At 47.5% G+C, this 143357-nt stretch overlaps 1 protein-coding gene across 3 annotated transcripts; it reads left to right on the top strand.

The window, feature by feature from the left end:
- Nucleotides 1-36469: 36469 nt before the first annotated feature.
- On the top strand, nucleotides 36470-136074 carry Gfra2 (GDNF family receptor alpha 2). 3 transcript variants are annotated; one of them, XM_052732791.1, is made up of 9 exons: nucleotides 36470-37244; nucleotides 42263-42577; nucleotides 48343-48426; nucleotides 72991-73345; nucleotides 122286-122395; nucleotides 123109-123249; nucleotides 125226-125398; nucleotides 133590-133643; nucleotides 134657-136074. In XM_052732791.1, the coding sequence occupies exons 1-9, from the start codon at nucleotides 37205-37207 to the stop codon at nucleotides 134777-134779; spliced, it is 1395 nt and encodes a 464-aa protein (XP_052588751.1). In that variant the 5' UTR covers nucleotides 36470-37204; the 3' UTR covers nucleotides 134780-136074. The 3 variants fall into 3 exon arrangements, with proteins under 3 accessions (XP_052588751.1, XP_052588752.1, XP_052588753.1); XM_052732792.1 differs by lacking the exon at nucleotides 42263-42577 and having other exon boundaries at nucleotides 36472-37244; XM_052732793.1 differs by lacking the exons at nucleotides 42263-42577; nucleotides 48343-48426 and having other exon boundaries at nucleotides 36472-37244.
- The last annotated feature ends 7283 nt before the right edge of the window (nucleotides 136075-143357 follow it).

Raw genomic sequence — 143357 nt, 5'->3', positions numbered from 1 at the left:
CCCTGTACTTGAGGAACTTGGGGGGGGGGGTTAGTTGGTGACCTATGAGGTATTTGATTTCCCCTCTCCTTATCCTCAGTTTTGAAATGGTGATTGGAAGAGTTTTATAAAAAGTTGTAATTTACATGTATGTTATATATAGAGAAGGAGCCAGATTGGGATCTAGGTAATTTGGGACTTACAAAAGTGTGTATATTTATCTGCAGTTTTTCTTCCCATATCAGGCAGGGCTATTGACCCATATTCTCTACAGCACCTGCACTCAGGCTCTGGGATTAAGCTGACCAATTCTCTAACTTTCTGCTGGGAATTTTGTGGTGCTGAGTAGGGTACCAGGACAACCTCTGAGATGACAGAGGTAACCACAGGGTGTGTTCTTACGGTGCACATGAGGACACTGAAGCTGGAGAGCAAAGTGACCTAGCTGAGGACAACTGGGTTGGTGGTGGAATTAAAAATGTCCTGCCATTTTTTCTGAGTGGTGGTTGATTGAAGAATTAATTGCAGCCCCCATGAAAATAATAATGACTTCCTTTCAATTTAAGTCTGTAAGTCTTAAATAATGACTTTATTAGATGATGTAGATACTACGAAATGTGTGAGGCCCTACTCACGGGACACCATTTATGTCATTAATGGGGTCTTCCTGTCTTTCTCTGAATGACACAATTATTTTTCTAAATGGGAACAGGATCATATTACTCCCTTGCTGAAAGCCTGGAAACTCCTCCTTTGAACCGCCTTTCGACTCTGATCCTCAGTTCCTGTGAAACTCTTTTTTTGTACTCTAAAGCATATATTGTATCCATCACTTGTGTGGAACCTGGCATGGGCCACAGGTACGATGCACCATGCAAACCTCCTTCTGCCTAGAATCTCACCTGTGGGCTGGTTAGGACTGCACTAAGCTTCAAGGACAAGCCATTGTATTAAACAGAGTTTAAACCTTATGACTTTACATGCCCTATGTTATAAGAAGGCAGAAGGCATGTTGGGCTGCTTGGGAATCTGCCAGAATTCAAAGTCCCCTCTGCCTTTGCAGGTCACTGTTAGTGTACTGGCCTTTCTTCCTTGCGTTCAATACATGATGGTTGTGAGACGGCTATCCTGACTTGAGGTCTTTACATCTAATGCAGGAGCAAAGGAAAGTGGGGTGGAGTGGGGAGTGGAGTAGGGTGATGGGGGAGCAGGATAGGGTGAATCTATTAATGCTGCTCCAGAAATCCCCAGGAGCAGGTCCCCTCTTAGTCCTCATAGGTCAGGGTAATACACTCACTGCTAGGTACAAGAGCAGAGAGAAAACTAACACTCTGGCAAATGGACATAAGGATTCCATGATGGGCACAGACAGGCCCCGGAGGACCACTTGCACCCTAAGCAATTGTATGAGTTACTTCTCTCACAGCTGTGATAACACACCCAAAAGCAATAACTTAAGGAGGGATTTTTATGTTGTTAGTTTTTGAGGCTATGTCTTAAACTCCCCATGTAGTTGAGACTGGCCTTGAACTCTTGATCCTCCTGCCTCTACCTCCTAAGTACTGGAGTTCTAGATTTTTTTTTTTTACACCACACTGGCCAAGGAAGGAAGAATATACTCTGACTTGTGATACCAGAGCTGTGGTTCTCAACCTTCCTAATACTGCGACCCTTTAATACAGTTCCTCATGTTGTGGTGACCCCCAACCATGAAATTATTTTCGTTGCTACTTCATAACTGTAATTTTGCTACTGTTATGGATTGTAATGTAAATATTTGATATGCAGAATATCTGATATTCGACCCTTGTGAAAGAGTCATTTGACCCTCAAAGGGATCATGCATGACCCACAGGTTGAGAACCACTGTCCTAGAGGCTATGGTCCATCATGGTGGTGAGAATAGCTGGCAGTGTGGCAACAGGAGTGTGAGCAGCTGGTTACAGCTGTCAGCATTCAGGAAGCAATGACTGACCTTCAGGATGCAGCCCCGGTTTGACCACAGGCACCCAGAGAACCCCTTTGAGTCTTCCAGGGAACAAGGCTCCACCTGCTCTGTGGAAAGAAAGATGAATGCTTTCTTTCAAGCTCAGCTACAGTGTTCTTTCCTTGATTGACATTTCCCTGTGTGTTGGTCTCTTCCTTCTCCTGCCTGGCACCCGAGACTGATTGTCTGAGGGCAATCCATCAGTTTCCGTTGTTGCCCTCAGACCTTTCCGTTCCTGAAAACTTTCCTCTGGGAGTTACACCAGTCATGATTTGCATCTCTGTGTCTGAGTGAGTTTTCTGGAAGCTTCCTCTGCCAGCATTAGCCAGTGCTGCAAGAACTCAAGCCATGCTAATGGGAGTGGCTTGATGGAGGGTTCAGCTGTAACTGTGGTGGAGATCATTTTGAGTCATGCTTTGTCCTGATCCCTAGAGATGCTCCACGGACGTGAGTGTCCTTCAGACATCCACTGTAGTAGGTAGCTTGATAAAACACATCTCTGGGATCCTTGTCCTGGTTTCTGATTGGTGTTCCCCGTGCCTTCATGTGACCCATGTATACTCTGGCCTTTGGCTTGGCTCTGCTTCTACTATGACCCCAAGTGGGACAGAATTTCCATCCCTTCTGTACCTCCAGAGACCAGCATGGTACTCTCTGTAGAGCAGACCCCCCAAAGCCATATTATAGAATGCCCCTTCAAGCGGCTGGAAATATGAGATGTCTGCAGAGTTCAAGAGATCTTAGAATCTAGGTGGTGTTGCAGAAGTTGGTACCTGCTGACCAGATTCCACCTTGAGCCCTTGAATGTTCTACTCTCCTTGCAGGCAGGGTTTAGAGGAGCAGGTCTGACTAGGGGCCAGGAGTAGGAGTGACGTATGTTACCATGGGCAGTTGCTGCGATTCTCTTCCCTGCCACAGCGCATGTGAGAGGGTGCAAGCCGGCTGGATCTCTCGGCCCTTGCATGAAGGACAAGCACTTCTTAATGTTATCAGATCACCACGGGTGTCATATGAGAGGAAAATAAATTGTGGAAGATTTCGATTTCTCTGCTATCACAGGGTGATCTATTGCAACCTGCATTAGCCATCCACTAGTGCTTACTTTTTAACTCTTGCTGTTTGGTTCCGGGTGCTAGGGAGAGAGGAGTCCCTGCCCTTATCCACTTAACCATCCCCGCACTTCTGCAGAGTGGTGGGCAGTTCCAACAATGTGTAACCATTTTCAGTTTCTTCTCCCAGGCCATCAGTGGCAGTTCCACTTGGCCTCTCTCCTTTGGAGGATCAGCTGGGCAGACAACAGGTTCATGGTACTGTTTGCGGTGGAGGGCCTCAAGACCCATTGTTTTCCAACTAATAGTTATGAATATATTTTCCACTTTGTATTAGTATGCAACACACATATATGAATATGGGCATGCTGCGATTAATATTTATCACTGGCAATATATTCTGATATCTTGTACTCTGTTTTGTTAAAGGATGCTCATTATGAACCATTGAATTGATTTACATGACCCTCCAGTGGTAAACATCCTCCAGTGATACACATCTTTCAGTGATATACATCTTTCAGTGATACACATCCCCTAGTGATACACATCCTCCAGTGATACACACCCTCCAGTGAAACACATCTTCCAGTGATACACATCTTCCAGTGATGATACATATCCTCCAGTGATACACATCCTCCAGTGATATAAACTCTCTAGCAATACACATCCTCCAGTGATACACACCCTTCAGTGATACACATCCTCCAGCTTGAAAAGAGCCAATGCAGACATTAAAGACTTTAAGGAGTTAGAACATGTAGGCAAACACTGTGGGCTATGGTAAAAGGCTTCCAGGGTGAAAGAACCCTTGACCAGCATCCTGGAGGATGGAGAAGGGGCCAGTTCCACAAAGAAAACCATTGTAGAAGACTGTAAGCAAGGCTTTGGAGGACATTTACAGATGTTTGAGTCTCTCTCATGTGTAGGAATAACCAGATGAGAGGTCAGGGGATATATAAAAACAGGCAAGGGTGATATCTGAACTAGATAACACCTAGAATAGCTTGCGTGCCTGGTGAGTGTAGGCTCTGACTAATCAGAACACATACCCATATGACCCCCTAGAACAGTTGCATTATTATCAGCCTGACTACCACTTTGGAGAGGGGACAAGGAAGGAGAGAGGTTAGTGTGTGAATAGAGATGGATGTAGGGAGGGGTGGAGGTAAGAATGGCAGTGTTGGGTCTGAAGTCCCTCTAGAATGGGAACATTGCTCTGCTGCATGCTTCTTTCAAAGTATAGTTGTGGGCCAGTGAGATGGCTCAGCGGGTTAAGGCACTTGCCGCCAAGCCTGATGACCTGAGTTTGATCCTCAGACCCACATCATGGAAGGAAATAACCAACTCCACAAGCTGTTCTCTGACTTCCACATATGCACTGTTGCTGCATCACATCATTGCATGGTGTAGCTGGAGTTTTCTCCAGTCCTTCCTGGGCCCATAGCCGCTCAGACTCAAGTAAACACATGGAGGCTTATATTAATTAAAACTGAATGGCCTAATTCTCAGGCTTCTTGCTAACTAGATCTTACATTTTAAATGAACCCATTTCTATAAGTCTATACCTTGCCACGTGGCTCATGGCTTACTGGTATCTTTACATCTTGCTTCTCATGGCAGCGTCTGGCAGCGATCCTCTCTCAGCCTTCCTCTTCCCAGAATTGTCTTCTCTCTTATCCTGCCTATCTTTACTTCCTGCCTGGCTACTGGCCAATCAGTGTTTTATTTATCAACCAAATCAGAGCAACACATTCCCAGCATACAGAAAGACATCCCCAGCAGCATGGTTTGGGTCCCGGAAAACTGACTAGGAGCAGCGAAGGAATGAAGAAAGAGGACTGTCATGTGTGCACAGAAAAGCTGGGATTGGGTGGACTGGACTCTCTGATGGAGAAGTCTCAACACCCTGGAAACCCAGTGTGTTTATTCTATATCAGTGGTTCTTAACCTTCCTAATGCTCTGACACTTTAATACAGTTCCTCATGTTGTGGTGACCCCCAATCATAAAATTATTTTCATTGCTACTTCATAACTTCATTTTTCTACTGTTACGAATAATAATGTAAATATCTGATATACAGGATATCTGGCGTCCAACCCCTGCAAAAGGGTCTTTTGACCCCCCAAGGGGGTCACCACCCATAGTTGAGAACCACTGTTCTATACAGCTGAACAAGGAGGTGGGGTTATTACATACAGCTGGACAATGAGGCAGGGTTATTACATACAGATAACCAAGAAGCTAGGGTTGAACAAGGATGCAGGTTCAGCTCGTATTAGCAAGGAGTCTCGGCAGAGGAGCAGTCTTCAATCTATAACTATTCTAACAGTTAGAAAGCTATGTCTGACATTTTCTTCACACACTGTCAACATTCACACTCAGACTCGAGAAAGGCTTTGCTAACCCCCTATGCCTCACCCGAGGAAAGCTTTGCCACTCTCTTGGTGCTGATTCATTGGTCCTTGACATGGCTGTGCCCACGTCAAACTATACACATTAACTTAGGACTTTACTTGCTACCTGCACGTTGCCAATGAAATGTAATAAAAGGGGTAAACTTGTGGTCTTTGCACACACAGGCACGTGTGGCATGACTTTTGGCCAACGATGAGGCACACATGGGTCTTATGGGATTGTAGTAAGGCTGGGGGGCATTCCCTTTACCTGGTAACATCAGCACTGCATGTGGTAGTGCAATGCATCACTTTCACGTTGGGGGTCATCCTGGCGTCAACAAACGCACTGCCACCCACTGAGAACATCTTACAATTATGAACAACTCAGGGTACTTGATCACGACAACAAGTGGCTATGCTGCTGCCTTGTGCATTTACCACACTCTACTTTTTCTGTGGCTTGTACCCATAAGGGTTGTGCTCCTTCTTTAAGAGGTTTACTGTAAAAAATAGTGTGTGGCTTTAGGCCAGCAGCAGCCCCACATAGCTCGTGCTTTCTGTGTCTTGATTGCATCAAGAGACCACGTGGAGTGATTGACCTGGGCATGCAGGTTTGTGTGTGCATACTTGGTGATGTTCCCACAGTGATGAAATTGCTGAATGACACACTTCTCCGAAGGCATCCTTGTTGGCAAGTGACACTTCACTGTAATTTCCAACTCCTTAAGATTCTGAACATCTCAGCCTCAGGTGAGGGTGCTGCCAAGATAAGCCATGGGAGAGTACCCAGCAATGGGAGGGACGAAGAGGATCCACTGTGTGTTCCAGGAAGCACACAGGCAGACAGCCTGTTTAACAGTCTACGCTCAGGGTTGTAACAAGGGCTTCAAGGACAATCAGGACCCGGGTGTTTGTATGGTCCCACAGACTTTTTTTACTTTGTGTTTTAAAACCTAAAGTAATAGTGTGCTAGAGAAGATTGCTCAGCTGACAAAAGTGCCAAGCATGAGGACCTGAGTTCGATCCCCAGAACCACGTAAAAAACAAACAAAACAAACAAACGAATCAGGTGTGATGGTGCACATTTGCAATCCCAGCGGTGGGAAGATGAAGCTCATTGGTTAGGCTGCCTGGCTTCCTTGGTGAGTTCTAGGACAGTGAGAGACAAGGATGGATGGCACTTGAGGAATGACAGCCAGGGTTGTCTTACAGCCTCTACATGCATGTGCACACACGTGGACAAGCAGAAACTGACCAAAGAGCGCTAAGGGTGTCCCCTTCCCCCAGATGGAATCACACGGTGATCACATGCTGCGCAAGCAGGGATGTCCTTGTTAGGTCTCGATTGCTGTGATAAACACCATGACCAAAGTACACTCTGGGAGGAAAGCTGGACTCGGTTTACAGGTCACAGTCCATCATCAGGGTAAGTCAGGGCAGGAACCCAAGGCAGGAACATGGAGGCAGGGACTGAAGCAGAAGCCACAGAAGAACACTGCTTACTGGCTTGCTCTCCATGGCAGGTTCAGCTTGCTTTTTTTTTTTTTTTTTTTTTTTTTTACACAACCCAGGACCACCTGCCAGAGCTGGCACCACCCACCGTTGAGTGGGGTCCCTCCTACATCAGTCATCCACCAAGAAAATGCCCCCACAGACTTGTCTAGAGGCCAATTTTATGGAAGCATTTTCTCAACTGAAGTTCCCTCTGTGCAAGGAACCTAGCTTGGGTCAAGCTGACAAAGACACTAACTAGCAAACAGGGAGAGCCACGTTGGCCTAACAACCTGTGCATGGATGTGAGCTCCGTTTGGGGTGCACTAGGGAACGTGTTTCTCCTATTTTTCCTAAGAAGGTGCATTTTTATTTAAATAACAGCAATATAATGGAACTGTCCAAAGGACATGAGCTCAGCACTGAAATTTGTGGAATCTAACTTGTAGCTCTTTCAGCTTTGTAATAGTGTAAAAATAAAAATTTTCATTAAGTAGAAATACAAACAATAATACAGTTGTGACATTTGCTGTGTGCTGATTACCTGCCGGAAACTCTGCGAGGTATTTCGCATCTCACTGAATTCTCACAAGCATCCTGTGTGCTGCATCCTATTATCATTCTCATTTTGCAAAGAAAAGCAATGAGAGAGTTGGTGTAACTCAGCTTGCGACGACATTGCAATTGCTCCACCACACAGGAAGAGTAACCATTATGGCGGCTCCCCTCCTCCCTGGAAACACGATAGTGTTATTCCCAAGTTCACAACGGCAAGGCATTATGGGATTGGACAATCCTGCTACCCGTGTGCTGGTCAGCTTTTTATTACTTTAATGAAATACTCGAGGCAAGATGCTTATGAAGTAAAGAGAGGTCTACCTAGCTGTTTTAGAGGTTCCAAATGCAAGGTCTGGCCGCCCACCTGGGTTGGCCTGGTTTCACATCATGGAGGGAACGGGTGCAGGAGCAAATGGCCCAATTTCAAACGAGGAAGAAGAAAGAAGAAAGGCAGGCTTACTTTTTTTTTTTTAATAGCTACCCTTTCTTGAATACCAAGGGGTCACCTAAGAACCTCCTTCATCCCCTTTAAGGGCCTAACTTTTTTTAAAGGGCCCAGTGACCTAAGTTCCTTCCAGCAAGCCCCTCCTTTTAAAGGTCCCACCACCTCCCAATACTGTTACTCTGGGGATAAAGACTTTAACACATAGGCCTTAGGGGAACACTCAAATCATATCCAAACCCTAGAAACTCTATTCTCAGTTTGTGTAGGGCTGTCTTCCCTACATATTTTCTTCTCTCACTCCATACTCCCTTCCCCTGATTGACCTCTGCCAAAGCCTCCTGCCATTTCAGGAGCCTTGGTAGGGGGGCATAGAATGGAGCTAGTGTTTAGGAGTAAAATAATCCCATCACTTTCTGTCTTCCCCCATTTCCTGTTGGTATAACCCAATACTCAACACTAGATAATTTATAAAGAAAAAAGGTTTATTTTGGCTTGTGGTCCTGGAAGCTGAGAAATGCAAGAGCATTTCTGACATCTGACATACTGACATCTGCTCAGGTTCATGAGGATCTCATGCTGTTGCAAATCTTGACAGAAAAATGGAAGGGCAAATGGGTTTGTGAAAAAGAGAAAGGTGCTCAGAGTGCTGAGAGAGCTAATGCATTCCTGCAAGAAAAACATTGAGGAGGCTGGGAGATGCCTTAGTCAGTAAGGTCCTTGCTGTGCAAGCATGAGGACCTGAATTCCATCCCCCAATACCAACATAAAAAAGACAAGTATGTCATGTGCTTGTGTTCCCAGTACTGGAGAGATTAAGACAGGGTGTGCTAGCCAGCCAGCCTAGGCTAATCAGTGAGCCCTAGGTTCCAGTGAGAGAGCCTATCTCAATAAACAAGGTTGATGGCTCCTATGAATGACACCTGAGGGTGACCTCTGGCCTCCACATGAACACACATACTGTGCACATGTTCCTTGTATGCACCTGTATGTGCAAGAGCACACACCTCACCCCCCCAACAATACACACATATACAAAAGCAAAAGCAAATCATTGATCTACTTATGAGGACTTTGCCCTATGACCCAAATGCTGCCCCAAAGTCCAACTTACTAACACTACAGAGCAAATCAATTTCAACCTAAGTTTGCAGAAGACAATAAACTTCAAACAAGAGTGCTCTCTCAAGTTTGATCAGTTTCATCTTTGGTCCAGAACAGTGATGGATGATTGGGAAAGGAGGTGGGCAGACATTAGGAGGCTAGAGTGGGCATCTGGGATCCTTTGCTCTCCCATGCAGAGCCACCAGTACTCAGGGAAGTTGTGATTTGAATGAGAAATGTCCCCAAGAGTCCCATGCATTTGCACTTTTAGTTCCCAGTTGGTGGCTGTGTTTGGGGAGGTCCAGGAGGTACCGCTTGATGGAGCAAGCACTTGGTTGGGCTTTCAGAGTGTCCAAGCTTGCTTTCTCTTGCTGCAAAAAAGATTATGACCGAAAGTATCTTGGGGAGGAAGCAGTTTGCTTTTGCTTACAGTTGCAGTCAATCATGAAGGGAAGTAAGGGCAGGAACTGAAGCAGAGGCCATGGAAGAACACTGTTTATTGGCTTGCTTCTTGTGGCTTGCTCAGTTTGATTTCTTTTATGACCCAGGACCACCCGCCCACAGGTGGATCTGCTCACAGTGGCCTGGGCCCACCTACATCAATTATTATATATATATATATATATATATATATATATATATATATATATATATATGCCAATTTGATGGAGGTATGCTCTCAGTTGAAGTTCTCTCTTCCCATATGACTCTGGCTTGTGTCAAATTGACAAAAAACCAATCAACCAATCAACTAACCAACCAACCAACGAGCAAACAACCAATCAACCAGCACAGAGCCTACACAGCCTTACCTATTTCCAGTCTGCTCTTGCTTGCAGGTGGTGTGTGACCTCTCAGCTTCTTCCTCTGGCTGCCGTGTCTGCCTGCTGCTGTACCTTCCTGCCACAATGGGTCCTTATCCCTCTGGAACAGTAAGTTTTTGGTCATGATGTTTTATTGCAGCAACATAATAATGACTGGTATAGAAGCGTATGTATCTTACTATCTTCACCTTGAGATTCTGTCAAACACAAGGTTCTCCATGCTTCCAACTGCCTTTCCACTTTCTCCTGAAAGCCAGGCCCCAGGCACTGTACTTGATGTTCCTTTCCTTCCCGGTCCCAGTGCACACATGGTCTTCAGTGTCTGGGTTATACTCTTTGAGGAGGATGTAATGACAGAGAGCTCACTGGGGACCTTCCTGTAGGCAGCTTGAAGGGCTTCTCTAAAGGGACATGTGCTCACGAACCCGCCTGTCTTGCTTACTGATCTGTTGCTATGAAGAGACACCACTGCTAAGTCAACTGACAAAAGAAACCATTTAACTGGGGGCTCACTTATAGTTTCAGAGGGTGAGTTCATGACCATCATGGCAGGGAGCATGGTGCAGGCGGGCAGGGATGGCGCTAGAGCAGATGCTGAGAGCTTACGTCTTATCTGGAAGTTGGAGGTAGAGGGGAAGGGGGCTGGCTGGGCCTGGTATAGGCTTCTGAAGCCTCCAAGTCCACTCATGGTGATATACCTCTTCCAACAAGTTCAAACTTTCTAAACAGTTTCACCCATTAGGGACGAAGCATTCAAACATATAAGCCTATGGGGCCATTCTCATTCAAACCACCCCAGCCACCAGATTTGTTTCTGCCTGGCTTGGCAGACACTAGTCAGAAAAAAAGAATAGGCCACCCCTCACCATAGGCGTGCACCTCATCTGGGAAGCACACTAGAGCTGACCCTGTGGTCACGGATGCAGGTGAGCCAACCCTGAGGGCATGAGAGCAGGAGAGTTGACCCCTGACACCCCCTTGTATTTTCCCTACAGCAATCTGGAGAGAGGACCCTGCACCTTGTCTGGGCAAAACAGAGTTGGCCCCAGTGATGTGAGTGAGGGGGATTGTATATGAGGACCTGAGAGCAGAACTGGTCTGCTTCTTGCTGTAGGCTGCAGTGGGTGAGCTAGCTGAGGCAGTGCTGGAGAGCTTGCCCAGGTAGTAATGATAAGGAAAGCTAGCAAGCTGACCAACCCAGCTACCACCCAGCCCCAGAACCAGGGCTGTGAGTTGGCCTGCCCCAGCATCCACCAAATTTATGTACTTTTGGAGCATGTGAAGGGGACGAACCTACAGATCCCCATCAGCAGGAACTCCATGACACAGGGCAACAGGATATCCAAGAGGAGCTCCAGTGAGAGCCCATTATCAATGGTATAGCAGAAACCAGAGGCCTGGAGCCAGATCAGTGACTCCAGGCAAGTAAAGATGAGTGGACTAAAGGGTAAAGTGAGTGACTCAAAGGACCACACTGTAGCTTCCAGGACAAGATTCTTTCTTTTTCTTCTTCCTCTTCTTCTCCCCTTCCTCCTATTCTTCTCCTCTTCTTTCTTCCTCCTCTTCTTCCTTCTTTTCTCCTTCTTCCTCTCCCTCCTTTTTAATTTTTGTTTTGTCTTTTCTTTTAAATTTGGTTTTGATTGAGGGGAAGGTGGTAAGGGCAAAGGGCAAATGGGAGAAGATGGGGAGATAAGTGGGATAAGAGGGCATGATGTGAAATCTACAAAGAATCAATAAAAGTAAAAAGGAAAGAAAGAAGAATGGGAGGGGTGTTCTCGCATCATCAGCTTTTTTTTTTGTTTTTTTTCGAGACAGGGTTTCTTTGTATAGTTTTGGTGCCTGTCCTGGATTTCGTTCTGTAGACCAGGATGGTTCTTATCCATGTGACCTGGGGTACCCGGGGCATGTCACTCCACTGTTTCAATCCAAACTGCAGACAACGATAGCTCAGAAGATTGCTATGAAAATTAGACATAGATAATGTAAAACGTTTAGCATGGCACCCGGCTTCAGTAAATGGCTCTGATGTAGTGGAATAAACCTGTCGCCAGGAGAACTCAGTTTCTAACCTGGCTTGGGACCTTTTGGCTGAAAGGAACGTTCGATTTCACGTTGTCTGGAGTCTCGTATCCTCATATATGGAATTAGCAGATAGGTCTGGATGGAACTGGAGTCCCTTCCAAGCCCAGGGCTGCTCTTGTCCCCACAGCTCCAGATGGAACACTTCCTTGTGCCCTCTAAGAGCCAGCTTTCACTGGTGCCCAGAGGAGAGGAGTGGCAGGAGGGAAAGAGGGAGGCACTTTGCAGGCAGGACGGAGTGACCTTGACGTTGGACCTCCCGGGCTGTCAGCCCAGGAATGATGGGTAATAGAGGAGGCCCTGTGTTCTGCTTTTCTCAATTTTAATTACTATAATTCTGAGACGCTTCAAACCTAAGTCTTAGAATTCCTTCACGAGGGGCCGTGTCTTTACTACATCACAGACAAGGACGCTAGGAAAAACCAGCAGTCAAAACTCCATCAACTCACCACTCGGGGAGGGCCACGCTGACAGACGGAGGTGTGCGCATGGCGTGGCTAAGAGCCTACCTGAATACCCTCCCTGGTGCTCGGCTCCTCTTTGCTGCTGCTGCCATGGTGGCTTAGCCACAGTTGGCAATTACGTAGCCACAAGGATGTCTGTTACTCCTGAGGGGAGAATGGAGGGAGGAGAAGGCGGGCAGATTGATTTTGAAAGAGGCACAAAGAAGGCAGATTAGAAAATACTGGAGATACTAGCTTTGGGTATCTCTGTGCCCATGTTAGAGGGGACTTGGGGATTGTCTTACTGTAACCACTAGGGCTGCAAAACACAGTTCTCAAACTGTGGGTCTTGACCCCTATGGGGGACGAATGACCCTTTCACAGGGGTCACCTAAGATCCTCAGAAAACACGGATATTTACATTCCGATTTTCATAACAGTAAGCAAAATTACAGTTATGAAGCAGCAACGAAAATAATTTTATGGTTGGGGGTCACTGCAACATGAGGAACTGTATTAAGGGGTCGCAGCATCAGGAAGGTTGAGAACTACTGCTGGGGGGCGGTGCATGAGACAGAGAAGGTATAACTGCCAGTGAGAGGGGCAGGTCACGCTGGTGGGATTTACAGAAGCCTGGTGCAGTGGCTCATCTTGGTTGTCAGCCTGACACACCTCGGAAGAGGGAACCTCAGTTGAAGACATGCCTCCATCAGCTTGGCCTGTGGGCGTGTCTGTCGGGCATTCTTGATTGCTGATTGGTGGTACTGTGGGCACTAGTATCCCTAGGCAGGTGTGCCTGGGCTATATCCAGGAGGTATCTGAATGTGAGCCTGGGCTAAGTCAGTCAGCAGCATTCTGTTCTTTTGTGGCCTCTGCTTCAGTTCCTGCCTCCAGGTTCCCACTCGAGTTCCTGCTCTGGCTTCCCTTGATGATAGCCTGTTACCCAGAAGTTGAAGCAAACCCTTCTCCCGCCCCCGCCCCCCTAACCCCAGTTGTTTTTGGTCAGCGTCTTATCACAACAACAGAAAGCAAACTAGGGTACCTGTCTGTCACTTAATAGGACCCCTACTCACCCACTGAGCCCCGACAGCCAGCTACCTCTTTGGTGCTGCAAGTGAGCATGCAGTAATTTTGATGTGGATTCTTGGTGAAATTCCAAAACAGGACTGAAACAAATGATTTGTGAGTTCTTGGAAAGGAAAGATGATTGCTAGAAGCCAGCATGAGTTACTTAGAACAAAACGGATCAACCGGGTGCCTTTTCTTCCTTCTGATGGCTGTTTGATTGGTAAATCAGGGAAACAGGAACCAGTGCTCGGCAGGGGCTGCTGGGGGCGGGAGCTGAAGACTTAGCCCTCTCTGGCTGCTATCAATGTACTTCAGGATCACAGGTGGGCTTGTGGGCCATCCCTCCCTTATTTTGCTGTTTTTATTCTGAACTTAGTTGGAGCAAAGGGGTCTATGAGAAACCAGCAAGGAGGCTCTATCTTACACTGGGGTACTGTATTAGTGGCTGTGGCCGAGGCCTATAGCAGGAAAGAGCTGTGTCCTCCCTTTGAGGTGGCTTGTAGTGGGAGGAGGGGAGTTGGTTCGAGGATCAGGCAGAGAAAAATGTGATCCAGGGCTAATGTGGAACTCTACATGGGCCTATGGGGAAAAGCTACACATATCTGATTAAAAGTGCATATAATAGTTGAGCCTGGACAGACTTAATGTCCAAACTTTCCCACCTTAGAGAGCCATCCTGGCCCCAAGTTGAGCAGAAATCCATAGCAAAGTCAATCATCAAAGCCAGCCTCTGAATGTCTGCTTTCTCTGTGGCTAGAAGCCAGGTAGCCTTGAGGAGCCGTGTATAACCCCAAGGATTCCTCAGAACATCCGTGAATCAGGTCCTCAGTGAAATATGGGGACCCAAAGCCACTGTGACTTGGATCTGAGAGGACGTGAGGCCTCCTTTTCTGCTCCCAAACTTACAGAGCCTATCTGGGTTCATCAGCTCGTTCATGAGCAGGGAGTGTAAAATCTCTCCTGGCAGCCTTGTGAATAAGTGAAAATATGAGGTGTAGTTGGCAGAGTGCTCGGGTGGATGAAGGGCTGCAGAGTAATTCCCCTGAAAGGTTGCTCCTCAAACCTCAATCTCCTCCACCGAGAAGGGCCCCTCGCCTTGTGCCTCTCTGCCCTGACCCTATTCAATTTCTTGATTTCATCTATGACGTGGATGAAGGCACAGAGAGCAGGATTATTAAATTTTTAGATGACAGTTAGAAGGGATAATTGAAGTCCAGAGAGATAGCTGAGTGTTTGAAAACATCCTGACAAGCTGAAATGAAGCCTGAAACAAACGAGATGAAATTTAACAGGGACCAATATTAAGCCCTATATTTAGGTAATAAAAATGAATTATGTAGGTACACTATCGGGGAAGTATGACTGGGGAGAATTTCAAATTAAAGCCCTATGGCTGGGCTGTTTGTAGCGTGGATTGCCTGATGGGGGCAGCAGAGAGCGCGAACTGATTCTGGTGGTACAGGAGGGCAGGCAGATGAGGGACAGTATAGCAAGGGACAAGGAATCTGAACGGGACCTGTGAGGGCTGGGTTGTGGCACTTAGACTCTGAGTATGTGGGTGACTGTATCCAAGTGAGGCCAGGATCCCTTCTTCAAGGGTCACTCTGTCCCAGGCAGCCCGTGTTGACCTGTCTGTCCTCTTCTGGACCCACCCAAGGCTGTGAGGTGACTTTCAATGGCACAAGCTTCATGTAACTAACTCAGTGACAGAGATAGAAAACAGACTAGGGTGTGAACTGGGGAGGGTGAAAGGCAGGAGGTGGGGACTGTTTGACAGTTCTGGATTTGATACATGAATGTACTAGCGGGGTACCCCGGCAGAGAGCTGCACATACACATTGTATCATTGCTGATTCCGGGTTCTGATACTATAGTTTGGTTATGTAAATTGTTCCTATTCCGGGAACTTGATCAAAGGGTCCGTGAGACTGCTCTGTACTATTTTTACAACTTCTTGTGAATCTGTATAGTTTTTAATGTTTAATTTAAAAAGCTAAGCCCTCCTCTGCAATGAGTGTGGGGGTGGTGTGGAGAGAGACTTCAATTCTCTTCCGCAGTAAAAGAGAAGTCAGGGCGGTCTGGAGTCTGGGGTGAGGTTTGTATCCAGGGGCACCTCCTCCTTCCCCCCAGTTTCTAGGTATCTGAAGAATTGTGAGGAGGGAGCTTGGGCCTTAAGATTCACTAAGAGAGTTGGGTATGGTAGCCCATGTCTGTACTTAATATTCTGGACACTTAAGGCAGGAGGTTCTCAAGTTTGAGGCCAGCCTAGAAGACAGTGAGTTCCAGCTGAGTCTAGATTATAGGGTGAAACCCGTCACAAACAAACACCTCTCTTCAAGCCCCACCCCCCATCCCAAACCCCAAACAACAATGAACAAACAAAAAGCAAAGAAAGGAGACAAAGGCTGTTTTCCAGACCTGAAGGTGCCAGGTAGTGGGAGAGCACAGGACACATTCTTGGCTGCTGGTGGTGTTGAAGAGGTGCGGAAGACAGTGATTTCTGGGAGGGACTGATTCAGTCTAGGTAAACTCTCCCAGAATTCTCTAGGAGCTGTTAAGATGAAGCTCAGGTTTTAGGCTTGGGAACCCAGGAGGGTTCAGTGTCTGGGCAAACAGCTCCTTTAAGTTCCGGTCTCTTCCGGCTGCCCGGGCTGAGGTAAACCAGCAAAGGGGTCTCCCTGCAGGGATGTCAGGGCTTGCTTCTGCTTCCTGTTCCGTTCTGACCTAAGCCGGAAGTGGCTCACTGCTTGAGGGCATTTGTTTCTCTATTTTCCTGAGTCCTGGAAGGAGCATCCGCAGGCCTGTTTGTCAAACTGGTTCAATTAGAAAGTAGGTTTTCTGGAGAGAACCGAAGTGCAAAGTTCTTTTGCAGGTGATGGAGAGGCAGCCTGCCCCTAACATCCTGGCTGTGAGCCAGGCTACTTTCCGGTTCTTCTTCCCTCAGGATTATTTGTCTAGGGGCCTGGAGATAGACTTCTCCTGGCCACCCTAGGAGGCTTGTGTGCTTGATATATTGTGCACCCCAATAAACTTATCTAGGGGTCAGAGAACAGAACAGCCACAATATTAAACATAGAGGTTAGGCAGTGGTAGCACACGCCTTTAATCCTAGCATTCCAGAGGCAGAGATCTAGCTGGATCTCTGTGAGTTCAAGGCCACACTGGAAACAGTCAGGCATGGGGACTCACGCCTTTAATCCCAGGAAGTGATGTCAGAAAGCAGAAAGGTATTTAAGGTGTGAGGACCAGGAACTATAGCCTAGTTAAGCTTTTAGGCTTTTGAGCAACAGTTCAGCTGAGATTCACTCTGAATGAGGACTGAGAAGCTTCTAGTCTGAGGAAACAGGATCAGCTGAGGAATTGGCAAGGCAAGGTGGCTGTGGCTTGTTCTGTTTCTCTGATCGTTCAGCGTTCACCCCAATACCTGGCTCTGGGTTTGATTTTATTAATAAGACCTTTTAGGATTCCTGCTACAGGCTTGAGTCTCACTTATGCCTCAGTGAACCGCTCACCACATTCCTGGAACCTTCACCTTGTTCATTTTTTTTTTTTTTATCAAGTGTGTATGTGTGTGGGTACACTTGTGTGTGCATGTGCTTGTGCCCACTCTGTGTGTGTGTGTGTATGTATGTATGACTGTGGAGGTCCAGGCTAACTTCGGGACTCTTCCTCCATGAATCTCTCTCCACTTTATTTATTGAGGCAGAATCTCTCAGTTGACCCAGAGCTTATGAATATACCCTAGTGCAGCCATGCAGCTTACTGAAGGGGCCACTTCTTTCTGTCTCCTGAACACTAGGATTACACGTGAGCCGCTACACCCACCTGACATTTACTTGGGTTCTGGAGTCCAAATTCCAGCCCTCATGCTTGTGTGGCAAGCATTTATTTCCATGCCCCTCCTCCCCATTGTCTTTTGCCACAGAGTCCCTGAGGATTCTGGTTCTACAGCTGACATCCTGGTGACCAGGCCACTGATCCACGGTGTGGCTACGACCCATTCTTGTAACTGCATTCTCCTGAGCTTGCACTGCTGTCTCGAGCATGCTGGGACTGGGTCTCTGCGTGACAGCTCCTTTGACACCTCCATTTCTCTTAGCTCCAACTGAGACCTGCTGTGTCCTGTTGTCCCAAGGCCCCACTGTTTTGAATGCTCAGAACACTGAGGAGCTACCAAGTGGAAGTCTATTTTGATCTCTCCTGGCAGCGATGTCCAGAGAGGATTCTGCCAGGGGGAAGGAGGGACTTGAAGAGACTGGAGGATCACGTGAGGCTCATTCTTCAATTAGGAGGAAAAATCAGAGAAAGGGAGGCTGACCATACCCATGCTAGAGACCTGTGGAGGAGGGAATGGAAATGGGTTGTGTGTTGGGGGACATTTGCACACCTAAAGCTCAGAGTGTCGTGGATGGAGCTGGGGTGGGTTTAGCTTTGGTGTACCTGTGCTCATCACAGAAGAATTGCAGAGGTGAGGCAGTAGTGGAACAGATGTGGGTGGGAAGTTGGGTCATAAAATTCTCTTTATTGAATTGAACTGGTGAGAAACCATGGCTAACTTTTTTTTTAAACATATATATCTATATTTTTGATTCTTCGGAAATTTCACATCATGTACCCCAATCCCACTCATTTCCCAATCCCTACATATCTGCCCTTTACCCTTGTAGTGTAATCCCCAAGAGAAAATTTGAAAAGAAAAATAAAGTTAAAAATATATTAATTAAGCAAACAAACAAACAAACAAACAACAACAAAACCCACTTTACTTCTCTGTCTTTCCCTCCTCTCCATCACCCCGTTATTCTCCTTAAGGGCATTGGGAGCTATGGTGTGTCACACAGTAAGTATATCCTTTTGCCCAAACAACTTTACTTGCAAATGTTCATTGTGTAATGACTTGTAAGTCAGGTTCAAGGCCTCTGGCTTCTGGTACACCATCAATACTAGACCCTCACCAAAACTCCTCTTGGATATCCTGCTGTTGCCCGGAATCATGGAGATCCTGTAGCTATGGTTCCGTAGCATCAGTCCCTTCACGCACTCCAGCAGGTCATAGATGGGGTAGATGTTGGGGTGGGTCAACTCAATGCTTTGGATGTGTGCCTGGCTGGTAGATGAGTTGGACAGTCTAGGCAGCTGGGACTTGAAGGATAGAGCCAACTCTCCAACTCTAGTGGTGAGGGGTGGCAACTTTTCCAAGTGCAGGGGCCAGCTCTCCCGTAAGGGTTGGGCCCATGGCTAACTTCTTTTATAGTCTACTTCAGATTGTGTGTTAGGGTAGGGTCAGGCAGGGTAATAATACATTTTTTTCTGCCCCCACCCCCCAATTAGGTTTCTCTGCCAATGCAGTAAGCCAGATCAAGCTTAATTGGAAAAGTCTAGCATCAGGTATATTTGAGCAAAGCAACTCCCAGATGAGTTCTCCTGTCCCAGAGATCGGGGCCAGAGAAGTCAAGCCCCCAAATGAAAGCAGGGAGATTTTATGAGTTGTAGGAGAAGGGTGATGATGTATCTGTCACAAGCTGGGTTTGTGGCCAAGTATGGTAAAAAACTGAGTGCTCAGGTGGGGACTTGGGTGGCCGGCAACTTCAGGGGAGGAGGCTGCAGCCTCCGCCAAGAATGCAGAACTGGGCTTTTTGGTGCCTTTCCTTTGTTTGCAGACTCTTTGAGCAGGCAGGTTTGAGAGAGAGAGAGAGAGAGAGAGAGAGAGAGAGAGAGAGAGAGGAATGGGGCTTTCCGGATTTTGCAGGGGTGAGCTGGGGGTTCCAACTAAACAGGTAACACATGAGATCCAGTTGTGCTGAGGGAAAGTAGCACCTAGAGGCTGATGGTGCCAGACTTGGTCCACTGGGGCAAGCTGCTGCTGATGATTGAGGGGTTCATGAAAGTGCTTTGAGGGCCTCTAGCACCCCACCACTGATGCTTCTTGACTTCTGAAGGAAGTTGCTGCTACACTCAACTTCCTGCACTAATGGGTTATAAACTCAGACGCCGTTGACGTCTGAACAAGCATGTCAAGATGTGGGTACCAAACCTGGGCATGACACAGGGGGTCACAGGGCCTGGAGGGAACAGGGGGAATGTGTGCCACCCAAAATTGTTTAGATACAAATTGTTCCAAAAGTTGGTGTCTTCCCCAAGAGGTACATCTGCAGGTGGAACGTGTCTCCTTCACCTCTAGACCTTGAAGAGTCTCTTCTGGTCCAGGTCTTCAGGGTCTCTCTATTCTCTGAATCCAGGAATGAAGAGGACAGAGTACATGGAGTATCCCTGAACAGTGTTGGACAAATACTGACCCCTCCCTGCTTTCTTTCACTCATCTGCCAAATGGGTATAATGTCTTTCTTAACCATTTTGAAGCATCTCTCTGGGGGAGAAGCAAGATAGTGCCTTTTTAAAATTCATACTTGGCTTCATTTCACAATGCATTTGAGGCAGCTTCTAAAAATACCTGTGATAGAAAGAGATAAAAATAAATACTATATGAAATCATCCACAATTGTACTCTAAGCACGTTTTTCTTATTGTCACTCATAGCCGTGTGGAAGTGATAATAGGAAGATTCCCAAACTCATTTCTAACTTAACCTTGGTCTTTGGGGGCTCTAACTGAAAAGCAGGCCTCATATGGGAGTCTCAAACCCCTAAGCTGCCTAGCTACGAGGTCTGAGGTTTGGTTTTGTCTCCCAGGGGTTTGGGTAGCTAACTGGGGGTCAGTCCTGACTCTCAGCAGCTCCGAGTGGAAGTGTTCCTTCATCTTCCTTTATCAGCAATGCCCAGTCTCTTTCGCCTGTGACCTCTCTACCTGGCCCTGGGCTAGGTGCTTGCACACCAATAATTAAAATGCCCGAGTCTCTCCGACAGGGGATCAAAGGAGTCTCAGGGGTGAAAGCCACTGGCCACGCTTGGCTTGACTTGAAGAAGTTGACTCATTCCTTCTCACTTTAATTCTTACTCCATAAGATGAGCATGACGATTCCACCATTCCACCCCCAGCCCCTCAGCAGTGCTCGAAGGATCTGCTGAGACAAATTGCTATGCAAATGTATGGAATCACCATCACTCTTCAGCACAATTGCAAAGTGATTTCAAAAATATCAGGGCCATTTGGATTTGGGAGCAGACAGGACCCAGAGGCTTTTTCTTAAGTACTCCATCAGGGTTTTTCAGTTTCTTTGCAAGACTGGAAATCCAGACCACAAAGTTCGGATCTTCCTGTGGTGAACATGGAGCACCTGTCACTTTCAGGGCACATACTGAGCAAGGAATTATGTGCCTAGCACTGAGACTGGCAGTAGGGTCAGACTCCATTACAGGCTGAATTGTGTAGCTCACATTTACATGTTGAGGTCTTAACTCCCAGAACTCAGGCTATGACTGTATTTGAAGACAAAATTTTAGAGATGTGACTGAATGAAAAATGACAATAAAACTGGAATTGTAAGTGGTCCACTAATTCAATGTGACTGTTGTCCTCATGAGAACAGGGATTGTGGACACATCAAGAGACGATGGGGATGTACATGCATAGAGAAAGAGTATGTGAGACCAGGCATGCATCAGCATGCCTGTGATCCTAGCATCTAGGAGACTGAGTCAGAGATAGGGGGGATCAAGAGTTGGAGACCACCCTGTGCTACACACTGAGTTCCAGGGCAGCCTGAACTACATCATGAGACCCTGTCCTAAAACAACAACAACCAAGAAATAAGGAGCATGTATGGATATAGAGAGGGTGGCATCTACAAGCCATGGAGAGAGATCTGAAGTAAACCCAACTCTACCCACACCTGAGTCTCAGACTTGTTGCCTCCAGAATGTCCAGAAAATAAATGCTTATTGTTTAAACCCTGCAGTTTGTGGTATTTTGTTAAGGCAGCTTGGGTAGACTAATATAGACTCATACGGGAAAGTATGAACTTCTCTTTTGCTCCTCTAGTACTACTTATAACACAGGAAAGTCAAGGACATACAAGAATGATGTGGTTTCTGCTCTTAGAAAGCCTCGAGTCCAGTGGAGGCAGCGGCTTCCTTCTACACGTGGAGCTGGGATTAACACCGTAATGGACTAGAAGGGGCCCCTTATTATGAATGCATATGCAATAGAAGATGACTTTGTGTGGCACTGAGTAGTGTTGACTCCAAATGATGGAAGCTTAGGGAAAATATAAATCAAAGGATATGGAAGGGGCAGGGTTGGTGAAGAGAGACTTGAAAGATCAGGGGAGACTCAGGTTTCAGGGCAGCTTAAGTTCAGTAGGAAGTGGTTTCGTGGAAGATGCCCACTCCAGGGCACCTGGCCATGCTCCAGGAGACTCCTCTAAGACAGACTTCCAGTCTAGGAAGCAGCCACCCTCTGCTGTTCTGTAGTCGCTGGGGCTTGGCTGGCCCTTCTGTGGTTATTTGTTGCCGTTTTTCCAGGCAGATGGGGACTGCTGGCTGTTCATCAAGTTAGCAATTAACAAGTAATTCATTAGACACCTAATAAACAAATTATTAACCTGGCAAGCCATGTCCAGCCTCTGACTCGGGAGAAATGGCTATTAATAAGGTCTTGGAGTGGCAGTTGTGGTTTAGTGGTTAAGGTACTGGGCAGGGCGACAGGCAATGTGGGTTCTGGTCTCTTGGGCCAAGTAGCTTTCCCTTTCCAGTTCTTATTTGACTGCTCATGCAGTAGGGCTAATAAAACTCAATTAGTGGGCAAATGAAGTGTCAGGAACAGTCTATATGAATGTAGGGCATTGGATTATGTAAAATCAAAGTCCTCAGCCCACTGTACGCTATTTCTCAGCTATCACCATACCCTCCCCCCAACACACATCTGGCTAGCATGGTTAGACCTTCATGTCCTTGGCTTCTACACCCATGGATTTCAAAAGAGTGCAGATAAAAATGGTGTGTGTGTGTGTGTGTGTGTGTGTGTGTGTGTGTGTGTGTGTGTGTTTATTGTGGGCGTGTATATGTGGAGGCCAGAGGCCAACATTGGGCCTTGAGAGTTTATTCCTCAGAAAACATTCACCTTGTATTTTTAAAATTAATTAATTTTTGTATATGAATGTGGGTATGTGTGTGCCATGGCATGTGTGTGGAAGTCAGAGGACAACCGCAGGAGTTGGTTCTCTCCTTCCACCATGTGGGTCCCAGGGATTGAACTCACACTGTCAGGCTTGGTGGCAAGCACCTTTACCCAGTGAACCATCTCACCAGCCCTTGTTTGTTCTTTTGAGAAATGGTCTCTCACTGGCCTGGGGCTCACTGATTCGGATAGGCTGGCTGGTCAGTGACTCCCCAGGGATCTGCTTGTCTCCCTCTCTCCAGCACTGGGATTAAAAGTGTATGCCAATATGCTGGAGTTTTTTTTCCTCCTCAGTTTATTTATTTATTTACTTATTGTGTGTGTGTGTGTGTGTGTGTGTGTGTGTGTGTGTGTGTGTGTGTGTACACGTGTGCTCTGGGAATTGAACTCAGGTTGTTAAGATTGGCAACATTGTAGTGCATTTGGTTACTGTCTCTCCACCCCTATCAATCCCCCCTTCTCCTAACCTGTCTCTTTTCCCGATGTGTGACTTTTGTTGTGTGGTGCATTTAATTAAGCAGGGCCATTGGTGTGACCATTGGATTGAAACTATCCAACGGAGTCTGGTAGGGTCACTAGTGGGTATACAACTGAAGGCAATGACTCTTCCTGTCCCTGAATCTATCAGTAGCAAATAGTTCAGGAGTGAGAGGTAGGGCCCCTGAGACCCTCCTCCACCCACTCCTGGTGAATGACAGGCCAATTCTTGAGCTCAACACAGGTACCCACTGCTCTTGTGTGTTCATGAGTTTAAGGGTTGTATCCCTATCTACCCTCAAGCTCTTACATTCTTTCTTCCCCATCTTCCATGACTTTCCTTGAGTTTTATATGCATAGTATAAGTATCTCATTTAGGGCTGGTCACTCGTCTGTCACTCATTCTCAGCATCTTGTTGCAGCCGCTGCATTCAATGCCATTCACTGGAAAGAGAAACTCCTCTGAGTAAATCTGAGAGCAGCATTTGTCTGTGAGTACAGAAATATTTAGAAGGTAGTTTGACACTCGCTGTCATTTTAGCTAAACAACAGTGTTCTGTTGGTCCCCTACTCAGATCTGTGACCACATCCATCATGGGTTTTTAATTAACTTTACTGTAGCAAGCATGGATTGTCTCCGGTGGAATGGGGCCTCAGAGTCAAACCACAGAGTGGTTGGTTACTTCCATAACAGTAGTGCCACTATTATAATAGCACAAATGGGCATCTTGCCTGGTAGATTGGTCTCGTAGGGTTCACAGCTGGGTAGAACTGTTGCTTTTTCTCCCTCAGCACTAGGATAACAAGTAGATGTCACCACACCCGATTGTTTTTAGTGTAGGTTCTAGAGATTGAACTCAAGTGTTATGCTTGCAAGACAAGTACATTACTGGCTGAGCTATCTCCCCAGTCCCTAGCACAATAGATTTTTTAAAAATAATTTTGGGTTGTTGTTTCAGAAGGGCTATGAAGGCTGTTGGGGTGGGGATAAAGGCATTATTGATTGCTTCCCAATTTGTTTTTTGAGATGTGGTCTTTCACTGAACCTGGAGTTCATTGATTTGGCAAGTCTAGCCGGCCTGCAAGCTCCAGGGATCCTGTTGTCTCTGTCTCCCTAGTGTTAGGACTATAGCTGTCTTTTAATATGGTTTCTGAGAATGTCAATTCAAGTGTTTATGTTTGTGCAGCAAGCATTTTACTGATGGAATCATCACCTCAGTATAAAGCAGTTTATGAAATCTTCAGAATTTCTCAGGAGAAAGAGGACTGTAGGTAGGGCAGGAGGGGGAAGGGCTCACAGGACAGCATGGACTTAAAGCATGACTTCATAGCATTTTTCTGATTATAGAAATAACATGTTCTGCAAAAAGGGGGAAATTGGAAAGAAGAAGATAGAGTCTAAAATCCTATCACCCTCAGATAACTGCTTTTGACATTGTCATGTGTGGCTTGGGAGGGTTTTGACAGACAGAGACAATGGGAGGCCATTCTAGGTGGAAAGGAGCCGCAAATGGAGGGTTATGGGAGGCAAAGGAAGGTGATGGTCACTTTTGGGGACAGATCTATGGACTAGGCAGACTGGAGCTGGGGTTGTGGGGCAGAATGTAATTGAAAGCTGGAAGAGAGGAGGAAGTTTTGGAAGTGGCCCCAAGGCTCGGATTCCAGGATAAGGGAGTGGGAGGGATGGTCCGACTGGAAGCCTCAGCCTCAGGCTGGGCACTTCAACAACACCCATGGTATGACGGAAGTTACTGAGATAGGTGTCCCTTTGAGGGATGCTGCCAAAACCTCTGCAGGAAAACCAGACAGATGGAGGTCAGGAGGGTCCATTCAGGTGTATCTCAGGGGACCAGAGATCTGTTCTGTTTTGATTCCCATCTAACAGATGTGACTTCCCTTCAGATCCTTGCTTCATGTCTAGGGAATATGAGATGCACAGGTACATTTTTGTGTCATGCAATAAATATCAGGGAAGTTTAAGATAGAAAAAATCTCTTTTCTATAACACATCAAAGGGAATGAATAATGGACACTTCAAGTGGCCCTGTTTAATGGATGAGGAAATTTAGGTTCAGGGAGGTAACATGACTTACCCAAGGTCATGGGTCTAGTGACAGAGCCAGGCTGAGAATCTAGATCTTGAGTTTACAAACTGTGTATAATTAGTGGACTGGTTCCCTGGGAAATGACTTGTTTCCCGAAATGGATGCTTTTTGGAAACAGTATTTCTGATAGAATCTGTTATTCTAGCTAGGTTTTTTTTTTTTTAAACTAATTGAAGACTGTGAAGAACCTGACTTTTTTTTCTCCAGTGTCTTCATAGATCAAGTGGCTAGCTGTACAATTGTTGGTCGCCCCAGGTTATTGTGAGGTTTAAGTGAGTTAACACAGGAAATATATGTTTGGCATGTAGTAAATGCTCAGTCAGTGTTAGTTATGATTACTGTCAGAGCTCTCTGCTCATTGGACTCACAGAAGTAACTGGAGTCTGGTGGTTCCTCTTCAGTTCTCTGCCGTCATCAGTTGCTCTGGAGTTAGCAAGAATGCATATTCAGTCCCAGGTCACAGCAATTTCTTGGCCCCAAGAGAGGCAGATTCAGATGTCCTTAAAGGACCCTTGGCTTAATCAAGCACCTAAGTTGTGCAGGTAATGGAATACCCAACTTTGGTCCCCTGTGATGTCCATCAGATATTCCTGCTGGCTCCAGGGTTAATGGATGGGCCTGTAGAGTGGGTCCCGACTAATGTGTTACCACCCATTAGTCAAACATATGTACCACGTCTGACTAGCTATCTATCCCCTGGCTCATGCTTCTCCTGCATCCTTGACTGAGGAGCCCATGTACTCTGGGTTGACAAGCACTCGTGACCGTGCATGAGTCATCCTAGATGTCTGAGAGGCTCCCTGAAGTAGAGGCGTCTGCCAAGGTACGCTGGACATGCTCCATGTAGACAAAACCCTCTGGGTTGCACTTATTTGCTGTTACAAACCTAAACCAACATGGTAACTTGGCCAGAGATAGACATTTTGCATTAACACTTTGTTCTGTTGTAGCTTTCTTCTGCTTATTATAGAGCAGTTTTGCAACCTTATCTTTTTCTATGCTCAGAATAATTAATTTTATAGCCAAAATGTCCCCTAATTGTAGAGATCAGCAAAGTTTGTATGCTTAGGAAAAGATGTCTCTAAGACTCTTATTTCTATGTATACCCATTCTCCAATTAGCTTCTTTTCCCCAATTGGACACTGGTTCAACCATTGGAGTTTACAGATTCGATGACACTTACTTGCTTGTATATCTACATCTCCTTTCTAAGCTGGAGTCTCTGCTGCCTGTCACATTGAACAACAGAGGCAACATCTTAAAAACTTCACCTCTCAGTATCAATTTCTGTGTCCAGAGCTGAGCAAGTAGGCAGTACATTGTTCCATTGAATACAGAGTGCAGGGCCGGGCATCTGGCAAGCTTTAACTCCAACAGGACTGTCAAGGAGGTGGCTGGCAGTGGAGAATGTGCCCAGGTCCCCTTTCTGCCCTTCCTATGGCTTTGTGGATCTCCTGGGGCCTACTCAGTGTCTGTCTTGGAAGATGGCAGAGCTGGGCTGGCTATCAAACAGCTGATGTTATTCAGGGCAGCTTTCGGTTACATCTGTATGGTCTACTTAAGCACTTCCAGAATGCATAGCAGAAGTAGAGCATTCAATAGCCCGTCTTTCTGCCTCCTACTTCTGGCTGCTCCCTGAGTACAGAAGGAAGATCCTATTTCTTTATCTGAGTTCAAGAGGCTAGTGGATGAAATACCTGGTGTAGACATTGCGACCAGAGCACCAAGTGACAATCCTGCCAAGAAACACCTGTTTTTCCCAAGCCTTCTTAGCAGAGATTTCTTTTAATGAGTAGTCAGAGTCCAGTGGGGTGGTCTCTGCCTACAAACCCCCATTTCATATCTCCAAAGATGTGGAAAAGCGCCTCTCTTCTGAAATGCATTGTAGATACCACACTGTCCTTTCATATGGATGGGCAGGCACAACACAGGTCAGCTTGAGTGCCATTTGAAGGGTGCAGGGAACTGCTATATAGCCCTCTCACCGAGATCCCAGATAGATGGGGACTCAGGATTCATGGAACTGGCACTCACAGATGAAGGAAGTGACTTAGACGCTCCAAGTGCCTAATGCGGCTGTTTTATGAGCTGCTATGAGCAATGTCAGCTTGATCAATGAATATCAAGTGTGTGGTAAGGGGAAGGAGTGGCCCAAGAAGGCTGTGGGTTTGCTTCTTTATTTCATTCCAACCCTTTTCTTCTAGAGACTGACTTCGCCTGCTAGAGAGCTATTAGCTTGCATTAAGGCCTGGACTCTGTTAACATTTCTCCCAAATGCACATGTTTCAGAGAGAGAGAGAGAGAGAGAGAGAGAGAGAGAGAGAGAGAGAGAGAGAGAGAGTAATAAGAAGGCATTGAAGAATCCAATGATTGATTGCTATTGATGGCAAAAAAAAGCCCCTGATCAACTTTGCAGTTCTGGAACACATTCCCCATTGGCAACTGGAACTAAACAGATTATCACTTCGCTTAGGATTTGTTTACCAGACTCACTTGCAAAGCTGCAGCTGGTGGAGAGGAAACAGACAGTGGTCAGTGTGATGGAAGGTGAGGTGGTAAACTCAAGACGTCCTGGCCAAGTTTTCCTCTGCAGTGGGATCATGGGGGCGGGGTGGGCGTGGGAGCGGGGAGGCATCAGGTGAATGGAGACACTGACTCCACTTACTCCTGACTGGTTTCCTGTCCCACTGCTGTGGTCACTGTGTGTGTGCAGGGAGGGGGGTTTCTGTTGCAGGGAACAAGAGTTCTCTGCAGGTTTCTTATTACCAGTTTTCTGTGGGCTGTATCCTTCTCATTCATGTTGGTGGAGAGGGGGTCAGTCAGGTCTGGAACTTGAAGTTGTTGCTTCTTTTTTGTTCTTCCAACTAAAAAAAAATTATCGATGTCCCTGGGCCAGAGTGCAGAGGTTGGGGGATTATACTACTAGCATGTAAGAATGAGGAGGCTTATTGGGTCTAGCAGGAATTCTGAAGGGTTGGATTCCCATTAATGTGCTAAATCTTTGTAGAATTAGGCTTTAAAGTCAAGAGCATAAGCCAATCTAGTTTGAACTAAAAGAATTTAAACAGTGAAAAAAAATCTTCTGGTCAGATTTATCAATTTTTCCTATGGAGAACAGAATAGGAGGAAGCAAATATATTTATTATATGAGTCAGTTAGAACCCTGAGACTCCTAGGACAGGAAAGAGGAGGTGGCACTAGGCCCAGAAGAGGCATCATTTGTCCATCCATCCATCCATCCATCCATCCATCCATCCATCCATCCATCCATCATCCATCCATCATCCATCCATACAACCACCCATTCTTCCATCCATCCATATCCATCTATCCACCCATCCATCATCCATCCATCCATCCATCCATCCATCCATCCATCCATCCTCCATCCTCCATCCATCCATCCATCCACCCATCCATCCATCCATCCATCCATCATCCATCCATCCATCCATCCATCATCCATCCATCCATCCAACCACCCATTCTTCCATCCATCCATATCCATCTATCCACCCACCCAACACTTCTTGAGTATCTATGTCCCAGCCTCTGATGGTATAGCGACAATGAAGATACAGGTTCTACTTTGGCTTTGGGTTGAAGGGGTATGACAAAACCATGAACCTTTTCAATAGGGTGTGAGGAGTGCTAACAGGGACAGCCACAGTGGGACCAGAAAGCCTCTGTCTCTCCACCCGTGAAAGGGGATGGTCTTCTTTCCCACAGAGACCCATGTGCAGTGGACATGGGATGCTCATTCCTGAAACAGATGCTGTAAGGTGGGCTCCACGACGCACTGCTCAAAGATGTGGGCTGCCTAAAAAAACCCATCACAGTTGCCTGTCTGTGTAGGGTGTCTCATATACTTCAAAGTGCTGTTGTGTTCAGCATCTCGCTTGAGCATCCTGCCTTGAGGTTGGCAGGGTAGGCAACTGCAATCCCAGAGGATCTGAGGTCACATGGTCAGCTGGGAGCAGAGCTGGTGGCAAATACACTCTGCTGCCTCAGTCCCCAGGTGGATTAGATGGAAGGTGACTGGAGGGCCTTAAGATGCTGCACAGATAGGCAAGAGGACGGAGGTTCTCCGGTACACAAACCCTCATCCATTGTTGGGGCAGAAACAACTTGAAGGAAGGGTTCATTTTGGCTCATGGCTTCAGGGGGGTGGTTATCAGTCCCTTATGGCAGGAAAGGTATGGCGTTTGGGGTGGTACTCTGGCTGTGGTGGTGGGGGCTTGTGGTAAACCTTGTTTGCATCTTGCTAGATCAGGAAGTAGAGGGGGCTGTGCTAGAATCCTAGGTGGATATCATTTCCAAAGCCCATCCTACTCATTTCTGCTAGTTAGGCATAGTCTAAACAGAGCCACTATTTGGGAACTAGGTATTCAAACATATAGACCTGAGGGAAACATTTCAGCCTCACCTGTCCCCCGCTTTCTGGGGAATCATTCTGAGGTCTCATCATATCACTGTGTTATGAGCCTTCATACAGTATCAAGCTTCTCTCTGGGCTGGCAGCAAGAGAGAACTCAAGCCTTCGTCTGGGACTCTTCCCATGATGCCTCATTGGCTGGCTAGGTGTTATCTCAGGACAGCAAGAGGATGAAGGGCTGGAGTCATCTCAGCATGAAGGGGCGTTTTCACGGAGCATCTTGGAAGACTGCAGAATGCTGAGCTCCCATTGCCATCAGGAGTGAAGACCACAGTCCAGTCAGCTCCTTCTCCTTCCAGGAGCAGGGAGACAGCAGGTGCCTATACTGCCGACATTGCCATCCCAGGACCTATCTGACAAATGTGGTAACTTCCTTCTGGTGAGTACAGCCCAGAATGGGAGATGATGAGGTGGCTTCTGCCTTGCTCTGTTGAAAACAAATGGTATGTACATCAGACCAGCACCCAGGCAGCATGGCTGCCCACAGGTGTGTGCAATCTGTGAGATGCCCTCCACACTCTCCTGATCATTGTGGACATTATTCTTGTTCCTTACAAGCCCGAGGGCCTTGGACCTGAGAGCTGATGATGGTCATGATTCTACTATTAATGATTTGCTCTTTTGTGTTTAAACACACTTTCCCAGGTATCCCTACCATAGGAAACCTAATAAGATAGCAGGAAAACACCAGTGCAGGGACATCGCAGCATAAGGAGAGAAACTTCTGGATAATTAGAAAAGATGCTCTCAGAACAAGTGGTCAGGGTGATGGGATGGATATGCAAATACATGTGGTAATGTAGAAACTCCACACTGGGCAGAGGGAAGACACTTCTGCTTAGAAAGCAGCACTCTTGTTCTCCTTTTGTGTCCAAAGGCCCTTGTGAGCTGCTTTCAGGCCCTGGATACAGCGCTGGGCCTTTGAGTGACAGTCTGTCTCAGACCTAGTGCTGATGCTCCACCTCCTTGCCAGGCTTGGCTAAATAAAGACATGGTCCCAGTGGGGAGCCACTGGGGCTGAAAGCTCTCCCGGGGGTGCCAGGCTGCAGGAGCTGCTCAGGAGTCTTGGCAGAGGCAGTCACTGCCCCTATCTGTCTTAGCCTTGAGTAACCTGGCAGATGGCCAGTGCCTGTGAGAAAGGCAGCCCCGGGTGGGTTGTTCCAGGCAGCTGGGGGTTGTCAGGTACAGCGCTGGTCCTGGCACAGGGCTGGGTGTGGTAAATATGTGCCAGCCACAGGCAGCAGATCAGTCAGGGCAACAAGGAAGGCAAGGCCATGTCTGGGGTTTTAGCTTGCCGTAGCTCAGCAGAAGGGCAGTTTCCTAGCTTACCTGTGCTGTGATGGTTAAGTGTGACGGTCGTGAGGAAGGACTGGGGTGCAGCCTTTTTTGGAGGTCTGATGTAGGGAGTTCAGGTCACCAAGCTGTTCTGGCTTGTCTTGGATGACATGAAGGCCTGTCCCCAAGTGCCTTGGGTACTTTTTCCCTGCCATCGCCGCCCCCACCCCCCCACCCCCAACAGCCACCTCTCCTGAGAGAAATCTTGAGTGATGTAGCATACCAGCAGGTTGGATTCTTTCTTTCCTTCCCAATTCTGAAAAACAGTCAGAGTTCACTCCTTACCATAGGGTGAAAAGGAACCTGCTTTCTGGTCCCAGATTCGAAAACTTGCTGGCGTATGTTGTGACCTTGACTGTGCAATCCATGACCTTAGCTGTGTCACGGACAGACTTCAACCCAAGTGTGTCCACTTTGAAGGGAGGTTAGTTTTGGTCACAGGTTCCTCTGGGAAGACCTGGATGGGGAGGGTGTTCCTGCTGTGCGCGGGCACTGCATCTCCAGGGGAGGGTTCACGGCTTAGGGCAGCAGCTACTTCCTGCCTCCCGCACCACTCCCTCTAAGAAATTGTAGGAAGCAGGCTTTTCCTTCTCTAATGGGCCATGCTGGAGCTTGGGGGGCTCCCTGGGCTGGGTGAGGTCACAGAGCAGCCCCTGGGGCTTGAGAAGGGGCTAAGTAGAGAGATTCTACCTTTCGCAGAGATCCTACCTCTACAGGGGATGAGAAGTACTAAGAACACAGACTGAAATCAATTAGAGGAATCAATGCCCCTGAGTGCAGTACGCTCTCTTCCTCCTCTGGCCTCACTGACCCTGCTGTGAAGCCTTGTTCGCTCTCAGAGAAGCAGAAGGTTTAGTTAACCCCCAGGCTAGCTCCTTCCTTCAGCTCCTTCCTTCGGGGCTGTGCCTTGGGATCCATAAAGACTTGGACCAAGGCAATGCTAACTGGGACTCTGCTGTCATTCCAGAAAAGGGCTGGTAACTCTAAGATAATCCAGACTCGGGACACAGAGCTGGACATTGTGAACCTGTTTCATGTGGACAGGATCCTTTCCAGCCTCAAGCTTTGAACTCCAATGATGAAGCCAGACAGGCCCAAAGTATAAATAACAAAAAGGATTTTGAGTCTCATGATTTTTTTTTTTTTTAACATAGACAGGGAAGGGAGAAAGGGATTATCTCAGATGTCCTTAATGCAGATACAGAATTTATAGGCCTAGAGAGCTGCTGTCATTTTGTTTATTCATATGGAACCCAGATTGTCTAATACAGGTCCCCGAATCTCAGCTGCCTAACTTTATCCCACTTAGAATAGGACTTTGTGTAAGTTAAACCCCTAACCTAGCCCATGGAGTTAGTATAAGAATGAATATTAGCTTGTATTCCACCAGCAAGTCCACTCCTTTTTATTTTCTCCCCATGGCAAAGCCCACAAAATGAGAGTTGGTGTCTTTATCCAAGCCTGGCCATTCTCGAGGAGATGGCAATTTCCCTCCCCCATTCACCGTGTTCGAATTGTTACCAACATCTTGCGGATTCGTTTTAGAATGCACAGTCTTGACAACCACCTCCTGTTAGGGGCTCTCATTACCTCAAGCCAACACTGTCACAACTGCCCCCCAACTCATCTGCATCTTTCATACCCATGTCATATCAGTATACTAAAATTATGAGGTCACATACCTGCCCAATGCCTTTAGTGGCTGCTTGAGGCTCAAGTCTAAAGCCTGTGCTATGTGGCACTCGACCCTGCCTCCCAGTGGGATCTTTCAAATCTCCTCCCAGCGGGCCTCTCCCGCTTGTGCTCTAGGCTCTTCTCAACTGCTGGATGTCTCAGACCTTCCTCACTGCAGCAGCCTCACACACAACTCCCGTGCCTGAAACATCCCTGGACAAATTTGCTCACACCTCAGGATGAGTCTCACATTTGCGAACAGTGAGATCCCTTTGGACAGCTGTCCTGAAATCCAGTGGTTCCTCAGGTTGTGCCTGCTCTTTTCACAGAGGCAATGACTACCTCCATCTCTAAATGCTTCCCAAGGGAGACACCCCAGCCCTATGCCCACAGCCTTTGGTGCAGTTCTGAGGAGAGATAAGGCATCTGGTAAATTTATTCTGGTTGGCTGGTGGTGAATGTCCTGGGTTGGGCTGCTGTCCTGTGGTGGAGCACACCTCTGTGTTTCCTGGTGTGTTTTTGCACGATGGGGGTGCCATTTTTCTTTTTCTTTTTTTAACTCTTGGTTGGTTTCCTCCTGTAGGCCAGGGAGCCCTCAGCCTTCGCCCTTACAGGAAGGAAGAGATTCTGCACTTTGTGTGGGTGGGTTACTCTGTGCCTCCTTGCTCCTTACTGCTCATGCTTTGGATAGAATCTTCTCCATAAGACAAAGGAGAGGAGGCACTGAGGTTCATGGTCCTCTTTCTCTCCCCCTGAACGTCGTGACGCTGAGTCTGTGTCCAGGGGCTGCCCACCCCCTCTCAGTGCAAACACAGGCACACAGAGGTGGGACCCATGGAAACTGTAAAGGACACAGGGAATCTAAGTGTGTCATGTCTCATTTACCAACGGACACCCCCCCCCCAATAACTTCCTCTTGCAAGATCTGCTCCCATCTTCTAGAAAACACTCTCAGCTTCTCTTGAACCCTTGCTGTTTTTTAATCTGTTTCTCATTACGCTTAGATCCTACAGCCTCATTCTTATTTTGGATCCAGGAGGGAAGGGGTGAGACAGGCATTCTACCAGCGGCTTTGTGTGCGGTGTCTTGTCTAACTTTCACAAAGTTGCTTTTTAAGGAATCTCTCCACTTTACATGTGAGGTAATTGAGGGTTCAGAGAGATTAAATTGCCCCTGCCTAACACATTCTCCTCAGTAGATCCTGGTGAATGGACTGAACCCTACCTAACAGCCGTTCAGATTGGCATTTGGAAGATGGTGATGGGTCTTAGTGCAGATAGGGGGGAAGAGGGTTCAAGGTAAATGTGTCCCACGGTCACACAAGCCAGATGGTGGTGGTGGTGGTGGTGGTGGTGGTGGGTACTTCTCCTTGTCCTTGCGAGGATGGTCCTGAAGGCCTGGAGCTTCTCAAAGTCACTCACTTCCTCCTACCAGAATCCTATATCCCTGTTCCCATGGGAACTCAGTAGAGCTCATCCCTGGCTGCTTTTACTGCTTGCTCAGTACACTTAACTATTCCTGGGGACAAAAATGATGTTTCAGGGCCTTTTCCTCCTTATACTCAACTAGGGCTTAACAGAGGTAAGATGTATGTATGTGGTCTGAGTAAAGGAAGGATTGCTCAGCAGTAGTTTTGAAGCCTCTAGGGTATCCTTGAAAGAGAGACCTTTAAGGGATACAGATGAGTGGAGGTGGGCAAGGCCTGGACCATCAGAAGGCTCTGGAAGTAGATGAGTGAGTGAAAAGGCCTTTATTTATTTAATGCTGAGGCTCTCAGCCTCTGAGGGCTTCTGAGCTAAGAGTCCCTAGAGGTATAACTCATATTGCTTTTCATCTTTTAACCTACACTTGCCTACACTTGGCTGACATCAGATCTTTAAGTTCCCCACTTTTTGGAAAGAACCTAGGAGACTTCCCAAGGTTCTTGGGAAGTCATTTTGTAAAACAGAATTGGCCTGGAGGAGGGACGGAGGGAAGCCAGCATTCTGTTGCTTCAGTCCTGAGCATTTCCCCACTTTCTGCTGGAAACCCTCCACTACCTAGTTATCACAGTGGTTGTTATTGGATGTAGGACCTAGGAACATTGTCTTTCAATGGGCTATATGAGACACCTATTAGGCACTTCTCACAGTTGGGAAAAGCTGCCTTCCTGCCTAAATCCACAAGATGGAAGTTGCTCCCTCTAGCTAAGGCTCCTGGTTTTGTGAATGACCCCTCTCTTCACACGAAGCAGATTTCTAGCATTTCTTCTATTCCACCGTCTTGATATTTAGCAATGTATTTTTAAAAGACACTCCCAAATAAGCTTTGGATGTTGACCACTTTCTTTCTTTCTTTTTTTTTTTTCAGCATTGAAAGTTGATGAGACACGGGTGTAAACCAGGCCCTAACAATCAGGGTGCCAGGAGCTGCAGGCAAGACACACAAGTGCGAAAAGCCAGGGATTCAGGGTATCGGAGGGTGTGTCAGAGAGGGTGCCCAGAGCGCAGAACTAGGGTGCCCAGTGTACGTCCGTTGTATGATCCCGAGAGCGCTGCGGTGTGTGCACTGGCTGTCTGCCCCCCCCCCCCCCCCCCCCCCCCCCCCCGCCACCTCCGTCAGCCACCTCACTTCGCCTTCAACCCTTTCCCAGCCAGACGCTTCTTTTTCGGTGGTGCTTCTGGGCTTTTATTGTAAATTCCATGACTGAAACACGCCGGTGAGCCGGGCCCAATGACAGATGGATCAATTGTCCCCTTCTTCCCGGCTTGGGGAGGATTTCCTATCCGGAGGGGTCCCCACCTGCAGCCTCCGTACCCGGGAGTGGCCAGCAGCTCCCTGACTAGCTCTGGGGAGCCCAAGCCATCTCTGTGCGGGGTGGGGCTTGGAAGTGGAGGCCTCGGTGCCTTGTGTCTTGGGACACCCCAGTAGGTTGGGGTGCGAACCCAGGCTAGTTCCCTGGCCTCGGAGGAGGCAGTTGGGACGCCCAGACAACCTTCTTTCTGGTCCAGGGGATGAGAGACCAATTGGGAAAGGAAAGTCTGGAATGGCTGCAAAGCTGGTGTGTGTGTGTGTGTGTGTGTGTGTGTGTGTGTGTGTGTGTGTGTGTGTGTGTGTCTGTGTCTGTGTGTTGGGGGGTTTACTGGCAAGAGAGGCGCCAGTGAGCAGTGAAAGTTCCCAAGCTCCGCATGCAGAACACATGTGTAGGAGCTGGACCCAGGCATTCAGGATGCTCTCCTGCTTGGAGGACTGGCCTGCAGGGCATCTTTGGGAACCCTAGTTCCTTTGGGGTGCTGCCCAGACCGGCTTCCCACGAGGGATCCATCATCTTGCAGAGAGTCTCTTCCAGACCTCTACCAGGCCGGGGCTTTTCTACTGCCCTGCCTGCGCCCCCCCCCCCCCCCCCAACCCCCATGCATCCAGGACGGCTCCCGCACCGGGGGCCTCAGTGTACCCCAGCCTCACTCAGCTTTCCCAGGCTTCTGAGACCTCATGGCCCTGAGGGAGTACAGTGCAGGGGCAGTGGCCCTTGGGGGACACAAGCCCTCGTCTAGGGGGAACGAGACATTGCATGGAGAGGAGGGGGCGTGGAGGCTTCCTGGGCTTCGTAGATTTGAGCGTAGACACTAGTCCGGGGATCCAGTCGGTTTCTGGCCGAGGCGGCAGGCTAGTCCCAGGAAGGGCGAACAGCTGAGCAGAGGAAGCCAGAGGTGGAGCTCACCCCTAGGCCAGTGTTCCCTGGCGCCAGCACCACCGCCGCCTTGCTGCTACCACCGCCGAGTCTCCACCACGGCTGCTGCAGAGTGTCGCTGCTCCGCCGCGCTCCGCTCCCGCGCTCCGAGCTGCCAGCCGCCAGGGAGCCGGAGCGCCGAGCCCCGGGCAGAGGAGTGGGGAAGAGGCGTGAGAGCCTGGGCGAGGGAGCCGTGAAGGGGGAGGGAGCGGGCGGAGGGAGGAGCAGGGAGAGAGGGAGTAGGGAGGGAGAGCGGAGATCGAGAGCAAAGAGCGAGAGCCAGGGAGAGGAGAGGGAGGGAGGAGAGAAAGACACACGCAAGCACAAGCACCCCGGCACTGGAATTCCATTAGAAAAAAGTGAGCCGAGCAAGGGTTAGCGGGAGAGATTCTTTTTTTTTTGAATCTTTTTCTTCGTCTTGGTGCCAAAGAAGCGACTCTGGTCTCCCGTCCTAGAAGCTCCTACTGGATTGCTCCTTATCCGTCGGTGGATTTCTTTCCTATTTGCATTGATTTTGACCCCCCTTCCTCGTTGCTTTCTTCTAGCCCTTCACTTTCAGATCGCCTCGCCCCCACCTCTCCAGTCCCCTCCTGGGAAGTGCAGGGGAATTGGACCCGCGGGGACTCACGCCTTCCCGGACGCGCGAAGGGCTGGGCTGACCTCAGGACTAGTCTGTTGGCTTAGAAGGCAGCCAGACACATAGCTACGTGTGTTTGATTTCAGTGGCAAGGGGGACGTCGAGAGGCAGCCCACCACCCGCCTCCCACCCCACCCCCTCCAGCCAGCAGCCAGAACCCCAGGACTCCGGATCTTCCACCGGCGGCCCGGCGGGATCTCCGCATTGGATTTGGGGGTCATTATCATTGCTTGGCGGTTATTATTATCGTTGTTATTTTATTTTTATTTTTTAAACCCAAGGGAGAAAGACAGACACACACACACACACAACTGTGGGATTTATTTAACATGATCTTGGCAAACGCCTTCTGCCTCTTCTTCTTTTTAGGTGAGTACCTGCAGGTGGCGAGTCTGGGGGCCACACCGGGCTGCGCGCGTTCAGGCGCCCGCTGGAAGCTGGGCACTGGGGTGGGGTGGGGTTGGGGGCTGCAAGCAGGGCGCCGCGGGAGACAGCGGGAGAGCGCCGCGCTGGGAGACTGGGCCGGGGCTCCGGGGGAGACTCCGGGGAGGCGAACAGCCCGGCAGGTTCTGGAGGAGGGAGCGGTGCGGTAGCTGGCTGGTTGCGCGGAGGACTGAGAAGGAGACTTCCAACATTCAAACCATCTCCGCACGCACTCACGCGCCGCGCGCGCACACGCTTACTTGCAGGCGGTGATAACGCTCATTTCTCTCAAAATAATGGGTTCAATTTGCAGCAAGTTAGGAAGAAAAAAAAAATACAACTCTTAGTGTGGAAGAAAGGAGGGAGGGGAGAGGCTGGCGGGTAGCTATCTAGCTAGTCTCTCCTTTCCTGATAGCTCTCTGAGTCGGTGGGTTTCTGCAGAAGGTCCTGGTTTGGACGTATGCGGGGAGCCCTTGTAGTCACCTCCTGCTTGCCAATCAACCTCAGGAAAGCACCCCATTTCCCCACTCTCAGGAGCACTTTGCAAGTTTCTTCCTACCTATTGCCTCCTTTCCCACCTAGACCCAAGCCAGATGGATAGGCTTGAGCGCAGGCTTTCAAATGGGTGTTCAAGGCCTTCAGAGCAACCGCCCTGGGGCCTGGGGCTAGAGGCATAAGGGAAGAGGCCAAAGTTTGCTCCTTGGGAAGAAGAAGATGGAGTGGGGAAGGTTTGCAAAGGGGGAAAACAGATCTTAAAGACCACTCACTGCTCATCCGGTAAGCCCCCTCCCTCTGTGACAGGGAGGAGTGGCTGCCCAGCAGAGAACCCCCCCTCCCCTTATACTTTGTAAAAGCTCAGCTGCTTGGCAAGCAAGGTCTAGGGATAGATTCTGATTTCCTCTTGCACAGGTGAAGAAAAGATGTTTACAAGGCTGTGTGTGGATTCTGTGTTCTGGAAAGTGTGTGTGTGTGTGTGTGTGTGTGTGTGTGTGTGTGTGTGTGTGTGTGTGTGTCATCTGTTTCAGCGCAGGTGCTGTTCTGGGGGGGGGGTGTCATGGCTTGCTGGCAGTCCAGAGTGACTTAGGCTACCAAGCAGGATCAGGGGATCACCTTTACCTCTAGCAGAAAGGGGTATGGATAACCCAGACAGGGAGGTAGACTTTGCTGATGGAAGCTGTGCATGGTCTAAGAAGTGCCCTCCAGATTGGTCCTGCAGATTTGTAGTCTGGTAGAGTCAGTGTTGGCTGTGTCCTGGGCCCTTTGCTTGCTCACCGACTTTCTACCTCCTAGCTATAGCACTCCCAGGGGACAGTGCCCTGCCCTGGGGCGTGGCCTTCACCAGGCTGGCTTTCACCAGAGGCAGTAACCCTGTGGGATAGGAGGGACAGAGTAGGAGGGCAGAAGATGTTCTGGGCTCATATTCATCCTGTAGCCCTTCCTTTCCAGCAGCCTTAGGGAGGTGGACTCTCATTCTGAATGAACTGTCACAAAATTTGACCTTTTCTTCATTGATGGTCTGAAAAACACAGCTTTCTGGGGCTTAGAATGATCAGAGCCAAGAGGAAAAAAAAATGCATTTCAGGCAAAACCAGCCAGATTGCCTGCTGTTGAATTGTACCCTACCACCATCAAGGATGCATGCTTCCAGGTGTAGGGGTCCTCTCTGAAGGCCAGCAGTAGAGGAGGACAGCCCCCTCCAGTAACAGACCCCAAGTTGCACATGGGGGGTTCCTAGCTGAGGAGACTGAGGAGTCAGCTCTCCACAGAAGTGGCTCTGGTCATCCTGCACATAATGGGTGTGTATGGGTATATGAAAGCATGTGTGTGGAGTATGAGCAGAGAGCAGAGATGTCCACCGCCATCTGCTATCCAGGGGCTGAGATGGGAAGAGGGCAAAGTGGGAGAGGAGAGGGTTGACTGGCATCTCCTTGGGTCATGACTCTTCAGTCCCTTCTCCCTTGAGAAGTCCCTTTCTGAAGCTGGGCAAAGGGCTCAACTGAATGACAGACTGTGGGATTCTGAAAGGCTCTGTCTGATAGGACCAGATGGAGCGATGTGAAGGAAACTTAAATCCAATGGCCCTTTTCCTGGCTAGAAGACTATAGTTGGGAACCAGTTGGAAAATCAATTCAGAATGGAGATTCCTTAGCAGCTTGAGATTTCAGCCTCAAGTCGGCAGTTTGGCTGGTGGCTGGGGGCCATGGTGAAGAGTCGTGTCTCCCCCCCCACCCCCCTCCCCACATCTCAACAAGGGCCTTCAGATGCCTTTTCAAGGACTCTGAGTGAGATCTAGTGTCAGAGGACTGCAGTGGAGAGAAAGGCCTTTTAGCCCAGCCAACCAGATTCCAAGTGTTGGCATACATGGAGAGAAGGTAATGGAGAGAGCGACTGGAGCAGAGTGGGCAGAGGACCCGTCCCTAGTGGCATTCTAGCACACATCTGGCTCTTGAGAGGATGCTGGATGCAGGAGGGCAATCTGGACCTCCACCCTCCTCTCCCCTGTGTTCCTTGTTAGGAACTGTCCATTCTTGATAGATCCAAGTTTTCTTCCTTCAGACCAGGAAGCCAGCTTTCTCTTGATTCTTGGCTAGCGGCTCCTGGTTGCTGAGATTCCCTTCTCTGGCTGGGCTTGAATGCTTCTGGGAGTTTTGAAGCTGAGTCCCAGAGGTAAGGACAGTTGGTGAAAGGATATCCTGGTCCTTTGCAGAGCAAATCACGAACATCAGTTGACAGGACAGGGAGGCCCTCGATGTTGGCATGGGGGCCAACAGAGGCTTGTGTTAAGGACATCCTAGAGACTCTGGGCTCAGTTTCAGGGTAAGCAGAGTGAGTTGCTTTATCGCTTCATTCTCTGGGCCTTCTAGCCGGACTGTCAACCTGTGTGAATTCCGAGGCCGTAGAAGACCCAGGATGCGAGCTTGTCCCATTCTGAGCCTCCCTCGGACACTTCAGCCTTTAGCTCAGTTAGGTGGAAGGTGAACTCCTGCTGCAACCCTGGGACAAGTCAGTGGGAGCTCAGGATTGGCTGACGGAGAGGGGCAGACAGGTGCAAGTCGGGGGCGTGGTGATTCAGCTGTTCCTGGGTGGCCCAGAGGCACTAGAGTCCTGTAAAGCGATGTAGGAATCTGCTGAAGCCTAGAAAGAGAGCTGCTACCTCAGCGTTTGTGGAGGACACAGCTAAGGCTAGCGCCTGGGCAGACCTTGCTTCCAGTAACTCCTGCTCCGTATAGGTTTCTACCTCATGTTTCGTCTCAGTGTGGTTACGTTCTTCAGCTGTTTCTGTTCTGGGACGGGAGTATGGTCAGTGAGAGAAGAAAATTTCCTTTGCTCTAACTGGAGCCTCCTGCATCGGGAGTCCAACTCCCCTTCATCATCTCCTTTGCTGTTTCCTTGTGGGAAAGGCCCGAGGCCCATTGGGAATGATTTCTTTCCCCCCAGCAGGGGATCTGGGGAGTGATAGGCTTGCTGTGTGCAGCTCTACCTGTAGGTGTCGCTGTCTCCCTGCAGTAGCTCCCCCATGAGCAGGGCCTCCCAGGGAGAAGGCCTGAGAGCGGCTGGGCAAGAATGGGGTGGGGGAATTCTGCGGTATTCTGAGGAAGGGACTAATGGCCTAGAATTTTATTCTGTTTTGGAGTGGGAGGGAGTGGAGGAAGTCTCTCAAATTATTCTTTGGGTCTTTCGGAAGGCAGTCGTTGCTCTAGCAGTGATGTGGGGCTTTTTTTTTGGGGGGGGTGGTTTGCAGGGTCTGGAGTTAGAAGTTTAGCAAGCAGAGAGAGACAGAAGATGTCGTCCATATCTGGAGGAAACCATTTTGGGAGCTTGGCTTTGAAAGGGTCTGGCCAGCTTCTCTCTGCCCTTCATGTCCAGTCTTCAAGCCCCTCCCTTCTGAGGATACTGTTGGAAGCAGATAAGAGGGGTGGGTTAAAGCCAGCTCAGGCTGGTAGGCAGGGCCTGGAGGAGGGACGTTCTTCCTTTTCTGTAATTGATTGATTATTTTGCTTTTGGAAGGAATAAAAAAAAACAACTAGGTATTTCAGGGTAGTATAGGGAGGAAAAGAAGGAAAAGGAGGCTCAAAGGGAAAAGGTGATGAGGTATGCTGAGAACAGAGCCCCTGGGAGACAGGAAGCAAGAGAAGATGAGAGTTGGAGGTGGCAGAGGATAGTCCTGATAGGGAAGGAGCGCCAGGGAGAGCAGTTTTGCTCCTGTGCTTGGCCTAATGCATTCTCTTTCGCAGGGGGCTGGGGTGGAATTTGGCCATGCAGGCATTTTGGTCAGGCCACTGTCTGGTGTGAAGTTGGCAAATATGGAAAGGCAAGTTCTGAAAGGGGTCTCTGCTTCTCCCTCCCGGGCCTCCTGGACCACAGGGTTAGGCTGGTTTCTGGTTGTCTTCTAAAAGCCTGATGACGTGGAAGGATGAGGCTAAGGGATAGAGGGGGCTTTCTGCCTCTCTGTGTGTGACCTTGAGTTCTCTCCCTCCTTTGAACTTGAACTTCCGTGGAATATGATGTTGAGGCTTGCTTCTTGGGTCTCTCTAAGGTCCAGACAGTCTCTGAAGGTTCATTGACTTTTAGTGCCTTCAAACCAAGGCCTTGGATGGAGCAGAGGTTTGTAGGTTGGGAGTTGAAGTGAGATCACTCTGCCCAAACCCTACCACGCCTTGTTAAGGCGGTGGTGACATTCTGTCTGGACTATTGGCATGTTAGCCCACCTGCAGCTTTCAGTGAAGGCCTTCCTGGATTTATCCTGAGGTGTTCCACTGCCTAGGATGGTGCTCAAGGAGGAAATGAATGTGAACCATCGCTGTAGGGGAACATGGCTGACTAGGTTGGGCCTGAGCTGACCTTGATCTTGGTGTACTTAGGTATAAAAGCGGGTGAGAAGTTCCTTCAAGCCTTAGGCCTGCCTTGGGGTCGGAGACTATGGTAGCCCTTATTCATGCTTGTCTTCCCTCCCCACTACCCAGACGAAACCCTCCGCTCTTTGGCCAGCCCTTCCTCCCTGCAGGGCTCTGAGCTCCACGGCTGGCGCCCCCCAGTGGACTGTGTCCGGGCCAATGAGCTGTGTGCGGCTGAATCCAACTGCAGTTCCAGGTACCGTACCCTTCGGCAGTGCCTGGCAGGCCGGGATCGCAATACCATGCTGGCCAATAAGGAGTGCCAGGCGGCCCTGGAGGTCTTGCAGGAAAGCCCACTGTATGACTGCCGCTGCAAGCGCGGCATGAAGAAGGAGCTGCAGTGTCTGCAGATCTACTGGAGCATCCATCTGGGGCTGACCGAGGGTAAGCCTGGGTGGGCCCCGAGGAAGGGCGGTGGTGGCTAAAGGAATGTATCCAGCCAGGGGGTCAGAAAGGAGGACTTGGTAGAAGGGTGATCTGATCTGCTCCCTGTTTTCCGCACAAGAGAACCTAGAATTGAGGGCAAGTAGCTACCCCGCCTAGGCCGACAATGGCGATGGAGAAAGGGCAATGACCAGGATGGAGGATGAGCTGGATGACGGGATGCAAGCCAGGGCAGCATGAAGTTGTGCCCAGGAGAGGGAAGAGGCACCAGGCAGATAGAGAACGGGAGGTACCAGCCCCTGCCACTCTGATGCCCTGTTGCCTGGAGCTGAGCCCAGAACCTTGCTCTCTTCATGTGGTCTCTGGGTCCAATGGCTGACCTAGGCACTTGATACAGAGCTTAGGAGCTCAGGATGGGACGTGAGCAACAGGTCCTAAGTCTCTAGGCAAGCTCCTCCCAAGTCTGCCCAAGGGAGAATCTGAGAACTCCTCCCCCAGTGACACCTCTTCAATACTCCTCCTTGGTTCAGACAGGGCCTTGAGATTTGCATATACTTCAGGATGATTGGTCACCTTGGCCAGATGTTCATTTACTAAGTCAGCAAGCATTTGTTGAGAGTGCATTGTTGCTTTGTGGTGCTGGAATAGTCTAGAATCTGGTGTTGTCTTTGCCTTCATGGAACTTACAGCCTGGGATGGAGTGCAGTAAAGAAGGTTGAACTTGCCATTTGAAGGCATAAGTGTTGTGATGGAAGAACCCAGGGCATGGTAGGATGCCTCAGAGGGGCATCTAAGTCCTTGTTAAAAAAATCTAAAGAGCCTTCTGGGAAGGTGCTGACTCTAGGCTGGGATGGAGTCACCACCCAGGTGAAATACTAAGAGTGGGCAGGTGGCGGGAGAAGCATGTTAGGGTCAGGCCTGAGAATTGAATCTTCAAGAACTGGAAGTAACCAGACAACACAGAGTGTGGATTGGAAGGGTTGGGGGCTAGGAGGAAAGGGACCTGATGGACAACAGGAAGCCTGAATGGTTTTAATTCAGATTTCAAGGGAGCTGATCAGTTTGATACTCCAGAAGAATGTCCATGTAGTTCTAGGGAAGACAGTCAGTTGTAGGGACTGTGACCCCAGGCAGGGATAAAGACAGGAACAGACAGGGCAACCAAGGGGAAGATAGACGTAGCAAGGTAGAATCAACATGTTTTGGCAACTACTGCCTATGAGCTGGGAAGGGAAAGCGTGGGCCCTGGAAGACCCCCAGCTTCCTGTGCCTGCAATGGCTTTGGTTAGAAGAAGACAGGAGGTGTGGTGTTTCTCTGGGGCTCCCTACCTGTCATTGGGTCAAGCCCCACAGACATGCAGGCATGGAGCTCAGGGGAGGATATGGTTCTAGAGAGATTCTGGAGTGGACACGAGCCTGTGTTGAGAAGCTGGAGCTAAGACAGTGGGTACAATCACAGAACAAGGGTGGTGGGGGAGCTCCTGGACCACTGTCGTTAAAGGATAGGTGAGGGAAGGGATGCACACAGGTGACTGGGAAGGATCTGGAAGAGGACTGGGAGGACCATCAAGGAAACAGAGGACTCTCAACAGCTCACACACTTCAGCTCAAGCAGGAGAAAGACTGAGGTATTCCTGTTGCCACTTGGGTAAGCCTCTTACCCAAGGAGGCTTCTGGGGACAGAGCCCTGGTTAGGGAGTGAATGGAGGCAGAGGATTGGACATGATGAATATGGATAACTTCTCCCAGATTTTTTTTCTTTTTGTAAAGAGAACAGAAGGATGACCTATTTTCTCTTTTAAAGGTGAGAGAAGGTGGGGCTGTCTAAACCCCAAAGGAAGAGAGGAGTGATGGAGAGGTCGGGGGAAGACAACAGGAAGGTTCTCTGTGTATTTATGCCTCTGGGAGTGAGGACGGGGGTGGGTCCAGGGACAGAGCTGGCCCATTAGCCTAAGATGAGAGAAGAGTTCCCTTGTAGAGTACCAGAAGGGAGGGTGAAAGGAGGGAGGAGTCTAGCTACAGAGTCCTAAGAGAGAGGGATCCCCAGCAGTCACCAAGATGGCTTAGATATGCTCTGAACATAGGAAGTGGATATGTTTAGTCATGGTATTACTGCCATCAAGAGCAGAGTGATTCCACAGGCATTAGGTGTCTACTTCTCTCCAGTCAACTCCATGGAGATGACTTTTGAGTTCATTCAATGACCACCTGTGAACTCTACTGTATGCCTCCTTGGGAGCTAGAAGCCCTGAAGAAGGCAAGGCTGTCCTAACACACATGTACTTCTCCACACATGACATGAGGAACTGTATACCTAATGGCCTGCCTCTGGTATGCACATCATAGAGCCTCTTGCTTTTCGGAGTGGATAGTTTTTGTCTTTTGTTTTCATTTTCAGAGGTTTTAAAAAGTATTTATTTTGATTACTTTTAATTATGTGCAGGTGCCTGCAGGTGCCCATGGAAACCAGAGGCACAGGATTCTCTGGAGTTGGGAGTTACAGACAGTATGAGCCTGCTGGGAACTGAACTTAGGCCTTCAGACAGCTGGTGGAGGTGGGCTAGGATGGGTTGTGTAGCAGCAGATAGGGGAAGTGATGGAACTGACTAGAAGTATCTCGGGCTGATTGGATTTCTTAGCAGGAGCAGCCCTCTCGCCTTGGTGGCTCCCTTTGGCATTGTCTTGCCAGTGTGCAGGACAACTGGTGATCAGAAGCAGTAGGAGTGAGGCATTTCTGTGTGATGGCAGCAGTGAGTGTGATGCTGTGTGGATTGATTTGTCACTACCATGGGATCTTCAAGGCCCTCTTGGACTTGGAATACCTCACTGCACATGGCTGTCTTTGGTTGCATGTTTGGTGATGACTTTTGAGTTCATTCAGTGACCACCTGTGACCTCTACTGTATGCCTCCGAGGGTATGGGTCCCACAGAAACTGTAGAACCTATACTTGTCATCAGAGGGTTCCAGAAATACACTCTGGCTTGCCCCCTTCTATGGACACTTGCCTCTTCCCTCTAAGAGGCTACCTCTTCTCCTAGGTCTCAGGGCTGGAGACTTACTGTTCAGGATCCATCAGGAGAGGCCAGGAGGCCTTTGAGCAGGAGGTTATATCCCTGTGAGTGATAAGGTCTGCCCAAGAGTTAACAATTCATGGTAAGGTTGAGTCATTTTCCTGGGGGAGGCTGTAGGTACCTTCTCCTTACACCTTAATAATGCTTAGTAGTTGGGCTGAGCCTCGGGCCCAGGGGAGGGCAAGACCCACCGAGAGAGGAGAGATGGGGTGGGAGTGGGGAATGGGACCTTCCTCCAATTCTTGGTTTCCCTCTGACCCTGAGGTCAGTTGTTCTTGCCCAGATTTTTGTTTCCTCCATCCAGTGCCAGAACCCCACACCTGCAGCAGGAGCTGAGGTGGCACTGGAGGAAGGGGAGCCAGTGTGACAGGCATATGACCCCTGAAGATGTGGCCACTGAGTTTAGGGAGTCAGAGCTGCAATCCATTGACCCTGTTTGTAGGGGAAGCTGAGTCACAGGGGTAGAATGATTGTCCAGGGCATACAGCAAGCTGGTGGCTGAATCCAGGGTCCTCACACCATATCCAGGTTTCTTTTGGTTGTGCCGAGGGTGATCCTGTGGCTGGGAAAAGGGCTGTGGGGAGTGGTGGTCTCTTTTTTTCTTGTCATCATAACCATGCATGGCCACAGTGGGGATGTCACCAATGGCTGCTCCAAAGGTGACTCTGAAATTCAGGGTCCCCGATCTTTAGACCATGAAGAGCAAAGGCCCACCCCATGTGTCAGTATCCAGGATCTGCACCCTGGATCTGGTTTCAGTGGCCCACACTTGATGTTACCTGGTTTTCCCAGCAGCAGGAATAGACCATTTAAATGATAGTGGGCATAGAGAGGGAGGACCCCTGGTTAGTCAACGGTGTAGGCTGTCCTGCAACCAGACACAGGGCTGTGTTTCCTACCGTTGGGCAAGGGGGCAGTTGGGCAGTGCAGGGGCAGTGCAGGGGCAGTGCAGGGGCAGCAGGGCTCTGACCACAGGGCCTATTGAAGAGCCACATGATTCTTGGGAGAGTGTCAAAAAGTGAGAGAGCATTGTACTCTAGTACTACCACCCCAGGTCTAAAGTCAGGCTCTGCTGCTTACTAGGCAACGAAACCAAGTCACTTTGGAGCAAGTTACTTCCCTGCACGCTCCTTGCTCCTTGTCAGCACAGTGGGGGAGCAATAGCGCCTACCTATCAGAGCAGCGAAGAAGAGAGTAAGTTAGTGTGTCTGAAGTGTGTTTGGGGCTGCGGCATGCAGAGAGTGCATGCAACTTTATTATTTTTTTTTTTTTTAAATCCTAACAGCAATTCTCACACTCTTACATTGTTTGGGTTTACTATGTGGCAGTGCCTGGGGGCCCCAGCCCCAGGAGTCTCCCAGGAGAGAGTAAGTTGAGCCTCAGTGGGTGCAGTGGGTGGCAATGGCACTTAGACCATGAGAGGCAATGGAGGAAGCTTCAGGCAGATTCTAGTAGGGCACACACTGTGTGTGTTGGGTGCTGCCTGGCACGCAGCATTTCCTATGAGGCAAAATGCAGGCTGGAGCTCCTCTCAACGGGAGGGAGTGAGCTTCTTCCCCAGGCTTAGGCTATCTTTGCTCAAGGTTGCAGGTACCTTCTTTCATGAAGAAAGTACTCAGTAGCTCTGAACCATCCCAGGGCTAACTGGATCTCGAGTCCCGCTTCTCTGTGGCCTCTTGGGCTGGATAAAGGAACCTCTTAAGGGGCAGTCTCTGCTTCCTCTTCCAGGGACATCCTTCATAGATGCTACTCACCCAGGCGCTCGGTAGGCAAGGGTGCCTGCCTGTGGCGCCCGGCCCTGCTGGATAGGAAATCAATGTGTGGGGCTGTGGGTCACCCCCTGTCTGCCCCTCCCCATCACCACACACTCAGTCTGAGCGAGTTTGCATTGATTTCTCCTCACTGGTCAGGTCTCCTGGGGATATTTCCTTTCTTGCAAGGTGTCCGCTGAGGGTATGGGATTCTCGATAATGTGGTGGGGGGGTCTCCTGGGCATCCCGGGCCATTTATTTCCGGCCGTTCACTTGCCTTTCTACTACAAGTCTCTGATGCCCTCTGAAGCTTTGAGGAGGCACATGAGATAGCAGGTCATGGAGAGGTTAGAAGGGTGTCTGTTAGAGGCCAGGGAAATAGGCGCGTGGGGTCAGACCTTTCACCTAGTGACTTTCGACCTTCCTAGCTAGACTCTTTCTGGTGACATGACATGAGGCAAAGGGGAAATTCTGAGTGTGGGTCTCCAGGAGACCACGTGAGCCCTGGGCCTGCCACACGAAGCTGTGTAACACCCCCACTCCCACGTGCTACGCTGCTGGGCTACCCACGAGCCTTCTCTTGTGAAACAGGGAAGTTGAACTAAAAATTTTAGTAGGACCTCTGTCTCCAGATTCTGCGATTTGCACTTGACCTTCCCAGGGCTACCATTTCTCCCAGACTCCTTTAAAGAGGGTCGTTCCTGCAGGGAAGTCACATGGCAAGCAGTCATACCTGCTCTGATTGGTGAGACATAACTTGTCTCTATGCTATGAACTTTCACCCCTAACTTGCCTGCACAGCATTTTCCACTTCAGCAAGGGCTGGCCTCCCTCACATCCTAGATGGCTTGGAGTGTGTTTGTAGAATTTTCTTAGGCAGAGTTGCTGTCTGGTGGTTTACCTGAGAGGAGCCTGTGTCTCATGCCCCGCCTCTCTTCCAGGTGAGGAGTTCTATGAAGCTTCCCCCTATGAGCCTGTGACCTCACGCCTCTCAGACATCTTCAGGCTTGCTTCAATCTTCTCAGGTAAGTGACCCTCACTGGTGCTTGTCCTGTGTTTTCCTCTCATCCCTGTGATGTAACCCATTCATCTCTTGGGCTCAGTTGTCTTTCCTGGTCTTCTGTTGACTCCACTTTTGAGCCTTGGCTCCTGGCTTTTAGGAAGTTCCCTGGCCTTCCTTCAGTAGTGCCTGGAGTTAAGCCTCTGTCTGGGTCCTTGATGGTCATGGATAGATCTTGAAACCTGATGCCGCTCAGATGTTCTGTCACCCATTTCTTGTTCTACTTCTCTGGCTCTTCTGTTTGGCATGTTCCTTGTTCAGGTTGCTTACCAACCTCTTTGTGCCTCAGTTCCCTCATTTGTGAGTGAAGAAGTCCCTATCTGCTTGGGTTGGTAGTGAGTCAGTGGAGTGTAAAGCACATGGCATGCTGAAGAATCCTTGTGTGTGTTCTGGAAATTCTGGTCATGTTTGTTGTTATAGATTGAGGCTCTTTTATCCAAAACACCCAAATCCAACATTGCTCTAAGATTTAAAATATGTTGAGTACCGAGATGATGCCGTGGGGGGCATACTCTACACCTGACCTTATGTGATGGGGCAAAGTGAAAAGGCAGGTGTACTGAAAGTATTGTATAAGAGGCCCTTCAGGCTGTGTGTATCTGTATGCATGAAACAAACCAGTTTTGTGTTTGGGTCCCATCTCTGTGACATCTCATTAGGAATATGCAAATAGCCTCAAACCGGTGACCATCTGAAATACTGAGCATGTCTGGTCCTTAGCAGTTCAGATAAGGCGTACTCAGCTACATTAATGTCCCCACTATCCAATCTGCTGTGGGTTTCCTTTCCACTGCGTGAGCCACCAGAGAGGCATCTGAGGTGGGAATCGCCTGCTCCTGGGTGATTCCTTGAGGAATGAGAAAGACCATGCTGGGCTCTTGCTTTGCCTGTTGGGCCCATGCTCGAGAATGAAATGAGGGATAGAGGAGTGATTTAGCCAGTAAAACACTCACTTTGCAAGCATGAAGACCTGTGTTTGATTCCCAGCACCCATATAAAAAATGTTGGGCATGGTGATGCAAACTTGTAATCCCAGGGCTGGAGAGGTGGAGGCAGGAGGATTCCCTGAGGCTTGCTGACCTGCCTTCCTAGCCTAATTTTTTTTTTTTTTTTTGTTTTTTTTGAGACAGTGTTTCTCTGTGTAGCTTTGCGCCTTTCCTGGATCTCGCTCTGTAGACCAGGCTGGCCTCGAACTCACAGAGATCCACCTGCCTCTGCCTCCCGAGTGCTGGGATTAAAGGCGTGCGCCACCACCGCCTGGCTACTAGCCTAATTTTGAGGTCCGGGTCAGTAAGAGACCCAGTCTCCATAAAGGTGGATGGGATTCCTGAGGGTGATGTCTAACATAATCCTCTGGCTTCTGTATGCATACACACCTGTGCATACATGAACACACATACACATACCTGTACATGCATGAATGTCCATGCACACACATATACATGAAAAACATTAGAAAAAAGGACTAGATGAGGTTTGTTACCCTTTCTTCTTGCTATTCCCTCCTATGTTTGGGAGGTGCTGGGGCCAGCATTCTCCATCTCGGAACTGTTCTCTGTCTCTCTGTCTCTGTCTGTGTGTGTGTGTGTGTGTGTGTGTGTGTGTGTGTGTGTGTGTGTGTGTGTGTGGTCAGCTCTTACCAGTTCTAGTGGCCAGACTAAAGCTTGTTCTCTGAATCTGAGTACAGGGATCTGGGCTCCAGGCTTTGGAACCTTTTAGGGCTCCTATTACTCTGAACCCTGGTTCTTAACAGCAGCAATGGGGACACTTCGGCCTTGTCAGCAGTTTCTTTTGGTGTGTGTATCATAGAATGTTTAGCATTGTCTGAAGAGTTGTCTCTAGATGCACTTACACATTCCCAAGGTGTGAAAAGCACAAATGTCTTCAGACACGGCCAAGTGTCCCCTGTGGGGCAGACTCACTGCTTGTTAAGAAGCACTGCCCCAAACTGTGAGCTTCCTAGTCTCTAGAACAATGCTTCTCAGTTGCCTTTTGTTATTATTATCCCTCTAAGGAAGGAGGAATAATTCCTTCAGGTAGGGAAATTAAGTACCAAGAAATAAAGTTTGTGTCATAGGGTTGAATTTTGGATGGCCATCAGCCACTTGGAATGTCTGTTTGTTTTTGTGCACCCAGAAGACCAAATTGCTACTTAGACATGATACCTTCCCTTCCATCTGAAGATGCCTCCTTTAGATGACCCTGAGGGGGATGGAGTGTGTGTCCCTGGTGGGAGAGATCCGGGATTCTCATAAGAAGGGAGACTTCGGCCAGTGTGTTTGTTGTGTTCTATTACTATACAAAATTCTTGATGTCATCAACTTAGGGAGGAAAGGCTCCCTCTGGCTCACAGGTTCTGAGGTGTTAGACTGGTTCACTTGCTGCTGGGCACCCACAGCAGTATGTTGTGATGGCTGTGGCATGGATCCATACTGTTCACTTCATATCTGGGAACTGAAATCGAAGAAAAGAAAGAGATCGGGACTCTCTAGTCTCCTTGAGGGCACACTCCCAGTGATCTAAAGACCTCCCACTAGGTCCTACCTCTTAAACTTTCTGCTCCCTCTCTAGTAGAGGAGCAAGTCTTTCATATATGATCATTTGGGGCCATATAAGGTTAAAACTATAGAGCTAGGCATGGTGGCACACACCTTTAATCCTAACACTCAGGAGACAGAAGCAGGAGAATTGCTGGTTTGAGGCCAGATTGGTCTACATAGTAAGTTTAAGGGAATCCTAGGCTAACAATAAGACCCCATCTCAACACAACAAAACAAACAAAATACTCAAACTATAGTAGCCAGAGAGTGGCCATTTGGACATGGTCTTGGGCCCTCGTGGCAATTGGGGATGGTAGAAGTAGATGGAGATCTCAAAGCTGGCCAGTTACAACACTCTGCTTTTGGCTCCCCAGTAGGGTCCTATCCAACAGTAGCTTTGTGCTTAGAGTAGGCTTCCTTCTGGCTCTGCCTGTAGGTACAGTGATAACTATCTTATAAATTGTGGCCACCCTATGTGGCTAGGTTATATAATCGACTGACTAAAGCCCATTCCAACTAACATTCCAAATCTTACAGTTTTGGATTAGATTGGAGTATAAATCCTCTATGGATTCGTCCTTCTGAGATTGTGCTCTGAGGCTCACATGCAGGATGAGGACATTGTTGACATAGCCTGCTGTGGTGGGGACATATTGGAGGTCTAAATGTACCCAATGTGCCTGCTGCCCATTGACGAGATGCCAGCTGATGACTACAGTGTAGACATGTGCTTTTTGGGTTTGCTATATGAATGCTGGAGGTCCAAGGTCCTCACCTTAACCCTGGCTCCTATTGTTTCCTGGATTCAGCCTTTGAGTATCTTCCTAGTAGAAAATCTTTATGTAATAGACACTCGGATGCTCTGTGGGACAAGGGTGTTGACAAGACAAATGAGGAGATCACTGGATGTGCAGCTTCCAGAGTCAGCATCTTGCTACCTGCTGCTACCCACTGGCCCTGATAACTTGGGCCAGGAATAGCTCTGGAACTGTGTTCCAGTCCAGTGCCCTCCGTACGGCCCAGGCATCGGATGCTGTGGTGCTCCATTATAGTTTGAGTGTGACATGTCCCTCATAGGCTAATGTCTTTGAAGCCTGGTGGTGTTTTTATTTTGGGAAGTTGCAGAAGCTTCTGGATAGCGCAGCTGGTGGAGGAAGTCACTCTAGGTTGGTCTTATAATCTAGCCCTGCTTCTAGTCCCAGTCCCCAGACTCCTGACCCATGCTATGTGAAACCTGTCACTTCAGGCTTCCATTTTCATAGACCAACTGACCCCCATATATAACCCTGCCATGGTGGATTGTGTCCTCTCAGACCATAAGCCAAAATAAACCTGTCTTCCTTTCAGTGGCTTCTGTCAGTCATTTGGCCATGATAACAAGAGAAGTGACTGCCACATGATCCTGTTGACTCTTTTGTTGGGCTGGATCAACACAGTTCCAGAGCCATGCCTGGCCCAGTTACCACTGGGTAGCAGATAGCAAGATGCTGACTGGAAGCTGCACATCCAGTGAGCTCCTCATTTGTCTTGTCAACATCCTTGTCCCACAGAGTGTCAAGTGTCTATTACATAAAGATTTTCTGCTAGGAAGTTTCACCCAGCCCTGAGGTTGAGCCAGGGACCAAAACTCTTGAGTGGGGCAGCTGGGAGGAGAGACCCTGGCCTGGGTCCTACTCTAAGAAACCAAGGAAGCCATTGTGGGGTGTCAGCAGAAAGAAGGTGGGAACCAGAATCAGGAGGCCAGACTCCTGTGTGGTATGTGCCCCACATCTCCCACGGGGCTTTGGGCACATGGCTTCCCAGCTCCAGACATGAGTTTTTTTTTGTTTTTGTTTTTCCCTGTGAGGGATGAAGACGCGAGTTTGAGCTCCCTCATCTTTGTCCCACAAATGCATACAGGAAGTGGTAGCATCGGTAGGTAGTACAAATGAGCTTGGACCTCAGGCTGTCACAGATTCCTGCCTGGTTCTCCAATGGGCTGGTGAGTCTTTGGGCAAGGTGATCTGAGATTCTGTTCCAGAGCACAGGACCTTAGTGGGTGCTGCCCTGGAGGATGATGTGTAGTTGAGAGCGTGTGGCTCCCCACCTCCGTATGCCTTTGCTTGGCTGTGTGCAGCACCTCTACCGTTTCTCTGAGAAGTCTGTGTCGGGGAGTACCAGGTCTGCCTGTCCTCCTCTTAGTTCACTCCCACTAGCTGGGTTCCTATGAAAGAGGGAGGCTGTTGTATCTTAGGGGTCCACTTGCCTTTATCTTTTACCATTTCCTGTCTCAGGTTTGAGGTTGCTTTTGTTACAGGGACCCCTAGAGCATGAACTCTTCTTATCTGCTGGGTTCTTGGAAAGTCCTTTTGGGATTCAGTTGTCAAGAAAGGCTGGCAGAATTTTTACAGCAGCTTCTGCCTGGCGGATGCTCCAGGGAAGGCACAACCTCATCCCTCCCTCCTTCCTTCATAGTCTTACTCGTCAGGCCCTGGGTTCAATGACGGATCAGTCAGTCCCGGCCCAAGGCCAGCCGGGGCAGTGTGGCTGTGACTGACCCATAGCAACCGGTATATTAGAAGCCTTTACTTTAACACGAGAAGAGAGATTTCAAGGAGAAGTTGGCCTTGGTTTTTTTTTTTTTTTTTTTTAATTCAAACTGTCCTTGAAAACCTAAACCACAGCATTTGAAGAGGTATCTGGTATAGGTGAAGAGCATGTGCTAACAGTCTTGGGAGCAAATTCAGGCTTGGCTGCTGAATATGTTAATCAGCTTTCTATTATGGTGACAAAATACCTGAGATAAATAGTTTAGAAGGAGGGAACGTTTATTTGGGGTCATGGGTTCAGTCCATGGTTGTTTGGCCAGATTGCTTTGGGTAAAATACCCCATGGTGCAAGAGTGTGGAGGAAGGGAGCGACTCAATGGCTGCTGGAAATCCAAGAGAGAGAGAGAGAGAGAGAGAGTGGGGCCACAGTCCTAGCACCCACTCCATGGGCATGTACTATGGCCTAACTTCCTCCCTCTAGACCCCATCTTCTGAATGTCCTACCAGCTCCAAGCTAGAGACTCAACATCTGGCTCTGGGAGGACTTTTAACATATAGGTCATAACAGATTGTGTGTGTGTTCTTGGACCTCACTATGGCCTCTGGACTGGAGGGGCAACATCTGTAAACTGGGCATATGCTGTATACCTTCAGGGGTGGCGAAGAGACTTTAGTTAAAATTGGTCAGGTAATTTAGCTTCTGCACATGGAGACCAAATTGGGCTTGCTAGTTGGTCATCTTCTCTCAGGTAGACCTGGGCCATGGAGATAGGAGGTTGTCTAGACAGGATGCCAGGGGTCAAGGTGCTGAAATTGACCAATATTCTTGTCTCAGGCTTTTGTGACCCTCTAAATGCATCCAGGGAGGCAGGTGAGGGTGGAAAAAGGTAAGGAAGAAAGTGAGAGCTTTTAGGCAGAGAGTTTCTCTGAAAAAGGTTGTAGGAAGATGACCTGACCTAACAGGGGGGTGGGCCTGATGGAGAGTGAAGGACTTGGCTGGACACCAATGACCAAAAAGGACTGGTTTGAGCAAGCAAGGGTATCTCTGACAGCTCTGGGGCCATGCCTAAGGAACACAGAGAAGGGATGGGTGGATGGTACTATGTCATTAGGCTCTGCCTCTGCGTTCGGGATGAGATCCTTGAGGGAGTCTCTACATCCCATACAAGTATTGTTTGAGACATGTGTTTGAAGCATATTTGGAAATCAACCCTTCACTTTGTTTTCTGTAGCTGGAAGGGAGCCTAAACACCCAACAGTAAAGAAAATTGAGGTTCAGAGAGAAGGGACAGACATAGACTAGGGTTCAAGTTTCACTTTGAGCTATGCCTAGCGTGTCCTTAGAAGTGTACACAGGCCAGCAGAAGCATCTGTCTTCCAGGATTTCTGCAAAGACCAAATGAGATAATGTAGGTAAGCACTCTGCCTGGTGGGTTGCATGGAAATATGTTAGCTATTTAGAAATGGCCACAGAGTAACTTCTCCAAGGTCAGATGGTAGACGGAGGCCAGGTCAGCCTAGATAGCATTTGAGAGATGGTTGTGTACCTCTCGTTTGCTGGACATTACCTCTGACAGCAGAGTAGAGCCTGTAGGGGCTAGAATGGAGGTGACAGGGTGATTATTTTAGAGGACAGTGGCACCCTGATGGCTCAGTCAAAGTCTTACACAATGACAGTCTTCCAGTGACTGGGTGGGACAGATGGTGGCTGGTGAGAGACCCGAGCTCAGGGGCTTTCTGAGGCTTGAGGGTATAGAAGGCTGGTTGTGTCTACTCAAACTGGCCATCTAACTTGGATGCATCACAGAGAGGGCTAGGGTCATTCTTGCTGGTGCTCCAGTTATCTCCTTTTTGAGGTTGCAGGATAGGAGAGAACTCATGTCCAAGAAGCCATGTGTATGGCTTCTGAGAGGGGACACCACTCTGTTCTTGGTTCCAAGGCATGGTGCTCCATCATGGTGTTCCATCATGGTGCTCATTCTGAAGTTCTAAGCGTGTGTGTAATTGTGGTGCACGTATTTCTGTGTCCTGTGTATACATACCTTTCCACACCTGGGTACCTACCTCCATGCTTTACACCTGTTACGTATGCCCTGAGAGCTCTGGAGTGAAGGATGATGTGGACTTTGAGGTCGGCTAGTTTTAGCATTGAATTCTGGCCTTGTTCTAGTCACTATGTGATCTCTGGGCCACTTGGCTCTCCGGAACCTCATTTTTCTTATCTGTAGATAGAGTAGGTCAGCCGACCTGTGTCTGGTGATGACATAAAGACAGCTCCTTATGTATTATATGGCACACAGGTGGATGGTGACCACTGGGGTTACTGTCTGGGACTGGAGGGAAAGAATGACTCAGTAGGCATGTTTGGCCTGCCCGGGTAAAGGTAACTGAGGTTTCCAAGCAACTGTGAGATGCTCCATGTGTGCTGGATCTTAGGAATTCTGAGGTGCAGAGATGAGGCATGCCTTGCAGGGCCCAAGAAATATTCACAGAGGTGGGGTCAAGGTGGGCCATGAAATAAATGCCATTTTATTCAGTCCATATGGAGTGTATGTGGGAGACACATGTAGTCCACTGCTGACAAGGTGAGACCTGTGTCCTCATTGTAAAGGGGGACATACGGAACCTTGGCTGGGATGCCCCATAGGTGGTTTACTGTTCATGTGGTTCAGACCAAATGCTGCCCCAAGATTTCAGGGGAAGCAGAAATCAGCAGTGCCTGGGATATCAGGGAAGTCTTACAAGATGAGCAAGGGGAACTTGGGAATGACAATTCTTTTTGGTGTATATGTGTGTGTGTGTGTTCATATATGTGTAAGTGTGTGTGTGTGTGTGTGTGTGTGTGTGTGTGTGTGTGTGTGTGTATGTGTGTGGTGTCCATGTGTACATGCACTTGTGTATACCTGTGTATAGAGGCCAACGGTCAACCTCAGGTGTTGTTCTATAGGTACAATGACCTTTTTTTTGAGATAGGGTCTCTCATTGTCCAGGAACTTGTTGAGTAGTTAGGCTGTGTGGCCAGTGAGCCCAGGGATCTTCTGTCTTTGCCTCTTTTCATGCTGGGAATATAAGTATGTACCACCAGTTCTGGATTTTTCACAACTATTCTGTGGTTTGAACTCAGGTCCTCATGATCTGATAGTAAGGCCTTTACTGACGGGTCTAGCTTTCTAGCTCTGACATTTTTTGACAGCATCATGGCTGGGATGCCTGGATAAGCCTGTGATGAAAGGACCCCAAGTATTCCAAGCCTAGTGAGACAGGGAACACTGAATACTGACCATTGTGATGTAGCGGAACTTTGAGGTAGCTGCTTGGTCAAGAAGGCTCCGTCTCTAGGGAGGTGAGTGGGGCTGTCCTTTTAAGAAGGATTTACCCCTAGGCTCCAGAGTCAGTATACTTCGAAGAGCATCCTAGTGACTCCGGAGGGACGGTTGGACCCAGTTTAGCTCTGCTGTATGTCTAGGGAAGCCCCCGTTGTCCCAGCCTGTTCTAGCTCCCTGGCCCGCTGGGGCAGGTATGGGCCTTACAGCCTGGGCTGTGCAGAGTGATGGGAGGTTCAGCTTTATTGTCCAGAAGCCAGGCTGTATGATCTAGAGACTCCTGTCAGACAGCCACGGAATGGAGGATGTAAGCAGGTGGGTGGGCTGGAGGAGCTGGAGGAGCATAGCCCCTCCCTGCCCCCTTCATGGTGGCTCAGGCGATAAACTGCTTATCCTCAGGTTGTCTCCCTGAGCCGAATGCAGAAGTGTGTTATTTAAATTTCAAAATCACATTCTTCTTCTAACAGCTGTCAGAGACTCTGAGTGTCAACAAAAATTGGACTTTAGCTGTAGCTCTGTCACCCCTTTCATCCCCCCCCCCACCTTTTCACAGAGAACTCTGCTAGCCAGGGAGAGGGGAGGTGGGAGAGGGGACCGTTAGTTGGCTTGGTGGGGGCAAGTGCTCCTTGGCTGTGGCCCTGCTGTTGGGTGTCTGGGACCAGCAGAGGATGAGCCAGTGTTCCTACCGAGGAGTACCAGAGCTGTCTGTGTACCTCTCTTCTCTCCCTTAAAGCTGGGGGACTTCAGGCTCCTGTCAGTGGGTGGAAGGATTTGCTGGCGCTGAGGTGTGATCAGGGTGTTGGTGACTTCATCTTTGGTTGCCTTTGTGTTCAAGGAAAAAACATCTGGGAAAAATGAACCATCAAAGAAGAAATTTAACCTCAAGAAATGCTTTTTAATGGTCGAACTTCAGGTGCTGTGACTGGGGCTGGACTTTTTGCGGGGAGTGAGGGCGTTTTTCTTTTGATGTTCTTCAGCATGTAGGCAGCCACCAGCTTGCTCCTTTTGTGCATGATGGGCTCTGTTGGTAGCTGGCTTGTGAGGTGGTTCTTGGCTGGATACTTCCTGCTGTCATCAGCTCCTGAGCTGGCTCTCTTGGGATTTTGTACTCCACATGTGGCCCCTGCTTTAGCCCTTAACCTACTCTAGTTTATCCTGATGGAAGGTAGGCATGAGTGATGTGAGTTCCTGTGCTGGATACTCTCTTCCCTAGCAATCCATCCATCCATCCACCCATCCACCCACCCATCCATCCATCCATCCATCCATCCATCCATCCATCTATCTATCCATCCTTTTGATCCTATGCCTGTAGGGAGTACAGAAAAAGGACCACAGCAAGGTGAGAGGCCAGTGTGGGGACACAGAATGGAGTGAGAACAGGGATAGTGTAAGTATGTGTGGCATATGTGTGAATATGTGTGAGTATATGTATACATGCATGAGGTGGTGTATACAGGCCAATGTGTGTTGATACATGCTGTATCTATATGTGAGTGTGCTTGTGTGGTGGTTTGTGCATGTGTTAGCCTTCTTGTATGTATATAGATATGTGTGTGTCAGGATACATGAGTGGTAGGTACTTACTGAGTGTATGTGTATGCAAGTGTGTGTAGTTATATGTGAGTATGTGTGAATGTGTGGTGTTATGTGTTTATGGGGTGGTTTGTATGTGTGTTTACTATGTATGTGTGTGTAGTGATATGGATGTATAGTAATATGTGTTTATGGGATGGTTTAAGTGTGTGTTTATTGTATATGTGTGTAGCTGTGTAAGTTAGTATGTTGGTGTGGTACATGGGTAGCTTGTATATGTGTTTAATGTGTATGTAGGGTGGTGGTCTGTGTGTGTAATATATGCTAGCATGTGTGTATGTGTGAGTGTGCAATGTAAGTTACATGAGTTTAAGTGTATGGAGTGTTGTGTGGGTTAATGTGTGTAGTTGCATAGTTGTAAGTTAATATATTGGGTCATTTGTGTGGTTTTACATGGCTAGTATAACTATGTTTAACATGTTTGTATGGTGATGTGTGTTTGTGTGGGTGCTGGGTGTGTTTAACATGGCATGACAGTATGTGTGTAATGGTGTGTGTAGGAGTGGGTGTAAATCTGGGGCATCAGCTTTCTGTGGACAGAAAGGAAGGGAAGGAGAGGAAGGGGGCACAGTCAGGAAGGTAGAAAGGCAGAGCTTGGAGGTACGGCTTGTCCCAGGTCAGAACAGAATCTAAACTGCTGCCTCTTAGGGAAAGCCACTCTTCCTAGCCTCCTCTCTTGTCTTTCTGGAAAGTTCTGAGAACATGGTTTTGGGATGAAGACTGAGGACCTTTAGAAAATAGCAAGGCATTTTGGTCTGGCCTACAAAAAGAACTAGATTTAAATGTGTGTATAATTTGGGACATCCTCGCCTGGAGGCTGTTTCCATGAACCCTTTCCTAAGCGGCGTTTGTTCCCAAATATCCCCAGAAAACCCCGGTGTTCTTATCCAGGTGTAGAGGTGCACCGCTAACTTGAATCACAGACTCTCTGTTCTTGGAGCCAAGGTGCTGCAGATAGGGAAAACCAGAGAGAGGCCCAGGAAAAAATTAACAGGAAATACACAATTTTGACAATCACTAAGCCAACACTAAAATATGATGTTGAGTAAAGTGGTTGTCAACACCTAGTTGTGACTCACAGGAAGAACCTAGCATGGGGGAGGTCAGGGGAATGGCAGGTTTGAAACAGGTAGGGGAAGACCCGGTGGGGAACCCATGTGTGGAGGTGGGACCTGCAAAAGGCCATGTAGCTACACCCCTGAGTGAGGTGGAGGATAGTGTTATGGGAGGAGAATGCTGAGGTAGGTGGAGTGATCCCTAAATGATGCAGATCAAGCAGTTAGGAGTTGGATTTTTAGTTGAGAAGTGATGGGAAACCACTGGGAGGATTTTAGATGATTGAGCAGCACAGTACAATGTAAGCATCTGAAAGCTAGTCTTATTCTAGGGAGAATAGATGGTGAGGAGGAGGCAGGGGCATGGGTAGGAGGGGCACTAGTTAAGATGTTACCACTGAAGTCCAGGTTAGAGGCAGACAGTCAGAGGAGAATGGAGTGAATGAATGGGCTTGAGATAGATTGTGTAGGTGTGGGGAATGAGAATTACGGCTCAGTCACAGTTTTGGCGGGCACAACAGTGATGCTGCTGCCATTTATTAGGATGGTAAAGATGAAGGAAAGAACAGCCTGGGGTGGAGTGGGCAGAAACCAAGAATTCGGTTTAGTCTATGTTAGGATTGAGACGTCAGGTAGGCCTTAACTGGGAAATGCCAAAGTCAGGGGCGATCTATAGAGAGATGCTAGTGTATAGAGGTCATTTTAAGCTGTGGAAGCAGAAGTTTAGAGTATGTGAAAGAGAGAGAGAGGCTAGGATCTAAAACACAGAGGGCTAAGGTGAAGGCTACAGAGGATGAAAACCATCTGGGAGGGGAAGACTAGGGGTTGGGAGAAAGAAAGTGAAGGGATGCCATAGCCAAGCAAGAGGAGCTTGGAGACATGGCTACCTACCTCCCTTATCCACATGGAGCTACCCCGATCTCCTACTGAACTCTTAGGAAGGGTGAGTGAGCAGATAGATTTGGGGACATCACCCTCTCAGGCTTCATTATGAAGAGGAACAGGTAAGGGGACTGGTGGGCCAAAGGGAGGTTTTGTTCTGTTTGGGGATGGGTAGCAAAGGCTGTGTGTTTGTTCACTGCGCTGGATGGAACGTGACAGGGAGAACTTGGAGGGCACAAGAGGAGAGTGGAGGGGGCAGGAGGGATGTCCTTGAGCAGTGAGGAGGGATGAGATCCACATGGCAGACACAAGCACAGGAGGCCAGGTGGCCTTTGGCAGGGACACTTCTGCCTCCATAGTAACAGAAGGCAGAGCTGGGTTGCAGGTGAGATAGGCTGGTTGTTGCCAGGGAAGGAAGGTGAGGGAGTTTCTGTTCAGCCCTTTTGTGTCCTTATAAAATATGAGGCAAAGTTCTGTGCTCTGAATGTTTGTGTATGCCTCACTTTCCCACCCAGTTCATGTGTTGAAATCTTAATTCTGAAAGTGATGATATTAAGAGGGCTTCAATTTATTATTTTTATGAGTGTATGTACGTGTGTGTGTGTGTGTGTGTGTGTGTGTGTGTGTGTGTGTGTGTATGTTTGCATGAGTTTGTGTACACATTTGTGTGAAGGTATCTGTGGAGGATAGGACAGGTCATTAGATTTCTGAGGAAACAAGGTAATACCTCTTAGACAAACAATGACATAGGGAAACATGGTTGTCCTTGAGCTGAAAGTGAGTGCTTGCTAGACGTCTTGGACATCCCAGCCTCTAGAGCGGGGATTCTGTTACTTAAAGGCCACCTGATGTGTGTTTTTTTGTTGTAGCAGCATGAACATACTAAAACACAATGTTGTCAGATCAGAACAATGAGGGAAGGAACAGCCCAGGGAGACTGAGTCAGGGGAAGCTGTGAAGTAGCTTTTATAGGACATCTGCAACTTGAGTATAGGCATTTAAAGTGAGACCAGTCATTTTGGATGGTGTGTCTCAGTGACTCTCAGCTGCTGGGCCAGCATGGAGATGGAAGGAGGCTTTGCTTCCCTGAGATTAGTGTGTTAGAAGAGGGACTGATAAGGTGATGTGTTTGCCTGGAGACTAGGAAGTTAAGCCTCTAAAAGGAATGTTTGATATAGGATGGGATGGTGGAGAGGTGGTCTGAGCAGTGATCTATCCCAAATTTTGCTGGGAGTAGGAATTCCTGAGAGGAAGCTGGGGAGGTGAGAAGAAGGTGGTCCAAGGTTGGGATGTTGGTACAGATACCAGTGGAAGCAAGGCTGGGGGCACGACTGTGGCAATGGGCAGCAGAAGAGCGGGAGAGGGTCATGGCGGCAGGAAGATGACCCACATTGTCAAGACCATTTCTGTTGAGTGGAAGACTCACGGACGACATGGGAAGACATGACAGACCAAATGAGGAGTCACTCCTACAAGGAACGGGGGCGTTGATGGCTGACAGCCCCACGGGGGAGTGGGGGCAGTAGATGGTGTTATGACCTTCCCAGGAGGACAGATGGCATAGAAATGTTGAAAAGATAAAGGAAGACCTCTCTTTCTGCCCTGGACTTAGAGGTTAGCTGTTCACCAGCTGGCCAGTGGCCTCTTCTTCCATAATTAGTGTGTTAAATGAGGAAGTCGCTGGTTCTGTCAAATGTTTTTATTTATCTACACTTAATCTACACTAAAAATTTTTTTAGAGATTTGTGTTGAATGGTTTCCATGGCTTTTGAGCTTTTTGCAAATGTGCTTGGCAACTGTATTTTAAGATGTATTCAGTTTATTTTAGAAGCTAAGGGTTGTGAGTTGATGTATATTTCCTGTGGTGAGAAAAGTCTATTTCATAATCAGTAAACAAAGTTTTAGTTTACAGATTAGAGCCTCATGTCAGCAATCATTCATCACAAGTAAAAAATGCTGAAGAAGGTCAAGCATACCAACATAAAATACCTCAATTTTAGTTTTTATAAACACAGAACTAAGACTGATATGCCTCTGTTGTATATATGTAAACCCAATGTCCCAGAAGTATATTCCAAAGATGTAGAGACCTCAAATATGATGACTTAAAAAGTCCCTTTGCGTGGGGAAAAAAGCTTAAAATTTAAATTTCCAGAACCACAAAATCCAGAATAATCTGCCCTTTGATAAATTTGAGAATAAGTTTTAATTGTGGTTAAAAATTGTCAAAATACGACATGATATTTAAAAGCATTCAACTTGGTTCTTGTTGTTGTTGAGTTCCTACTGCATTTTGCCGTTCATCAAGTTGACTTCTGGTGGGTTGGCCTGCTTTCAAAATGTCTGTTTCCTCTAAAGAGTGCTTATGGCTTTGTGCTGGGGTCACTGGATGTGGATTGGGACTTCCTGGGCATGTCTGGGGAGGGCAGTGCTCTGGACATGTAGAGTAGTGGGGATGATGATTCAGGTCCTCTCAGTTCTCTGGGCTTTGAGTGACAACAGAGGGCAATGGGAGGTGGAATGTTAGAATTGGTCCTGTTATCTCTTGGGTACCATTTTCTGTATATTGGATTAGGAGCTTCAGGGGTGGGGGCCAGGTATGAGAAGGGGTCTGAGGCCCTGCTCTATCAGATTTCCAGTATGGAGAAGAGGAACTCTAGAGATAGCCTCTTGCTCATGGAGGTGGACACCAAGGGGCCTTTGCTCTTTGGATGTAGTGGACAAAGGTAGGAACACATGGGTCTGGCTTTTCTATTGGCAAGGAGTGATGGATGTTGCAGAAATGGAAAGGTGGAAAGGGGCACTTTTCAACTGGGGATCTTATTTCTAAGCAGGCCCTTGTTGCTTATGTACTACGAACTGGAGACTCTGAAGGACATTGGTAATGAACTTTGCAATACTATCAGAAAACACTAGAGGCAGCTGATTATTAAAAAAAAAAACTCATTTAGCTCAGAGTTTGGGAGGGTCAAAGCCCAAGGCTTGAGAGGGGACAGTAGAATTTCCTTGTGGGAGGCATTTATGGGAACAAATGGTTACATCTTGGACCTGAGCAGTGAGGGTGAGGCCAAAGTCAGGCTTTTTATGACAATTCTCCCTCTCTCTAGAACCTCCATTCCATGAGTGTTGCCTTCCAAGAGCATGTACCAAATGATGAAGAGACCTCCCAGTAACCCCCACCTCCAAATCTTCTATCTCCCAGTAGCTGGGGACTAACCAAATTTTCAACCCATGGGCCCTTGGGGGACATGCAACTCACATTCAAACTCCAATGGATATTTTTATGTTCACCACCCTGTCTCACCTTGGATGTTACTTGTTTATATACAGGGTGAGCACTGTGGCCCCATCTTGCAAATGAGACAAATGAAGCTCAAAGAAGTTCCTATAACCTCTACGTACTTGTTATGCTAGTCAGTAGCCCATCTCTAGATAGCTCCACCTCCTAAACCACCGCAAGGCCAGAGGACCCACTCTTAACAATAGCCAGAGGCAGAGAGAATGGAACCTAGGAGGCAAAAGGAGAGTTTTTGTTTGTCTATGATTCTCATCTCCTCTGTTCTAGAATGTGAGCTTCAGGCAAGTGGGAGTCTTCTCAAGTTTCTTAATTAGTGGTGTTGCCTTTCCAGCAGTCCTTGACCAGTGCTGGGAGAGAGTTCAGAGTTTTCTGGTTCCAAAACTGAAGCTGCAGTTGGGTGGCCTCTTGAGGACAAGAGGTGACAGGTTACAACATGGGCTCCCCACTTATGTCTCTTCTGCCCCTCCTTTCCCATACTCTATCTTTCCAGTCATCCATTCTGCTTTGGTAGAGTTTGTTTATTCTTTATCTCGTTGTTAGCATACCCCTAATTGCGTGGGGTCTGTTGACCATCCAGTTGACTCTCCTTTGATGATACTCTTGACTTCATGACACCAGGTTCTCTTGATTCTCTTAATTTCAAGTTTCACTGCTTCTCAGTCTGCACTAAACAATGGCACCCATAGTTCTGCCCCATCCCTGGGCCTTTTCATCTTTACTCTCATCCTCAACCCAGGCAGTCTTGTTGAGTTAGGTGGCCCCTCATGTCACTTGTGATTAGTTTGGTGTCTAGCTCAGATGGATCCCCGATTCTTCTGTCTTGTCACCATCTCCATATGGCTACTTATGAATTCTCTCATACCAACCAAGTTTCATCCTGAAGTACCCAATCAGTTCTGTTCTCCTCTTTCCTTCCTAGTATTCTTTGTCTAATGACATCATCACCATCTACCTGGTATATGAAACTCTGGTCTTCTTGAGTTCTCTCTCCTCCACTCCAAATCCAGCCAGCCCCGTTGTGTTATTCTCCACTTAATGTGCCGAATGAAAATGGGCTCCAGGGACCACCTGACCAAGCTTGCCCCTCTCTGACCTGCTCCTGAAACACTCATCTCCTCTTTAGCCCATTTCTTCCACCTCCCTCTATGTATTGACAAATGAGCTAGTGTGTCTCCTCCTTACCTCCTCCAAGTGCTTACCATTTTAGAGTGAAACCCTGACGTTCTTATCCTGCTCTACAAGGCCCCGTGGCACCCCTCCGGACTGTCCCTCCAAATTATTTTCCCTCTAATGTTTTCCTTGTTCAAGAAGCTTCAGCCACCCCATTCTTTTAATTTATTCATTTCTTTTGATTGGGAACATGTCAAAACCATGCCTGTCTCTTGACCTTTGCATGTGACCTCCCTTTTGCTTGTAATTCTCGGACCTTCTGGATTTCTGTGTGTGCTGCGCTCCTGCTCGTCATTCTCAAACTGATGCCACCTCCTGGTGGACATTCCACATCTCCTCTCTCCATCATTCTTTCCTGAATTTCCTTATCTCCTTCATCACACTTATCAGTCCTTTACATCTTTTTATGTATATGTGTTTTATTACCAGTTTTCCTGTCACTGGAATGGAAGGCCCTGGAGAACAGGGACTCCATCTTTCTACGCCTTGGTGTGGAGTCAGTTCATGAAAGTATTTGTTGGTTGATGGCTGTTTGACTGACTGCTAACTGCCAGGCCGTGGTGCTGTTGGTGGGGAGCCTTTGGGTGCACATATGTGCAAATGAGGTTGGGGGGCAAGTGACCCATTGCAAGAAGGGAAGGTTCCTGGCAAGAAGGGAAGTTGAAGTATCTAGGTCCCTGTGACTTGTGAGTATCTCAGAAGGCTGAGACTGTTATTTCTTCCTACCTGTTTGGGATGGGAAAGTATACCTTGATGGTTGAAGGTAGGGAGGAGATGGGAGGAACAAAACATGCCTGAGAGTCATGCTTCAGTAATAGCAGAGCTTCAAGCTGCCTTCTGCTCAGGTGGACCTGGTCAATGGTGAGCTAGGTGGACTAGGTGTGTGTGTGCCTGTATGCCCATGGATGTGCCTTTGGGGTGCGGTCACTAGCACCCGAGCCTTGTTTCTAGGTGTTGGGTTCAAACTTTGGAAGGAAGCTTAGAATCATAGGGTAGCTGCAAAATCCAAGTAACAGCCATAGAGCCTGTGACTCAGTGGGTCTTGTGGATGCCTGAGATTATGAAGTTTGAGCACCTCTGCTCACAGATAGTCTCCTGCCTCTGAGTGCATATACAGTAAAGTTGAAATTTGAGATGGATATGACACACAATTGAAAAAAACACATTGAAAGTAATGGCTTTAATGTGTCAGATCCAGAACTAATGGAGATGTTATCATGTCAAACCCATCTATGTGAGAACTGAAAACTTTAAAGATTAAATTAATTAAAGAAAAACTTAAAATTTCACTAAATAAGTAAGGGAGTTAGTCAGGCCTAGTAGTTCAGGACTATAATCCCAGCTATGTGGGAGGCTGAGGCAGGAGGATCACATGTTCAAGGGCTCTCTGAACTATAGAATGAGTTCAAGGCTAGTTTGTCTAACTTCGTAAAAAAGGCTGGGGGAGTAATAGCTCAGTGGTAGAACACTCACTTAACCCACAGTAACATACACACACACACACACACACACACACACACACACACACACACACACATCTTAAAGAAAAAAAATAATTAAATATTAGTAGAAGTGATATTGTTAAAATTTGGTGGGTCGTGTTTGGGGGACTGTTTGGCGAACTCAACTCTAATAAATACAGAACAGATGTTCAGGGAATGTCAGTTTGAGGGGTGCCACACTATTTGGTAACAGCCTGCTTTTGAGGATGGACCATTGGCTCAGGGGTGTTCTCTGAGAAAAGAGAACTGACCCCAGGGTCTGGGAGGCGGGTGTACACCCTGAGGCCCACTACCCCTCCTCAGCTAGCCGCGTCCCCATTTTCTTGGCCCTCACAGAGAGGAGGAACAGAGACAGGGATAAAGAAGCCAAGATGTGTCTCTGGGAGCTGGATCTGCTGGTAGCAGAGCTTTACTAAGGTTTTGGAAAGTGCCAAGTGCCATTGAACCCCACCTCCCTCTGCCCTGAGCGACTGTTTGCAGTTTACATTTTGGCCTGTCTTTACTTCTCTCTCTATAGGCCTAGAAGGACCCACGTAGGGCTGGAGTGGCAGCATCTGTCAGGGATAGGCAGTCCTGGGTTAAAGGGCCTGGCATTCATTTTCAGCTCCCAAGTCTCTGTTGAGGTCTGCGTGGTCTCAGCGATCTGCATAGGGAGTAGATGGGATTTGAGAGGGTCTAAGCTTTCAGAATCTCCAACCTTGTCTGCTATACATTTTTGTTCTGGAGCCATAGACTGAGGAGGTTGAGGAACCTTTGTGGGGGTAAGGGGGAGGATTTGTGTCTGGAATCATCAACTGACTTACTTTCCAGGGATTAGGAGAGAGGCCTTGGGGTGGGATGAAATGTGGTAGGCCAGAAAGGGGCACGCTGCGCCACAGCCCTGTTACCTAGGCTTGCACGCACCTGGCTGTGCACTGAGCCCCATTTTTGCCCATGACAGATGCTCAAGTGGGCAGCTAGGCCAGTTCTGAGGGGGTGGCTTTCTCCACAATGGAGCACCCCACCATCCCTCCTCCGTTCCCCGCCCCCTGAAGATGCAGAGGGGGCATCTTCCCAGTATTCAGGCAGTTGTTCACATTCCTGCATTTCTTGATTTTTTTTTTTCTAGGAAATTTACCAAGTTGAGGCCCAGGGGTTTACATGTCCCACCCCACAGCAAACACTTCCACTATTCAAACTCCAAATGGAAGTCACTGGGGCTATAATTACACTGGCATTAGCTATGAGCACTGCTGTGAGGAGGGGAACAGAGCACCTGGGGGAACCTAGATGCAGCCACAGGCCTAAATTAGCTGTTGCTCGGCTTGCAGTTGTCAACTGCTCCTCTGCAGAGACCACCCCTCCTCACTCGCCCCCTCGGCCCCAGGCCACTCACTCTCCGCTCCTGCCTGCCAGCCAGCCGGCATCTGACAAGTGCAGGGAGGGCTGTCTGGTCTGGGAGAACACCCCCACAGCGGCAGGCCACGTCAGCCTTTGTGCTGACAGGCATCCTTGGGTCCTTGCACAGCCTGCAGAATGGTTGACTAGCAGCTGGGAGGATTGCTGCAGAGGTCAAGGCTCCAGCATGGGCAAGTTAACTACCCGGCTGCCCAGCACTCCCTCTCCTGTCCTTGCTCTCTCTCCATCTCTAGGCGTGATTTTCTTTGTGTTCTCAGCCCTGTTTGACTGCCCCCTTTTGCCTAGGACCCCTTTTCCTACTTTCTCCAGATTCACTGGGTCAGTTTTAGCAAAGAAATCATTGTGTCCATGCGTCGCGCCCCCCCCCCCCCCAACTCCAGTTAGGTCTTTTCCTCTCTGCACCCTGAACTCTTCCAGGAGAGCTCAGCGTTAGCATTTGCATGGATGGGTGGCTCTTCTGTCCCTGGCTGTGTCAGCGAGGTGGCAGCCTAGTGGCTGGGGAAGTACCCGGTACATATACATGCATATGTATGTATGCATGAATCTATTTAAATTTGTATGTGTTGTATGTATATGTGTGGTGTATATGTTCCTCTGTGTGTGTGTGTGTGTGTGTGTGTGTGTGTGTGTGTGTGTGAGCACTCACATGTGCATGTGAAGGCCAGATCAACAAGAGTCTTCCTCAGTCACTTCTCCACTTTATTTTTTAAGACAGGGTCTCTCCTTGACCCTGGAGCTTATTAGGTGGTTAGGCTGGCTGGCCACTGTACATCAGGGTCTTCCTGTCCTCTAATTCTCCCAGCACTGGAGTTATAGATGCACCGCTGGGCTGGCTTTTCCTCCCCCACAACTCTCCTCCCTCCCTCCCTCCCTCTCTCCCTCCCTCCCTCCCTCCTCTCCTCTTTCTTTCCTTCTATGTGGGTCCTGGGCACCCAAACTCAGTTCCTTATGTTTGTGTAGCAGACACTTTACCTACTGAGTCATCTCCTTAGTCAAAAGCTGTTTATTGAAAATAAATCAGGAACATAAATCTTGATTCTTTTCTGCCTTAATTTCACCTCAACTTGTTTTTTTTTCTTCTCTTTTCTTGATCCTCTCTTTCCTTCCTTCTCCCCCTTTTCTGAGACAGGGTCTCCCTCTGTAACCCATGAAGGCATGAAACTCACTATGTAGCCGAGCTTGCCCTTGCACTCATGAATCATCCCGCCTCAGCCTCCTGAGCACTCGAACTATAGAAGGGAGCCATCATACCCTGCTCCAATCCCCGTTTTAAAGAGAGTCAGTGCTTTGAGGGCAGTTTCACACTCACAGCCTGATTGAAGGAAGATATAAGGTTCCTGTCCCTACTCCCCATGTCCCCGTCCTCCCCACTGCCAACACTCTACTCTGGCCATGCTTTGTTCCAATAGACAGCAGTGATATACTGTTACCACTCAGAGCGTGTAGCTGATGGCATTAGGATCCACTCCTGGCATATTCCTTGGGCTTGGATACATGCATCTTACCTGCTGACCGTTACAGTGTCATGCAGACTGTTGCATTGCCTTGGAAATACCCCGTGGCTTGCCTGCTCATCTCTCCCTCCCTTCCCCAACTTCTGATAACCACTGATCTTTTTACCATCTCTCTTCTTTTCCCTCTCCCAAAATGTCATGGACTCAGCATCTTATGTCCGGCTGCTTTCATGAGTTTCTCATGGCGTGACATCTCATTTCCTTTTATCACCAAATAATTTTCTGTTGCCTATACTCCCTTCCCCTTTATTTCGACAGTAGGAGAGGGAACATTGCTCTTCTCGGCATTACAAGGTTGCTGTTGGCAAAGCAGTGTTAAAGTGGATGGTTCACTTCGGGTCTCTTCTGATCCCTTCTTGCCTAGGCCATCATTAATACTCGAATACATGTAATCTTGTCCACAGTGACTTGGTTTATATCAATTTTGCTTCCTTCAAAATATAAACAAACTTGCAAGCGTTTGCTATAAACCATTGTTCTTGTAACATTTATTCTTTTCTTTATATGGAATACTTACTGAGTATTCATGTATCAAACTTTTGAAACATGGAGGATAAAATGACTTCTGCCCTATTTTGATATAAGAAACAAATTATGTATATAATGTGGCTGGTGCTGATGTGTGCTGTGGGAAACACACACCATTTGGGGGATAAATGTAGCACTAGGGGTGCTGTGTACCAGGAGGCAAGAAGAACTCACAAATCAGCTAAAATTTGAGCAAGGAGACCTGAACCACTTAATCACCATGGCTCTATAATCCTTGGGGGAAGAGGAGAGCCTTGTAGACCAGGGACACACCAAGTGCAGAGGCCCCAAGGCCAGGCCACCATTGGCCTGTCCCAGGAAGATCAAGGCAGCTAGTACTAAAGTAGAGTGACCAATAAGGAGGAGCAGGAGCGAGGTCAGATAGAGAAATGCTGCTTGAAAGTAACACAACGCACCATGCACATGGAATTCTAAATGTTTTAGTGGCCACACTAAAAGGAAAAAAAGGTGAAATTAATTTTGATACTATGTTTAATACTTCATGTCCAAAATGCTATCCCTTCAACATGTGATTAAAGCAAAGATATTACTAGTGAGATACTATTTTGCTTAATAAGCATTTAGAATCTGGTGTGTGTTTCCTAATCTTTCCAGTTCAATGGTCAGTGGCTACCATGTTGGACAATGCAAATACAGAGCCTTGTAGCTCATGCTAAAGCCACTGAGAGAGGCCAGTGGATGTCCTGGGACACTGGAGTGACACACCTCTGTGCCTTAGGTTCTTGAAATTCATGCCAGTTGTTGTGAGGAGAGAAGATCATTGTGGGGTGCTGTGAAAGCTGGGGGACTGGGCATGGTGATGACAACTTGGAGGAAGGTGGTAGTGGCAGTGAGAAGTGGTGTATTCTGGGTATGTTTCTGGGTATGTTTTGAAGGTAGCCTTTCTGTTTTTCCTGATATGCATTGTGAATGAGCTGCTTTGGGGTGGCTGTTTTCAGAAGGATAAAGTTGATTGTTATCTGAGCCACTGAGGGTCAGGTGGTGATGGTGGTGGTGGTGGTGGTGGTTTGAGTTTGACACAAGGGTCTTGGCTTTTCAGGTAGTATGAAAACAGTAGAGTAGAGGCGAACAGATGTATCTGGGATTTGTGAGAGAGGTCTCAGGATGTGGAAGGAGGCTGATTGATGGTGTGCAATGGCATGAAATAAAATGATAGCCCCAGATGCCTGGAGAGGAGGGTTGGGCCCTGGGGAGCACAAACAAGAGCCAACGAAGCAACCTGAACAGGGAGGTATCAGGGAGGCCAGAATGAAGACAAGTGAGGAAGGAGATTCAGGTAGAAGTGAATGAGCTGCTGGGTCCAGGGTTGCTGATACATCAGCTGGAAAGACTAGGCCTGCAGGTTCGAACAGCTGCCAGACATGGATGGGGGAGACAACTAGTGGTTTTGCTTTAAAAGGGAGCAGAAAATGGGGCGGCAGATTTAGGGACCCACATGACCACTAGGAGACCCCTCCCCCCCCACAGTCATCACATAGCCAATGGGAATATTCTAGAAGACAGGGCAAATTCATGATGCAAAGAAAGTTCTAAGTCATTTCTCATGCTAACAAAGATGCTTTGTGGCAGGTACTATTTTGCAGACAAGGAAACTGAGCAAAGAATCATTTGTTCTGATGAGTAGTTGAGCCCGGGCTTGATGCTGCCTGGCTCTGTTTTACAAGGCCTAGTTCTGTCCTGGTTCTGCCTCTCAGTTTCCTGGTTTAAGAAGTTGGCTCTTTAGTTGGGACTTCTTCTAATACTTTTATGTATTAAGCACCAGCATGGCACCATGCAGAGTTAGGACTTTATAGATTTTGAGATATTTAATGACTCAACAATCTGAGGACCAGGAATTGCATATGCAAATGCTGAGTCACCAGACCTATCCATAGAGGAGTCATGGCCTCTACCAGCCTGGTTTTGAGTCTTCCATACTCTACAGCAGGTTCTTGTATAAAGAGGCACACAGGCAAGACTGAACATGGCAGGGTGGAAGAACTCACCTCTGACCCAGGCTGATTATTCTCCTGGCATATGACGGTGCCTAGCAACTGACTTATGCCTCTAGTTTTTTGTCAGTGTGCAAGATGGCTGTGACAGTCTCCTGCCCACACAGAATTCATTTTCTTTACCTGTAAAACACAGGTGGGGTTGGGTGACCACCCACCTGACTGGCCCCAGAAGATCTCAGTTGGGCATGTGCAGATTGGGGTCCTGGCCCTCCCTCTGCCTGTTATCAAGTTGGACAAGAGGGTCTCTCTAGGTGGGAACCAGCTGGTGGTAGAGTCAGATGGTTTCTGCGCTGGACAGCTTGGTACAACTAGGATCTGTGGGGACAGCCATCACAGAGTAGCCTTGTGATTTTGGGGAACCCTGTTGTGTACCTCAGACATTTCCCTCACTGTATTAAGTAGAAAGCCACAACAGTATGGCAAGAGACCCAGCCTATCTGGCTCATGGTTCATCATACATCCAGCAGTATCAGAGTGGTACGCTGGGGTAATCCGCCCTTCACACTTAGAGGCCTTGTGCTTCCTTTTGGGTGACAGTGGCAACCATACCCTTCTGGATACAGAAGAGCAGTTTTGATGGTTACAAGGGTAGGGGTCAGGAGGGTGGCTGGGATGTTGCTTGCATCCTTGTTGACAAGACTCAATGATGAGTGTTCCCTACTCCAAATGCCAGTGATATCACTTCCCCAAAGTCCTGCTGAACTGTGCTACTGGAAGACTGGCAAGGGGCCCCTTGTTCTGTGACTTTGAGCCAGATACATTATTTCTTGCCCTAGTAAACAGGGCCATGAACATCTACTTCCATGTTTTTGAGGTGAACACCTGCTTCCAAGCTTCTGAAGCTGGGGTTAGACCTTGGAATGAGTCTCCCTCTGAACTGCTCCTTGCATTGGAACTTGCATTGACCCCTTTCTTGGAACTGTCTCAAACAGTGTACCCCTTTCCTGGAACAGTCTTATACAGTATATCTCTTTTCCGGAACTGTCTCATGTACTTTGGATACCTGCAAATTAATATCTTTAATGTTCGCCACAGCCATACGTCCTTGGAAATGTTCTTTATTCCAAGTCAAGGAAACTGAGGCAAGGAGCCTGCATCCGATACCAATCTTCAGTGGCCATGCATATCCTCCCCTTGTGCGCATGTGTACCTCTGACTAGTGTTCACCTTCCTCCTTCAGGGACAGGGGCAGACCCGGTGGTCAGTGCCAAGAGCAATCACTGCCTGGATGCCGCCAAGGCCTGCAACCTGAACGACAACTGCAAGAAGCTCCGCTCCTCCTACATCTCCATCTGCAACCGCGAGATCTCGCCCACGGAACGCTGTAACCGCCGCAAGTGCCACAAGGCCCTGCGCCAGTTCTTTGACCGTGTGCCCAGCGAGTATACCTACCGCATGCTCTTCTGCTCCTGCCAGGACCAGGCCTGTGCTGAGCGTCGCCGGCAAACTATTCTGCCCAGCTGCTCCTATGAGGACAAGGAGAAGCCCAATTGCCTAGAACTGCGCACCCTGTGCCGCATGGACCACCTGTGCCGGTAAGAGCCGCTGCAACGATGGCCGTCTGCTAGGAGTGTTCATGTGGTTGGGCTGTGTTTTAGGGTCACTTGAATTATGACCATGAATGAGCCCAGCAGAAGGTGTTGAGAAAGTTAAAACCGGTGGTCATAGGCGAAATCAATTGTCACCTATTCACTTCATTCATTCATCCACTCATCTGTCCATCTCTAATGTTTTCATTCATCTCTCCATCACCCAGTTATTCCATTCAGCACGGGTTTATTATTTGTCTACTCTGTGTGCAGTTTCATGCTAAGTATTTCAAGGGGCGACAAAACAAACTACCCTAGGAACTTATAATTTCAACTCATAGATTTCTAACAGGAGGAAGGGACCTTCAGAGGTTTTTGTTCCGCTTTTAGGGGAAGCCCGTGCCTACGTCCCAGCAGAGGGATGCGATCTAAGAGCCAGATCACTGCAGACTGAGAGCAAAGCCAAGCTAGTGTTGGGGGAGGACTAGCTTCTGGAGTCTGATAGTGCTGGGTTCAAATCCTGACTTTACCACTTCCAAGCTGTGTGACTTTGAATCAGTTTATAAGATTTCCTGCGTTTTCATTATTTTACCTGTGGTCGAGGCATAAAATAATATCCCCACATTGTTGTGCTCTTGATGTCCAAACCTTAGCACAGAGCCTGGCACATAGCAAATTTGTTTAATAAGTATAGCCTGATTATTAAGTGTGGGTTTTTAAAATTTGGTTATAGCTGGTTGAAATTTGCTTTTTTGTTTTGTAAGTATTGTGCTTTTCCTGTTGGCTGAGTATTGATTTATTGAGCCATGTCATATGCAGTGCTTGGTACTTGGTCCTGGCCATGGAGAGAAGATCACACTGCTCTCAACAGAGCACACACCCCATAGGAGGAGAAGTGGTCCCAATTCAGTGGAACATGGCTAGGGCTCACCGAGAAGAGAACATAGGGAGGGTGATCTGACAAAGCCCGGGAGTCCCGAGGAGGGTCATTGAATGATGGAGCCTTGAGGACTGAGAAGAAGGCCTAGGAGTGAGCCTGTCAGGAGAGACTTGAAGGAGAACATGGGCTTATGGGGAACTTCAGAGGTGGGTGATGGGTGAGTGCTGGTGAACGGAAGATTAGAGTAGTCTCAGTTGTCTACTGTGTCTGGATACTGTCTAAAGGCTTCATGCTCGTAACCTATTAGCCCTGCAGAAAGTCTCTGAGGTAGGCACCGTGGTCATCTTTGAAGGGGAGGAAACAGACCGAGGAAGTCTCTTGTCCCAGGTCATAAGACTCACATTTTATAGCTGGGATTGTGTAATACTCTTTCTCGCCACTATGGCTGTTATGGTGTGCAGCCTGAGTGACAGCAGGCATATCACCTTGGACTAAGGCAATGGCTGTAGGGATGAAGACAAGTGGATCTTTTCACGGAAGATGGTAAGTAGACTTGGCCGGACTGCCTATCTGTCTGTCTGAAAGTCTCCTGGAGGCAGGAACTCTGCACCTCTTCCTGAATTCAGAGTGTGGCCTTGGGGAATGCTCAGCAACACACTAATTGGATGGATGTATGCTTGGCAATTACTTGTTTCCTAGTTGAATAACTGTGAGTCAATGGAATTATTCTTTGGGGGTGGCGTTGGATGTGCAGTGTCTGAGGGATCATAGTGACCATTACGGTAGCATCTGGGGTGCTTGCAACTGGCGGTTCGGAGCTCATTTAGGAAGCTGGAGAGAAGGGATGGATATAGGTGTTCTTGGGTGCTTGGTTATAATTAAAGCCCTGTTGTGTAATGAGGAGGGTTAATGGAGCCCATGAGGGAGTTCAGACTGGAGGTGACTGGGGCATCATCAGTGGCCAGGGCATAAGTGGAACCATTGGTGTGGGGATCAGGGCGGGCTCTACTGGAAATGCCATGCATATGTAAAAGAGGGACAGAAACAGTACAACAGAAGACAGGGAGGCAGAGGAGGTTATAGGAAAACCAGGAAGTAGTGACTCAGAACCAGAAGAAAGGGGGTTCAAGAGGGAGGGATCTACCAAGCCAGGTGCCTCAGTACATATGTGCGTGCATGTGTGTGTCTGTGTGTGCTGAAAGCCAGTTGCTGTGGCCCAGTCTTCTAGCTCTGTGTTGCTGAGGAGATAAAAGAAGAGGCACTGGGTTCAAACTGTTTTCTTTAGAAGGCAGCAGGGCTGAAGCCAGAGGCCTCAGGAAGACATAGGATGGAAGCTAGCTTCTTTTGGACCCTGGAGAATTGGGCCTGTGTGCAGCTGGAATGGGAGGCTCCCCTTTTGTTTGGTTTGGAAAACAAGCTCTCACAGTGTTTAGAAAAGGGATTGAGCATCGAGCTAGCTACAGGGCTCAGGGAAAGCCTTGTGAAGAAACAGACTTTTGAGTCTGCTTTTCAAAAAAAGTGTACATTAGATATAACAGATGAAGGAATTTGAAATAGGCCTGTGCCTACTACAATAGAGGGGTTGGCAGTGGCAACCGAGGGCCCTAGAAAGCAGGAACAAGCAAAAGCTGCGGCTGTATAGGCTGGCAGAGCTCTGAACATCAGTTCTGAGCTTCCTGGTGACTTGGATTAAGGGGAAGCTGGATGGACCATGTAATTCCTAAAACCCTGCAGAAGGGAGCATGCTAATTCTTAGGTGGAGACACAGTCTCCCCTGTGGGCTACATAGTATTAAGCTGAGCTTGCCAGACTCCGTCATATACAGCAACTCATAACAACAGAACGGGTGAACAGCAAAGCCTTGAAGAGCTGGTACAGAGCAGCGTGATTCCCGGCTCAGGATCCGTGCCTACAGGTGGACTAGGCTCATCCAGAAAGCCAGGTGCCTGTGCAGGTGTTTAGGGTTGAGCTACTCAGATTTATGTGTTAGGAGCCTCCAGCAGATAAGTGACAGGACCTTGTGCCTGCTTGTCAGAATCGCTTTTGAGGAAGGATGGGTGGCCCATAGGACATGTGGCTCTGGTGGTTGAAGTCATGTGTGAGATGGAGGACTGTAGAGTATTTTGGTGACATAGTCTATCTATTTAAGGAAACAGATTTTTGTTTGCTTATTTTTCTTGAGTTGGGACAGCCATGATCAGGAGAACTGCGTAGTAAACATCATATTGTAGAATAAGAACAGATGTTTTAAACACCATTAGGCATGGTGAGGGTCCAGACAGAGGATTCTGAGGAGTGAAGGACTGGCCAAGAAAATGAGCCCCTTACCTTTGTGGACTTCAAGGACTGCAAGGCAGGGGTCTGTAGACAATACCACAGCAAGATTATTGACTTGGGGGGACATGGCTTGGTTTGTCAGGTAGGACATTCATGTTGGCTCAAAAGATGAGGCTATGTGAGCTCTTTTCTCCAACCAGGTCATTCCTTGAACCCATCTTTGCTCAACTCCCATCCTACACACCACATACTCCAGTATACAGATGTAACATGGCATCCCAGGGAAAGAAGGGCAGGGATGAGGAAAAAGCCTGCATCTAGGATGAGTCTGGCAGAGGCACTGGGGGATGTCACAGCATACCCACATTTCCTACAGGGGACATGTGGGGAATGTGGGGGACATGGCTCTCAACTCCGAGCTGAAGCTTAAGGTGTGCTAGAAGACATGTGCTGGGGAGAACCCGGGGATGGAAATGCAGAGTGACAGGCAGGTGGTGGATGGAGTGGGTGGTACTCCAAGTTGGAGACCTGTGTGTGATCTCTTGAATAGCCTCCTAGTGGGCCATCTTCTTCCCTGGGCCCTTGAAGGCTTATCAAGCAAAGATACTTATCCAAGGCATCTTTGGGGATTCTTTTCTCGCTGCCTAGGTATGTGAGCTGGAGTCTTTCCAGGTGATTTTCAGGATGGTTCCTGAAAACCTGTTGTTCCTGGGGCCAGCCTCAAAGTGTTTTCTCTCCAGGATCTTCCTAGGATGGGTCTAGAAGGAAAAGAGGCACTATATTTTGTCTAGCTCCCACAGCTCTGACCTTTGACCCATGTGTCACTGCTCAGCAGGCCCTGGTGGCCCTGTCGGTGCTAATCTCAGCTCTGTGAGGTCAAAGATGACTTGAAAGGGCGACTGGAGAATATCAAGTTGGGCTTGACTCTGCACTGTGTCCAGATCAAAACTGGAATGGCTACCCTCTACAGCACTCTCTGTTCTTCCTTCCTCTGGCTTGGTCTTTGCTGGTTTCTGCCTTCCAGAATGGCCACACAGGTAGAAATCTTATGAAAATAGTGGCACTAAATGTCGTGGGGTTTGGAACAGGAACGGAAGACCCTCTCTTTCTTGGGTATGCTAATAAAATGGGTTAGATGGGGTAAGGGAAAAACCTCCCTGGGGGTTCTTTGGAAATGGAATTCTCATCCTTAGGAATCCCCTACAGCCTACCTCCACCCCCTCCTGCATGCTCCATTTCTATAGCATCCAGTCCTCACTTAGCCAGTCCTGCCTCATCTACTGGTCTTCCTTCTGTGGAGGGGACCCATGCATCACTAGGCTTCTTCCTGAATCAGTCCTCGCCTAGGAATTCTGGAGTCGGAACAGCTTTGCCTAAGCCTAGGTGGCATGGCATGGGAGCTGGTCCGCTGATATGCTGGGAGGCTGGCCTAGGAGTAGCCTTGCACTCCACCTGTGTGATGTACAGTAGATTCAGCTGCACTGTCTTGTTAAATCGTTACCAATGAGACTTTGGAGGTTTCCCTTGACCTAGCATTTGAAGAAGCATTGGTTCAACAAGGATATCTGCTAGCTGGGCCTTGGAGTTATTGGAAGCACTTCTGAATCTTGCACTGCTCTTTGGACCAGGGTCAGCTGGAGCTTCTGGAAGTAGAAAAGTTGTGCTGTGCTCACAATGTATCTAGATGGCTGGGAGGTTGTCCCTTACCAGGCTCTGCTCTTTGGTGTTGGCCCCATTCCAACCCTGAGCCTCAAGGCTGTGGACTTAAGCTAACTGAAGATCTGAAGATGACCAGGGGAGACATTTCCTTTAGAAGCATCTGACAGGGAGACGAGAGAGCTGGGAACTTTTTGGAATGAGTCTCTGGAATACGACTGGACTTTGTCCAGGTCCCAGTGGTTCATGAGCTATTTTTAAAATTTTGAACATTATTGTTTATATCTTTTCAGCTTGCATTCATTGTAAGGATGTGCTCAGATTGTGTGTGTGCGTGTGTGCATTTGTGCATGTGCGTGTTGTGGTGGTTCTGAGGTTGTGGGGAGGATGATTGCTGTCTTACTATCTCTTGTAGGCCTCATTTGGAAATGGCCTCTTGAAGAGCTCTGTTCCTCCTGGTCTGCCAGAAGGCTATAAATAACACCCTGCTGGACCCATGCCATCTACAGAGCTGTGATTTAACCTCTGGATGCTGAAGATGTGCATAAATAGACTCCAGCCTGGGGCTACCCCAACAGTCTTGGACCACTCTGTGCTGTGGCTGCTGTCTTTGTCCTAAAGGAGAGGATGGTTGGGATATGGAGTGGAGGGAGGTAGCCTCACTCTCTCAGGCTGTCCTAAACTGGGGTTTGATTCTTGACTCCTTGGAACATGCTTCTCTTTGACTCTATAGGATGTGTTGGCTGGTGTTTTCAGCAGGCCCTCCTCAAAAGGTAACATAAGACCCTTTTCAAAGGGGTAGGGAGGCTAAGGACTTCCAAACTTTTACTTCCTTTTAAAGATAGGCCTGTATGTATCTTGATGTAATATACCAAGTTTGGGGCACACATTTTAGAGAGAACCTTATTGTGTTCATTAGATTCTAGAAGGGTTCTTAAGCCTCCTAGAGCTTAAGAATCTCTGTCTTCTCTGGTAACACTATCAGTTCCCTGGGGATGGATACAGAATTTCCCCCTTGATTTGGTGGCAAAGAGCTGTTACTGACTAGTGATGTCTGCCACTGGCCTGGGAAGGTTAGTGTAGATGTAACCAACCTTCTTATTAAATAAGAAACACAGAACCAATGCAAAGAAGAAAGCCAAGAGGTCAGAGCTAAGAGCTAAAACCTTACCCTTCCTCTGCAGTGGTCCTACCTCTCCGAACCAGAGCTACTTTCTGTGTTAAAGTCCTTATATAGAATTTCTGTTCTGCCTTCTCATTGGTTGTAAACCCAACCACATGACCACCTCATCACGGCCTGTCTGTATAGACCTCTAGGTTTTCTATGATTGGTATTGAGATTAAAGGCATGTGTATCCAATACTGGCTGTATCCCTGAACACACAGAGACTTACCTAGCTCTGCCTACCAAGTGCTGGGATTACAAGCGTACGTCACCACTGCCCTGCTTTCCTACGGCTTGCTAATAGCTCTGACCCCCGGGCAACTTTATTTATATACAAATAACATTTTAATACAAATAAAATATCATCATAGGTTAGGATAGGTCTTAGTTGGAACCCAGCTAGTCATTCTTAAGGCACTCATCTAGCTAGGAGAAAGGGGGAGGGGGTCATGTGACCATTCTTCATTCATTTCAATGCCCTGTTGATCATCTGTTTTGGGCCTGGCCTTGTGTTGGGGAGTTTTGATGAGGGAACTGGAGGACCTTGGAGTCTCATTGTGCCACAATATTGGCTGGCTTTGCAGTGAGAGAGGGCATCTCCACCCTCAGATGATGTCATTCTTCACTAAGCTTCTCTGGAAACCCTAGCTTTTCTCTGCTACCTTCTAGGTCCACTCTGGTGGTGTGGAGAGCACCCCTCTTAGGGAAGGTGGGCTTCAGTCTCCTTCGGGGGTCTTTCTGGCCTGGATCAGAGAAAAGCTTCACTGCTGAGGAGGGAGGAACTGTGGGCTGCCAGTGCGTGTGTCTCCTTTGTCTTCAACTTTGCTCCCACATGACCCATGTTGGCTCTCTTGGAGCCCCTGCTCTTCTTCATTCTGGGTCAAGGGAAGGGCTCTTCCTGGAACTTCCTCTGGCATGTTGACACAAGACAGGAATGTTGAACACTACTTTACAAAAGGCTCTGGGGGATATCAACCCGCAGATGCTCCAGCCCACATACCTAGATTATACGATAGAGTCTGTGCAACTTCCTGCTGTGGCTGCTGTCTGTCCAGCAGCAAGACTGCACTGAGGAGCCTTCCTCATCCATCCTACATTCCAGGCACCTGGGCCTCACAAAATTCACACCTAGCACTGATGAACTACAGTCTCTGTGTAGTGAAGGCTCCCACTGAAGAGCTATAATTAAGGACCTACCTCATCTCAGGGGGTAGAGGAAGAGGATACATCCACTCTTGGTACAGGGAATGTCAGGATACAAGCCCACATGGTCTGTTTACACTAGAGCCTCTCTTATAGGTGTGTGTATGTGTGTGTGTGTGTGTGTGTGTGTGTGTGTGTGTGTGTGTGTGTGTGTTCCTTCCTGAGTCTACTCACATAGGGCTAGAAAGCCTCGCCTTTAACTACCCTGGCTTCAAGTTGTTTCCATGGTATCTATGATTTTTTTCTACTTTCAGTTGGTATGAGCTCTCTACTTGATATTTTAGCCATTTTTGGATGCTATCATGGAGTACTATAGACTGGATGACTTAAAATATGTTGTTTGCTACCAGTTTGGGAGGTTGGAAGTCTGTGATCAGGATATAAGTGTGTTATATTCCCAGTGAGACAATCTTCTTGGTTATGTTCTCCTGTAGTCTTGTCCTTAGTGTGTGTGTGTGTGTGTGTGTGTGTGTGTGTGTGTGTGTGTGTGAGAGAGAGAGAGAGAGAGAGAGAGAGAGAGAGAGAGAGAGAGAGGAGAGATATTTTCCTTCCTCTTAGACCACTAATCCCATTGTGTGTAGTGTTTCACCCTCAGGACTTCTAACATTAATCACGCCCAAAGGCTCCATCTTCAAACTCCACACTGGGCTTTAGTCCACACTGGGCTTTAGGGTTTCTACGTAAGGCTTTTGGGACATAAATATAAGCCTCCAGTCCTAGGGCTTCAACTCATCCCCATCAAGCCTGTGGCATCCTCACCTCCTGACCCGCCTTTGGCAGCTGGCTCCTTGTGCGGATTTTCTCTTGAGCGACTCTGTACTCTTCACTTGGTAACTGGTATTTTCCTTTTTCGTTAGATCTCTGCCTTTTCATATCCTATGTTACTACTGTGTCAGTTTACTTATTTAATGAGTCTATATTGTGCCCCTGATCTGCTCCAGGCACTGTGCCAGACGCTAGAGGTGCCTTGGAGATCCTGGTAGGGATGACCACACCTCGTTGGAACATACAGTCTGATGGAGGAGACAGTGGAGAAGTAAGCAGACAGGTATATCCAGGTTGAGCATCCCATATCTGGAAATCAGAAATGCCAGACGCTCCAAAATCAGAACCTTTCTGAATGGCAATGTGACTCTACAAGCAGAACATTCCATACTTGACCTCAGGAGATGGGCTGCAGTCCAAACACAAGTGTGCTAAAAATACTGCTCAAACTGTCTCCAGGCTGTCTGTTTAACATGTATACCAAACAAAATCAAATCTCCCTTTTGGACTTGGGTCCCATCCTCATTATGTCTTAATATGTATATTCAAATGTTCCCAGATCTGAAAGCTAAACTACTTCTGGTCCCAAGCACTTTGGATAAGATATACCCAATTTTAATAGAATAGTTGCAGTGAACAGGATATAGAAATAGAGCATTATATGGGTGGAGGGGCACATTTATCTGGACAGAGGTCAGGAAGACTTAGAGGAGATGTCATTTGAACTGAGACCTCAGGCTGCTGAGATAGCCCAGTGGGTAGAGCTTCTTGCCACCAAGCATGATGATTTGAGTTTTATCTCTGGTGGAAGGAGAGAACTGCCTTTGCAAATTGTCCTTTGGCTTCCATAATATGCCATGGCATGTGTACTCCCCACCATACACACACAAAATGTAATATATTAAAAAATAAACTGAGACATGAGGAATGCAAAGTCAGAGTGAGACAGACAGACAGACAGACAGACAGAAGAAGAGGCATTCATCCAGAGGGTGTGTCATGGGCAGAGGAAAGACAGCATTGCCAAAAGAAGGGATGTGGCTGGAGCACAGTGGCTCCGCAACAGGCTTGGGGTCTGTTGTAAGGTGGCAGGGCTCAGACTGCACAGGGCATGTGGACCCTGGAAAGGAGGCTGGACTGATTCTGGGACCAGGTTGAAAGGGGCTTCTGAAGCTGAGCGGAAACGTCCCTAAAACCGAGTGAGAAGATGACTGATGTTGTATGGAGAGGGCAGGAGGGGCACAAGCGACGGCAGGACACCAAGAGCAAGGGATTTTTGTATCACTAGGTCAGCAATGACGGCAGCTCGGACCAGGGTGATGATGGTGCGGCCGGAGATAAGTGGATAAAGCAGAGAGATTTTAGAGATGGGTTTGGGAGTACAGGTGATGGAAACTCCATGAAGACTCAAGAGATACATAATATGCAGTGGCATGGAGCCACTTTCTCAGATGGACAGGATCTGGGGTTGAAGGTAGACCAGAAATTCTGTTTGGGACATAGTTAGTGTTTTGGTGCTTCTAGACATCTCTGGTGCTTGACTGGGGTGGTGATTTCCGGAGGTCATTAGCAGGGTGGTGGTATTTTAAACTGGGGGATAGTAAGTTCCTCTTGGGGAGAGTCCAGTGAGAGAGGAGGCACTGAGGATGTGTCTGACCTATTAGGTACCTGGTGAATGCTTGTCATTAGTCTCCTGAGGTCCAGGGTTCAGAAGAACAGCTTCTTGCAAAAAAGAAGTAGACAGCTTCTAGATGCTGCTGAGATGCGCACAGGAGGTGACACCCGGAGAACCATTGCATTTAGGAATGTGAAGGGCTGTGGTGATGTTTCTGTAACAGTTTTGGTAAATTGGTGATTCCAGAAACCTGCTTTAGTGCTAAAGAAAGTCAGATCACTTGGTCTCAGCTTGCTGCCATAGGTGGTGGAGGGAGGGCAAAGGTTTGCCCTTCAGTACAAGGATGGCTAAAGGTACCCAACAGTGGATTGGATTTGGGAAGTGTGGTGTGAAATGGAGGTGGGTAAGAGGTTTCTTCAACCACAGGTAATCCTGAATTTTCCACCTTGGCACTCTGTAGGTCCAAGGACTGTGGCCAGATTGACTTAGCCGGAGTTAATTTGTAATCCTGCTGAGCCTCAGCCTTGGGACAGATGTAGGGCCTCTAGCTTTGCAATGGCACAGAAGGTGATACACATTCACTAGAGAACATCCTTGAATTTTAAACCTGGGTTTGCTCCTCTCTGATGATGCTGGCCTGTGACTCCTGAGCCACAGCTCCTAGTCATCCTGGGACCACACTGATGGACAACTAACTGGTGTTCTGAAGTGTCTTCACCAACAAGCCACATGAGGCGTTCACCACTTTATTATAAAGTAGGCTTTATGTTAGGTGATTCTGCCCAGCTGAAGGGTAATATAAGTTCTCTGAGCACGTTTAAGGTAAGCTGGGCTAAGCTATGATGATGTGAAATACAATTTTGACTTCCGGTATTTCCATCCTATGAGGGGCTTATGGGGATACAGCTGCCTTTTAAGTTGAAGAGCATTCATGTTACAATTCAGACTCTAGCACATCCCCACCTGGGCTCTGAAGGTCCTTGATATGGTCATCACTGACTTTGCCTCTCCTGCTTCAGGCCTGAGCCCTTCAATTTTGGAAGACGTCTCTCTCTCTCTCTCTCTCTGGGTCACTGCTCTGAGAGCAGCCTAAGAGACAGTCTCTACTTTTCAGCTCTTCCAGACTTCCACAAGGAGGCATTTAGTGTTTTATTGAAGGGGTTTGAAGGGTGTTCTGGGGCTCCTTTGATGGGATTTTCTCCCAAGTGTTCTAAGGATGGTATGTGACTTTCCTGTGCCCAAATCAGGAGGGTTTGGCTTTTCTGTCCAGCAGAGGCGAAGTAGCCTTTACCTCCTGAGTACCCTGAGCCCCACTATCCTTGAGGCACATGCCAGCTTCAAAGCCTCTGTCAGCTTGTTGTGGGATATTTGTATACTGTGTGAAGATGTATTGTTGTGAATGGTTTAATAAAAAGCCGAACAGCCAACAGTTAGGCAGGAGAGGTTAGGCAGGGCTTCTGGGCAGAGAGGAACTCAGGGTTAGAATCTGGTCCAGCAAGAGACTCCAACAAGGCATGGAGGGAATCAGACATACAAAATGAAGGAGAGGTAAAAAGCCACATGGCAGAACATAGATGAATAGAAACAGGTTAATTTAAGTTATAAAAGCTAGTTGGGAACAAGCCTAAGCTAAAGGCCAAGCTTTCATAATTAGTAATAAGTCTCCATGCCATTATTTAGGGGCTGGTAGCTGACAAGAAAGTCCAATTACGTAAGTTTCACATTGTCACGATGCAATCCTTGACAGAAACAAGAGGACAGTTTGTTTTGGCTCCTGGTTTTGGGCAGTTCCGGCACATCATTGTGAGGATAGCATGATGGACTAGTTCACGGCAGTGGGAACACATGTTGGAGGCTGTTTACCGCATGGTAAAAACCAAGAAGCAGACTGTTGCAGGGGCCAGGGAATATTACCCTCAAAGGCTTTGACTGACCCAGAGCCTCCCAAGATAACACTAGCAATTGGTGAAAAAGCTTTTAAAAACATGACCTTATGCGAGTAATTTTAGATTCAAACCATGACAGGGCCCATTGAGGGGATGTCTTGCAAAACTCAGAGACCTTCACCAGTAGTGCTACTATGGAAGTTTGTCTGGTTTGGGTGAGCATCTCAGGCTGCTAGTGACACCCACCTGCCTACTGATGAATGGGGACACTGAATTACACCCCCCACCCCAACATTTGCTGCTCATATAGAGAACTTTGCAATATCTGCCCCAATCCTGCCTGGCTCAGGTCTTCCTGAGCTAGGGAGTCCTTCTTTCTGTCCTTGGGGGCTAGACGTTTGGTACCAAGATGTGCTTAAGAAAGGAATCAGAGATCTGTGTCATGAATGGGGCAGACCTGGGTTTTGATCATGAACTTTATGAGCGTGTGGACATATATTGATTGAAGAACCTCTGTCTACAAAGCAGACAGTAGCTTTGTAGCCCATTTAGGAAGATATATATGGGGATGTCTCTTTGGTTATCTAAAGGCACTGCTAGGCTAGTTTTAGCTAAAGGTAGAAGGCTAGCCCTCACAGCTAACAGGGTCACTAGAGAAGCCCTCTTGGAGGTGGTTTTTCTCCTTAGCTTGAAGGAGAAGTAGACTTGTGTTTTGAGGTGACCCTTCTGTTTCTTGCAGAGGGAATGTATCAAAGAGGACTGATGTAGAAGGGGCAAGGGGACCAGCTTATTTGGACCTTCTGTACTTTGCTAGCAAACTTGATTTTCTCTGGAAGACAATGAGGAGCCAAGAAGTAGTTAAGCAGGAGGATAACATGACCCAAACTGCCAGTTTAGAAAGATGCTGCTGTGCATGAATGGGCTGGAGGCTGCAGACATGGAGGCCAGTAGGAGACCTTACTGTGCAGGGCCTGAGATAAAGGCCAGGCAGGTTGTAAGAAAAGAGAAACTGGTCATAGGGATGACATAAGGTCCTTTGGGGGTTAGTTTCTAAGGATTTATTGGAGGCAGAGAGTGAAGGAGGTTATCAAGGTCTCTAGTGTGGCAGTTGACTGGTTGGTGAAGCCATCACCTTGAGAAAGGAGGAGAAGAAAAAGGAATTTGCTAGGAGAAGGGGGGAGGATGTTTGGGTTTCAGAGCTATTGTTTGAAAACCTTTGAATGTGCAAGTGTCAATGTCAAATACAAAAGGTATTTGTTATCTGGGAGTTCAGCAGAAAAGCAAGGGCTTGGATGGAGATGATGGGATTAAGGGAAATAGCTCATGAAAAGCTGTGAGTAGCGGCCTGGTGCATGGGCACGTAGAAAACATGAGCTCCTTCAAAGAGCTCTAAGCTCATTTGGGGAGTCAGGGCTTGCCCCCGTGAACCAGCAGCCATGAAGAGGAGGCCTGGTTTAATTAAGAGTTGTGAGGATTAAACTGCGTGCTGCAGGCAAGCCCTGGAGAGCCAGGGAGGGCGGTGTGGAGAGTGGTCCAGTAGCTGGGCCAGGAAGGATTGAGGATGCCTTAGGGCAGAGGCTTTAGGGAGAAAGGGGCCTAGGAGGAAGAAGGGCATGGCTAGCTGGTGTGTGTGTGTGTGTGTGTGTGTGTGTGTGTGTGTGTGTGTGTGTGTGTGTGTGTGTATGTATACTCTCCTGCTCAGAGCAGAAAGGGACCTAGGAGGAAGAAGGGTATGGCTAGCCAGTCATGTGTGTGTGTGTGTGTGTGTGTGTGTGTGTGTGTGTGTGTGTGTGTGTACATGTGTGTACTATCCTGCTTAGAGCAGAAAGGGCCAACTGAATGAGGAGAGCTTGTGTGTGGAGGGAGGAAAAGTTTGAGGCTGGGGCTTTAAGATGACCATGGTGGGGGCGGGGCCTGAACAGATGAGAGCTCCTCTCCATCAATGCCTCTCACCTGTCAGCTCCCAATTCCAGCGGGTTAAGGAGTCTCTCAACTTGCTGCCTAATAGGACAAAGGAGTCAGGTGGAGCAGGCCCTAGTATAGCTTGGGAGTTATACTGAATCCTAATTAATCCACTTGGCCCTCTGTGTCTATATCTAAATTCCATACCCACCGGTTCAGTCACTCATAGATGGAAAGTATATATAAGAAAACCCCTCAGCATAACAATAATATAACAAGTAGCACAGTATAATAACTTTATAGCATGTAACATTATATTAAGCATTATAAATAACCCCACAATGATTTATAGTATATAGGAGGATTATATAGATTAAATGCAGAATATATACTATTTTACATAAAGGACTTGAATATTTTTTTGATATCCTTGAATGTCCTGGGGCCAGTCCCCTAGGGATGCTCAGAGACACCTCATAGCTGATGTGGTGACACTGAGAAATTAGAACAAGTGACTTTTTTAGGTGTTCAGTCCCTGTCCTCAGACATGGAGAAAAAGAGACTGAGGCCCCTCTCAGCTTTCAGTGAGTGTGGGGTCAGAGACACATTTTAGTCCCTTCCAAGGCAGTCTGTGATACTCTTATCTTCTGTCTTAGCAAGGAGCTGCGTGTCCCAGGATGCTGCCTGCTTCTCCTCTCCCAACTGCTTCTTTCCTTTCTAGTTCTCAAAAGGAGATTCAGTTAGTTTTTATTTTTATAAAAGTACTATGGATTCATTGTGAGAAATAATTGAAATTTGGTGTGGTGGCTCACACCTGGAATCCCAGCACTTATTGGGTGGGGGCAGGAAGATGGATCACAAGTTCCAGGCTAGCCAGTGTGGACTATCTAGAGATGTTGTCTTGAAATCAAAAATAACAAACAACAATGAGGGTAACAACAACAACAACAACAACAACAACAACAACCATAACCATAATAACAATGTGAAGGATCATCCAGGCAAGACACAAATATAAATCATCTCTAATACGAATGCCCTGAAATAAACTTTGGATGGCATTTTGGGGGAACATACACCATTGGACTTTGTTTTTACAGGATGTGCATACATTTTAACAAAAGGATGTCATGTTTGCTGTTCTGTAAGCCATTTTGTGCTTTCCTAATACGTGGTCCACATTTTCCCATGTCAGTACGGTATGCTGGTTTTCCCGGCTGAGCTGTCTCCATGGATGGCTTGCACAGCTTGTGTGTGTGTCCACTTGTTAGTGTCTAAGGAATGTTCATCTGAGTTAGACAGTAGGGGACAGCTATATTCTAGGCCGCCTGTGGAGGGGGCTGCTCCGAATATCCTCAGAAAATTCTTGGGACTGATGTGCAACTTCCCCTAGGTGAAGGGGAGCCGTGGGCTGGAATGAAGTGGCTGCCACTGTCTCTCCAGCAGGCAGGAGGTTCTCCCATTTGTTACTGGAACTGCTCTCTGCTCAGGGGTCATTATGGAGAGCAGACTCTGCTTCCCTTTAACTACAGTTTTAGAGAGATACAGAGGCCTTCTTAGCCATCACCTGAGACTCTAGGAGAGATGATGCCCAAAGCTGGAGAGTTGAGGAATAGATCTATGTGTTGATACCATTAAATCACAAACCAGAAGGCTGTGTCAGGAAGGGACTGGTGAGAGGCACGTTAAGAGAGTAAAAACATGTTGGCCTCTGAGGTCTGAGGTATACACTTTCTTGGCTCTGTTTCCTTAAGGATTTTGCTTCTCTGGGGGGGCATTTTATTTATTTTTAAAATTATTTTTTATTGCTATTATTACTGTTTTGCCTTTTGAATGTCTTGCTTTGTAACCCAAGCTAGCCTGGAACATACTGTGTAGTCCAGGCTGAACTTGAGCTCATGGCAATCCTCCTGCTTCAGCCCTGAGATTATGGTGTGAGGTCCCTCACCATCCATACTGAGGGAGTTTTAAATGAGTGAGCAAGGATGATTGCATGCTTTTGGAGAACTCTTGCCTAATTCTTTCAGGGACAATTTGAAATCCCTAAGACACAACAGGTAGTAGCTACCAAGTGTGACAAGCCCTGAGCTTGGAAGACTCCAGGCAGCAATTGTAGTGATTAAGCTGTGGCAAAGCTTAGAGCCCTGCTTGGAGGGAGGAGTGGGCTGTTATCTCCTAGCAGGGGGGCAGGTGGGAAGCAAGCTGGTGCAAGGGAACATGTCTGGATCACCTGCCCCTTCCTCCCAGGTCCCCCTGGCCCTGGCTGGCTTGTTCAGGAGTCTAGGGAAGAGAAAACTCTTTTGGCCATGCTCCCTCCTGCTACAATTCTGCTTTTGTATGCTTTTGTATTCTGCTTTCATGTGGGCTTGTTCCTCTAAGGAGGTGTGTGTGTGTGTGTGTGTGTGTGTGTGAGCATCTGCAGTGGGTGGGAAGGGGAGCCATGGCCCCTACTTCCCTGCTGTTTGTCCCTGGACAGCTCCACCCACTAACCAGCCTTGGTCACTTTTGCATGGTCATTGAAAAATAAGTGGCTTGGTGGAAAGTCTGGCGCAGTGGTATCTAACATGGGGGTTGGGGAGGGTAACGGTAGGGACTTGGTGTTAAATGTCTTCAGTATGCCTTAGTCTTATTCTTGCCAGGATAAGTTATATGCTGTGAGGAAAGGTGACAGCTGTGGTACTGAAGGGGACATGGCTGTTGCTGAAACTGTGGCTGATGAAGCCCCAAAGATACAGGACTGCTCCCTGTGTGCAGGGAGAGGAGGTGGAGAAAACCATCCCAACCTAATGTTACTTTATAGATGAAGATGCTGAAGTCTAGAAAAGTGACTGAGAACCCTAAGGACCTGGATGAGAGGTGAAGTCTTGCTTCTTCGGACAGTGTCCTCCTCTTTTGAGGAAGCTTGATATGGCAGAAGGTGAACCCAACAGAGTCAAAGCTCTAGGCACGCCCCCAGCCTTGGGAGACGTGACCTCCATGAGTCTTCCGGTATTAAAAAAAAACAAAACAAAAGAAAAAGCGACAGAGTTGGAGCAGGATGTGCTGGTGCATGCCTGTAATTCCAGCACTTTGGAGGTTGGCGGAAGAGGAAGCAGGAGTTCAAAGGCAGCTTGAGCTGCATAGTGACACTTTGTCTCCCAAAACAACAAAATGGATACAAGTGACCCTGTCCTATTCATCATATGAGGTTGTAAGAACTGGATATGGTGAAGCTGAGCATGCCTGGTCTGAATTGGGGGATCTGAAGTATTTTAGATAAATTATTTTTAGTTTTTGCATATATATGTGTCTGTATTGGAGGTGAAATCCAAGCCTGTCTGTTTGGTTGGGGATTTGCTTATAATTTCAGAGAGTTAGTACATTATCATCATGGCAGGGAGCACGGCAGCGGGCAGGCAGGCCCTAGTGCTAGAGAAGTAGCTGAGAGCTCGCATCTGATCCACAGGTTGCAGAGAGAAAGACACACACACTGAGAGAGAGAGAGAGAGAGAGAGAGAGAGAGAGAGAGAGAGAGAGAGAGAGAGAGAGAGAGAGAGAGACAGAGAGACAGACAGAGAGAGAGACAGAGACAGACAGAGAGACAGACAGAGAGATAGACAGAGACACAGAGACAGAGACACAGAGACAGAGACACAGAGAGACTGGGCCTTTTTAAAACCTCAAAGCCCATCCCCAGTGACATACCTCCTCCAACAAGGCCATATCTCCTAGTCTTTCCTAAAAAGTTCCACCAACTGGAAACCAAGCATTGAAATATGTGATCCTACAGGGGCTATTCTCACTCAGACCACCACATTTGTAAACATGACCTTCATTATGTTTCACATCCCTTATATACACAGACTGAAAGTAATTCTATGTTGTCTTTTCAATAACTTTTGCATGAGATAAACCTTCCTGGTGGCACCTTTTCACTTCTTGTATATATTGATGCTTAAATGTTTCAGATTTTGGACTGCTTCAGATTTCAGATTTTTGGATTAGATACTTGGAATACTGTAATGTTTATTTTTTTAATTAAAAAGTGTGTGCGTGCGTGTGTGTGTGTGTGTGTGTGTGTGTGTGTGTGTGTGTGTGTGTGTGTAAGGTTGGGTGGTTGGGTATTCTTCCTCTATTGCTCTCTATCTTATTTTCTGAGGCAATGTCTTTTTCCTGGAGCTCATTATTTTGGCTCTCTATTCACTAGCCATTGAGCTGACCCCCTCAAGTCTATCTGCCCATCTAGTGGTGGGGTTTCAGATATGTGCTGCTACAAATGCCTCTTATTTTTATTTTTTAACTAAATTAATTAATTAATTGTTTGATTTTTCGAGACAGGGTTTCTCTGTGTAGTCTTGGCTGTCCTAGAACTCACTCTGTAGACCAGGCTGGCCTTGAACTCACAGAGATCTGCCTGCCTCTGCCTCCTAAGTTCTGGGTTTAAAGGCATATGCCACCACCACCACCACCACCACCACCACCACCACCACCACCACTACCACCACCATCACCACCACCACCAGGCTTATTTTTATTCTTTAAAGGGTGGCAGCATCTCATTTACTTTTCTTTTTTTGAAATTTTGTTTTAAATATCAGACATTCCATCATTTCTCCCTTTCCCCAATCCCTTCTATATGCCCTCCTAGCTTCCTCTCAAAATCATGGCCTCATTCCCTTTAATGTATACATACACATATGTCTAAACACATAAGTACGATCTACTCAGTCCATTAATGTTACTTGTGTGTAGAGGATTTCAGCCCTGACCCCTTGGCATTACCTGATTAGCCAGGTGGCTCACCCCTGAGAGACTGTCCCTCTCAGCATTGCTCAGTTGTCTGTATTTCTTTGTCGAGGGGTGATGGTCCACGAGTTTTCCCTTTTCCATGTTAGTGTGTCTGGTGATGTTCTCTTTGTTTATTTTTTCCCTAGGCAGCCATATTGTTGAGCTATCAGGAATGCAGCTTCCGTCATTCCCAGGAGACACATTCCAACGGCAGATTTCTTGGTTCTCTGACGTTTAAAATATTTCTGCCCCATCTTCCACAACGTTCCCTGAGCCTTAGGTGTAGAAGTTGTGTTACAGGTACATTAACTGGGGCTGTGCACCCCATAATCATTTGTTTTCTGCTCTTTTTCTTTTCTTTCTTTTTCCTTTTTTTTTTTTTTTTTTTAAATTTGAAACAGGGTTTCCCTGTGTAGCCCTGGCTGTTCTGGAGCTTGATTAGTAGACCAGGCTGGTCTTGAACCTGGAAATCCACCTGCCTCTGCTTCCCAAGTGCTGTAAAGAAAGGTGTGTGCCACCACCACTCAGCATTTTCTCCTTTTTGACTCGTGGTTTTCTGTAATGATCTCCTTCTGTCAGAAAGAGAAGTTTCTTTGATGAGTGGTAAGAGCTACACGTCTCTGTGGGTATGAGGATGTGTTTTAGAATGCAGTTGGGAATTAGGCTGGTTGAATATAATGGCTGTGATAGGTTCTTCTCCAAGATCCATGGCCTTACCAGCCCCCGGTGGTTGGCTAGGTTTCAAGTACCTGGCCTGATTTCCTTCCTAGTGAGTGGACCTTAAGTCCCATTACAGAGCTATTGGTTACTGCCAAGTGGTGAGTGCCACTATTGTACCCTCAGGGTCACAGGTGTTACAGCTGGGTAGGACTTAGCAGTTGCTTCCCTCCCTTGGAAGCTTGTGTAGCATCTTCCAAATTATACCACCCCCTCCATTTTACCCACTTCCCATTTCAAATCACTCGTGTCCTGCTCTTCTGCTCTCTAGTGCCCCTGCCCCAGGGTCCTCTCTTACTCTCCTGTTTCTGGGGTTTCTGAGCATACCTGCCTTCCACATGTGTGCTGCGGATCCAAACTCTGGTCTTCATGTCTGTATGATAGGTACTTTACCCACTGAGCCGTCTCCCCACTTTAGAATGCTGCAGAGTTTAAAAATGTAGTCTGTCCAGCCCGACTGCTGGCCTATAGACCCAGCTCTGTCTCAGTGGGAATGCAGGGAGGGCAGTGGGTTGGGTAGAGGTGGGCAGAGCAGAAAGGCAAGGAAGTGTTGGTGTTTGGCTACCCACGGAGTTCTGGAGGTGGCATTTGGCTTCTAGCTGTGGGCAGAAGGTTGAAGACTAGTTGGACCTCAGGTCAGCCTGAGCCTGGCAAAGGAGAAACCGTTTCTCTCATCTCTAGCCAAGTGAGTCTGACAGACTTTCCTGTGTCCCCACAATACTGCCAGAAGCTAGCCAGTCCACAGGGTGTTGAAGGCTGGGTGGGGAGATCTGGGAATCTCAAGGAACCCAGCAGTGGGGGGGGGGGGTCTCTAACACACAGTCCCCTTCCTTTCTCCATGAGGATTCAGGCCTGCTTTAGTTCCCACCCATTTCCCTCCCCTTTGGATCAAACTCCGGAGGTCAGTGGCGGAAAGGAGGGGGTAAAACCAAATGATGATGACTTTGATTTTTTCCCTTCTTGTGTCAGAGCCTGGGGAGGGTGGTTGTTTTGCTTCCTGGACCTCGGTGGCGAATTCTCTGCCAGACAATCATCGCAGCGCTCTCATTGCTTTCTGATGCTCCTCTAACTGCGCAGGGTCGGCTATTATATGGTCATCAAACCTCAGCCTCTATCCCATCAATAGTCATAAAGTTGGGGAGATAAAAGCCATCAGTTTTCCATTATAGCTGAAAGCAATACTGTGGATGGCTATTTTCTGAATGCTGCAGATAGATGTATTTTAACTAGAGCACGGTTTCCAGTGGGCCCAGCTCAGCTGTGGGCCCTGCTGGACCTGGGATTACCTGACAGGTGCAGAAAATGCAGGCGTGGCTGGGCTGTTTCCTGATCAGTCCCCTCTCCTTGGAGATTCAGACGGGCAGAGCGTCAGGGTTGGGGTGCTAGGTGGATGCTCCCGTGGTGGCACCGTGTACTCTCACTCTCCATATTAATGAGATATAGTGGGTAGGTGTGGAAGGTCGTGATAATGCCCAACACTGTAACACCTGCTTACCTGTGGGGAGCCTGGTGGAGCAGGCGTAACCTACAGGCTGTGCCCAGTTGAACACAGAGTGGTCCAGTTTGAGGAAGCTGGCACCTGGGATGGGAATACCACTGCTCCTGCAGAATACATGGTGTCTATGGCATCTCAGACAAGCAAGCCATCTGGAAAGGGATTTTATAATCACATAGTCTGGCAGTGAGCAACCACTGGCCATGTTTGTAGAATGAATGTGTACACTCTCCCCCACTTTCCCCAATCCCAGGGCCTTCGATGCAAGTTCCAGAAGAATCTGGGCTCTGGCAACCCTGGTCCTCATGCCTACTGCCGTCCAGTTCTCCCTGAGTATGTAACTCACCTCACTTTTCCTGTCTCTAGGCTCTTGCAGGGGCAGGACCCTTGTCTGGATGTCCTGCTGGCTTAATGGGAAGTGCCTAATCATATTAGAGATCCTTTGTGGTCACCCCCTCTTTGCCACACCTCTGTCTTTTCCAGGAAGTTGCCATCTCCATTTCCTGCACTGGTGTAGTGATGTGCTTCAATCCCATCAGAGCTATTCTTAGAGGCATCAGAGTTGTTAAGTGTATGGACTTCTCTTTACAATGCCCTGGGGTCAGCTCGTGTTTCCTGGTGTTTGTGACTCTGCTGAAGCTGGCTCACTCTTCTGCCTGGCTGTAGGGATGCAGTCCCATGGGTTGACACTCTTGGGTCTGGGGCCTGCAGGAATCTCCTAGATGTGGGCCAGACTTCGGTCTGCTCCTCCTGGCAGCCTCATGGGGCTGGGCTTTCTCCTGTGGACCTGGATTGGTTAAATACTCTGCTCTGGGTGGAGTCACATGTACCATGACTGTGACATCCACTGGCATCAAATTTGCCTAGGGCTGTTCCCCTCCTCCCGTCCCCCAGGTAGTTGCCTCAGACCATAGACTCCCCATGCTGTAGCACCCTTCATCTTCATCCTAGCAGGACTCAGGACAGTACAACCTTGAGATTCCCGTCCCACGTTGATGACCAGTCTACTCAACAAACTCTGGTATCTCTAGCCTTTGACCTGCCTTCTTGAAGCTTTTGAAAATGATCCTTTGTTTTAGCATGAGGGTCACCTAGACCTTCCAGGTTCAAAATCTTACCTGTCTCCTGGAATGGCTTTGTGGCATGATGACCGGGAGTGTGGGAAGAAAGGAAAACTCTTACTGTTTTTCCACATTCCTCCATCTGCTGCACCCTTAGGAAGGGAAGAGTTGACTGTTTCCACCATGTTGTCCACTCACATATGACTCTGCTTGTGGTGAGACTGTGAGCTCTGGACCTGGTGGCATGGTAGCCAGCTCATTACCCCTAGCATGTGGTACATGGTCTGGTGTGGAGTGCAGTGAACTCCCATGGCGGTCTTGAGTGCTCTGTCCTCTAAATTAGAGATTGTAGCAGGTGCCCTAACCTTCTCCCAATGACACAGGGTGACCAGGTAAAGAGTGCGGATGGTGAGCAGTACGTTCAGGTGCATCTGATGTCTGTAGAACGGTTCCCCCTACTCTAAGGATCTCTGGAGCTGGAGCTGCTGGGGCACCGGTGCTTTCCTGTTGGTTTCTGTGCTCTCTGGGTTTGCTGACGGTTCTGTTGCCTCTTGTGATCTTTCTTCTATCACCTTCCCCCTTTGCACATTTTCCAAGGAACAGAAAACCCGATGACCGGGAGTGTGGGAATTACATATCCACCGGGGGCCCGAGGATGTAAGCGGAGGGAGAACCAATTTTCTTAGGAGCAAAAGATCTCGTTTAGTGGAAAAACTTCATCTTGCCCATCTAGGTGCCTTCCTTGTTCTTGGAAGGCTGCCAGATGAGTGACCTACAAATGTGCTGTTACGGTAGAGCCCTTTTAGATTAAAAAAACATATTTTAAGATGACTTTGGAAAAGGGACTCGAGAGCTCCCTGAAAGGCTTGAGGGAGGGAAGCAGACTTGGCCGTTGAGATGGATCAGGTTAGTAGACCCCTCTGATCCCTCCACGTCTCTGTAGAATGACATTGTCCTTAGTGTCCATGATGGCCGGCACTGGAATAATTTGCTCCGTCCTTCTCTCACACTCTGTGGGCCCAGGAGTCAGAGTGAGGATGGTTTTGGTCCTATTGTGTGGAGTAGTGGCATCACCATAGATCACTTATTGTAAGAATGCGGTTGGCTTGCCAAATGATGCCTGGGCTGTTGGTGACGGTGTCAACAACAACCATTCTACCCAAGGGCACCACAGGGCTGAGTAGAGATGCCGCACCATGATGGAAGAAGCAGGCTGAGTGAGGGCCAGAAGCACCAGAAGGGAAGAGGCTGGATCAGAACTTTCAGGTCCTGCCTGAGCCTAAACCTGTCCATCTCAAGCATTAAAAAATTTTTTTATAAACTTTATTAGAAAAACATTTCCAAGTAAACAAAAACATCACACACCAAAATTAATCAGACCCAAAGTCTATGCAACTCCATGAACTTCTATACAGTTAGAATAGGCATTCTGAATGGAAACTGTAGAGGGTTATGTTCAATTTTACACTTTTCAATATTGAATATATTTTATGCACTCATCCACCACCCAAAAAAATGGCAGAATTAGAACAAGAAAAACCATCAGTTTATATCCTTTCTTGTAACTCATGTTTATTACCTGCATTAAGTCTTGCCCTCTTTCCTTATTTTTTAGTCTTTTTGGTCTGTTTTCTTATATGTTATGTTGCACCCACATATACATTTGTTTAAATAGATACTTATATTATTGGCTAGATTCTGCATATGAGAGAGAACATGGAGTTTTTCCTTTCTGAGACTGTATGACCTACAACAATACATATTCTAAGTCCATCCATTTTCCTGTGATTTTTTAAAACCCAAGAATGTCTTGGGAATGCATGCATGCAACTTCTCAGCCTTTGTTTAACAATGGAGAGCTGGAAACAGACAATATTCTCCCAAAATTCTGTGCCTCCTGAACGAAGACTTACTTATTTCTGGAATTTGGGAGTGGGAGTGAGGGAGCGTAAGGTCTGTGTTACTTGTTCTATCTCACTGCTGTGACTGAATACCTGGCCAAAAGCAACTTATGGAAAGAAGGTTGATTTTGGCTCAAGGCTCAAAAGAGTAGTGCCCACCATAGTGGAAAAGCGTGAAGGAGTTCATGGAATTCCCCACATCTTGGTAAATCAGGAAGGAGGGAAAAGAGAATGTGGATGTTCAGTTGACTTTCTCCTTCCACCCTTTAAGTCAGTCTGGAATTCCTTATAATGAGATGCTGCTGCCTTCTTTTAAGGTTGGGTCTTTTTCACTCAGTTAAATCCAGAAGTGTATCTCTGTACTGTTTTGTTTTGTGTGTCAACTTGACATAAGCTAGAGTCATCAGAGAGAAAGGAGCCTCAGTTGAGGAAGTGGATCCATCAGATCCAGCTGTAGCACATTTTCTCAATTAGTGATCAATGGGGGCGGGCACAGCCCCCTGTGGGTGATACCATCCCTAGGCTGGTGGTCCTGGGTTCTATAAGAAAGAAGGCTGAGCAAACCACGTAAAGAAAGCCTACCGGTAAAGCAGCACCCCTCCACGGCTTCTGCATCAGCTCTTGCCTCCAGGTTCCTACCCTGCTTGAGTTTGTGTCTTCCTTCAGTGATGAACAGTGCTGTGGAAGTATAAGCCAAATAAACCCTTTCCACCCCAACTTGCTTTTTGGTCATAGTGTTTCATCACAGCAATAGAAACCCTGACTAAGACAGCCTCCTAGGTGATTCTCAGTCAAGTAAAATGGACAATGAAGATTGATGGTTATTACAGGATCTGAGGAGAATCATGGGTTTAGGACTTAAGTAATAAAATTTATTATCTTTTTCTACCTGGCAAGGTAGAAAAGTCAGGACTTTCACATTTCATTGCCATTTTGCGAGCTTTGTGATTGTGGACTATAGGACTTTGAGTATAGGACTATGGGGATAGTGTGTGTTTGTGAATACTGTGCATGTGTGTCACCAAGGGAGATATGGACATGGGGACAGTGCTTCAGGGGACAAAGACTTCTTCAGCTCTAATGCAGGCTCTTGCTCTCGCTCTCACTCACTCAAGTGCTGGGAAGAACTGAAAGGAGACCTTGGGTTGGCCACTTCCCTTCTGGACACAGCTCCCTCATTTCCAAGGTGAGACAGGACTAACTGGTTCCAGATGTCCCTCCTTATGCTGTGAACCCTAGGAAGCCCCTTTATAGCTCCTCTTCCTTGTGATTGGGGAGCATCTGCAGCTTCTCCTCTTCTTTGGACTTTCTGGGGCTTAGCATGACAGATATCCTTTCTAGGGCATCCTGGGTTACATATCTCTGAGTTAATTCAATTTTCCTTATCTAACAGCAAGTATTGGGGCCATCTTCTGTGGCCCAGAAACATGGGACCTGGCAGGTTAGGGAGGGATGTGGCCCTTAGGGATTTGGGGCTGGAATATTACAGAGAGGTTTTCTGGTGACTCCACCTATGTTTGTGAAGTCCACTGTGAATGCATTTTCCTGAGAGAATCAGAGTGTGGTGTTCATGAAAGTGGTTATCGGTGCAAGCATGTCTGTAGACTTGCCAATTTGTCTTCCCAAAGTGTCTATGAATGTAGGTGCTACCTGTAAGGAAATCACCATGTCTTTAATAATCACAGTCATATGCTGCTTAATGGTGGGGGTACACCTGAAAACCGTGTCACTAGGCAATTTTGTTGTCATGTGAACGTCTTGGAGCACATTCATGCAAACAAAGATGCTATGATGTCACTTGTGGGACCTTGTTGCTTTCTAGTGTTGACTCAAACATCGTTATACAATGACTCTCTATACCGAAGCCTTGATCCTCTGTGGTTGTAGAATGAGAAAATCTTCAAGGAGTCAGAAGGGCAGTGGCCTCCCAGACCCCAGTTTCATCTTCTACGATCTTTCCCCAACTTAAGGATTGCTTACAGACAACCATGGCATCTCCCCATGAATATGAAGTGGAGGGGCAGCCCTTTCTCCCTGTAGCATGTAGGCGGCTATGAATGGGTGCTTGTCCAAAACGCCCCCCAGAATAGCAAGAATAGGCTGAGAGGTTTATTACTGCTACATGAAGGCTCAGGAAGATGAGGTGATAAACAGAGAGTGGTTGCCATGTCCTGAGTTGTCCCTGCCACAGGATCAGCTTGTTCTCTGGGGCTGGTGGATCTGCACTTGGGTCTTGATCTGCCCCAAGTGGTGGGCATTGTGGGGAGTCTTCCAGCTGGCTGCTGAGCAACCTTGGGGTACAGAGTAATAAGGTGGAGCAGAAATCTGAACAGGTACAAGCTCCTCATTATTTTCACCGTTTCTTCAAGCAAAGTCCACTGGTCCCAGACATCAGTCAGCTGTGGAGCTTAATAAAACTCTGATTCTGGATTTCTCTTCAAATCTGTGGAAACAAAATCTCTGGGTGTGGGGCTTAGGAATCCATTTTTTCTCTGTGTTTCCTGGCCAGTTTTCTTTTTTAGAGAGGGCTGAGAACCATTATAGGTTTCCCAGGCTCATTCCTGGAGTCCCTGCTGTGCCCAGCCTGGGAAGGAAGCTCCCAGGTCAGGGAACCCAGCAAGCTCATTCACTTCCCCTGATCTGTCTGTGATTAACTCCATCATGTCTGAATTCTCTAGAAGTCTGTCCACAGTAGATCAAGTGTGCCTGCATTTACCCACCATTGACCTGTATGCACCATCCAGACTTGTTTTATCATCCAGTTGGCATTTTTTTTCTTACTGTTCAAATAACCTCATTAGCATATCCCTGGGAAAATAATCAAAATATTTTCTGTGAGTCCAGACAGACTTTGGGAATGGAATGTCATTGCAGATTAACTGTGTTGTGATCAGAACAGATGGGCTGGCCCAAGCCTCAAAGACTGAGCAAGGCCCAGCATGGAGGCTGCAGTCTGTGGCCATGCAGTCAGTAGCAACAGCTGCCTTTCTTCCCTGGCTGACCATTACCCTTGTCTTGTGTGGAACCAAACATTCTTAACCTTGTGGAGGTAGGATGGGTGTGCCGGAACATGAGAAGTAGACATGGCTTCTCTTTGGCCTGTCTCTTTGGGAGTTGTGAACGGAGCCCAGAGTCTCACACAGTCTGCCCTGGAAGAGTTTAGAGAAGTTAGGGGATCAGAACAGAATTCACTCCTTAGGATATCACCTAGGACCTTTACACTGGACCTCATCTTCATCTCCAGGGTAGCTTCTTAGCATTCTCAAAGAAAGCTGAGGTAAGGCAAGCCCTTTCCAGTTATCATGGGGACCAGGGTCTCGTCCCAGGTGGGCAGTAGAGACTAGGATGCTTGGAGAATAGAAACTGTCTCTGTTGGAGGCTGCTCACACTGAAGGTTGAACTCAGATCTGATTCAAGCTGGTATGTGAGAAGTATGTCAAAGGTAGCTGGGATTAGGATGGGCTCCATGAAGATGGCAGATTGGGTAGCCTTTCCCCCTATTCATGTCTACTTCATGAACTAGAACTTCAGAACTTGGCCTTATCTGGAATGGCATTTTCAGACAGAATCAGTTAGATGGTACTGTAGGAGAATGTTAGGACCATCCATACTGTAGGAGAATGTTAGGACCATCCATACTGTAGGAGAATGTTAGGACCATCCATACTGTAGGAGAATGTTAGGACCATCCATACTGTAGGAGAATGTTAGGACCATCCATACTGTAGGAGAATGTTAGGACCATCCATACTGTAGGAGAATGTTAGTACCACCCATACTGTAGGAGAATGTTAGGACCATACTGTAGGAGAATGTTAGGACCATCCATACTGTAGGAGAATGTGAGGACCATCCATACTATAGGAGAATGTGAGGACCATCCATACTGTAGGAGAATGTTAGGACCACCCATACTGTAGGAGAATGTTAGGACCATCCATACTGTAGGAGAATGTTAGGACCATCCATACTGTAGGAGAATGTTAGGACCATCCATACTGTAGGAGAATGTTAGGACCACCCATACTGTAGGAGAATGTTAGGACCATCCATACTGTAGGAGAATGTGAGGACCATCCATACTGTAGGAGAATGTTAGGACCATCCATACTGTAGGAGAATGTTAGGACCATCCATACTGTAGGAGAATGTGAGGACCATCCATACTATAGGAGAATGTGAGGACCATCCATACTGTAGGAGAATGTTAGGACCATCCATACTGTAGGAGAATGTGAGGACCATCCATACTGTAGGAGAATGTTAGGACCATCCACACTGTAGGAGAATGTGAGGACCATCCATACTGTAGGAGAATGTGAGGACCATCCATACTGTAGGAGAATGTGAGGACCATCCATACTGTAGGAGAATGTGAGGACCATCCATACTATAGGAGAATGTTAGGATCATCCATACTGTAGGAGAATGTTAGGACCATCCATACTGTAGGAGAATGTTAGGACCATCCACACTGTAGGAGAATGTTAGGACCATCCATACTGTAGGAGAATGTTAGGACCATCCATACTGTAGGAGAATGTTAGGACCATCCATACTGTAGGAGAATGTTAGGACCATCCATACTGTAGGAGAATGTTAGGACCATCCATACTGTAGGAGAATGTTAGGACCATCCATACTGTAGGAGAATGTTAGGACCATCCATACTATAGGAGAATGTTAGGACCATCCATACTGTAGGAGAATGTTAGGACCATCCATACTGTAGGAGAATGTGAGGACCATCCATACTGTAGGAGAATATTAGGACCATCCACACTGTAGGAGAATGTTAGGACCATCCATACTGTAGGAGAATGTTAGGACCATCCATACTGTAGGAGAATGTTAGGACCATCCATACTGTAGGAGAATGTTAGGACCATCCATACTGTAGGAGAATGTTAGGACCATCCATACTGTAGGAGAATGTTAGGACCATCCATACTGTAGGAGAATGTTAGGACCACCCATACTGTAGGAGAATGTTAGGACCATCCATACTGTAGGAGAATGTGAGGACCATCCATACTGTAGGAGAATGTGAGGACCATCCATACTGTAGGAGAATGTTAGGACCATCCATACTGTAGGAGAATGTGAGGACCATCCATACTATAGGAGAATGTTAGGACCATCCACACTGTAGGAGAATGTGAGGACCATCCACACTGTAGGAGAATGTTAGGACCATCCATACTGTAGGAGAATGTGAGGACCATCCATACTGTAGGAGAATGGGCCCCAAATCCAATGGCTGGTATCCTTGTGGGGGAAGGGAAGATGTAGAGACACATAGGAGAAAAGGCTTTGTGGCAGCAGATCCAGAAATTGGAGAGATGACACTAAAAGCCAGGGAGTGCTGAACCCTCGGCAGCTGGAGGAGATGGGAAGGACCCACCATGGAACCATCAAAGGGAGCCCGGCCCTCAAAAGGAGCTTGGATATCTCATCTCCCGAGTTAAGAGAGGACAAGAAACTGTCATTTCAAGCTACACAGTTTGTGGCAATTTCTTAGGTCTGTTCACAGGAGGTAATACAGTGAGGGAGGGACTCCCACTTCTCCATGGGAGTCACCAGCCAGAGAACAATGGTCATGTCACTATGGGTTATCTCCCACATGGTGGATGGGGCCTGGCAAACTTGACAATGAATAAAATTCTGAGGAGCCTACCCCTACGTGGGAGGGGTGTAGATGGGCATGTGGTGCTAGAGAGCCGAGGAAGGCTTTCCTGGGAAGGGGCGCCAGAGAAGAGGGATTCCTAGTGTGGTATCCCAGGTAGAGGAAATGGTGAGAGGAAGCATGATTTTGAGGGCAGAGACCTAGAGCAGGTGGGCTGGCACTGTGTGGGCAAACCTTCTTCAGGATAAGAAAGTTGCAGAATCCCCTGGGTGGAGTCCACATGACTCAAAGGAAGAGTTACAATGTTCTAGGTCAGGCAGCTGTGGCCCTGCCTTTGTGGCCATCAGCCCCATCCTGGTGACTCGGTGGGACTCTGTTACCACTACCTGTTTCCTGCCCCAAAGGCAATGCTCAATGCATGTTAAACAACAGCCAGCCTTGCCCATACCTCTGAAGGAGCCAGAACCCTTGGCCCTGCTCCACTCATGGACCCGGGTTCCAGTCCAGCTCTAGCACTTTCCAGTGGAGCTGTGAGTCAGCATCTCTGAGTTTCACCTTCCTTCTCTGTCAACTGGGGCATTTTGCATTGCCTGCCTATCTCGAGGTGTTTACTAGGATTAAGCATATTAATGCTTTTAGAAGTGCTCAGCAGACACATAGTAAACACTCCAAATTGTTAGCTGTGATTGTTTATTATTAGTTTGGTAGGTTTCTCAGCAAATGCAAAGGCAGGGCTAAAAAGAAATAATTATAGGAAACATAAATAGCATAAAAATGCCAGTTTGCAAAGTGCAGGTTTTAGTTCAAGTACCTGGGCTGGCTCAGCCTGGCCCTCTCCCCCACCTGGGGTTGGGTACTGGGCTTCTTGGTAGGATATCCACTCTGGCCTCTTTGCCCTCTTGAAGCCACTTAGCTCTTCAGTATCCTGTCATTACAGCAACCCACTGATAATCATCTGAGCTGAATTTTGGGGGGGAACTCTAGAATCTTAACTCGGAAAGCCAGCGGTCTAGGGTTCTTTTTGGGCCATGCAGCACCATCATAGCCTGCTTGAGACATGGAATGTATCCTATGGAGTCTCTCTCTCTAGGATGCTCATGCATCCACCTGTGTTATAGTCATAGTTAAGGGTGTGTTCTAAGGAAGGGCAACCTGACTTAGCAATTCCTAAATGCCCCAGACATGATTATCCTTGACTTTGACTTTGTTTATGCTCTATGCTATGTACATAGATCCACCGTTGACACCAGACCCGACACCTTACAGATCCTTCTCCTGCAGACCACCACCTGGTCTTGACTTAACTTTCCGATTTGTCTTTCTGTTCAGAAGGGCTCTGTTTAAGGCCTCGGACATTATCTTCATCAGCTCATTATTTGCAGACGTACTGCTTCAGAGAAATATATCTACCAGACATTTGTAGAAGAGCCCTCCTGGCAGCCCTGCAGCTGCCTACCTTTCTCTCTGCTGTAGATTTTTGCATATCAGAACTCATTGCCCTCCAGGCCAGAGTGATGATCAGTCAGTTCTATTCTTGCTTTCCTACGTGACCACTTCCAGAAATATCTGTATGAAATGCAGGCGTCCTATTAGGACATACACAGAAGGCTTAGTCTGGGGCAGCAAGAAGGAACTCCAAGAAATGCTCAGCTCCTGTAGAGGAACATCTGCAGGGCCAGGCTCGCTTCCGGTGTAGGAGGCAGGAGGATTATTCCCAGGGGCCTGAGGTCAGATGTCTTCAACCTGATACACTCCCTGCACCTACCCCTCATCCATGTGATACTGAGGATGTCATCCATTTGTGTAGGCCACCCTCTTGTTTCCCCAGGTCTGGGCTGCAGTTTTTGGCTTTCTTTCCAAGCTGCTCCACCCTCCTCTGTTTCTTCTGTCTTGTTTGGCTTCCTCAGCTGGGACTGTTTGTTGAGTCAGCCCTGCCTTCCAGCCCTTGCCAGGGACTTCACTCTGGCTCACATAGTAAGATGCCATTTCTTACCTCAGATCCCCCTTCAGAAGTGGGATTAAGGAACTCCTTTGTTTTACAGGAAGTGCAAATGTCCAGTAGTATCAAGGCTTGGCTATTTTTCAGGTGGCTGGGAAGAACACTAAGTGAGCAGTCTTGGGATGTACCTTCCGAGTCAAAGTTTCTGTTGGGGCCCAAGGCTTTTCAAATGGTTGTCCCAGGGATTCCCTACTACTTACCCCCCGGGAGAGAATGAGAGGCCGGTGGTGGGTACTCAGGGGCTTCCTTCTTTCCTACGTTGGAGTCTAGCTGTCCTGGGAAGGCTTCTGCATCTTGATACTCTAGGGCATCTCTTGACTCTCTTTTCAGGATCTACTCATCCATACTTTCCCATTGCCTTATTCGTTTCCAGCTCTCTCCAGTACCATTGGCTTTGCTGGTCTGCCATCTCTCCTTAGGGCCCCAGCCTCACTCCTGTCTCAGTTTCCACCCAGGATTTTCTTTCATTTGTACCTTGTATTCTTGTACATCCATCCCTTGAACCTTAGTCATGGCAGGGCATGTATGAAGGACCTCAGTAGACACGAGAAGTTTGCACGGTACTTGGATCTGAAGGCATTAAGATCAATGTATGCAGATACTCAACAGGCTAAGGAATTGCCTCCTTGCTTCACCTTGCATGGAGTTTTAGCATCACGTAGCAGTCAACATCTTTCTTCTGCCCTACAGTTGAAGCCTCCTTGGCTGGAGTTAGACATTTTAGTTCAAATCCTCAGAAGCTCCAGGGACCTGATGCTTAGTTCTGCGTAGTAGGAGTTTCTAGAGGACAAAGGTTATTATTTGAATGTGAAATGCCCCTGAATGTGTTTGAGGTAGTTGGTTTCCAACCAGTGGCATAGTTTGGAGAGGTTGCAAAATCTTATGTCTATAGTGTCCTGATGGACTCAGGGTCAAGGGGTGGGCCCTAAGGGTTATAGGTCTGCTCTGATTCTGACCTAGTTCTCTACTTCCTGTTTGGTAACATGTGAGCAAGCCATGTCACAAATTTTTGATACTGTGAACTGACACATTCTAGCTACCATACCATCCCTGCCATGATTGACTGTATTTCCTGAACTGTGAGCCAAATACATCCTTCCTTCCCTAAGATGATTCTATCGAGGATTCATAACAGTGATGAGAAAACTAACATAGGAAGCATTTCTAAGTGGCTACTTGCTGTCCTGGCCTGAGCAGTCTGCTGTGTCCCCTCTGATTTGCATCTAGTCCTCTCTGATGGGAACTGACCACCAGTTGCCAGACTCTCTGGAGTTCCTTGGAGTCATCACTATGCACACAGTCCATGAAGTGTCCTGGACCAACCTGGAGCCCAGCCCTGTGACGTCAGAGGGAGATCTATAGTCGAGCTAAAGGGTGGATGTGGAGAGAACACTTGAGATACAGGACTTAGGGAAAAGGCTCCTAATTGGGGTGGGGTGGATGAAGGGCTGGGGTGAGGTGAAGACTTTTGATCTAAGGGTAAGTGACCTTGTATGCCCTGCATGCATCTATTAGGATAGCAGGGCCTATGTACATGCACATGTTGTGTGTGCACACACGCTTGAGTATATGTGTGTGTGTTGTATGTGTGGGGGTATGGGGAAGGGAGAGAGAGAGAGAGAGAGAGAGAGAGAGAGAGAGCATGCAGGTAAGCTGAAGGGCCTGTTCTCCATCCTGAAAGCAGCAATCTGTGTGCCTGACCTTATGCTGACAGGTTGGAAGCCCCCTGGTTTATAGATTTTATTTTTGTTTCAAAGCCTTTTTTTTTTTTTTTTTTTTTTTTTATAAAACACTAACCTCAGCGAAGGAGAAAGAAGGAAGAAAAAGAAAAAAAAAAAGCTGAGTTCAGCAGCTGCAGTTTGCTGTATTTTTCTTCTTGCATCAGCAAGTTGGGACCACAAATAATCTGGTCTTCTATGCTCCAGTGCTGCTGCTTAAGACTTTGCCCTCCCCAAAGGCAGCACTCTCCCAGGAGCCAGCTGATGCTCCCTTTCCTGGGATCCTGGCTTAGGCCCTTGGAGGTGGGTGGACAGGGTAGGGGGTCCAAGGCAGAAAAATAGTACAAAGAGGAGAAAGTAGGGCCAGCAAAGGGGTTGGTAATTAATTTCTAAATGGTTTCTGGAATCAGCTAAACATTTCCTTTTAACCAGTTTCTCCAGCCTCACATCCTTTGTTAGTTCAGGAAAAATGTCATTTATAATGGATGTTGCCTTGATAAATTGCTCCTGAGAAACACAGTGTTCTCATTAGTCTATATAATGAGAAGGACGCCTAGTGGCGGCATAGCTGCCCGGATATTTGCCGGATTGGAAAATATTTGTTTATGCAGTTCATTTTAAAAGGCTTGAATGGAAGCCCAGGAGGAGGGGGCAGAGGGCCCAAGGGTCCCTGTACTTTCTCAGAACAGACTCCAGCCATACCTGTTCTTTCTTGCTTCCTGGTGGCTCCATGCCGCATCATAAGCTGCTTCTCTGCTCTGCCTTCACTTGACCTCTTCTTCCTCCAGCTCTTGCACAGGGGTCTTGTCTATCCAGCCAGGCAAAGATGAGAATTGAACTGCATGTTCTCTTTTTTATTTTTCCTAGAAGGGAAGTGTGGTAAGTGTGTACACACTACATTTTACTTTGCAGAAGTACTTGAGTAGATACGGTCGTGTTTTGTACCCCCCTCCCCCATATCTTCTGGACATATGTGACACAGCCACCAGGATACTAAGAGGTGCAGCAATGTTTTGAGGGTTTGTGGTATGTAAGCACAGGTCTTTGATCCCAATACTCTGCTCCATCACTGGCCTTTTTGTTTTTCTGCTGGTTGGAGAGTGGATACTTTAACTAGCCCCCTTTTTCCCCATAGGGACACATTGGCTTCTGTTCTGTAGGTCCCCAAGGCACTTCTTCATGTTAAGAGTGGTGCTTAAGGATGTGTGTTAATTCTTGTAGGCCACTGGGGTCTCCTTTACTGGATGGCTATTACCAGAGATGGCAGAGAGACATTTCTAAGTCCTAACAACCACCAGGCAGGAGCACAGGGGGGTGAAAAGATAAGTTCAATGCGGGCAGTATTTGGGGCTTAAGCTATCTTAGTGTCCAAGTAAATGCAGCATTGACACACTTTGCTATGCTGACAGCTAGAAATCTGCCCGTGATTTTATTTTTCAAGGGAAGCAGTGTTTTCCGATTTCTTGCTGCCTAAAGGGAAGCCTTTCATGTAGTCCCCATTAATCCATCCACTCACCTACCTACTCACTCACCCACCACCTGTTCACTCACATCTATATACACACCCACCAATCCTCCTATCTACCCATCTATCCATTCATTCTTTCATCTAGCCCTCCATCCAATGGCCGATGAATCACTGTTGTGCATCTCATATACCTTTGGGCACTGAAGGTTCAAACATGGATGAGACTGTTTCTGTTCTGAAAGAACCCATTGTTTAAGTGAAACATGAAAAATGGGCTGCTATTTGTGAAGTAGAGGCAGGAGGATCAGGAGTTTGAGACCAGCCTTGGGTACAGAGAAAAAAATGTAAATTACGATAGATGATACAAGCCATGACTGGAGTTTATGGAACACATTCAGAGATAGATAAAGGTATTCAGGCTTTCTGGAAGAGATGGTATGTGACCTGAATTTAGAATTTTTGGAACTAGCAGAGATCTTTAAGGAGGACATGGCTGGAGGAAGGTATTTTTGGCAAGTGGAATGTTAAAGGAGATTTATGAAACAAGGTTAGGAAATGTACCATTGATGTTGCTAGATGGCTTTGGGGAGGGAGAGAGGAGGAGTTGAGGAGAGATGAGGTGATGGAGGTTATTCCAGTTATGGTTGGGAGTCAGGGTGGTACATAGAAGTCCAGGAGTTTCTCCTTCATGGGGCTGTTACTCTCAATATACAGAGGGATACTCACAAAAGCTGGGGCCAACATGCTGAGCATTAGTCCCAGGTGCTTCATGACAACCTTTGTTATTCTTCTCAGAATCCATTAGCATCCTTTTATGGATGTGGATGCTTAGTCAAAGGAGTGTAAGTTTAGTACCTGAGTATGTACCTTTTGTGATTGGCAGAGACGGGGTTTGAACCAAGGTGACTTGGGTTCAAGCAGCTCTTAGCTATTGTGTCTTTCTGCTTTTTTTGGTTGGTCTGAAGTTGAGGTGAAGTATGTACCTCTGGATTTTCCTTCCCACGTTAAGACTGATGCAAGAATCTTTGAACCTTTAAAGCAATGCTGTGGAGTGATGGGGTTTGTATGGGAGACACAACGATGCAGAAACACATTCTGAGGAGGTTGAATGGAGAGTAAATGCTAGGAATATCAGGCAGGCAGGCGAGGGTTCTGGGATGTTGAGTAGGAGGCCCTCAGAGTCAGAAATGGGAAGAATAAAGGCTGGAATTGCTATACGAAGAAGAGAGGCATTAACTGTATGAGAATTCAGCTCTTAGGACAAATTACCCGACCTAGGAAGACCATTTGAAAGGTCAACCACGCGGGATCACCTGCTACCCCCAACTAAAGAGAGATGGACTTGAAATGCATTGCCCTGAAGCTGGAGGGAGACAGGGGCGGGGAGAGAAAAGGGAAGAAACCTAACCTCACACCACTAGCAAGAACCATATCAGCATTCAGAGAAAGTTGAAAGAAATCTTTCAGCTGGCTGGCTACCTAGCTCAAGGCTAACCACACTCTTAACACAATAATAAGTCAATCCTCACTGAATAATTAAATAGAGAGCCTTCATAAGTATTGACTTAATGTGACAGCAAGTCTATAGTGACTTGGGGTTTGCTTATGTAAACACAATCTCCTGTTCGGCTTACTTAGCAGTTCAATGAAATAGAACAGTCCTTCAATTAAAATCAAATGATGCATACATTTAATTCCTTTCTCCTCTTACCCAGTAATAATAGGTTTGGAACACAGGTGAAGGGGTGGAGAAGAAGTGGGAAAACCAGGATATGTTTTTGAAGGACAAGAATGAGTGTATCCAATGACAGTCTCTTGGAGAAAGACGTGGCCTGACTGCTGTCCCTGGGCATCCTCATGGGGAGATCCAGGTGGGCTTGGGTCAGCCTTTGCCCCACCTAGGTCCTGCTGACTCTTTCCAAGAGAAGGTGTGGGTCCTTCACTGGGGTTGACATACAGGTGTAGGACTAGGTCTGAGTGAGTGCTTCTGGTCAGCCGAGGGCCAGTGGCTGTAACCACAGCCTCTTCCAGGCCATTATTTCCCATGGACACCTTCTTGGCTCCCTTGGAGGAGAGATGGTGTGCACTTCAGACTGGATGAGAATGGAGGAAGGGGGCCACGCCAGTCATTTGTGGCTTCAGAATGTTGTCGTGTGGAAGTGAGGGGCTGAGAAATGTGGGAAAGTGATGGACAACACAGCAGGGAAAACCCCCTGGTTTTGGAGTTTTGATATGAACTTAAATCCGCTAACCTGGTACAGTGCTACTCAGTGAATTAATCTGTCTTTCTAGACCTCCATTTCCTTATCTGTAAAACAGCGATGAGGATGCTGACTTCGGAGCACTGTTGTCAGGGTACTAGATGGAGAGTAGTGAAGTGCTGTGTGGTACCTATTGGTCAGAGGTATTGTGACTCTGGCATGGAGGAACAGAGCTCCTGCCCAGGTCAGTGGCATCCTTCAAATCCATCCCCTTACTAGCAAATGCTAGCAGGGCACCCCCTGTGCCAGACACTATCCAGACACTTCCACACCATCATCAGATAGCTCACGGAATCCTTTCAAGGCCCACATGAGCTAAGTGCCATTGCTGCCTCAATTTACCAGGTGAGGAAAACAAGGCCTCATTGAATGACCTGAGTAGGTCATTCAGACCAAGCTGAGTAAGGTTTAAACCCAGTGGGTGGTCGTGTCAGAGACTGGGTGTCATGACTGGATTCTTCCATGGAAGATCTCAAGGAGAAGAGGGAGGTTCTTGGGCAGTTTCATGCTCAGAATGTCTGGAAACCTTTCCTTGGTCAGCATCAAGTTTCTCTCCAACATGGCCACTCCCATGAACTGGGCTGCCTGAAAGTCAAAAGCTGGCGCTCTTAAGACTGGGCCTTCTCTCTGACTCTTTGTCTCAGGTTAGAATGGCTTGAATTTGCTGATACTCTCAGAAATGAGAACATTTTCTCTAACAGAAGGCCTAGAAAAATTATTGTTTATAATAAGCCAGGATTCCCAAGGCTTCGTTCAATTAAACTTCAAGAAATAATTACAACTTCCAAGCAAGTTTATTAAAAGAGAACACAATGAACAGTGTCTTTTGAAATTTCCTTATGAGTTTCCTCAGTCCTCAGCTTAACATTTTCCCTGTTTGTAACCAGGGGGCATAAACCATGCTGGCTGCTGCTTTTTAATCCCTCAACATGATTCCATATTTAAAATTTTAGATACAGACATAACCCATATCATTTTTTTCATAGGGATGTATCTTTCCGCAGTGTTGAGGGCTTTCCGAGTAGCTCTTCCCTGATTAAACTGGCCAGTGTCTACTTCCAAAACTGTTCTTGTTGAATGCTCCTGGCATCCTCCTCTTTTGCATGGATTACAGACCCCCTGGGGACTTGATTCTTGGCCTGTGATCATTGTGTTTTCCGTGTTGGGCATAGAACCCAAGACTTGCCCATTCTAGACATTTGTTATATCCCGGAGCTGCATCCCCATGTGAACATCTTTTATTTAATACATCTTGTTCTTTAATAATTTAATACACGCATATAGTGCATCCTGGTTATTCTCCCTACCCCCCATACCTTCTCTTATTTACCTCCTTTCTTAGCCAGTCCCCCTTCTCTATAAATCTGTCTTCTATATTCATGATTTTTTTGTTTTATTTTGTGTCTAGTAGAGTTTAGCCAAGGTTGTATGTGTGAATATGGCTTAGAACTATCCATCTGAGCCTGGCGGGCTCACCAAGGGTTTACGACTGTATATTATGATTCCTTCTCCCAGAATCTCTTGGTTACCAATAGTTAAGCAGGAAGTGGAAAAGCCCAGTGAGTTCCTTCCCTATCCATAGCTGACTGTTGGGTGGACCCAACTTGTGCCATGTTCAGTGTCAACAGGTGCAGCTGCTGTATGTAGCTAGAGTTTTCCTGCCTGGCCCACAGTCAGGACAAATCTCTCTCACCTGCCAGTCCCACAGCCGCTCAGACCCGACCAAGTAAACACAGAGACTTATATTGGTTACAAACTGTATGGCCGTGGCAGGCTTCTTGCTAACTGTTCTTACAGCTTAAATTAATCCATTTCTATAAATCTATACCTTGCCACGTGGCTTGCGGCTTACTAGCATCTTCACATGCTGTTTGTCATCGTGGTAGCTGGCAGTGTCTCTCTGACTCAGCCTTCCACCTCCCAGCTTTATTCTCCTCCTTGTCCCGCCTATACTTCCTTCCTAGCCAATGGCCAATCAGTGTTTTATTTATTGACCAATCAGCAACACATTTGCCATACAGACCATCCCACAGCAGCTGTGGGTTTGTGATTGCTATGTCATTCTGAGATGACAGCATGTTGTAGCCCCTCTCCCTGTCTTAAGGCTCTTACATGCTTCCCCCTCTACAGTGTTCCCTGATCCTCAAGAGAATGATACATGTTCTAGTTTCGTTTTGTTGCTGTGATAAATACTCTGACCCAAAGAAACTTGGGGAGGAAAGGGTTTATTTGGCTTTCACTTTCAGGTCACAATCCATCACTGAGGTCATTCAGGTCAGACACTTGAGACAGGAATCACGGAGGAACACTGCTTGTTTGTGTGCTCTCTGGCTCACTCAGCTAGCATTCTTACACAGCCCAGGCCCAACTGCCTAAGGATGGTACCACTCACAGCAGGTTGGGCTGTTCTGAATCAATCAACCATCAGTCACTCACAGACATGGCCACAGGCCAATCTGATCTGGTCAATCCCTCAACTGAGTCTCCTCTTCAGGTGACTCTCGGCTGTGTCACATTGACAAGGCTAACCAAAGAGCATTAATATCTTGTTTAGGGCTGATCCCTCAACCATCCTTTACTATCAGCGGCTTGTGCAGTCATGGGTCTCTGCATTCACCTCTGTTCATTGTGAAGAAAGTCTTCTCTGACTAGGGGCAAGAGTATCCTTTGACTGTGGGTGCAAACATATACATTTAGAAGGTGATTTGATGCTATGTCAATCTAGCCAAGCAGCAAGTAGATTCTTTCCTGGGGCCCAAGGGCTCTTCAGTCATAGTTTTGTTGAGCAGGTTTGCAGTACTTGCATGAATTCATGTTTATTGATTTAGGGATGCTGAACTACCCCTGCATTACTGGAGTGAATGGGTGGTCTTTTTGAGGTGTTCTGGAATTCAGTTTGCAAGTATTTTATTGAGAATTTTTGCAACTGTGTTTATTAGGGAGATTGTTGCATACTTTTTTGTTTACTGTGTCTTTGTCTGGTTTTGGCATTAGGGTAATACTGACTTTATAAAAAGAGTTTGGAAGAAGTTCCCCTTTTCTATTTTTTTGGGAATAATTTAGATAGTATTGGTTGTAGTTCTTTTTTCAGAGGTCTGGTAGAAATCTGTCATGAGTTCATTTTGCAAACATTTTACTGAGAATTTTTGCATCTGTGTTAACCAGAGAGAAATCCTGGGGGCTTCCTGGTTTGGAGACTATTTGTTCCTGCTTCTGTCTTTTTGTTGGTTATAAGTCTGTTTAAATTTTTCGTTTCTTCTTGGTATAATTTTGGTATGTCATATGCATCTAGAAATTCATTCATTTCTTTTATATTTTCCAATTTAGTGGAATATATGTTTTAAGATACACCTTATGATTTTCTGAATTTCTTTGGTATCTGTTATGTCTCTCTCTTCATCTCAATTTTATTAATTTAGGTGTTCCTCTTTTTCTCCCCTTTAGTTAATTTAGCTAACAGTTTGTTAGTCTTGTTTATCTTTTCAAAGAGCCAGCTCTTCGCTTCATTCATTCTTTTTTTTTTTTTTTTTTTTTTTGGTTTTTCGAGACAGGGTTTCTCTGTGTAGCTTTGCGCCTTTCCTGGAACTCACTTGGTAGCCCAGGCTGGCCTCGAACTCACAGAGATCCGCCTGGCTCTGCCTCCCGAGTGCTGGGATTAAAGGCGTGCGCCACCACCGCCCGGCTGCTTCATTCATTCTTTATACTGTTTATATAATTTCTATTTCATTAATTTTTGTTCTGATCTTAATGATTTTCATCTGTTTACTACTTCTGGATTTTTTTTGTTCTTGCTTTTCCAAGGCCTTACAGCACATCATTAAGTTCTTTTATTTGAAATCATTTAGAATTTTTGATACAGGCTCTTAGCACTATAAACTTTTCTTTTAAGATGGCCTTCATTATGTCCCATAGGTTTTGGTATACTGTGGTTTCATTTTCATTCAGTCTTAGGTTTATTTCCTTCTTGATTTTTTTTTCAGTGACCCCATTATCATTTAATAGGGTACCACTTAGTCTCTGTGTATTTATGTACTTGGTGTACTTTTCTTCTCTTGATATCTAGTTATATTCCACTGTGGCCAGACAGAATACAGGAAGTTATTGCCATTTTCTTGTATTTGTTAAAGCTTGCTTTGTGTCCTAAGTTGTGGTCTGTTTTAGAGACTATTCTATGTGCTACTGAGAAGAATGTGTATTACTTACTATTTTGGTGGAATGTCTTGTAGATGTCTACTAGGTCCATTTGATTATAGCGTCATTTACTTCCAATGATTCTCTATCTACATTTTGTCTGGATGACCTGTCTGTTGGTGAGGTTGGGGAATTTAATTCCCTACAATTACTGTGTTGGGGCTAATTTGTTGCTTTACATCGAGTAGCACTTTTATAAATTGGTGCTCTTGTGTTTGGTGTATATATGCTTAGAATTGATATCTTCTTAATGGGCTGATTATCCCCTTGATAAGCATGAAGTGGCTTTCTTTATTTCTTCTTACCAGTTTTGGTTTGAAGTCTACTTTCTAAGGTATCAGAATAACTATGCTTGCTTGTTTCCTATGCTTGTAGTACTCTTTTCCATTCAATAACTTTATTCCAAGTGGATGTTTCCCTTGATGGTAAGATATGTTTCTTGGAAGCAGCAAAAAGATGGATCTTGTTTTTTAATTGAGTTTGATAGTCTGTATTTTTTTTTGGTTGGGGGAGTTGAGACCATTAGTATTCAGAGTTATTACTGAAAGGTATATATTAATTTCTGTAGTTTTGATGACTTTGTGATATTTTCTTAGTTTCTATGATGAATTGTCCTGGTATTGTATATTTTTCTCTCTAGTCTCTTGGAGGTATTTATCTTCCTCTTCAATCCCAAGTGTTCTATCCAGCATCCTCTGTAGAGTTGACTTAATGGTCATAAATTCCTTTAGTTTGTTTTTATCATGGAAAGTTTTTATTTCTCCTTTACTTATAAAACATAGCTTTTCTGAGTTTAATATTCTCAGTTGGCAGTTATGATCTTTCAGAGCTTAGAATATATCTTTCCTAGATTTTCAGACTTTAAAAGTTTCTATGAGTAATCAAGTGTTATTCAAAAGGGCTTGCCTTTGTATGTGATTTAACATTTCTCTCTTGGAAATTTCTCCTTTCTTTATTCTGTGGTTTTGTTTTTGTTTTTTTATATTTTAATCATCACATGTGGATAAATATTCTTTTCTGCTCCTGCCTGTTTGGTGTTCTTTGGACCTTTTATACCTGTATGGACATATTTTTCTCAAGATTTGGAAATTTTTATGATTTTACTAAAAATATTTTCTATGACTTTGACATGGAATTCTTCTCCTTATATGCCTATAATTAATAGATTTGGTCTTTTATGCTTTCTCACAGACCCTGAATGGTCTGTTTGTGCATTAAATTTTTGCTTTTCCATTTTCTTTGGTTGAATGGTCCAGTCCCTCTAACTCATCTTTAAGCTCAAATATTCTGTCTTCTACATGATCCATTTGGTTGGCGAAACTATCCACTAAACTTTTTATTAGACTAGTGGAAAATTCCATTTCCAGCTTCATTTCAGGTTGACTTTTCTTCTTTGATATTTCTACTTCTTCATTGAATTCTATTTTCAAATCCTGAATGAGCTTCCTTACTTCATTCAGATCTTTGTTTGTGTTTACTAGGGCTACAATCAGTTTATTACTGTTCTGAGTTCATTCAAATTTGTGCTCCTTAAATTCTCTGACCTCTTTGAACATATTTATAATTGTTCTTTTGAATCCTGTGTCTTGAATTTCTTCCTGGGGACTATGGGACTGGTGTTTTCCTTTTCTCTTCTTTTCTTTCTTTCTTTCTTTCTTTCTTTCTTTCTTTCTTTCTTTCTTTCTTTCTTTCTTTCTTTCTTTCGTCTCCTCCTCCTCCTCCTCCTCCTTTTTCTTCTTCTTTTGTATTGCTTATGTTTGCTTTTCTGATGAGACCTGGACATTTGGAGTTAGGTTGTTTAATGTGTCTTGCTACATGTTATATGCCCACAAAGCTGGGGCCCGAAGGTTAGCAGAGAACTGGGCAATTTAGAGAATACTTGGGGGAGAAGAGGTATGTAAGGGTGTGTGTGTGTGTGTGTGTGTGTGTGTGTGTCTGTGTGTGTGTGTGTGTGTGTGTGTGTGTGTGCGCGCGCGCGCGCGCTTTACTGGTTCATGCCAGGTTGGGTTGCTTATAGCTGGTCAGTTGGGGGGCAGTACTTCCTGTCCAGATCTGTGCCGGGCCAGGCCAGTGTGCACTGGTTCGGTTGCAGAGGACTCTAAGCAGGGGATGGCAGCTGTACACAGTTGTTGAGGACGGCAGCTGTACAGTTGTGGGGGCGGGGCCGCTTGTTGGGTTCCTCTTACAGTAGTTTTGCTGGAGCATGCTTCTTGGATTGGGAGGGGGGTGAAGCTGCCTTAGATTGGCTTTACTTTGGCTGGAGAGTGCTCCTGAGGCAGGGGAAAGGTTGAGGTGTTGCCAGTCTGGGTTCCTGCCAGGTTGGACTGTGTGTGGTAGTTGTCAGAAGTGAGCTCCTGGGGCAGGGTTTTTTAAAATTGATTAATTAATATTATTATTTTTTAATGTGTGTTTCTGTTTGGGGCGTGGCTGGGGTGTGTGCCCATGTGTAAATATGGAAGCCAGAGGATGAGATGAGGGACACTGTTCCCTTCATTTGAGACAGGGTCTCTCGTCTCTGTTGGGCTTGGCTGGCTGGTGAGCCTTAGGAATCCTCCTGTCTCTGTCTCCCCAGGCATAGAATCACAAGCACATGTCACCATGCCTAGTATTTGATGTGGGTGCTGGGGATTGGAAGCAGGTTCTCATGCTCGTGGGGCAAGCACCTTATCCACTGAACCATCTCCCTAGACTTCCATGTAACTGTTTCATGGTGTACTTTTTCCTGGTTGCTTCAAGGTTGGCCAGAGAAAGCCTTATAATAGCAGAAAGTGAAGCTAAGTAGTAGTCAATACTTTTTTTTTTATTTTGACTAACAGACTCAGCTAGATTAAAAATAAAAATAATTGATTGGCTTACCAAATAAAATATATAAGTGATAGACGTTTATCCTAGGAAGCAAGGGAGAAAGTCTCTCTCTCCCTTCCTCCTCTCCTCCCTCCCATCCCTTCCTTCCTTCCTCTCTATCCCCTCTTTCCTTTTTTTCCTTCCTTTATTCAAATTGCTATGTAAGTGTTCTTAATGTCACCCCAAGACCACAACTGTGGACTTGGTATGTTTGTGCTCAAGTCTGGAAATATGAAAGCAAATAATGTTCTTTCTTGCATGCTGCATCAGGAAAAGCTTAGTCAGGGGCCCTGTTTGGACCATAATGGCCAAGAGAAAGGGGTTTTACACTTGATCCAGTCTGGGCCAGGTGTCTACCCGGTCCCAGAAGGTGGTGTCTGTATAGTATATCCTGAGTCAGTTACTCTTCTTGGGAACACTTTACCTTCCGTGAAGTGTTCAGGTGTCCTAGTCATTGACACAATACTGGTGAACCTACCATTCTGATCGGCAGGCCCCTGGCCATGGTGCACAACCATAGACTGCCACTCATTAGCTTCCATTCTAGCCACAGAGCAGGTACAGCTTGATAGATGGGAACTTCGGAAAGAGCTGCAAATCAGAAGCCATGCATGGGCCAGCATTGGAAGGTTCTGGGGTTCTGGGAGAGAAGTTCACATTCTGTGTCAGTTTCTTTGTGATACTGTGACAAAATACCCCGCAGAAATAGTTTATGAGAAGACAGCTTTATTTCCACTCATGATTTGTGAGGGTCTTAGTCTATCTATCACGACAGGGAGGGCATGGCAGAATTCACGGTGGTGGCAGCATGTTGTAGAGGTCTCTCACATTACTGATGAGCAGGAAGGAGAGTAGCCAGAATTAGGGACCAGGCTAAAACCTTCCAAGTCCCACCTCTAGACGTTTCCTAGGTCCTGTCTCTTAAGGCTCTACAATCCTTTTAGAAGCCCCAGTTGCTGGGGAGCATGCACCCAAATCATGGGCCTATGCACACACTTCAGATTCAAAATGCAGTGCTCCTTAACAGACTTGGAAAGGTATTACAGCCTGGGCCAAGAAGAATGTCACTAATAAAACATGAATTTGTGTCTTTTCTTTTGGATAGCACCACATACAAGACAGAAGGGCATGTCTGTACAACTGTGTACTAGGTGTCTCTTTGGGTGAGTGTGTGTGTGTGTGTGTGTGTGTGTGTGTGTGTGTGTGTGTGTGTGAGAGAGAGAGAGAGAGAGAGAGAGAGAGAGAGAGAGAGAGAGAGAGAGAGAGAGAGAGAGAGAGAGAGCATCTGTATACTCGAGTGTACAGAAGCGTGCATATTCTGCATGTAGCCACAAGCCTTCTAGGGTTCTATTTCTTCCACTGGGGTGTAAAGTAGGGGTGTTTAAAGCTAGACCAGAAGGCAGGACATAAAAGGCACCCACAATCTCAACTCTGCAGCCTGTGCGGATTGCCACACTTCAGACAGGAGCCTGCTACCCTATTATCTGAGGCCTCGTGGGGAGATTCCTAGCTCTGTTGCTGTGATTTCAGGTAGGGTGTGTTTTGGGGTGGAGCCTAGAAAATTTGCATGTCCAACAATTTCTGGCCAAGGGCAGTGCTGGTAGTCTGTTTACCACACTTTGAGAAGTGCCCCACCCCCGAGTCTGGTGAGTGCTGCTGTGTGCGTTCCTTTCCATGCCCAGCTCTGCTCTTTCTCTTTTTGCTGGGGCACCTGTGCTGACAGATAATATATAGGATGCCCAGGAAAATCTGAATTCCAGATTCAGAAAACTTTTTTTAGTACAAGTATGTCTAAGATGTATAATAATAATAATGATAAAAACCCCACATTCATCTGAAATTCAAATGAAATGGGCATACTGCATCTAATATGGCCACCTTTTCATCAAATTAGGGTCAAGTGCCTCTCTCCTGCTGCTTCTCTGTGATTGAATAGGCCACAGCTGTTGATGAAGCTGGCCCAAAGAGGGCTTGTGATTTTGGGGCAATCCACCTGCTCCCCCGAGCTCAGTGAAGAGGAACTGGTTTGTGTACACTTCAGAGTCTTGCTGGCTCTCTGCTCCTTTCTCTCTGTTTATCTGTCTGTCTGTCTTTCCCTCTCACGATTTCTTTACACCATCTCTTTCTGGGGTGGGGGTGGGGTCTTAAAGGCAGAAATCTGTGATGTGGGGGACTGATCCGGCAAAGATCAACTTTTGGCAGCAGTAGCAGAATCCAAGAGACCGATGACATCCCAGGGTAGAGGGGATGAGTGACATTTTGCCTAGAGGAGGTGGAGATCACTAGCTGGCACCCCACATATTATGGGTCGGGCTGGAGTGTTCATGTGGTTGGTTCTCATTGTGTTGGGGTTGTTGGAGTTTGTTCAGGGCTTGAAGGAAATTGACTCCACTTGGTCTCTGTAGCTGGCAGAGGGAGCCCGCTGCTATGGGTTTATCACAGATTGAGAGGCAGAGAAAAACTTGAGCAATCAGAGGCCTCCTGGAGACTTGGACTTGGCAACCTCCTAAATGGCCCCATTTGTCCCCTTTGCTTGCCAAACTGTCTTGATGCTGAGAGCCATGAGGATGACAGCAGAAGGCCTAGCTGCTTCCCTTCCCTTCCCTTCTCCTCACCAACTGTTGGTCCAGACCCACGTCCTCCCCCTCCCTTCACTCTGAACAGTTTCTTGTCGAGGGTCCTGGCACTAACCACCAGATTCTCCGAGGGCAGGAGGCTGGAGCCACACAGGACTGAGATGCTGATTTCCCTGCACATTACCCTGGGACCTGGCCTTGGGGGCTCTGTGCACATCTCCAAGCTCCCACGGCCTGTCCTCCCCGCCTTGCATTCTTCATGGAATGGAAAGGGAGAGTGGGTTCAGGAGGGTAGGGTCTTTGTGGGACCCAGCAAACTGCCTCTGGAGCCTTCCCTTCCCTTGATGTGCTCACTTTACCCGCAGGATAAAGTGGTGTGCTTTTCTTCTCTGTGGGTCATGCAAAGCTGTTTCTTGTTTGCACTTGTTAGACCCAGGCATAGTGCTGGGGACCAGACATCTGCAGAGAGAAGGCGAGATGATGATTCTTGTCTTTGCTGATGGCTGGCGGCTCTGTCGAGTATCTCTCACCATTTTATTGAAGCTCTGGGAAGACATAGCTTTCTATTTGTTAAGTGGGGACACTGAGTACCAGAGACATGGCCAGTGAGCCCCAGGTCACATAATAGAGCAAGGGATGGAGCAGAGCCATGTGACAGATGGCTCTCACAGCAGCTGGACTGGCTTCTTCCTTGCCAGCTCAGGAGCCCCTCTAGCCACAACTCTTGAAAAGGTCTGAACCCTTTTACCTTCTGTCCCCTGGCTTGTATCCTTACCCCCACTTCTCCTGCAGAGTCTGGCTGATCTAGGGTCTGCTAGGGAAACATTCTAGATCCCTCAAAGGACCCCTCCCATATTCTCTCATTTATGTTTCCACTCCTTTTCCAGCCTTGGAGCTGGAGACATTTTGAGAGGCTCCTTGGATTGTGAGACCAGCTGAAAGATGTGCAAAGTTCCCAGTGCCATTTGATCTTGGAGCCAAACTTGTTACAGAGGAGAAGGCTGCTCTGGATGCTGGTGGTGATTGGAGCAGTCCAGGAGGCTTCCAACAGCTACAGGTCTAGCTGGAACCCTCAGCTCAGTTTTGGGCAGATCCTGTTATTTGTAAGGAAGTGAGCAGATAGTGTCATTCCCCCAAATCCCTGTTCCCCAATCTGGGGAGGTGGAGATAGGGTGGGGAGCATGCTGCCTTGACTATGTTACTGGGGTTCCCTTCTGATGTCATATTGACGTGCTTACCATTCCCATCTTGACTCGGCCAGTCATATGCCAGAGGATATGCTCCAACATAGTTGGAGCAAGGATGAGGGCTGTATCTACCATCCCATGTTTAACAGGGCCTTGGAGGATATGGATGAATAAAGAAATAAAATTGCCACATTAGCAATGGATGTTCTCATCGGAGAGACTAAACAAGGCACTGTCAGCAAGTCTCTGTGCTGTTGAGTTACTGGGTCCAGATTTTCTGTGTAGTTGCATGTAGAAAGAGGACAAATCTATGTGATCACAGGAAAAGATGGCCATGGAGAAGGGTTGGGGGTAGCTTTGGAGATGCCGGAAGTGGGAGATAAGTTCTGTACATGCCCACGTGGAATTGAAATGAACTCATGAATTTCAGTCAGAGGGGGGTGTTTAAACAACTTAAACAGAAGACATTTAAACAACTTCGTACAGAAGATGGTAACCAGTGATTGTTCACAATGCAGGATTCTGCAGGATCTCCATTTCTGCCTTTATCTTCTCTTACTACCCTTGCTTCCTTTTGGAGGAAGATTTGAGCAAAGTGGAATCTTTGAAAATCCTAGTGTTTGCCAGGGATGTACCAAAGTACCAGAGACTAGGCAGCGTAAGACAGAAATAACCTTTTATAGTTCTAGAAGCTGAAAGTCTGAGGTTTAAGTGTCAGAGGGACCATGCTTTCTTTGTGCTCTCAGAGACTCAGATGAGCTGATAAATGAAGTCACATGGCCAGGACATGATGTTTGCCTTAGATATGATAGGGAGAGAGGCTGATGGAAACCTCCATGGCCAGAGCACTAGGGCGAGAGGGAGAAGGAAGGGGGCTCCCGTGGGTGTTAGACTTTGTGCCACATCAGCTCTGAGGCTTGGGGGTAGAGAACAGGCCTGCTCCTGCTCCTGGCTGAGTGTGGGAGAGCTGGGCACAGGTGGCTACAAAGCAATGTCACAGGTGCTAACAACAGTGGGTGATGGCATACTAGGTCAGGAAGAGAAAACTTCACAAGGTGGGTTCTGCCTGGGGATGCTGGGAGGCAGGAGAGGGGCAGCCTATTGACCTTTACTCTGACGTGATACAGAAGAGTCCAGGCAAGAACAAGGAGATGTTTCACCCTAAGGAGACTCTTCCTCCTTCTCCCTGAGTTCTGACGTCTTTGAGCTTCAGGCTAGGGTAGGGATCATTGGATCCACTTCGGGTTGGGAAGAGCAATGTGTTCCAGGATTTGGGCAACGTTCTCCAAGGTGCTGGCTGGCAGGAAGCGGAACCTAGTTCCCTGCCCTGGTCCTGGATACTGTCTATCAGCACACCCCTTCCCTCCTTTCTGCTTTTCTGCTAGCAAGAACCAGTTAGAGAGCATTGCCAGTGGCTTTTTGAGTTCCTTGTGTCCATTTGTCTCTGAACTTTAGTTTAGTTCTTTTTTGAGGCAATTCTCACACTGTATTCCAGGCTGGACTGGAACTCACTGTGTAGCTCACTCAGGTTATCCTCAGACTTGTGATAACCCTCCTGCTCTAGCTCTCAAAGTGCTGGTATTAGAGATGTGTGGCTGGGGCTTTTCTTAAATTGCGCTATGCCTGGCTCTTCCGGTCTCCCTTCACTTTCTATCCCCCCCTTTCCCGGCTTCCTCAGGTTCTAGGATCTGCAGTGTGGAGCTTCTATGCCCCAGGCAGTGCGGAGGAGGCTGGAGCGGGCTGCCAGACTAAACTGTTTCCTCCTTGGGTCTTTTCCTGACACCAGGTCCCGCCTGGCAGACTTCCACGCCAACTGTCGAGCCTCCTACCGGACACTCACCAGCTGCCCTGCGGACAACTATCAGGCGTGTCTGGGCTCCTATGCTGGCATGATTGGTAAGCTCTCCTTGCATTTTCTGAGCTTTCAGTGCCCACCTCCCCAACCTCACTAGGGTGGGGATTGCTGCAGACCAGCCCAAGACCGGTGAAGGAGACTCACAGCATAGCCTTGCCTGTGGCAGACTCAGACAGAGCATTCAGGGGAAAGCAGGGGGAGGCTACTCCTTATCAGGAGGGGCCTGTTTCTTTGTTACAAGACTTTGGAAATTAAGCTACAGCCTTCGAGGCACTGCGAATCAGTCAATGTGGATTATATTGGAGCTTTCTCTAAGTAGTTGATATTTATATTTCACAGGCAAGGAGACCGATGCTTAAGAGAAACAGTTCCTTGACCAGGTTCACTTATTTGGTAAATGCTGAGATCCAACCCAGGATGGGTGCCTTTATCTTTTTGATTCTAGAAGAATCACTCTGCATGTTTGTGAGGGAGAAAGCAAGGACCTGAAGGCTGGGCCTGAGCTGCTGGGGTCTTTTCTGCCCTTCTGATGACACTGGTGATTCTCTAGGCCTTTGGCCTTTCTGGTCCTTGCGATTCCACAGTCATCAGGGCTAATTGTGCTCAGAGTCAGGACTATAAGTTTTCTGTGTTTGTTTGGTGTGTGTGTGTGTGTGTGTGTGTGTGTGTGTGTGTGTGTGTGTGTGTGGGCAAACATGAACCTTTGTCCTATTGTGTCTCAGCATCTTCTTTTCCTTCCCTTCCTCCCTCCCAGGGTTTGATATGACACCCAACTATGTGGACTCCAACCCCACTGGCATTGTGGTGTCTCCCTGGTGCAACTGTCGTGGTAGTGGGAACCAGGAAGAAGAGTGTGAGAAGTTCCTCAGGGACTTCACAGAAAACCCATGCCTCCGTAAGTCTGGGAAAACTTTTCCTATGCCCTTCTGTCCCTTCTGTCCCCTAGCCAGCATATACTTCTGCCACCTGGGAGGGAACCTAGAGCTGCCCTGGTCATTTTCCTCTCATCTTTTTGGGATGGCCATTGATACCTGTGGGGCTTCTGTATCATATAGGACTTCCCACAGAGGCCAGAAGTTTTGAACTCTTGGAGATTCCATACAGAACTGTCAGTGAGCTGCCTGATCCTACCATCAGAGTCCCCAAGACCATGGGAAGTCAAGACAGAATGATTTTTGTTGGCTGTTCTGACAGCATCAGCCAGTTTCCTTTGGAGACAGAGTCTTCTCATGAGGACCACAGGCACCCTCTCCATGTAGTGGGTCTTTCCTCTTGGAATTGGTGACTTAAAAAAAAACCATTTAACTACTGGTCCAAAGGCTGCAGAAAGAAGTGGTCACAGTCAAGTTCAGCTTGCCTTTGGTCTTTGCAGCCTGACATCCCTTGCTGATGATGCCACAGGCACATCTCTTCCCCTGTTCTTTCTCTCCACTTTTCCTTCTGTTCATCTCTCTTTACTCCCCTTCCCTTTATTCTGGCATTGGGGACTCAGAGATAGATTCCAGTGCCTGTCATTAAAGAACTGTAGCTAGATGGAGTTCAACTCAAGAGTCATCTGTGATCCCAGCATAGTGGAAGTTGTAGGCTAAAGTTCTCTATGGTGTTAGAGTTCAGATACCCAAGTCCTCCTGGATAAGAGAGGACTCAAGGCTTCTCAGAGGTTGTATCTCTTGAGGACAGCTGGGTATTAGCCCGTTGAAAAGGCATGGACCATCTGATGGTCTACTCTGACAGGTTTCCAGGGCTCCCTAGGAGAACACAGACTGGAGATTACAGAGGAGAGAGCCTTGTCACATAGCATTGCACATGCATAGTGGCATGTATCTGGACTGGAAGATAGCATACTCTTTCTGCAGATCTGAAAGCATTGGGGTTTTCTTGCCTAAAAGTCATGGTGGTGGGTGGCAGTGCAGAGTGGTTAAAGGATTCTGGTCAGCAGTTGGTATTGGCATTCAGTCCAACCTGGTTGTGGGTAGATGTCATTGGGGTTGTGGATATGACTTTGATGGGTGACCTAATACTGAGAGTCCCATACTCTAGTAGATGCCCATGGAAGAAGACTGTGATCACTAGGGGACAGTGACTAGAGGTGGAATCATGAGATGACTAGGAGGTAGACTCAGATGACATCCTTGGGAGGCTTCATGGGCTACTGCCTCCCAAGGTTCTTCTGCTTTGGAGGACTTAGTTAGATATAGAAGACATCTCCAGGACTGGCAGTAAAGGGGAGAGAGCATTGTTGATGGTAGGACAGTATGCATAGTCCACAGTGAGACATAATGACTTTGGAGGTAGATATTTCTGTAGACACTTGTTGAGTTTTAAGAATAATTTTGTCCAAGAAGTGCAGTTAGTTTCCCCCAATGGATTAGTGCTAGTTGGTTGCATGGGTTAGGGAGGCTGTCCAGGAAAAGTCAGTGATTAGGAGAGGGAGAATGGCTGAGTATGGGGTGGGGATAAGATTGTACTTGAGTTGGCAAAGGAGCTGGAAGAACCTGTACCCAGGAGCTAAAGATGGGGCCTTCTGCAAGAGAGGTCTCCAGTGCTGACCACCAAGATGTTCCTGCCGTCTTGGCTTGGCCAAGTGTCTCTAGGCTTCCTGGATCAATTCTCCTTTTCCTTATAGCAATTCTCACCATGTTAATTTCTTTCCATTTTAATTTTCCATTTCTAGCTTTTATCTTGTATTTTCCTCGCCAACTGGGAGAGCATTTTACATCTGAAAGACGACTTAGCAAAATCAAACTCCAATGTTCTACCATTTGTCCCAGCTTCTAGGCTCCTTTGGGAGGGCAGTAGTTAGGAAGGAAGTTCATTAGGAATGATGGAAGTGGGCTCTGATTTTGCTATTTCTATCTGTCCTCTATCCAGGGAATGCCATTCAGGCCTTTGGCAATGGCACAGATGTGAACATGTCTCCCAAAGGCCCCTCATTGCCAGCTACCCAGGCCCCTCGAGTGGAGAAGACTCCTTCATTGCCAGATGATCTCAGCGATAGCACCAGCCTCGGGACCAGTGTCATCACCACCTGCACGTCTATCCAGGTGAGGGCTGTGTCTCTGAAACATGGGAACTAGAACTTTGGATAGCTCAAGATCTCATAGTGCACCAGGGTGTCAGACATGATATGGGAAATCACTCAAATGGGGCCATTGAAGGAACACTGAAGGTTCCTTAAGATTAGGAGCTCAAGGGGCAGGGATTTGGGAAAGAAGATTTTCTTTTACCTCTTTGTTCATTTAGACATTTTCTTTGCAAATATGAAAACACTTATTACCTATCAGTATTGTATTAAACATACTGGGGCACAAGAGAAAGGTAATTGTTATCATACAGCTACAGTCTGCAAACTATCAGTAAGTATGCTGGTGATTCTCATCTCATTGAATTCATAATGAGGTGACAGCATTCTTATTCAACATTCAGGAAACTGATCCAGAGGTCTCAGGTGACATACCCATGAACATGCTACTGACAGTTGGTGGTATGAGATTTCAAGCCTTTATCTGACTCTAAGACTTACAGTGTTCATTGAATGGTCCATCCATCCATCCATCCATCCATCCATCCATCCATCCACCCATCCATCAATGCAATGTGACTTATTGACCCAGTATAAGCTGTATCTTATATGAGCTTCTAGGGAAACATTGGTGAGTGAGATTGATACTATCTTGCATTGTACAGTGTGCTGGCTAGATTTATGTCAACTTGACACAAGCTATAATAATACAAGAGGAGGAAAATGCCTCCCTAAGATCAGGCTGTGGGTCAGCCTGTAGAGCATTTTCTTAATTAGCAATTGATGGGGGAGGACCTAGCCCATTGTCGGTGGTGCCATCCCTGAGCTGGTAGTCCTGGGTTCTATAAGAAATCAGATCAAGCAAACCAAGGGGAGCAAGTCAGTAAGCAGCACTCCTCCATGGCTTCTGCATTGGTTCCTGCCTCCAGGTTCCTGGCCTGTTTGAGTTCCTGTTTGGCTTGATGTAGTACAATGTGGAAATAAACCCTTTCCTCCCCAACTTGCTTTTGGTCATGGTGTTTCATTGCAGCAATAGAAACCCTAACTAAGACATATAGTCTTTAAGGCCTTAAAGGTCAAACAATGATGTCCTTCACTGTAGTAGCTTGTCTGCTAAAGAGGTTGATCCTAAGTAGGCCAGATGCATATTTACTCACACATGTGCACACACAGACACAGACCTTAGATGCACACAGATGTAGACGTAGACACAGATACACATAGACACAGACACACAGACACACACACACACACACACACACACACACACACACACACACACACACACACACAAACATCTAGAACAAAATATTTGGAAGAAAATTTAGTCCAGAATGCCAACGTGAACAGAGGGCAAACAGTGAGGTGTGTGTGGAGAGCACAGGAGATGTTTCAGGCAGGAGTTGTCGGACACTGGCTGAACACATTGCTGGGGTCTGGAGAACACCAGCAGGGGCACAGACAACTAGAAGGTTTGGGAGGACCTGAGATGGTGGGCAGTGGACTTCTCCAATCGGCAATGGAACATTCACAGCACTAAGATGAGAACTTGAACAGGTTCCTCCCCGGCACCCATCAAGTCACAGCTCTCTGCTGGTGACCCTCATGGTTAGGGAAGTCACTGTTCCTTCTGCTCCTTGCTGGGGTCTCATTATCACTGACAGTTGCCTTTAAGTACCTTTAAGTATCAGTTGGAGCCTTTCTGTTGCATACTTCCTCCATTAAGCCTCCCTCTGGAGTGGCGGGTGAAGGCACCCATGTCATCTTTGGCTACCTCCTGGGCATACCTGAATGACTGCCAAGGGAGGGCTCAGGTTCCCATTCCCACAGACAACTGTCTGCTCAATTTCACGCTAATGTGGTAGACAGTTAGGAAGATGGGCGTTGTGCCACCTGCTTGATGACCAGGCTCAGGCACAATTTGCCTGTCCCATGCCTTACATAATCCAAGCTTCTTGGGGACAGCTCACCTGTGGAGAAGCTACATTATCAGAAGGTTGCTATTCCTATAACCTCTGTGTGATCCCTTGTGAGCATGGAGAAGTTCAATGCTGAGGTGTGAGCCCTCACCCCAGACTCTTCAGTGTCTAATAATGCCAAGGCTCATTGTTTCTTCTTAGAAAAATTAATTCTTTACATATTGATTAATCAATTAATTATTGCTACATGTGAGCTTGTTTGTGTATGATGTGTATACACAGGTGTACATGCCATGGCACATAGGTAGAGGTCAGAGGACAACTTTGTGGAGTCAGTTCTCTCCTTCCACCACTGTGTGGGTTTCTGGAGATGGCTGGGTTTGCACAGTAAACACCTTTACTGTCTCTGTCACATCATGGACCCCCATTCTTTGTTTGCGTTTTGGGTTGCTAAAGCATCCTTGCTTAGTTTTCCCCTACAACATGGGCTTTCACAGGCTCCACTCTGGGGGCTTGTCTTAATCCTGATTTGATTCCAGGGGAGATGATGAATGATCTGTTTGGGAGATGATATAAAAATGCATTGTATACTGAGGAATGCTGCCCAAAGGCAGGGATTATAAAGCTCTGGTAGGTGGGAGGCTCCTTAGCAGATGGTTCCTGCAGGCCTGGCCCCAGGGGTTGTCAACCTGGCACCCACTGACTAAGTCATTGAGCAGGATTCCAGAGACAGCCCTTCTAGAAGACAAGGAAGAAAATCGGTATTTAGGAGAGACCGGTTCACCCTTCCACCTTCGATCCCTTCTCAGAAATGCAAGGCAAATGCCTCTGAATCACTGCTTACCATCTTTGTAGGGAACCCCCTTTCATCCATGCCAAGTTGCTCTGTCCTGGTTCAGATCAGGGCTAGCCTGGGGGCTCGGCATCTTCCTACCTTACGCCCCTCCCCTGTCTATCAATTCTGCTAATTTGTGATATCTCTGACTGATGGTCTCTATGATGGTTCTGGGGGGACCCTTGAGAGTTCAGTAACAAACGACTATAGAAAGAGTCCCTGAGTGTAGGCAGAGTAGGAAGTGTAGGTCAGGGTTGGCGGAACCTGTGTGCTCCAAAATATGGCTCAGAAGAGGCCAGATTATGTTTCCTACCTTCTTTCATCTATCTTTCTTTCCTTAGGGGAAGTTCAAGGGGCCTCTAGAGATAGCAGCCTGATGGGAACCCAGCGAGTGTCTAGATGTTAAGACTGGATCCTTTAGCATCTCTTTCCCAAACTAAAGGGTCCCAGGGTGGACAATGACTTGTTTGTGGCCTCGTGACCACTTGGTGGTTGAGCAGGGCCAGGACCTGGGCCTCTACTTGTCTTGTGCTTCCTCTCTCTCAAGTCTGCTCTGCACACAAAGTGGATGCAGGGTTGAGAACTCCTGTTCCCATTGAAGACCTGCGGACAGGGATGCAGGAATGTTATACAGCAGAGGGGATCCCTGAGCTAGGACTTGGTCCAGCATCTTTGATGTAGCCTCAGGTTGTATATTAGAAGCACCCCAGCTGTGGCCCCCTTTCTGTGGCTCTCTGGCACTTGGAGAGCTTCTGACATGTTCTGAGGTGGTCTCCAGCCTCAGGATCTGTCTATAGCGGAACCTTGTCTGAATGTTCTTGCCTAGCCTTCTACCTCGATGGTCTCTGGCTGGGAGGTAGGCTGGTTTTAGATAACCAAGGTCTTTGTTTCTGAAGTCTGAGGCAGGAGGCTGCCCCATCACATCTTGGACAATTGAAAAGAGGCTGTAAGACCCTCACCTGATGCCTGAAGCAGACCTTGCAAGCAGCAGCATTTCTTTCCCTCCACCCATCCTACCCTCTTACTGTGTGGGTCTCTTTCCCAGGCCCATTAGTACTGGAGCATGGGGCTGGGATATACATGCAATGCACATGGCTTCATTTATTCAATAGAAATTCTAACTGTATGTCACTTTATCCTGGCCACTGAGACTGAGAACCTTATTCAGCCTGTACCCTGTTCCTCATAGCAGTGGGATAGACAGGAGGCCCAGGTGGTCTACTGGGGTTTAGGGTGGGAGGACTTGCCTTGTGTGGTAGTGGAAGCTGAGGGCTAGCCAGCAAGGGAAAAGCTGCCGCCTGGCCTGGAGAAATTGGAGGAGCATTGAGTACATGATTCAGAGTAAACAAGGGTGTGGCAGGCAGAGGGAAGGGTTGAGCTGATGATACGGTGTTTGCATATTGTCTCTGTGTCATAGGCAGCATTGTGGGCAGTTAGGACGGTCATTCTAGCTGCAAAGCCTAAAATGATCGCCCCTGGCACTTTATTGAGTACAGTTACAGACCCATGGCTTTGATTGGAAGAAAACAGGCATTGGTTTGGCAGGACAGTGAGTGCTGTGTGGCGAGGCTTGGGTCCTGTGTATGTGTAATAGGCAGAAAGTGGTGAGCAGTGAGCCATTGACAAACTCCGGCTAGGGGGGAGTGTGGGGTCTGCTCAGAGCCAAGAGTGTAGTAGTTAATCCGACAGCAGGTAGGAATTGTTTGGCAAGGCAGAGATACAGAGTCAGGGAAGCCTGTTGGAAGATTCTTGGGATACCCATAGTCACAAGCTTGAAAAGAGAGATTAGATGGAGGGGTCAGGGAAGGAAGCAGAAGAAAAAATGAGGGTCATTGTGGGTGGGGAATACAGGAGAGAGATGGTCCTTGGCCTGTCCTAAGGGTACAGGTGAGAGAGAAGGCCAAGGGATTAAGGTTGGCGATGCGTTCCAGAACAGGAGTAGGGTACCGAAGAGAGCAGGCTGGCTCTGCCTGCTCAGCAGACTGGCACTGGGCCTTAGTCACTAGTATCTGAGCCAAGCCAGAGAGACTCTTGGGACTTATAGGCTCGGCTTTGGGAGTAAGCATGGGGACTTCTTTTTAACTTCCTGGGCAAAAAGGACCTCCCTGGGAGAAAGTTCTAGAAGGATGAAACTTGCAGGTGTCGCCCCTTCTCTGTGTCATCATGCTTCTGGTGGCCTGTTAGCCAAGAGTTAGCTCATCCCACAAAGACCCTCTGCCCCACCTCCATGCGATAAGGGTAGCTGTTGGAAGTGCTGTACCAACATCCACGGGCCCTGATCCTGCCTGCCTTATGAGAGGTTCTGAGCAGGGCAGGCACAGGACTCAGAGTAGTCGAGGACAGAGCAATGGTGTGTGTGTGTGTGTGTGTGTGTGTGTGTGTGAAGGATTGGAGGAAGATGGACCTCCCTCCTGGGATTATGGCTGCCTAGAGACTCTTGTATATAGAGTTTATTTTTCAGATTCTGTATGAGCCCTTTGAGGCAGGGTATATATATATGCTTTTATTCCTTTGTGTGTGTATATCTGTGCCATGTCACAAATGTAGATGTCAGAGGACCACTTGTAAGGGTCAGCTTTCTCTTTCTACCGTGGGGTTTTGGGGACCAAACTCAGGTTACTAGACGTGGTGGCAAGCACCCCTACCTGCTGAATCATCTCATCTCCCCAGGCTGAGATACTTAGGCGGGAAAGGGAGCAGCCCCAGCAGCGAGGGAGGGAGGCAGGGGATCTGAGCCTCTGTGTTCCAGCATTAGGTAGTATAGAACTTCTATCTCTCTGCTCCCCCCGACCCACGTGCCGCTTTCGGGAAAGCCAGCCTGGGACTCCCCGCCCCCCCTGCTGCTTCGTGTGACTAGAGCTGGGCGGCGGGGTCTTGGGTTAGCTGTTGGAGGTCACTGCAGCCATTTGCTAGCTTCTGTTTCCTGGAAGCAGGAGGGCCGAGGGTTGTTTCTCCAGCCTTTTGCCTCCAGAGTTGCCGATGTGCAGACAGGGTAGAGGAGTTCTTGGAGAGAGCATGATGCTGCCCCGAGTTCCTCATCCCTCACTGGTCCCAGACTGCAGGCTGACTTGGGTTGTACCTTCTGACCTTAAGGCTCCTTCCCTGTCACTTGGATGCTTGGCTCTTGGGTTCTGGATACAAAACTACGTGGTGCTGCTTCATGCTTTGTGTGATGAACAGGTCATTTTGAGATCTGTGGGGGCACGGTGTCTGGCACCAGTGCCACTTAGTGATTTCTAGGTTATTTTATAGCGGAGGAAACCGAGGGTTAGTACGTTTGTCTTGGGTAATCAGCAGGAGCAAGTCTTGAGCCCAGAACTCTGTCTTCTTGGGTCCCTGCTTCTTATTCTGTTCCAGACCACCTTGGAGCAAGGATTTAGGTCCCGAAGTGTAGACAATCAAAGGGACTAAGCAGGTAGAGAGTTCTAGAACTAGATCTTGTAGCTCATGGGCAGCATGGGCAGATCTGACAGGTAATCCTCATTAAATGGGGGTGACCTCTCCAGGCCCTGGAGTCTACTCTCCTTAGGTTCTGAAGGATTCTTCTTCCTGGTTGGGAGAACTTGCTGGGCCCTGGTCACTCTGGGGAGGAACATAGGCCTAGGTCAGGGACCCCAAAGAGCATGTGTGTTCGGATCCTATCTCTACATTCCTGGTGGAGCTGGAGAATGAGTTTCTGGCTTGAGGCCTGGGAACATTTTTGGCTTTTCTTTGTGGCTTGATCCTGGTGTAGAATCCTGTGTGGCTATCACTGTCCAAGTCTAGGAGCCCGTATGGGCTGCCTGAGCATTTGTCCAGTCACAGAGTGTTGTGGCTGCCCCACCTTGGGTAATTGTTTAGTTGGGTTGTTCTATCAGATCTTAATTTTCTTAAGGCAATAGGCTATTTTAAAACAATTTTATGTGTAACTCTAAAGTACATTAATAAAACAAAGACAGGGCACCTTTGATTGGAATAAGACAAGGACCTTGAATCCTATGGGGCTGTCCTACTCTGTGATTTACATGGGCTTCATATCTAGAAGGATTGAAATGGAGGTGCAGGGGCAGGGGGAGAGGACATGGGATTAAGCCATGGAACCACTGAGGGCAGGCCAGCCTTGCCACACCCTATAATTAGAATAGAAAGAGGTGCTGGGTGCAGATAGATTCTTGGCTGTACACAGGAAGGGCAGATGTGACGGGGATGGTGAGGATTAGAGCTGAGGAGGGTGCCAGGTGGGAGACTGTGAAGACAGTACATCCTCTGAGATGAGATGACATGTTCTCCCTGAAGTGGCTTGCCCAGAACAAGTGGCACTATGCCTTGAGGAGGAAAAGCCCATCTTTGGGGATACAAGGACCTAGAGCCTGTGACCCTCTGAAGAGAATAGCAGTTGGTGGCTTGGCTGGGCCAGATTTTGTTATCTGGGGACACTGGTATTGTGGACTTGAGCAGGTTCCTCGTGGGTCTGGTTACTTTTGTGTCTCCAGTCTGGGTTATCACCACCCTTTCTTGGCCTGGATCTCAGTGTGACAGCTGGGGCCTTACTCAATTGACCAGATGCCCAGGATGATGGGTTGCCTATGGTGTCCAAGGGATTATTGATAATTCTGGCCAAGAACAGTGACTTCCACATAATTTCTTGGGCTTCCTAGGTGCTTCTATTGGCTAGAGTGTCCCCCGCCCCCCATTACCATGAGAACTGAGCTATTTGAGGTCAGGAGAGATGCACCATATTCCCAGTTTGTTCTCATGGGTCTCCATCACAGTGTTAGTAACAGAGAACTGCAGATTGTGCAAATCCTTTGGTCCTGCTGCCAAGTAGTTAAGTCAAGGTAGAGAATTCTGGAGCATCACCAAAACCACTTTTCCTGCTTATCCCTCACCTCATCTGCAGAGGGCCCAGGTGCACACATCTGTTTGGCATGGAAATGACCAAGCACAGTTGCTAGATCCCTAACATTAGTGACAGGCATCACGAATAAATCACAGCTCTCATCTCTCCTGAACTCAGATGAGGGCTCATAATCTTTTTCTCCACAGCTCTCCAGAAGCAATGGCAAATGATGAGCTGGCACCCAGCAGCCATTTTTCTCTGTGGCATTTATTCATTTGCGCTTGCATACACTTAGTGAAACATTAGCTGAGTTGCTCTTAGGAGCCAAACATGGCTCAGTGCAAGAAACAGGCATGTTCTCCGTCTTTGGGGAGTTGTGAGTAGTATTTAGAGATGTGGTTGGCCGGGGACCACAGAATGCAGAAAACTAGAGACCAGAGTTTTCTCCAGGAGTCCACACGAGCCAGGATAAAAAAAATTCAGAGTGTTTCAGAGGTAGCAGGATGCTTCGTGCTGCATGGGTCCCAGCCAGTGAAGTCTCTTGTGTACCCTCTGCTTAATGGTGCCAGCAGTAAATGACAACACTGGATAAAGCCTGGACCCAAACAGCCTGCTAACCTGCCATGCTTTCTTTTCCTAGGAGCAAGGGCTGAAGGCCAACAACTCCAAAGAGTTGAGCATGTGCTTCACAGAGGTGAGTGGGGGCACAGTGGGGGATGGGTACTTGAGACTGGCCCAGAGGAGCCGTTCTTTAGGCAAGAGTTGAACTCAGAGCCCCTGGGTCAGCTGAACTTCCAACCCCTCCTGGGCCTGAGTGAGAAGTCACTCTGTTGGGGTGGTAAAGGCCACAGCCAGAGCCTGTGGGTGTCTCCTTGCGGATGACAAATACCTGCTCCGAGCAGAGGCCTTCCCACAATCCCCTCTAAGACAGATGGCTTGAGCACTCGCTTGGCTCTAGTTCTGTGGTGGTTACAGGGCATGGAAGTAGAGAAGGACCCAGACTCTCGAAGGAGCCCCCTTGCCCAGGCTGTAAGAGTGACTCATAGACCCAGGATGATAACTTTGAGAGGAAAAGGGTGGTTCAAGTGTCTGCAGAAGGGTAAGAGAGAAGCTCTGTCAGATGCGCAGGGGTGGGGATTTGGGGAGGAAGAGTGTCCTATCAATCAGGAGCAGGGAGAAGGTGGCCTTCTTCCTTCCCTATCAATAACCAGGCCCTTATGGACCCCAAAGCCCCATTTCTTTAGAATCTTTTCTGTTTGTTTACTGCTTTTGAAATAGGATCTTACCTTATGGTCCTCACTGGCTTTGAACTCACTTTGTACTCAAGGCTACCCTTGAACTTAAAATTTTCCTACTTCCACCTCCTGAATGCTGGGATTACAAGCTTGTGCCGGGGTGCCTGTGTTCTGATGCCTTCCTGGGGTACATACCCCCATTCCCAACATGGGGACTACTGGTCCATTTACTGAGGACTACTGCCCATGGCCTTGAGGCTTAGAAGAGACAGAGTCCACTGTCTTGCCCAGTTCCCTGGAGGCACAGCTCTGCCCTCAGAGTGTAAGGGAGGCAAAAGAGGGGCTCTGTATGGTGAGAGAGGCAAGGCCAGAGACAACCGTTTTCTGTGTCCGTTTCTTTGACTGACCACAGCCCTCCTGATGGGTTTCTGTTGTTTTCTTCGTATGTGTCTCCTCCTCTGCCATGGATCAGCTCACGACAAACATGAGTCCAGGGAGTAAAAAGGTGATCAGACTGAACTCGGGCTCCAGCAGGGCCAGACTGTCGGCTGCCTTGACGGCACTCCCACTCCTGATGCTGACCTTGGCCTTGTAGGCCTTTGGAACCCAGCACAAAAGTTCTTCAAGCAACCCAGATGTGATACCCGCCTGACAAAATGGAAACACACACACACACACACACACACACACACACACACACACACACCCCACACACACTCACTCACACTTCCTTTGCAAAAAAAAAAGAAACAAAACAGTTTTTTTTTCCTACATTGTCTCTGAACCTCTCTCCTCCCAAGTTTCTTCTCTGGAGAATTTTTCTAAACCAAACAGACAAGCAGGTGGGCAGCCTGAAGCCTGCCCAGAGGTCCCCTGCAAGGGACACCCAGCAGCACCAAGGAGGCCTCAAGGCTCTGGGACGACTCCTTTCTCTTTACTGGTGTTTTCTCTCGGGACCATATGACAGCCTGCTGTGGAAGGGACTTTGCTGTGCCTGGTGTGGACTGGAGAAAAAACAATTGCAGCTGTTTCTTGAGCTGCCTACTCTGTGGACCTTCCTGCCCAGGGACTAGCAGAGAGTATTGGTCAGCAAGGAAGCAGGGCTGGCCATAAGGACCTTGTCACCTCTTCCTCTTGGCTTCAAAGATGGAGATGGTTTGCTGCCACGCCCAGGTCTTCTGTGACTGAGTGGGTCTGAGTCTGGAGTGGGAACTCCCATGGCTGCTCCGGGCCGTGGTGCCTGTAGCATAGATGGGGTTAGGAGCTGTTACAGGAGGAAGCTCCTCCAGGGAAGGAGCAAGCCTTGCTTGGCACCAGCTCCAAGATGCGCCTTCCTCCTTCATGCCAGGAATCTTGACGTCAAAGAGAAATGATCCTCTGTTGGCTTTTTTTTTTGGATTTTTTTTTTTTGTGGGTCTATTTGGTGGGTCTCCCTCGGGGAGAAGGGTTGTTAAATGGGGCTGGGGAGACCCTAGCTGGACATGTGTCCATAACACTCTGGTGGGCTCCCAAGCTTACCCCTTCTCTCTTCTCCTTTTTCCCATTTTCTCTTTCATCATTTCTGAGACGTTCATCCACTGTCTGTACATACTGGGCCTCCTTTCTCCACATATGTGTATATCCATATACATATATCCTGTGATTTCTTCTTTATTTCATTTTTTTTAAAGAAACAAAACTATGAAAATAATACCCTACAGATGAGCGAAAATGTATTATTGTAAAGTTTATTTTTTTTAATAATGTTGTCTATGATGGGAAGAAAGGTACCAGGTCCCCTGAGCTCTGGTCCAGTTGGGCTGATGGGGCTGTGGCCGGGGACTCCCGATTGCATTCACTCTTAACCAAGCTCCAATAAATGTACTAGGAAGCGAGTTGCCTTCTGCCTCACTCCTGAGTGACTTCGCCTATGCTTTGTTCTTGGCCAAGTACCACCTACCGAATGCTTACCTGAGGGTCTCGCTCAGTTGGTGGATGTTTGTATATATTTGTATATGTGGACTGGCATGTGTGCATACATCAGTGTGTCTGGTCCACATGTTCTGGTGTGGGTGACAGATGAAACTCACATAGGAGATATATATATATATTGACTTGGTGGGTCTGAGGTCTGTGACCTGGTTGAGTCTGTGGTGTCTTGTCCCCTTTTGCCTCACCTTCCTAGCCAGCACTGATGTCAGCTGCTCTAAGACTAGAAGAGAGCTGAGACAGAAGTGGGCTGGGAGAATTGAGAGAGACACCCTGTCACCAATCCTGCTTATGCTTTTGTTTTTAAGCAGCCTGGGTGGCCCTGTCCACCTTATAGATCATGGGGTGGGGTCTCCTTAGGACTTCTGGTCTACCTGAAGTGTGTGATTGGAACTTTAATCTTTGAGTCTCACCATAGAAATAAGATAATTCTTAGTGTTTGGGGGGTGGTGGTACAAAAGATCAAGCATTCTTTTCCTTCTCTCCATCCTGTTCTTCCATCTCTTCCATTTGCCACACAGACCCTAGTTGGATACTGGGACTGCATATACATATATATCAATATATATAATATACACATATACATCATATATATACACATATACATCATATATATACACAGACATACACATGTATATGCATGAGGTGGGTAGAATGGAGAAGCAAAGTCTGGCCTACATCTTTAGGGTTGCCTGTGATCCTGCCTCATCACCCTATTAGGTGATGTCATTTTTCAGTTTCTCAGTCCTGGTTCTGCTCAAATGGCTCTTATTGATTGTACACATGTTAGTAACATCTGTTCACAATGGTGACATTGGCATGTTATGCTCCAGCTGTCTGCCTGGAGGAAGGACAGTGAACCAGCCTGCCCTCTTCCCAGCCACCTCTGCCTTACTGTGCTGGCCACTTGAGAATACATGGTTCTTGAGACTGGCAAAGACACTGGTTTGGGCGGGGTTTCCTGGGAGCTCACAGAATTGGAAGGGGATCCAAAGAAGGCTGGAGCAGAAAGTAGAGAACACCTAAGGAACACTGGGGCCTAGAAACTGAGATTTCGGCTGGGGACAGACATAGGCGAACTGACCATAGCACCAGGAGCAGGCTGAAGGGACCCACAGAGAGCAATTTTAAGTTGCCTTGAGGTTATTTGGTGATCGAGGTGCCTGTGTGCTTACCTCAGTCATCAGACATTATGACATTAGCTTCCTTAGCCACCGGCTCTTGAACATTCATCATCCAGGGAACGTGTCTGTCTGCCAGGTTACCATAGCTCATGTTCCCTATTCCAAGACTTTGGCAAGTCTGAAGCCACATCTCAATGCTCTTCACTTGCTGGAGGAACATCTGTCATGGGTGGTCATGTTCAGACAAGAGCCTGGAGATCAGCTTCCTGCTGGCTCTTGCCTCTGGGTCTCCTTTCTTACAGCAGGTAGACCAGGCCAGGATGAAGGTCTAAGGAAGCCTGAAGTGGGGGTCTGAGGACGTCCAATGTCCTGGACATCATGGGAGCGGTGCTACTTGTCTCACTCTGACCTTGTGGTAATCTTCACAGCTCGGTCTCTCCCTTATGTTGAGAATAGTCACAGGGGCATTGTCTTAGTTCCTGAGTCCTCAAACCCTGCATTTGAAGGAAAAATAGAAGCAGGTTTCCCAGGGATGGGCTTGAGCCTGATTTTACTGTTGTTTCCAGAAAACAAGCTTTGCATATTATCCTCAGGCCCAGATGTGTCCAAAAGACCCTTCTGACACTAGTAAGCCTGGATGACACCCTTGTGTCATCCCTAGGCTCTCACTAAGGAGAGCCTGGTCACTGAGATGCCCGCTGATGCTTGTGGTCTGACACACCACTTGCTGTAACTTGGCTTTGTTCCAAAGCTGCTCCATTGTGTGTGTGCGCATGTGTGTACGCTTGCATGTATACTAGCTATGGACCGCCAAATGCCCAAATGAGATAGACTTTCCTTTGCTCCTGGAAGAGCAAAGTTTCAGGCTTGCCTCCCAGCTGGAGAAATTCTTGGGCCAGAATTTTCTAATTTGTGGAGTGGACTTAAGCAGCCCCTACCAAGTGGGTTAGGATGCCAGGGGATAAAACCACACACTCCATGTTAATACAAGTGAATGTATTCATGGCCTGTTTTCCACTCTTATGGGTCTCCGTGGGGGTTGATGTTCATCTTCTAAAAATGATTAAATTTTAAAGGCAATGTCAAAGCCATTTGAAACCAACAGTGACAAATAAGACAGGTGATAGTCTTTGTGGTAGGTCTAAGCAGTGAGAAGCTGCCTTTTGGTCACTTATGGGAAATCTTGTCATCTTGTTCAACCTTGGTAGCCTCGCTTACGAAGTTATATTAGACAAGCACTCGAGTCGTCCTTCTCAACTTTAAATGAGCTCTGAGAGAGAGGGCAAAGGCTCAGAGACGGGCAGAGATGGACAGAAGCCAACTCTAAGGCTGGTGCTAAGCAGTCAGCTTTGTTTTCCTGACTAGTGTGACTACCACCCCTTGAGGCACGCTTCCAGTGTTCTGGACCAGGACTGCATGCCCAGTTTGCTGAGAGATGGCTTGAAATTTTTCAGTGCTGATGTTTTCTGGAAACCCAGCCATACTACTTGGAGTGTCTCCTATATTAAAACAGGTAAGTAACAGAAAGGGCTTGGAGGTCTTGTCAAAGACTTGGCAAGGGGCTGGGAAGGTGGATCATTGCTATAATGACTGCCATGCATGTGTAAGGACCTGAGTTCAGATCCCCAGCACCCACATTGATTGTGTGTTGTGGTGTAAATTTATAACATTGTTGAGGTTGGGAAGATAGTTGGATCCCTGAATCTTGCTGGCCAGCCGGTTTGGCCAATCAGTGAGCACCAGGTTTAGTGAGAAACTCTGTCTCAAAAGATAAGGTGGAAAGTGATCAAGGAAGACATCACATTGACCTATGGCCTCCACACACGTGTATTTACATGTACATGTACCCATATGCACATGTGAACACACATATACCACATACATGCATACACACACACACACACAAGTACATAACTTGTACATAACACAAACTGCACAGAGAATCAACTCCTGAGAATGTCATTTACCACATCCCGTTTTTAATGCAAAGCAGAGGCTTTATCCTGTACCTCCCATGGCAGAAAACGACAATCCTGCATTTTGAAAGGATCATAATAGGATTATTGAAAACAAAACCCAGAACAGTGAGGATATTTTGAAATATGCACATCTGAGAGATTTTACGAATGCTCATGTGTCCCTGTGCAAGACGCTATTTTGAAATTGTGTAAAACCATCCCTCCATCCGTCGAGACTCAGGCAGGTTCATGCCATGTTTCTATTGTATGCACTGAAATAAAGATGTTTCTATCTTGTCGCAGATTTTGAAGAAGGTGAGTGGTAGGATTCAAACTCAAATTCAGGGGTTAGTACCAGAGGTGTGTTCCAACTGTCCCACCAGGTAGCCAGTTTGAATTGAACTGCTGCATAGATGACCTGTCTGTGTTGGCTCATAGCTGCTCAGGTAGGGACAGTCACTTCCCTGGGCTTGTTGGTGCACCCTTCTCTCTATTTTCAACATCCTCATCATTTGTATGGGTAAGGGTACCAGACCACCGGCAGACAGAAAGCTGAGTGTACCTTGAGGAACCTGCAGGGCAGTGAGGAGGGAGTTCTCCAGACAGTTTCATAAAATCAGGCATGGTGTACACTTAAAAGAAAAGAGAAGGGAAAAGGGGCTGCCACTCAATGACAAAGAGCTGTGGCTTGAGGCCTTCCTGGTGGGCAGGGGAGGATGGAGCTGGGTAATCTACAGTAGCATCACCATCTCAAATTTCCTGGAGTAGATTAATGGCTTAGTTGGGAAATGGATTTTGTGGGAAGATGGACCCTTTAGGAAAGAAACTGACCATCTGGGACCCTGCTTTCTTGACCTTAGACTGTTCTTGTCTTGGAGGCCCAATGGTTAAGAGGAGAGAGACTGAAAGTGATGTGATTTTGGGACTCAAAGTGATGTGATTTGAGTTCTAAATCTGTCGCTGACCAACTAAGGTATCATGCCCAGTACCCTTGAATTGTCTCATATAGGAAATGATGGTATCAAGCTGGCTTTCTAGGGATGGTCAGGATTATGTGGGCTATTCTGTGTGCCTGCCATATAGTGGCCACTAAGACACGCACTGTGTTACCCAAGGGTCAATATCCTGGGCCTCCCTGATTCCCTCAGCACCTACCTTGACGCCCAGGCTTGTTTGCTTGGGGTCACCTTTGGAACTTCCCCCTCTTCCTTCTATAGCCTAAGAAGAAGAGACAGGGTATGATTGTCACTACACTCCAGGGCGCTACTCTTGGAAGCCCTGCCAAGTGTAGTTGGGAAGGCAGGGAGAGTAGGAACAGCAGAGAGCAGACATGCTTGCATTACTTGTAAATTACAGTTGATTTGATCTGAGAGTCACCAGGGATGGTGGCTGCAGAGCATCCAAATGTCATGCTCTCTGGAGTCCTTTGATTGGCTATCCCTCCTCCAAGTGTGAAGGTAGAGGACACGCAGCCGGGAAAGTGCAGTAGCTCAGAACTGAAGACAGGAGGCATCGATTAGACATAGAGCTGAGCTGCCGGAAAGGTCATCACCTATGGGAGAGTGACTGCCATGTGGTTCCTCACCGAGCTCAAGGCAAGAATGGAGATGTCTTTACAAGACCATGGGCTCCCAGGAGTTCCCTGAAGGAAGGTAGCTTCGGGCTTCCAAATCCAGCTTCTGAGGCCTTGTCTGTGTGCTTTTTCTCAAGTCTGGCAAGAAGGTAAGGTCTAAAGACATCAAAATATCCAAGAATATATTGTCCTTTAGGAATCTAGGATGTTCTAGATTCGAACTTGAGTCGAATCTTGCCATCCGTTGGCTAGTGACATTAGCTAAGCCAGTGAACTTGTGAGTTCCTTAATAGTTTCATTAGATTGTGATAAATAAGTTAGTTTTTAAATTTTATTTTTTTTTTGTACTGTGGATTGAGCCTAGGGACTAATGCATGCTAGGCAGGCACTACATCTCTGAGTTATATTAATTAAAATTATTTTGAACCAGGTTAGGGACTCACTGAATTGCCTAGGTTGGCCATTTTGAACTTTCTCTCCACCTCAGCTTCCCAAGGAGCTGGGATTACTGGACTGTGCCACCAAGCTTGGCTAGCGATTTTGTTTTTCTCTGTGGGCCTTGCTATCTTGTCAGCTCTGTTGCTATAGCCCAACAGCTGTCACAGGCACTGTGTCAAAGACCAGACTAGGCTATGTGCCAATAAAACTTTATTTACAAAAACAGACACAGGCTCCCTTTGGTCCATGGGCTGTAGTTTGCCAATCCTATCATCTCAAGACATTTTCAGAGTGCAAGCTGTCAATCCAAACAGCTGGAGCACAGAGTGACTGGTGGGAGGCAATGGTTGACAACTAGCCTGGGGAGGTGGAGGAGGAGAGGGAGGGGTCAGCTAGCATGGAAAGGGATGTGAATCCACTGGCACGCTAGCAATGGAGAAAGTGGGGGAGGAATGGTCCTATAGTGGGACCAGGGGTGCAAGTGGAAGAAACAAAACAGGGGCATGGGGGCTGGCTGCACACAGCACTGTGAGGTTGTGCCCTTGCGCTGGAACATTGGTCCAGCTGGATGAATGGGGCTAAAATCCAGCCACACTCAACTCATCCATCTGTGCACCTGCTCTGGGCCTCATGACAGGAAGACCATCATTTCCTCGTTTGCACAGAGGCTTCTGTATGTGCTGGCACAGGACCTACTGCCTACAGCAAGAGCAGCTGCCAGTTAGGGATTGGAAGGGAGAAGAGTTGCATGCTTAGAGATGGCTGTGTGTGTCTGCAGGGCTCTCAGCAAGTCACTTACACCTCCTGGACCCCACCTTCCTGGCTTGCAAAGGGAGAGAGCAGAGGGCTTGCGTGCTTGCCAGGTTTCCTCCACAATGGAGCTCTGAATCTATGTCTCCAGTTGTTTCTGAACTTGCTGGTCTGTTGCAAAACAACTTGCAAAGAGACAAAATTCATCTTTCTTTCAGTAAATACTGACACTTTGCTTGGCTGTTTCAATTTTTACTTCACGAGTCTTGAGCTCTAGACAGCTGCCACAGTGTTCACTGTAGGTACAGGTGACAATTGCACACGTCACTGGCTGGCCTCCTCCTCCTCCTTCGAGATGGCTTGCCTTAGGAAGCCAACCCTGGGGGTTCCTGGAACTGAGATCCCCTGAGCCTTCTGAGGCTTCTTTCCCCAGGGGAATGCACATATGAGTTTCCACCTTGGTCTGTAAACTACCTAACAGTCAGAGGTCACAAAGTCTCTCACCTGTGGCTCACTCAGACAGAGAACAGCCAATTCCCCTGACACATCTCTGTAGGCAGGAGTTTGCACAACCACTGAGGTGAACCTTCAAGTGTGACTCAGGGTGTTGGAACACCTGCAGCCCCAGGGAGGCTTCCAGGAAAAGCACCCCTTTACTTTGTCCTCTGCTCTCCCTCTCCTTGCTCACCAGCCACAGGAGGTTGACCATTAAAGCCAGAGCACCTGCTTCCACCCTGTTCCATCTGAAAACCCACATCCGGCCTGGTTGGCTGAGTAGATCTCACAGGAGGACACCTGCTGGCTCTGTCCATCCGTTACGTTTATTCACCAAGGAAGATGAAAGGGCTTTCCGAGGGACCCCAGTGACCTGGAATTACTCATAATTCTCCTTTTCTTAGAAAGCTGGCTGACGGTGAAGCCAACACAGCAAAGGATCAGCGCACAACATTGCTGGGACATGTGTTCACAGCGTTTGGGGGTTGCTGAACCGACTCTCTCTTTCCAATGGAGGTTTGACCCCGTTGGCAGTTTGAAGTGGTCCAGGGACACTGCTGGTTTATAACACTGATGGCACCCTATTTAGCTCCTCAAACTTGCCTTTCTGTGTCTTACTGGGTAGATCTGGGGCAGGGATAAAAAGAGCCTGGGACAATCTGAGGAGTGTTGGTTGGTACAAATAGCTAGCCTCATTCGGAGGTCCTGCTGTGAATGGAAAGTTGGATATGAACGATCCCTGTGAAACTTGTGCTTCTTTGGGTCCTAGCTGGCAGGATAGTAACTTCATATTCCTCAGGCTCTGCCTCACTGAAGATGCACCTTGCAATGAGCTCTACCCAGAGAGCAGGCCTAGCAACTTCCAGA

This window comes from Peromyscus californicus, unplaced genomic scaffold (genome assembly GCF_007827085.1).
Source record: "Peromyscus californicus insignis strain IS unplaced genomic scaffold, ASM782708v3 Scaffold_12__1_contigs__length_115047231, whole genome shotgun sequence".
Taxonomy (NCBI): domain Eukaryota; kingdom Metazoa; phylum Chordata; class Mammalia; order Rodentia; family Cricetidae; genus Peromyscus; species Peromyscus californicus.
This window is presented reverse-complemented; position numbering and strand designations above follow the sequence as displayed.

Excerpts from the sequence above, each read along its gene's own strand:
- Gfra2 (XM_052732791.1), top strand. The coding sequence starts at position 37,205 with ATGATCTTGGCAAACGCCTTCTGCCTCTTCTTCTTTTTAG. Across the intron at positions 48,427-72,990 it reads GCTTGCTTCAATCTTCTCAG|GGACAGGGGCAGACCCGGTG; the intron begins GTAAGTGACCCT and ends TTCCTCCTTCAG. Across the intron at positions 133,644-134,656 it reads TGAGCATGTGCTTCACAGAG|CTCACGACAAACATGAGTCC; the intron begins GTGAGTGGGGGC and ends GCCATGGATCAG.